This window comes from Lepisma saccharinum, chromosome 26 (assembly GCF_977018435.1).
Source record: "Lepisma saccharinum chromosome 26, izLepSacc3.1, whole genome shotgun sequence".
NCBI lineage: Eukaryota > Metazoa > Arthropoda > Insecta > Zygentoma > Lepismatidae > Lepisma > Lepisma saccharinum.
This window is the reverse complement of record NC_139254.1, coordinates 45,035,252-45,165,625: the sequence shown is the minus strand read 5'-3', so window position 1 is coordinate 45,165,625 and position 130,374 is coordinate 45,035,252. Positions and strand designations below refer to the sequence as shown.

Below are 130,374 nucleotides of genomic sequence, written 5' to 3'. Positions count from 1 at the left end.
TTGGCATTCATTTTTCTTCCGTTTATTATGTGAATATTTTTCGTTTTATTTAAGTAATATTGAACTCACGCATGTTTCAACATTGCTGAAGGAGAAAAGTGTGAGAAAAAAGTATTTCATGCTGAGTTAGGATATTCCTTGTGCATGATTGACTGCTGGTGTGGAGAGGTTGATTTCGAACACAAAGAAGATATTTCTGAAATCTCCCTCTCGAACCCGAAAATTTCAGGAAGTTGCGCCTGAGCTTAGTTTACCTCCGCAACCAGTCTTGACGAGATGGGGAACCTTGATACGTTCTAAGCACAATTACTTCACGCGTCGTATTATTTTACTATTAATATTAACTTAATAATACTCAGCGGTGAACGATGAGACTCGGTGAAGTACACAGACTCCTCTCAGGTACAAGGATAGTGTTAGGCAAAGACAATATTCACAGCACAGAGAAATAAAACCACATTACTGCCGTATGTATAAACTGAAAAGTTTTATTCTTTATTTATTGCAATTATAATGCCACTATACTTGAGACGAAGGCGAGGATTTCGCTTTGTCGATGAATTGACTCAATTAAAACGCATAAAACTCAATGCGTGGCTATCGGCAAGCCTATGATCACATAGACCTAGCTTGCGCCCCGAACTACCACACCAAGAGATATGCAATGATAACTGAGCCAATATTTGCTCTTTAGCCTTTTATTTCCAAATTAATCTTTAGGCTAACTTTATTATTTGACGTAGAATGGTTGCAGTATTGTGCATATCATCAATGCATGGCTATCGGCGTACCTATGTTCACATAGGCCTAGCTTGCGCCCCGAACTACCATACCAAGATGTATGCACAACACCGAGGAGTTCTTTTTAAGTTTAAAAGCTTCATCGATCCGTGGCAAAAAAAGTGTGATGATTCTTACACGACATCCTCGCTTTTATACTATTTTCGAGAACACAGATTAAAGTACAGATGAATCATTCACTATCTACAAAAGGATACTATCAACAAAACTGACATCTATACATCTTTAGAAATACAAATTCGTATAGTGCACTCTTGCAAACAAAGATACATTAAATTACCTATAATGTAGCATAAAATACAATAAACGATAAACAAAAGATATATATTACAAACAAGGTGCATTATTACATATAATAACAAAGAAATTACGCTTTCTTTTACAAAAATAAATACATTAGTGACATATCTTCTACTGGTGACGTCACATAAAAATGTGGATCATATCATCTGCCCCTTCCTTTCGGAAACTAAGTTTCAGGAAGGAAGTTATCTACCTGGAGAAAACTTAGTTTTAAAGTACAAATTCTTTCTTTTTATCCTCCGAAAAACGCACCAGTTTTAGGTTATCCAAGTTAACCTTATCATATAATTCTTTAGTCCTTGGAATTAGTAATGTCACAACATTATTTTCCACTTTGTCCACTAGATAAGGTCCTATCCACAACATAAATAACTTTTGAATGGTCCTATCTAGTGACGAGCTTAAGGAATGGTTTTTAACCATCACGAAGTCTCCAACTGTCAATGTCTTGGCGTTTCCCTTCTGTTTTATATTCTTCGACAGTTTCTTCTTCTCCCTGACTTGGGCTAAGAATAATTTGGACTTCCAATCCGGTTGGGCTTCTTCCCGTTCTGGCCAATTGAAATGGGTTAGGATCTCTCTGGGTATGGGATGGTTGAAAAATAGTTCAGCAGGTGAATATCCAGTAGTCTCAGAAATGGAATAATGAATTAACCAAACAACTTTTGATATGTATCGAGACCAAGTCTGATGTTCTCGATAACAAAATAAACGAAGTAATCTGACTATCTCTTGATTTGCTCGTTCTACCATGTTCCCCTTTGAATTGTAAGCTGTTGTGCAGACATGATGGATACCACGGCTTTTGGTAAATTCTTTCCACTGCTTAGAGGTAAATTGAGCTCCTCTGTCGCTCAGGGTAAACGTAACGTTTGGATAGTGAGCAAAATATCCTCTCTGAAGCGTGTTTATAATTTCTGTGGTGCTGGCAGTCCGTAAAGCATATGCGGAGACAAAACGTGTACCCACATCAATAAGGCTCAAGATGTACTGGTATCCATTAGACCGAGGAAGCTTCCCAATCAAGTCCAGAGAAAGCATCTCATGAGGTTGCTTGGGACTGATATGAAGGGTCTCTTTGAGTATCCCTAATTTGTCTGGTTTACTCTGGGCACAAATTTCACAATCTCGGATGTACTGTATCACGTCATCCTTCATGCCTTTCCAGAAGTATCGTACTGCAAGTCGCTTCAATGTCTTGGATACTCCAAAATGTCCAGCTTCATCATGAATTACTTTCAAGAGAGGTTGCTTCATTACCACCGGAACACACAATTTCCAAAGGAACTGATTATCCGATCCTTTCTTAAATAAAATCCCTTCCTGAATGCGATATGAACGATTCAATCTGAGGTTAGGTTCCTGAGAATTTAGAGATTGGAGTAAATTTTTGCAGAATTCATCTTCAGATTGTGCCTCTCTCCACTTGTCGACGTCATCTATTTCTCCTCTTTCGGTCCACAGGTAGTTTATTCTGAATGTCTGCTGGTTATTTTCAGGATGAATCTGGGGTATATCATCAGCAGAATACCGAGATAAAATATCTGCCAGATCATTTTGGCGACCAGAGACGTATACTATTTTATACTGGTACTGTTGGAGTTTTAGAGACCAGCGAGTCAAACGACTGTTCCAGTTACGGGCGTCTTGTAACCATACCAACCCTTTATGATCACTGTAGATAGTGAAAGGCCTACCTTTCAAATAAACAGCATACTTCTCAACTCCAAAGATTATGGCCAAACATTCTAACTCATGGATGGAGTAATGGCGTTCGTTCTCCTTCAGTTTTCGGCTTGCATACTGAATGACTTTCCTCTCTTCACCATCCATTTGGAAAAGAATACTACTCAATCCCTTCCCAGAAGCATCGCATTGGATACAGAATTCCTGTTCAAAATCAGGCTGTGCTAATTCAGCATCTCTTACAAGTTCATTCTTCAGTAGCTGGAAACTTTGTTCTTCCTCGTCTCGCCAAATCCAACGTTGATTTTTACCTAACAGCTTGGTGAGCGGTTCAGATTTAGCTGCAAAATTTTCAATGAACTTCCGCCTCCAGTTGGCGAGGCCAAGAAATTTCCGAACATCCTTTCTAGTTTTAGGTTTAGGAAATAATTTAACGGCTGAATTTTTGTCTGGTTGGATTTTGATAGCATCTCCAGAAACAATGTGACCCAAGTAGGTGATTTCCTTTTTGACAAATTCACATTTTCGCAGCTTTACAGTCATCCCCACTTCTTGGAGTCGCTGCAACACTTCGTCCAGATGTTCGAGATGCTTGGAGAGTTCTTTGTCGAAAATCAGCAAGTCATCCATATATTGAGTTAGATACTCTTCGGTTTCAGGACCAAATACAGCATGCATGGCAGCTATGAAAATTGACACAGCACTAGAGATACCAAAAGGCATTCGAGCAAACATCCAGTGACGTCCTTTATAGGAGAAGGCAGTACATGGTTGGCAGTCAGTTTTTACAGGGATCTGTAAATATCCAGAAGCCAGATCCAGATTTGTAAAATAACGAGCACCTTTAAATTTTTGTAAGGCATCCGAAATGGGCTCAACTGAATTTCGTGGAACACGTACAATTTTATTCAAATTTCTGAAGTCAATGCATGGGCGTACTGTACCGTCAGGCTTGTCGACTACAATTAAAGGGTTCAAGTAAGGGGAATTACAAGGCATTATAACACCCCATTGTCTCCACTTTTCTAATTCTTCCTCCAGGAGTTTCCTTTTTGCTATAGGTATGGGATATGGAGATCGATACACAGGTTCTGTGGTGGTGAGTTCAATCTCACACTGGAAGTTTTTAATAGTACCTGGTCTCTCGGAAAATACATCTCTATGCTTCAATAAGACTTCTTTCAATTGGCTTCTACCCCTTTCGCATAAAATCTCATTCGCATTGACCTTCTGCAGAATGTCGTCAGGACTAGCCGTCCACTGATCGACATGGGAATCTTCACGGACATTTCTTACATACGTCCCTTTCGAAGATCCATTATTCACGAGGTCCTGCTCTACCGGAACTCCGTCTACGGTGAGGGATAACTTCTCGCGCTGTAGGTCAATTCCTGCTTCATATTTCCTGAGGAACGGGTAGCCCAAAATAAAGTCAGCTTCGAGACCCTTCAAGACAAACATGTCCTCCAATAAATTTCTTCCAGCAATCTCCAGATATACTTGTCTACATCCTACAACTCTAGTTTTGTTTCTCCCAGTGAAATCAGTCAGCCTAACATCTGGACATGTTTGTAACTGCAATGATGGCAGCTTCTCTTTAATCTTCTTCCAAATGGCGTAGCTCATGAGATTACATTCGCTGCCAGTGTCCAGAACACAAATAAAATCGACGCCGGTTACAGTTGCTTTAATTAACGGAGCCCTGGGTAAATTTTCCTTTCTAACTGCCTGTTGTAGTGCTCTAGCTAAACTTTGTTCTCCCTCATTGAGAGTCAGCATAACAAAAAGATGATTATCTTCACTATTTATATCGCTGTCATCGGTTCCCAGAGAAGTCCAAGATTTTAGCCCAACCGTGATCGGGAACGAAGAATTCACGTTGGGCGACTGGCTAAATCCGACTGCATACCACTCGGATTAGCACTAGTCGATGGTGCCCAACAAAAGTCTCTGGTTATGTCGACGCTTTGACGTTGCTCGTTCGTCAAACGTGAAGCAGAAGGTTCAAACGGAGGCGCCGTCGCTCTGAAATTACTGGGTTCAGAGGCGTTACGTGAAGAGTCACGGGAATGGTATTCTGGATCAGATCTGGAACGACGCGGCCCACGTGCGTAGTTGTTCCTGCCATCCCTTCTAGGAGGATTACGTCGTCTGTTGTAATTGGAATATCCATTCCTCTGGTTCTGCATAACTTGTCTGACTCTGGGTTGTTGATTTCCAATTCTATTTTGTCTGGGAGCATTTCCCTGGACTGCACCTTCCCTATTCCACACAGGCTTCCAACTGTCCTGCTCTTCAAGCACCTCGAACCTTTTCAGAAAGTCGGCTAGCTGCCGTACAGTTTGAGGAGAATTAGCTAGACTCAGACTGCGAGCTCTATATGGAAGCTGGGAGATGATTAAATTCACAATCTCAGGTTCTATGTAATGGGCAGACAGATTGCGGTAGGCTGAGTAAATAGACCAGGCATATTCCTCCATGCTCATACCGGACTGCTTTAAGTATCGGTGAGAACTCACTGCTGTCAGCTGCCTCTCTTTGGCCTCTTCTGAAGCATATTGTTTGCGAAAACGACGGCAGAAATCAGAATAGGACTTGAACTCTAACTGGTTTGCTCGAAACCAATGCTCAGCCTGGCCCTTGAAAAGCCGAGGAATAATTTCCAATCGATATTCGTATGGAATCTGCATTAAATCAAAATTGATATTAAGTTCTTTTAAGTATTGCTCAGCATTCTTGGCTTCCAGGTCTCCCTTGAACTTCGACAAGGAATTAAGGTCTGCCATCCTTGGAGTTCCAGTCATTGCTGATCGCTGAGTTGTTCGCGGCGACTCATCTGGTCCGCTCCTTGAATTTCCATGCCTTCGTGTTCGCTTCCTGATTTTTGCTTGATACTGAGAGTCAGAGCTGGTGCTGGAAGAGGAGGAACTGCGATCTTTCTTCCTTTCTAGACGTTTCCTCTTTGTCCTTTCTTCATAAAGACTGTGCCGGGCCCTGCGAGATTCACGCTCTCTGTAACCTCTGTCATCGCCCGAAAGACTAAAGGTAGGTGGAACAGCAGACGCCACTTCATTAGCTCTTGAATCAGCAGTAACTCGTGGGCGACAGACTTGTTTGTCTTCTCTAGTTCTCTCTCCACCGGCTCTGTCCATCGCTTCATTTAGTTCTATGTTCAGGGTTGGCAACGCTGCACTCTCAGCAACTGCAGACGGATGACCAGCTGTTCGAGATCCAGTTTCTGTTTCCGCTTGGCGGGTAACGTGCATGGTCTCTAACCGATTCGTAAGTTGTTCTACTTGAGTTTTTATTTCCTCAACGTCCTTGCTTCTTTGAGACACAATTACTGAAATCTGACTAATATTTTCTTGGACCTCAGCCCGGAACTGTATTTTGTCAGTCTCGGCCTCGGCCAATATCTGTTCCATCGTCAGCTGTTTTTCAATAATCTTATTGCACTCCTCAGTGAATCTCGAATTAATATCCTCTACATCGATGCGAACACTTTCCGTGGCTTTATTAACATCGGCTGCCAAGCTACGCCGGAACTCATCAAAGTCCATCTCTCTAGCCTGCCGAATTTCTTCAGAGAATCGGGCCCTAGTATTCTCGTTCTCAGACTATAGTTGTATTTCACAGGCCATCTCGCCTATTTCAGCTCTTAAAGCTTTCATAGATTCATCGTGCTGCTTACCGATATCATCCTTTAGCAACGCACATTCTCTGAGGATATCTTCCTTCAATATGTCAGATTGTCTACAGATATCAGCCTTCAGTGCTTCAGACTGTTTACACATATCAGCCTGCAATGTTTCAGACTGTTTACAGATATCAGCTTTCAAGCTGGTAATGGAATCAGCTTGCTGTTTAATATCAGCCTGCAGTGTTTCAGACTGTTTGCAGATATCAGCTTTCAAGCTGGTAATGGAATCAGCTTGCTGTTTAATATCAGCCTGCAGTGTTTCAGACTGTTTGCAGATATCAGCTTTCAAGCTGGTAATGGAATCAGCTTGCTGTTTAATATCAGCCTGCAGTGTTTCAGACTGTTTGCAGATATCAGCTTTCAGTGCTTCAGACTGTTTGCTAATATCAGCCTGTAATGTTTCCATACTTTCAACTTGCTGCTTGCTAATTCCTTCAATCATGGTTTTTAAAGCTTCAAACATATTCAATGGATCAGATGTAATAGTTGTAGACAATGATTCACATTCTTTACAAACGAAATCGGTAGCTTCGTGGCTTTCAGATCGAACATCTAAGCCACAACATTCATAATGTAGAAGCTTTGTACATTTCTTGCACACAAATGTGGTTTTATCTTTATCAATGTTCCGACAACAATCGGGAACATTAAGCTCTGAATTTGAAGGAAGATTTTTATTTGCGCTACGCAAATGTTTTCTTTCCATTTCGAACGAAGTAGTTCTGTGCTTTTCTACAAATATAAAAGTTTAGTGCTCTTGCACAATGAATCTCAACTTTAAACAATTGTCTTGCCCTTGTACACTACAAAATCGAGCCAACACGTTGAGCTGCCACTTGATACGTTCTATTGCACAATGACTTCACGCGTCGTATTATTTTACTATTAATATTAACTTAATAATACTCAGCGGTGAACGATGAGACTCGGTGAAGTACACAGACTCCTCTCAGGTACAAGGATAGTGTTAGGCAAAGACAATAAACACAGCACAGAGAAATAAAACCACATTACTGCCGTATGTATAAACTGAAAAGTTTTATTCTTTATTTATTGCAATTATAATGCCACTATACTTGAGACGAAGGCGAGGATTTCGCTTTGTCGATGAATTGACTCAATTAAAACGCATAAAACTCAATGCGTGGCTATCGGCAAGCCTATGATCACATAGACCTAGCTTGCGCCCCGAACTACCACACCAAGAGATATGCAATGATAACTGAGCCAATATTTGCTCTTTAGCCTTTTATTTCCAAATTAATCTTTAGGCTAACTTTATTATTTGACGTAGAATGGTTGCAGTATTGTGCATATCATCAATGCATGGCTATCGGCGTACCTATGTTCACATAGGCCTAGCTTGCGCCCCGAACTACCATACCAAGATGTATGCACAACACCGAGGAGTTCTTTTTAAGTTTAAAAGCTTCGTCGATCCGTGGCGAAAAAGTGTGATGATTCTTACGCGACATCCTCGCTTTTATACTATTTTCGAGAACACAGATTAAAGTACAGATGAATCATTCACTATCTACAAAAGGATACTATCAACAAAACTGACATCTATACATCTTTAGAAATACAAATTCGTATAGTGCACTCTTGCAAACAAAGATACATTAAATTACCTATAATGTAGCATAAAATACAATAAACGATAAACAAAAGATATATATTACAAACAAGGTGCATTATTACATATAATAACAAAGAAATTACGCTTTCTTTTACAAAAATAAATACATTAGTGACATATCTTCTACTGGTGACGTCACATAAAAATGTGGATCATATCAACCTGAATATCAGTAGCTATATATTATGCTAACAACCTTGAAAAAATCAGTGAGGTGATCGATGCTCTTCCAGAAAATGAAGCGGCTTCAATTCGTGAAGTGAAAAACTCCTGTGCTATTCAGAACTGAAGAATGAACTGTCGTTTATTTTTGCACATTATTGTGCATTGCCAGAGACAATTACAAAGCTAGAAAAAAGAGGTTAGACTCTTGTAGCATCCATGAAAATCTTCGAGGAATCTATGCACCAGATGATGGAAGTGCCAGGAGAAAAAGGGTCAGCTGTTGCGGAAAAGTGCAAACGTGTATTGAGTGCAAATAAGGACTTGAAACAATTTAAAACAATTTGTGATATTCTAAAAGGTGAAAATGCTGTTACCAAAATGAGTCCAGCTACATTAACTTGTTTTATGTATGCTCCAATAACTTCTGTCAAAGTAGAAAGATGATTTTCTATTATGAAAAACATTCTCTCTGACAGACGACTATCAATGAATGTTGAGTAATTAAAAAAACAGCTTATAGTTACGTATGTGTAATCAAGACGGAGAAAATTGAAATGCTCTTCCCAATGTAGATTTTATCATTTTGCCAGAGATTATAGATAAAAGTAAGTGACTTCCAAATGTTCCTTTCTTCGCTTTATTGTGCCTTTTTTTCATTTAAGTGCCTATTTTCCACATTATAAATGCGTTTTTGCCTGCCTATTTTAACTAAAATAAATGCCTGATCTTCCGGGCTCTAATTATAACATATATACCATTGATGATGCCAGAGGGGGATGGACGTACAATAGTTTGTTTGCCTCTCCCCCCACCTATCCCATTGTAAAAGAAATTAACATTTTCCCCAAATACCTTGCCTTCCCACTTTTTTATTATCGACTTGCATCAGTGTAGTAATTTTTGGAAACTACTACATCAGGATGGTCTGAATCTCTGACAAATAACTGGAAGAAGAAATTGGAAATATGTTATTTTACTTTAACGCAGTGGTGCAGCCAGGATTCTTTCTTGGAGAGTGGGGGTTTCCTACCAGTACATATGTTTACAATACTCATCCAAATAGTTTGTTCATGGTCGTTTGTATTCTGTGCTTGATACTATTTTTTAAAAAAACTAGGTTACGTATAATACACAGATATTACATAAATATTTTATTAAAAAATACTGTTTGTGCGAATTGTATACAGATTAGTAAACACTTCTCTTTTGGACTTTGAGGTGAGTCCACCTTCAGCCCAAAAAGCAATCCCCTGGCTGCATCAGGCTATGATTTAAGAGAAGAGTCACGCATATTCGCCTTGTTATACTAATAGTGAGTAATATATTCCACCAAACATACCATTTGAGTTTTAGGGGTCGAACTGGTCCTCTAGATTGTCAGTGTTAACCCAGCATCACAGGATCAGACTCCTCAAAAGACAGATAATAGAGCAGAGAGGTCTCTATTTACTGAAACTGCATCACTCAATGAAAGATCGATCGGAAGGACTTGACCCCCCAAAAGTTTGTTGCCACATGGACACAGTGTTTAATCTTAATGTTATTTTTAGTCATAATTTTAATGATTCGATATGCCACCAAACATACATTTCTAGACTTTTTCATGAAACAAGATCTGTTTTATAATTAGATCATCATCAGTGTTCAAAGTGTGTACGTGGAAGGGCAAAGGGGATGCTATCTCACAGTTAAGATAATTTTCACAAAGCATCCCCTCCAGCTAAGACAATTTTCATAAGCATCGCTTCCTGCATTGCATTGATCCATACATGAATCCTCCTTTCTATTCCTAAACTCGAGCAAGCATACTTAGAGCTAGGAATTTCCACTTCGAACTGGTTTGACAGATATATGTACACAAAATTTCAATATGGAAGAAAATTAACTTCACAAAATCCCACAAAATTATGGTGACATTTAACATACACTGTATACCCTGGCCCTTAGGGCAAAGGGATAATTGTCCCCTGGGCTCCACCTCCTACTGAGTTTTGGGCACCTTTGAAGTAACGAGTAACAGTTGTGGACAATGTGGAAAATCTATCTCTGTTCATATTTAAATATGAAAAGGCTTGGGACCGCTTGAAAATATTTAGTGGGAAGTTACATTTGAAACACCACATGTAAAACTAATATTGGAGGTCAAAGTTCATGAATTACGAAGTTTAATTGTTTGTTAACATTAAGGCATCGACTAGTTGAGCAACTGAATCTTTCTGTAGAATATTAATACACTATACTTCAGGGGCACCGGCCCCCCGAAACATTCACGTGGCCCCTGCAAACTGTTCTACATTTGCTGAAAACTTTACTTTGATGATAAATGTTGCAAAAGAGTATTTTGGTAAATTTTGCTTTCAGTTTGAAACACTGCTCTTGGATTTGAGTTTCAGGAACCCCGAGCAATATACTTCTTTGTCATGTTCCTGCTTATTGCTAATTGAACACAAACATATGTATTGGTAGGAAATGCCATTAATGATTTTATGGCCCGCCCCTTTCAAGAAAGTCGGAGACCTTTGAGTCATTCCATGCGAAATCAACACAGATACGTGCAATTTCCAACCTGACCATCTCCGATTTTCATGAAATTTGGGGAGTTGAAACTATGCATGGAACTTAGTAACTATGAAAATTTTTAGTCTCGTGCGTCTTGTAATTGTTAAATTATTCAAGGTCAAAGTTAGCAGAAATTGCCCTTTTTGAGCCCGCTTAGCTATACTAAATGTGCTGTAACTCCGCCACTATTTTGCCTAGGAAGCTCAAATAAAGCTTATTGTACAGGGAATTGAACAAGCTTTCCAGTGATATATAAGAAGCCCACCTTTTGATAAAAATATAATTTTGTCACGTGACCTTGACTTTTGACCTTGAATACCTCAAAACATGTCATAACCAAAAATCGTGAAAAAAAAATATATTTGGTCCCTCATGCCATACTCTAAAACATATCAAAAAATCATTCCGGGACTGCAATGGGATCAGAAGATACAAAATAATATGTTTAACTATGTGACTGATAAAAGCCTCATTACATGGACGAGTCAAAAGTCCTTTAACACCCCCCTACAAAATGTAAAGATGTTATCCTGGTCATGAAAGAAATAGGTTAGGCACAGAGAGATCCCTAGCTGTGTGTGTCAACCACAGGTCCGGCATATTGTTGACCGCCATATTGAATTCAACGCAAACATTTCAAAGGAAAGTGGGTGATGTGAAATATCAAATCAGGCTAGAATTCCACGAGAAATGAAGCCACGATTTTTGGTTATGACATGTTTTGAGATATTCAAGGTCAAAAGTCAAGGTCACGTGACAAAACTATATTTTTATCAAAAGGTGGGCTTCTTATATATCACTGGAAAGCTTGTTCAATTCCCTGTACAATAAGCTTTATTTGAGCTTTCTAGGCGAAATAGGGGTGGAGTTACAGCAGATTTAGTATAGCTGTATAGTGGGCTCAAAAAGGGCAATTTTTGCTAACTTTGACCTTGAATAATTTAACAATTACAAGACGCACGAGACTAAAAATTTTCATAGTTACTAAGTTCCATGCATAGTTTCAACTCCCCAAATTTCATGAAAATCGGGGATGGTCAGGTTGGAGGCTGTGTTGATTTCGCATGGAATGACTCCTTTTGAAAACATACTTACTTCCCCTTCCTGCAAACCAGGGGCCTTAGCCAGGTTATGCCCTCCCCCTCCCACAAACACATTTCTACTTGTGACATCTTCTCTTCATCTGGCTCTGTGCCGAAATGGCACAAACAGGAAGATCTAGCTGCAGGTAGTTAGGACATTCTGGATTAATTATTTTATAGTTCTAGAAGGACATGCTTTTCAAATTGAAAGAGACAAAATTCTACTCTTTGTCTCTTTTTTGGAGCAGGGACTAATGACAAAGATGCCGTCCTCCACACAACCCTTGTGCTCATGCCCTGCAATGGAGGAAAAGGCCCTTCTCTGAAAATTCATAGAATAGGTTGGTCCGTTGCTACCATGAAATTCACTTGAGTGTTGGAGTTTTATTGCTTCAGCTCAGTTTCAGTCTGTGGTAAACTAATAAGCCTTTGTAATGTACCAACTTCATATCGTTCCTTGATACTTCCCACTCATTTTCAAGAAGCCTCTAGCTCTTTTTGCCCTACTCTGTTGATTTGGTGGCCAATTGAAGTCTTAAATTGGTAAACGTTGTAAGTGCCACAAGAATTCAAACACCATTTTCCACATTAAACTGTGAAATGTGCCATGCTTGATAATGTGGTAAATGTGAAAAGGAGCTGGCAGCCCTCTAAGTAGTTCAAAGGGTGTGTAAAAAGGCATTAGTGTGAACGTTCGTACGGGCTGATGTGCTGAACGATGTGATATACCAACACTTTTGCTTTTGGCACTTACAACGTTTACCACTTTTAGTCCTCAATTGATGACTGACACCTAGTTTGAAGTAGAGTTTGGTCCGAGCAGTGAATGCAAGAAGCTTGGATCACGGAGTGTGTGATCTCGTTTTCATACATTGCTGAGTGAAATCTGGAGTGTGAACCTGCCAGCTTGTTTTCCTCTCGAAAAATGGAGCAGGATTGACTGAACGACCAAATGTTCAACACATTGACGATCTAAAAGGGCGTCCGACTACCACACAGGAGCCCGGGTTTGACTCCCAGGGCGGTTGATCTCACAAGTAATGAAGAATAAGTTACGTTCCACTTGAGGAAAAAAACGAGGTATGTAGTAAACATGTTACAGTAGCCTGCATGCTCTAGAAATATTATGTTTCAAAATTCTGCATATCTTTCTGTGATTTTTCTTCATTTAGCTTCCACCTGCAAATGCAAACGCTGCCGCTGCTGCTTAGGTGGCAAAGCTGACTAGACATACAAATAAAATTAATCCGAAGTTATATAAGCTAATTATAGTTACTTACATAATACGTATAATAATGAGATATGGAGAATCAAATTACTTTTCAAGCATTTTCTGTTATTTGCCTATTCTAGTGGGAGTTAACATTTTCTAATCGTGCATTGTGAACTTGGTGACAGCAAATTAAAGAGGGCATTTTCTAATTTTAATTTTTATTTGGGCCAACACCTCCATGGTGGAATGGTTAGCACATCATGCTGCAATGCCATGAGTCCGGGGTTCGAATCCCAGCCTGGGCATTTGTCAGTGCCCTTTCATCAATTTCAACATATCATCACTCATCCCCATCATCGCGATTAGCTAAAACTGGCAGAAAAGCGAAATAAAATAAGTCAAATTAATCAATCAATAAATATTATAACAACTCATCTTCATCTTAAAGATTATCCAAAGAGTGCCAGAAAAGTAAAGTAAACCAAATCAATCAATCATTTCTATTTGGTTATTTTATACAGCTTTTCTACCTCTTGGGTTAAATGTGATAATGAAATTGAATGATGATGGATCAGATATGATGCAACCATACCTGTCCTAGGTCCGAACTTGCGACCTCTGGTTTCGTAGCAGTTTTTGATCACATGTCGGGAGTGTAATCCTTTGGAAGAAAAGCTGTAAAAGTAGGGTGAAAGAAAACAACATTGTACGATGCATAAAATGGCATGTTTAGGTCCTCTAGAAAACTACATTTAGTCGGTAAAATTAATTTTGAGGGACAAGGCCTGCCAAGTGGTTTTCCATTCGGTGACGTGTTCACATTAACTCCTATTTAGTTTTGAGAGTGGAATTTGCTTCCATAATGCTTTCAAGCTTCCCAATTGTTCTCATGATGTTGGGCCAGCACAGAAGTTTTGGAGCTCCTGCCAGGGATCGAACCTTGAACCTGTCATACCAAAGACGAGAGCACTATCATTTGGGAATTTTGTTATTTTCATTGCCATCATATATCCAGTTTTGCACACACAAATAAAATTAATTTTATGAAATTAGATATGTTCATAAAATTAGTTATGTACTGTCACCATTCTCCAATGTGTAAAATCCGATGCCATAAAAGACTCGGGCCAGCCCCATAGAATAGTGGTTAACGTGATCAGATGACCTAAAAAATTTTGAAAAATGACCTTTAAAATTACAACAAAAATCCTGTAAAATGGCCTAAAATCTTTGAAAAATGACCCAAAAATTCGTACAAAACTCAATCTGCTTATTGAAAATAATATATATATTCCAAGACAAGCAATTTAACAATTGCTTCTTCACCTTGGTGTGTTGTGCAGACTGGGAATAAGAAACTCGACAATATTACATTTTGCGATTTTCAGACAGGCTTTGTTGCGCTGGTAGTTAAACACAAAGTACCGCAAGATAACATTCAGACAACACAGAAATTGTTGAACTTCTTATGTTTCAGCTTGCAATGACACAAAATTTTTAAAAAATGACCTAAAAATGATGCAAAAGTTTAAAAAATGACCAAAAAATAAAAAATGGTAAAAAAATGACCAAAAAAAATTACATTTCTTCAACCTGAGGAGGGTGTTCAGGATTTCTGCACTAGTTAGCAATGTTTACGTTGCACCAGTTAAAAGATGAAATGTCATCAAAATCTGGGCCCTGTGCACTAAAGGGTGCTGGATTAGATTCTGGTATAAATTGTATCTACATGAGATAGCTTGAACTCATTACATCAACATTTCATTTTCGCACCATTGTCATACTTGTACACCTGATTCCAGCACTCCTTTATATCTAAGCCCACGGAAGAGGGTTTTCTCTACTCCTCAATTTTCTTCGAGCAAATTTACAAATCTAAGGAGTAAGGACTAATGATATTGTTCTTGGAGTAAGAGAAAATACATGGATTTTTAAAGACTGTCTAGATACCATTAAGTTAATGAGTTCATTCTGCATTTAAATTCCCGAATAATGGCCTTGGATTTCACGAGTCTATATCCGTTGATTTTTGGTGGCTACAGGAGAAATTAGCTGGCCTCCGTGGTGGAGTGGTTACCACCTCGCGCTAGGACGCCAGAGGTCCCGGTTCAAATCCTGGCCTGGGCATGGGTATTTTTTGTAGGTGTCCTTTCATCAATTTCATCATATCATCACTCATCCCCATCTTCGCAATTAGTCTTAAGCCGCTCTCCTGTAAACCCTAGGTTGGCCAAATGGGATGGAAGTTCCAATTTAGGAAGAAGTGAAATAGGTTTAAGCCGCTCTTCTGTAAAACCTAAATTGCCCATCTCAGGTGATAACTCCACATCTAGGAAGAAGTGAAATAGATTTAAGCCACTCTTCTGTAAAACCTAGATTTGGGCCACCTTAGTGTTGACCTTCAAGTTAGTATATTTTTATCTACGAGGAACCATACTTCAAGTTCTGGTTTTCGAGTTACCTAAATACTAGTTGTAAGTATCCCAGTGGAATAATAAACATTTATCTAAAACTTTACAAACTTGGTTGGATTCTTCCTAAACCTACCTTGAGATCGGTTTCATTGAAGACCATTAGTGTCTTGATGTTTTGAACTACTGGAGTAATGGGTAAGAAGAGTTACCAGGAATGTAACAGCCTAGAAAATTATAAAAATTGGACGGGAAGGGGGTTTTCTCTACCGATTCAACAAATTCAATATCTCCAATGTTGTTTGTGTTGCACCTGATTCAAAATCGGTCATAATCTATTTCAGAAATTATTTTTGGGAGGATAATGACAGTCGACAGGAGAGCTTGACTAGCCAGAGGAGAGGGTGAGGAAAGAGGGCTCTTCCACTGCATGGGGTGCATCTACGTACAAGGGACTCTACCAGGCGCGGCTCGTGCATTATTTACCCGGGGGTTCACTGAAGTGATGTGACATATATTCACTTTCCGCAAAATATACTTCCTTCGCCCAACAAAAGGATGGGGGAGGGTTTAAAAGCTTTGTCAAGAATTATTTTTATCTGGGAGTATAAGGTTTTGTTGTAGGGGTGTGCGAATAAATTTAGGGCTGAAACTACAATAAATTGTGCCTTTATGAAAAAAGTTGAGTTTTGTTGGAATACCATGGACATCCTCAAGTAGGGGCAAGTAACATATTTTTTTCCCCACGAGGAGCAAAAAACACTCCTTCAGTCTAAAGTTACTGCAACGCTTTTATAATAATTACCAAAAATTACTGTGACTGAAATTAAATTATATGCGTGTAATATATAATTTTTGGTTTACATTCAATTTCCATGGGGGGGCGGCCCCCTTTTCCCCTTCCGGACGTCCATGCTGACTAATCAGAACTGGTCCTACATTTGTTAAAGGGAAATGGCAACTAATGGCATGCGCATACTAGAAATCGAACCTGAGACCCTTTCATTTATACGCGACAGGTTTGTTCAAATTTGGGGCTGGTCGACCAGCACACGCTTTTTTTCAGTGGACAAGGAAGTTTGTTTACGTTAATTATGTGCATTTCTATCGGTCATTTTTTACCTGCGCGGACAGCAACGCCTACACTGCATCAAATGACATAACCTAGGTAAAGTACATCCCTCGTTTCACTCGCAGCATCACTTAATACTTTCCAACAAGTATCCAAGCACTTCAAAAACTAAAAAACTTGAGACTTTGACACCGAGCGACAGCGAGTCACGTCTTCGCGCCATTCTTTCTCTTTCGCGAACCCGAAGTGTTTCCACCTTTAAGGAAAAACCTCTGAATGCATGCACAAGGTATTTTGGTAATGTATCTCCTTTATTTTAATTCATCGCATCTAATTCCAGCTTCTATTTGTTTCCACTCATCCATCTCTGACACAATCTTGCATTTATTCCAAGAAGTTCGGTGCAAAAATGATACAAGAGAAGATTGAATATGTAATGTGTGCGCTTCAAACTTGAACCGCACGCAGCAACACTGGAAGGGAGGAAGCAGCGAGAAAGGAGCCTTGTCCCGCGCCTTCTGCGAGAGAACGAACTGCGCATGACCGTTGGGTTGAACATAGGTTCTGCAAATCTCATCCCCCATGTATTTTGTCCTATACCCTCCTCGCGCTTCTGCTCCCGCACGAAGCTTTCACAATGGCACGAGCTGTCCTGTGGGGGTTCAACTGAGGGTCTGTATCAGGGCGGCCGATTCGCGGTTTCTTCTTCTCAGCAAGAGAGTTCGCCGTGTTACGGGCACAAATACATGACTTATTGTGTAGAATTTTTAGCGAAATAATGTGAAAATTTAAAGACATTGTTCATTGTTCATTCTCGAGGTGATTATCGTATATTACTGGGGGTTCACTGATCCTGTGCGCTATAGGGCCAACCGCGCCTGGACTCTACTATATGACTACATGGGAGCATAGAGACTATTTGCATCGCCACTATAAATAACCGGGACTGTGAATATGTAAAGAGCCACCATCACCCACCCACCAATATGCCTTCAAAACACATTGCATAATGCAGGTGGGTGCTTTTCCAATGTCTTTCAAATACAAGCAGCTAATTATAGTAACAAAACATCTTTTTATACATAATTGGATTTTTCAAAATTACCATAAAATAAAAAAGCAACCATTTTTTGTAATGCTATAAAGAAAAAGTTAACATAGGCCAGAATCGGTAAACTTCTTGTTCAGACAAATGTCCCAGTTGAAGTAGTGGTCTAGAACAGGTAAAAAAAACTGCTTACTGACACGCAATCTGACTTAAATTGGGCATAAAGCAGTCTATTTTGTAGTATCAAAAGCCTTGTGACATTTGTCAAGCCAGGATGAAGTTCTTCATTATTAATGGGATAAAAAAAGAAAAAATAATTCATAACACTACTAACGGACTTATTATGCCATTTGCATGATGTAATTAATAAATACAATAATTCTAATTACATGATTATTTACAAAGCAAACATTTATTTGTAAATAACGTAAAATGCCTGTTTTTGACCAATCCCTCCCCTGTTATTTATAGGTTTGTTATCCATGAAATATCAATCTGGAAATTTTGTTTCACAGGTACCTGTCATAGAGTAATCTTTACGCTGTAAATATCAATTTTTTTAGCTCCCCCATCGGAGTAATCTGGGCTCAAAATTTTGAAAAAGAGAATCAAGAAACGATCACAGAGCTATAACAGTAATTCAGCCGAAATACTCTGATATTACATAACTTCCCTAACAAAAAAATTCCTAAATTTTGAATTTTTGTCAAAATTAAAATGTTGAAAAAATGCACAAAACATACAATGTAGCTTGAAATCTACTGAAAACAATGTTTCTTACCCAAGCTATCATTTTTCTTGTGTGGCCGCGGTGGTTCAGTCGGTAACGCGTCTGACTACCATGCTAAAGGTCCCGGGTTCGATCCCTGGCCGGTTCAAATCCAAGAACTTTTCTAACGTTGGAAGCGGCTCCGGCGCCCAGACAGCGTCGAATAACATGGGTACCTGGGGGAAACCCTGGGGGCTAAAGGCGGTCAGGGGTGTGATGCTGATCACATCACCCACACTCACGACCGGATCAAGAAAGTGTGGGGCGTTACCCCCACATCCCCTATACACCTTCATGGCATGGTGCTAAGCACAGGGGAGCACTTTACTTTTACTTACCATCATTTTTCTTAGATGAGTTATCATAATTACCGCAACTATCTACAAAGGCTAAAAATGCCGCAAATCAAAAGTCACACATGGCCGCAATTTGTAAACAAAGTCAAGTTTAGGAAAATACTACCCTTGCATAGGGGTTACAACAAAAAAATATATATAAATAGAAAAAAGTTGACCATTTTGTCAATTATTATCTGTTTGGACCACATGGTATTAAATAACCATATTTTGCTTTAGACCTAATATTAATTAAAATATGCAAGTTTGATTCAATTAGTGTATATATTGCATATCAGTGCAAGTTTTATAAAAATAGATCAAATACATTCACAGAGGTTGGATTAACCCCGGAGTCGGTTTTATAAAGGATAATGTTGGAAAAATTACCGCTTGAAATCATTCACACTGAGAATCAACCTGGGTTTACTACGTGGCAGTCCGATGTCATATTTTCTGTTTTTCTCATACGAGGGTCACTATTTATATTTTGAGCCTTGGCAACACTGATTAAAGTTAGGCGCGATTTGATGTTTGCATGGAATCATCTGGCATTATTGACCATAATGTACTTCAAATGTTTTGTCAATAGCTTCATTTGTGTTGTTTATGTTGCCTTGGAGATTGCACGACAACAACAAAATGGAATTAACTTATGAACATTTTCGTGCGATGATTTTTTACGATTTTCGACGTGGATTATCAAGACAAGAGTGCATCGATCAACTTACTTCCACATTTGGCGATGAAGCCCCATCCTTTGCCACTGTGAAATGCTGGTACAACGAATTTAATCGTGGCCGCCATTCGCTCACCGGCGAGATTCGCGAAGGTCGTCCAAAATCAGTTGTTGTTCAAGAAAACATTGATGCTGTGCAAAACCTAATACTACAAGATCGTCATGTGACATACTGTGAGATTGTTGCAACCATAGGCATTAGTTCCACCAGCATATATAAAATATTACATGATCATTTAGCTGTGAGAAAGGTATGTTCTCGTTCGATCCCACTCAATTTGACAAAAACTCAAAAAGACGCTCGCGTCAATTGGTGCAAACAAATGCTCAATAAATACAATTGTGGTGCTTCGAAAGACTTATATAAGATTGTAACAGGCAGTGGTCGGAAGTAGCGCGCTACTTGTAGCGTCGCTACTGTAGCTAGCTACAAAATTTGTAGCGGTAGCTGTAGATGCACTACATTTTTTAAATTGTAGTTGTAGAGGTAGCGAAGCTACAAAATTCCTGTAGTTGTAGCGAAAATTTCGCTACAGCTACATTTTTTCTCAGCATTTTGAGGTAATTTTTTAATGTGGCAACGGCGTCAAAAATAAATGACAATATTGCTTACTTTTGCAAGAGACTCAAAAAAACAAATTCCATTACATGCAAATACAGATAATCTAGATTATAAATATCTTTATATCGCAGATTATAAATAGCTGCGTAATTTATTTCATTATCATCTGAATAATTCTAATATCCAGATAACTAACTGGCCTATATGAATATATTCAGGCTAATAGCCATTTATTTTAGCTGCATCGCTATTTTGGGGAGAATCATGCCGCATTTGCTACACCGCCAGGAAAAAATGCCCCGTTTGTGCCACCCCTGGAACAAATCCTGTGGATATCGATGGCATAACAGACAGCAAACTATCTATAATTACTGTGTAAAACATAACTTACCGTGCAAAAACGGGCGATCCATTTTCTACTAATCTGACAAAGCAATAGTGCCAGCAATCAATGGTTCAGTACGTTAACGGCATTGATCATTGTCAGTGTATAGGATCACACCGGCAGGAAATTATTGTTACAAGAACGATTGTTTCTGGAATTACAATTATTTTGGTCATGATATTTGTTCGCAAATTTGAAAATTACAATATGTTTAGAACACTCGGGTTTACACATCAGTTTCCTCAATATATTTTATCATATTGTAAAAAAAAACGTACAAGTATTTGACTTTCCTGCAGAAATGACATTTTTTTTGTTAAAATATAGAGTTTTCAAATTTATGTATTTTTCCTACTTTTGCGTCCCTTTCCTGTAACTTTTTCTAATCATGGCAATAAGGATGCATTGTTTATTTACTTATTTTCTTATCTAAGGCCATTTTCTGCCACTTTTGGCTAATTGTGAGAATGGGGAAGAGTGATGAGTGGGGAATGGAGGAGCAGGAGGATCCCATTTTCCCAACTAGGAGTCTTTCCTAGTGTTTGTTTTGAGTCCACTTTATGCACAAATCAGCTGATTGAGACTGATACGAACTACCATGTGCCCTCCGCCAGGTATCGAACCTGGGGCAATTTGAATACAAGGTGACAATTACAATTTCCACTGCATCTTCGGGGAAGCATTTTCAACAGAAAGACTTACGTAAAGCATTGTTCCACCTGTTCCTCATTTATACCATTAGAAGCATCCCCCAGCTATCCTCAAGGTTCGAGCAAATATCCGCCATCCCCAAAATAACATTCTGTTTAAGTTAAGAAGATTAAATTGCTACATATCACATTTTTATCTTATTCCCATTTTGTGCAACACGTTCTAGTTAATTTCGATACATGTGATATTCTTGAAATTAATTTTAAAAAGAAGTCTGTCACATAAATATTTTTCAAATGACAATCAGAACATCACGGATATGTGTAAGACCTAGTTTTTTGAATTGATATGCCACTTACAAAGGTACTTTATTCTCAAACACTTTATTAAAATTATGTAACTGAAGTAACACTGCTATAAAAATTATAGAATGAAGGGAATCATGGCAATAAATAACAGAATCTATTTTTCAGTACGTACAACTATCATACTAGGGCTTCTTTTGAATAGCCATAGGGTTGTTTAAGTTTTTAATACAGAAGTAGCGCAAAAGTAGCGAAGTAGCGAGTAGCGAACAGGAGTAGCGTAGCGAGCTACTTTTTGGTAAATGTAGTTGTAGCTGTAGCGAAGCTACATTTTGGAAGAGAAGCTGTAGTTGTAGCGAAGCTACTTATAAAATGTAGCGTTCTGATCACTGGTAACAGGTGACGAATCATGGATATATGCATATGAGCCGGAATGTAAAAAGCAGTCGACTGTATGGGTGTTTCAAGATGAACCCAATCCAACAAAAGTTGTTCGTGCTCGAAGCACATCGAAACAAATGGTCGCCTGTTTTTTCAGGAAAACTGGTCATGTGGCAACTGTGGCTTTAGAGGAACGTAGAACGGTCATCTCTGAATGGAACACAACAATTTGTTTGCCAGAGGTCTTCGGTCAAATACGTAAAACAAACAAACGCCGTCGGATCATTCTTCATCAAGACAATGCCAGCTGTCACACATCTCGTCTAACAACCAACTTTATGAACAGTCAAAAAATCGAATTGATGGGTCATCCACCGTACAGTCCTGATTTGGCACCCAATGACTTCTTCTTGTTCCCGAATGTCAAGAATAAATTGCGTGGACAACGATTTTCGTCGGCGGAAGATGCCGTTGATGCGTTCAAAAACCATATTATGGAGGTGTCTCAAGAAGATTGGAAAAGCTGCTTTGACAAATGGTTCGAACGAATGCAAAAGTGTATTGACCATAAAGGAGAAAACTTCGAAAAACAATAAAGCAGTTTTCAATGCCAAATTCCTGTTTTTTCATTGTTAGGCTCAAAATATAAATAGTGACCCTCGTATATCAGTTTTTACTCAGTTCCATATTTTTTCACATTCACATTCAGAACATAAACATCGATGTCTTACTCGGGATTCGAACCTGGCACCCCTGCTGTCGTAGCGCACTGTGCTAACTACCTCGCCCCGGAGATCGAAGCTTTCACAATTATGTATCTTACAAGCCAAATATTGTTGCTACAGGACTCTATATTATCGTATGGAATTATGACACGAAATGGTACGATCAGCTTTTGACAATGAAGATGCCAATCAACCAGAACAGCAAAACCTAGGACAAGTCTGACGAAAGAAATGACAAGGGTTTTACGACCTGTCAATCATTAACTGCCCGGGTATCAGAGGAGCCGTGTTCTTTAGGAGCCTCGCAAAGTGGGCCTGGACAAAACATCTGGTGTCGTAAACACTGTGCACACTCTACCGGCAGGAGGAAGGCGGCAAATTCGGAAAAGGCCTTTCCATGATATACAGTCTTAAGGTAAGGGTTTTTAACAGAGTTGAAAGAAGAAAATTGAAATTTTACAAAAAAAAAAAAGTATTTGGCATGGCCAATGAATGGAAAAAATGTAGCAGTTGTACATTCCTACAAGCATGCAAAGTTGCATTGAAAATAAGATGATACTTCTCCAGTTTTGAGGGGGGAAAATGGAAAATATGCAAAATCTTAGAATAATGTAATTTTCAGGAAATTTTGAAAATTTGACATTTTCTTCTGGACACTTTTGTTGACATTGCAAACATGTTCTTTTATTTTCGTTATTACATGTAAAATTAAAAGATATCGGCAAAAAGCATAGGTTGAAGAGTGAATAACCCATTTATAAAATTTTAGCCCATAACGTGTTAAGGGAGAAACTATACAATTTCAACTCAATAATAGTAACAATGGATATATTGTTTTGTAATTTGAGTATGTCATACCTTCATGTGTATACAAATGAACAAAAAGACAGAACTGAAACACAGGGTGGCCCAAAAAAAAAAGGTAACCAAATTCAAAAACTATGCCTAAAATTGTTGTAGCCTCCATATTCAGTTACATATTAACAGTCCCTGAAGTTAGATCATTTCCATCTAAAACACGTATTTTAACATTGAACAATTTAAAAAAGTTTAAAAGCGACCCACGTCATTTCACTACCTGTAGTTACCCCAGTATGTTTCCTCGCTGAATGGTTTTTGAATTCCTGTCTAACCCACATCAAATCCACCCCCCTTATTCATGGTTTTTAAAATATCTTGAGGCTATGGAAAGTTTTTCGTAGTCGAAGGTTTGGACCTGAAGAAGAGAACAGTAGATTCTCGAAACGTAGTTTTGCAAATAACATACTCATAAAAACGTACATTTTTTTTTTTTTTTTTAATATTTTCAAAATACGTGTTATATATATACAAAGGCTGTCGCAGAGAAGGTGAGACAGATTTTTTCCTGGCTTGGCAACACTGCCTATGGTTTCGGCACTAGTCACGTCGTGTAGGATGATGCAGCTGTTTCCGTAGCAAGGTGTCATATGTTGCGAAACCACATTAGTGAGAAGCTGTGTTGATTTACATGGAACGTGTTTCGTTTATCCCTCCAGGTTTTTGTGTATAACATTGCCTTTCGCGATGAGTATTCAAGATGAACAGCGACATGCCATAAAATTTTGTTGGAGTTTAGGGAAAAGTGCTGCGGAAACATATGCATGTTCCAACAGACATATGCCAATCAAGACAGACTGAGTAGAGCCACAGTATTACCAAGGAGTCATTGAGACTCTGCGCCAGCACATAGCAAAAAAGAGGCCACATTTGAAGAACTCATTCATATTGCACCACGATAACGTACGCCTGCATAACGTGCAGGCTTTTCAGGATTACGCGACGAAGAGAAAAATAGAAATATTCCAGCATAAAGCCCGGGACTTGCACCCTGCGACTTTTGAATATTTCAACTTTTAAAGGCCGCTTTACGTGGTTGTCATTTCATGACAAACAAAGAAGTGATCACCGCAGCGCAAGTTTTCTTCAGTTCGCTACCTGACAACGAATTTTCCAAGACATTCACAAAGTGGCAGGAGCGTATGGATGCTTGCTTAGCTGCCAATGGTGACTATTTTGAAAAAGATGTACGTCTATTCGATATGGCTGATTCTGAATTAAAATTTTGTGGTTTGTAATTTTTTGTTTCATTTTAATGATTCTTGGAGGGGTCCATGTACATGCTTGTCTTTTAAATGCTACGCAGTCATGACTTTTTGACCTATTGCGCTCATTTTGGTCTCAATCGGCAGCTAATGAACCCCTCACCTTCTCTGCGACAGCCTTTGTATTTCGGTAAGACATACCTACAACCTTATATGTACATATATTTTGTAATTAAAAAGTCAATTTATTTAAAAAATTTATTTTCACGTTAAGTTCCATAAAGATTACATATTTGTCTATTAATTATTACGTACATTACAGTTTTTAGTCAGAGTAGTAACAACGTATCATGAGGTTTTACTAGCTTTAGTACGAATGTATAAAAATACATGAGTTAGTAGCAGAGACTTGAAAATGCATTTTTAGTACACTTTACTATGGCTAAGCCAAACATTTTCCACTTCTTTTTAACACATTCACAAGTAGTGCCCTATGTGTAAATGCATAGAGACAAACACTATTGCTATTGATATATGCAATGCATTTTTCTATCATGTATTAAGTACAATTTTGATTACTAATTAAAAACAACTGCTTGTATTTTCCACTGTGTCAAGATCAGTGAGTATTGTTGTAAGCCAAACAATATTGTGACTTTGAAGTGAAGTGTTTGTCATGGGTTGAAAATACTGAATAAAGACTTACTAGAGAATGAAGTTTTCTTTGCTAAAAGATCTCAGATTGTTTCTGGAAATGGCACCTTATGTTGTATAGAATTACCAAACAGTTAATTATTTTTTAATAACTTTAGTACATAAATATATACAATGTGTTGAATAAGCTTAAAATCTGTCCAACAGAAGAAAAAAAACTTCATACAGTGAGAGATAAAACAGGTTCCTACAAAACAAACATTCAACATGCATCAAATGGGGAAGACAGCGTACAGAAAAAGAAAACAGGTTTCCTTATGAAATGCTCGACATGAAACGGACACAATATACATTATATTATTGATATCCAATAGCATTTTCAAAGTTGGTATTATGACAACCAAAATATCAACAATCTTATGAAACTCTCAGCACAAGACAAAGAAGTCGGTAACAGTCGAAGTAGGGAATAAATACATTAAAACTGTAAGTACTTATATTTGTACAATGTTTTTCGGACCCCTAATTACAATTGTAAGAAATACAAAACCTAAGCATATTGTCTTGATTTTTGATAAACAAAACCAAATGGTACCTGCTTATCCTGTGTTCTAATGGCACCCTTTCCCCACATGTTTTCTTTCTAAATTAAGTCTGTATACCACCACACTGGAAGAAAACTTAAATTCAGTCTCTTACATAACCAACCATCTCAGTAATGCCATTTGTGATTGTTTTACAGTAATAATAAAAACAATATAATCTTTTATTGCCTTAAGCATGTTATTATTTTTTAACAGATCTGAAAAAGGGAGTAATCATTACCTTTATAAAATGGTAATACGACTGTATGTGTGTGTACATATTTAAAAAGTTTCCTAAGAGCATTCTTGCATAATTACTACTCCTAGTTTCAACCATGGAAAATGCCAACAAATTCTTCACTTCATTCTTCATCAACTGTGTGTCTACAAATTTACAGTCCACTGACAGGCAACTTCTTCATAAATCAGTTACAATTAACAACTGTGCAATGGCCGTTATGTTTTCCCAGACAAAAAGACAATCTGGAAAAAACACAATAATCAGGTGAACCTGATGACTCATTACACACTCTGCAATAAAATGCCTAAAATCATACTTTCCCTTCAGTTTCACATCACACAAAAAGTTTCGCCTCACATGAATGTCCAAATGAGATTTTTGAATATCGTATCAAAATTTGCAGTGATCAATTTCTTGAATAAAAGTCAAGTGTGTGTGCAGTACGATCAGCTGTAGCTGTTCCCTGAGATCATGTCAGGCACACTAAACAGAGAAAAGTGATAATTATTGTAAATATTTTTGAGCACTTTCCCCATCAGCCTCATGTTCATCGACTGTCAACCTCGCTCCACGATATATTTTCTATCGTGCAAAAATTCTGCACAAGCGTACGACGATGTAATGAAATACGAAACAAGCTACATCCAGAGAGCAAATGCTATGCAAATACCTGATGCACATCAAAAATATTTGTAATACATGGCAATACTGACACATGTTATGTACTAAAAAATTCATGTTCTAAACATCAACACAAACGGGAAAACAAATATGAACTGAACATAATTAGCTACTTTTAATACAATACTAATACACAGATGAGTACTTAACAAATAAAGCAGTATAAAAAAATATTTTGTAGCTATACAATTGAAATAGAACATGAGGTTGTGTAAAAAAGAAAATAGCTGCACTACAATGTACATGTGTCTACATGGAAGATAAAAGTTCAGTCAGGTTTTATGAATTATTTCTAAACGTTTTGACAGATGACGTTCTATGGAGTTGGGTATACATGTAGTTTGGTTGTTTTAACATAATTTAAGAAATAAAAATATTAACTTAAAATTTAAGACTCCAAATTTCTGCAGCATTCCTCTACTGTAATTTTACAACTACACAATGAGAACTACATTCAGTGTTTTATAGAGACAAACTGGATTAAAAAGCAACACTGCAACATATGGTGTTACGGTTTTATTTCTCAACGTCCAAGTACAATTTTCATTTTCTGAAAGAAAAGTTGTGTGTTATATCATGGAATAGTGAACAAAATGGGAACCAAAGTTACCTCACAATATTTTTAACATGAAATAAAAAGTAAATTAATTGCAGCTGTACAGACAGAATATATATCATGGAAACTTTTGAACTTACTTACTATTGGTTGTACAATGTGAAATAAAAGCAACGTTTAGTCTTATTGTCAAACACACAATATAAAAGGTGGCCTTTCTGACATCAACAAAAGAAAAGTACAATAAATTCCTTCAAGCATTATTTATACAATAACATTTAATCTACAGCATTTAATCTAAGTTAGGGCTCAAATATTAATGTGTTGCTACATTTATTACAAATATTATTTGGGTTTTTATGAAAACTATATCTTCATGAAAAGAACTAGCAATATTTCTATCAACACAAGATGTAAGAACTTTGCTACCATAAGTCTGAATTTACAATGAAGTGTAGATAATAACAGGACTGGGAAAATAGATACTTGCTAAACTGTAAGGGGGATGGGTCAGTGTGAAAAATTTTAGAGATACTGGCAAATTACCATACTGAAATAAATCTTATCAGTGGCTGCAGCTGATGCAATATAAAATTGTAAATGTTCTTTGAAAAACATTAATGGTTCATTCTCTTTAATTAATGAATGTTACCAGGCGAATGCGATAAATTTTCTCTTTGAAAAAGAACTACATAGTAAGTAATTTATTTACTTCATGAAAGCAAGACACATAACACACAAAAATAAGTAAATTGAAGAATATTGCACTAATAGCGAGCTGCTTATTTATTGATCAAATTAGCAAATTTGGGTTATAACTAACGGAGCACCAGTTTCATATGTATGTAATTACATTTTTTTTTTTTTTTTTTGTATTGTTGAAAGAGTTTCCACATGCAGAACTTAGGCAAGTTCTGTGTTTGGGAACTATTTCCACAATATGAAAAATGTAACGAAACAAACATTTAACTGCACAGTATGTTCCAAGCACACACTTCCACTGCAATTGTTTTCAGTCACAGGATTCTGGGAGTTTTGATCTGCAAGAAATGCTACCAGTTATACGGAGATCGGTGCTTTGAGGAAGACAAAGATGGAAGTGAAATACTGTGCACATGGTGTGGCCAAGCCAGTGAATTATGTTGCAAATCTTGGCCCAGTATGTTCTGCAAAAAATGTATAAAACAATTTTGGCAAGCAGATGTTAGCACGTATTGAGTCCAATTATGACTGTGAATGTTTCAAACGTTAAGTGTCTTTGGCACTATCTGTAGGAACAAAAAATAAGCCAACAGAAGACAATAAAAAAGATGAGGATGGAAACGACAAAGGGAAATCAAAGAATAATATATTTGAAGCAAGTTCATCAGGGAGAAGACGTGCTTCCCCTGACACTCAAGATGAAGAAGAGGGTGTCAAAGAAACCAAATTACAAGGCCAGACGAAGAAAAAGAGGGGAATACAGAAAATAACAAGAAGCTAAGACTGAAGAATGAAGATGGTACTTCAAAGAAAAATCAAAATGTTACATGTTTTATATAACAATTATATTTATAAGTTCTTAAACCACTTATAACAGTTTGATTTCTTCTTTGATGTTCCCTCTTCATTCATATATATCTAAAAGAAAAAGAGGGCCAATAATTGTTTATTTAATCAATGCACGTGTCGGGTAACCGACAACTTGGTGTTAAAGAGGAACAGCCTGTATTAAAAAAAAAAATTAAAGAACAATCCTGATGGATATTGAATTAGTAAAATTATCACTAATCAATCAGCAAAATTTAACTATTATTAATGATTTATCATTCACTGATTACTTTGTCTCATTCATTCCAATTACATCATGAAGATAACATGGCCATAATGTTACACAATTGCAGATTACATTCCACTTTTTTCTCATAATCACATTGTATGTTGTTTTTCTTTTCATAATGATTCAAAGTAATTCAAATTACTACATATATTTTGTTGGTGGCGTTTGTGTATTAATTCATACATATATATATACTTTTAAAATTTACAGGGACATGTGTTTTATTCTACAGATTTCTCTGAGAAGACACATTCACTATGGCAATATATACATACAAAAGTCAAGAGCCAAATCATGCAACTCCACAGATCAGAGTGCAGAAATTATTGTCTGTTCATACATTCCTCAACAATGTTTTACTGTAGTAAAATTTAAAATTTGATGATTCCGCTAAGCTGCTTAGGAAAATAAGAAAAAAAACTTCACAGATAAAACAAAGAATGCTTTCCAAATTATGATTTCAACACACACACAACCATGCACACGCGCACTGAAAAAGGCTTGCTCAAAATATACTACTTATAATGTCTAAGCTCAACAAGGGATGGTTAGGCAAACAGTATGAGAATTCAGTCATATTTACCTCAGTTTGCAAGAATAAATATGCCCATTCTGGGAGCTGGATTTGTAAAAGTTCTCTCTTAGCCTAATTTGGGGAAATTTTCTTCTTTGTCCCTATTTCCTTTCAGCAACTTGCGTCTCTAAGCAGTTTGGTTGCTGGAGAACATAAGAAGAAATATCTGCCACAATTAGGTAAATTATATTTTTAAAAAATTAGTGTTATTTTTGCAATTATTTTTTGCAAGTCATGTTAACCAGTCAACAAACTATGAAATCATCCACAGCATGTCTGACAACATGAACATAACTGTAACAATATTTGTTAGTAAAACAGAATTCTTGATAGGGTTACAACTGAATGTCACTTTATGTAAACAGGACTGAAAAAACGAAAAGATATGTAACTTTATATATATATATATATATGAAATAGCCTTTGTTCCATGAATTATGTCTTAAAAAGAGCTATATTCCATGTAGTCCTTGCTATAAATGAAAAATTATGATCCCTAAATATGTGTTATGTGTAGAGCTGAGCTGATACCAATGTATAGGTATTTGTACTGAAAAGTATCGGTCAATTTATTTACCAATACCAGCCAAATACTTTTCTGGCATTTTGGTCTTTCACAGGGTATGCAAAAATGACGCCCAACATTTTCAAGGAGTCTAATTATTCTGGAAATTATGCAAAATTCAAAGTTTCTTCATACTTTGCACCATTTTTGAGTGAAAAGAAATTTTGTGATTACATAAAATGTAATTTAACATTGTGATACAAATCTTGAATATTTTAAAGTAAAAATAGGATAAATTAATGGATGTAAGTAGAGTGGAATACTTACATACCAATATTAATCAATATTTTAATAACTTAATTATTACAATTTTTCGATAATTGTTATCGGTGGGAATTTGTGCACGTATTGGTTCAAAGTGGACTCAGGCCTAGTAATGTGCAAAACTTTCAGAAAGATATGCATTTAAAAAAGCATGAGGAAAAAGTAATAATGTACAAATACTTGCAAGAACAATATTTTTCAAACATAAATTGTCTCAAAATCAAAAGTTTGGGTGTGCACCATTAAATAAAAATTTAAGAGGGAAATTTTAACAAAATCCAGTTCTCTTGTGGGTACAGATATGATGAGAGTTACTCACTGGAAATGATGTTTTCACTATTAACACCTATCTCCACGCCACACTCATTCACTTGGTTCAACCTAACAATCACACAGTTAGCATACATACTTGCACACACACACACACACACACACACACACATCCACCTGCCTATTGACAGGAATGTGAGAAAAAGCAGTATAAAATTTCAGAATATAAAAAACCATTAACATAATATAAAAATACTATGCAAAAAAAAATAAATTAACATACAAAAATGAATGCTGCAGAAACTTGTGTTTAGAAAAATGTGTTTTACAGACTGACAATTCTTTGTCAAGCACAGTGTTATTCACAAGTAAATCACTGCTGAAAACAATGATTTTTTCAGTGTTAATCACAAGTAAATCACTGCTGAAAACAGTGATTTTTTCAGTGTTAATCACAAGTAAATCACTGCTGAAAATGGTGATTTTTTAGTGTTTTTTGATAGTGTTAATCACAAGTAAATCACTGCTGCAAACAGTGATTTTTACAATCCTACAAGCAAGGGAAGCATGAGGTTTACACAAATACTTGCACTGTATGTAAAAATGCATCTGCTACTAAAGCATGGGTTCTCCCAAATAATGCATATAACCGTTTACAAAATTACTTTCAGTGGCAAATAGTTGTTACCATAATTTGATCATCCACAGCACCAGCTTTCGCCCTGCCCCCTCCACAGGCATAGTACAATAAATAATCACAAAATCGTCTACATTATCCAGTATGCAATGTTACAAACTGTCTATAAATATACATGTTATTAATATATATATATATATATTTCTTTTCACGAAGTTCACATTCACTTCCAACACACTATCACACATACATTAAATAATGGTACTTAAAAAACAATAAGCATTTTATGTGTTGATTAGCTTCTGACACTCTTCACTATACCATAGCGTTTTGTCAAAATGCACGGTTTTATCTTAAGAACCATGACGTACTCACTGAAAAGGGAGTTCAAAAGATCTCCCTAGCTCAGTTGCAAGACCGTGGCTCACAAGGTAAAAATTACAGTCGTCACAACTGTATAAAAATCCAATATCAATGTTATTATCACCATAGTAAAAAATATGGTTGTTAATATTTTCGAAATTAAAACACCTCATCTCAGCAAACATTAAGAAATGCTGTACCCTGTGGTGAACTTTTTTTTTTTTTATTTCCCATAAATTAGGAGTCAATGGCACTAACTGGAACTCTTCAGGTACATCACAGAAAGTCCGTCACGATGCCCCCAAACCACATCACCACTACTGGAATCAAGTAAGTCATCACAGCTTTAGTTACGGACATGGATGGTTGTGATGTGACACCCGAGCCTCCCCCTGTGGTGCTGGGTGGTTGATCCACCTTCGGATGATGGGTCGAGTTGATCGTGTCTTCGAAACTCAAGTCATTACCGACTCCGTCTCCGCTGCCGGCCGTGTCGTCTCCATCACCGGAACCACCCCCACTCCCATATCCAGACTCCTCTGCAGAAATACAGAACACAAACATTAGAGAAACAAAAGTTTGAGTCATCCTGCGATTTGTGCAGAATCTCACAACACTAATAAATTCTATGAAAAAATGTGAAATGGAAACATTGGATCTTTTGTAACTTTCCAAATTATTTTGTCTTAGTATGTGTAAGGGAAGGCTAATGCCGACTGGACCACAGTTTAAAGTGGGATCCGAACCACTTGCGACTCCCCACCAGGTATCAAACCCGGGACCCCTTAATTACAAGGCAACAACGTTACCAGTGTACCATGGAACATCACTTGTCTCATGCAAAACTGGAAGGTGGTACAAAGCTTTGAACAATGAACTTCTTGTGATTGTTCATAAGCGACGATGGGAAATCAAAACCATCCATACGCCAAAATCCACAAGAATGCAAATGTGGAAGCACAATATTAGCCAGCAACTGCTGAACATATTGTGATGCAAAGTGACAAATAAAAGATGAAGAAGCATGTGTCTGCTGTAGCAAATACAGTAATTGTACAGAATTAAACTCCTAGTTTGATAGACAATTTTTTCTTTGCCGGCAGTAGACGACTGAATCTGTTTGGACTTATAGTTTATTTTTTAAATCCAGTGCATCATGGAGTAGTTGATTACTGTACAGGATTTGGAGCAAATTACAGGTCCATCATGAGTTTGTCCCGTCACCGGCAAAAAAAAATCGTTCACCTGAAAATGAGAGGTGATCTCTCGAAATGTAGTGCTGGAATAATTAAATATAGAGGCAGTAGAGAAAGCATAAGTCCAATTAATATTGCACGTTAAAAAAGAACCATTGTCACTGTCACTAAGTTTATATGTATAAAATAAAACGGTGCACAAAGGTCAATTAAAAACCTAATTGGTGTGCCTTGTAACTTGAAAAAGTATACACGTGGAGCATCTACACACTATCTCTAATATGGTCTGATACTTCACTAATTCATTAATACAAATGTGGAAGATTCTTGGCACGCAGGAGATTCATTTCTCTGTAAACTTTCAAGAATGTGGATATGAGGTTGCTGACACTAGATAATTTTCTTTATAAATATCAAACGGCCACCATGGCAGAGTGGTTATCACAGTGTGCTATGACGTCAGCCTGGTCATGGGTGTTCTTTGCAAGTGTCCCTTCATGACCCATCCTCATCGTCCCGATTAGCCAAAAGTGGCAGAAATGTGAAGTAAAATAAGCTGAATCAATCAATCTCTAAACATCAGAGTTGGCTGAGGGTGACATCACTAAACACACGGTCATGAAATTAGGCAGGTGGGTGAAGTTGGCACTGTTGCCATAACCCCGTGTGTTCGGAGGTTTAAGAGAATGAAAGATCTCGTTGTAGAGTTTGTCTTTGTAATCTATCTGATACAAACTGACAGTATTTGCTTGAAAGGTCAGGGATGACCCAAAAGTGCCCCGGAGAGAGGTCAGTCTGACACTCGAACTAGGCAATGCAACCCGGTTGACGTTGCCACAGTGTGCGGGAACCAAAAACTTAACATTTGTCCCGCTCTTGTTTTACTATTCCTACTATATATGGCACCAGTACAATTCTACCCAGCTGCCTATTCATGGCTGTGCGTTTAGTAGGAAATTAATTGCCCTGTAAACCTTGTGCTGGGTTGAGGATGAGATTGATTAATTGATTGATTTGGTACGTTTTATTTCGCTTTTGTTCAACTTTTGGCTAATTTGTGAAGATGGGGATGAGTGATGACAATGATGAAATTGATGAATGGACAGTCACAAACATCCAGGCTCAGGCCGGGATTCGAACGCGGGACCCCTGGCATCATAGCACAATGTGCTCAACGCTCCACCAAGGGAGCCGACTGAGGATAAGGTCAATGACATGAGATTAATATATCTGTCAGAATTTGGAGTCTTCTTCAGGTAATGGTACCCCACACATGAACATATGGACTATTTTTTTAACTGTTTTTGCCTCTTCTAATTTCAGTCCTATCATGGTAAAAAAATAGATTGAAGTGATCATCTAGCAGTACGTGGGAAAGGCATTAATTAAGTGGGTCAAACTAACAAGGGAGGTTATCTAAGTGTCCACCTCCGATTTCCATGAAACTTGGCAGGTGTATACAGGGGCCCAAAGGAAGAAATATGTGTTTTTTGTTTCGGCTAAAAAACTGTTTTAGGGGGCAAAACCCCCTTTGGAACCCTCTATACACCTGCCAAGTTTCATGGAAATCGGAGGGGGACACTTAGATAACCTTCCTTGTAAGTAGACTGAACCATGGCTGAGTAATTACAAAGGAACAGATGTGGATGTCACACTTCTTGCGTCCGACACTTGACCATAGCTCCAGTAACGCTACACAGATATCAGAAAAAATGTATAATAAAGTTCCCACTGTATTTGGAGTTATATAATATTGGTCCGACATCTGTTTGCCTTACCGTAATCTATCCACTCAACGTCCATTCCGTTGTAGGCATTTTTCAGCTTGTTTGTTATGGTTTTCAGAACAAAGATCTGTTCATTAAGGAGACTGCTTGGCCTGCTAACATCCACCTGAACCTCTGGGTTGTTCTGCTGGTTGTTAATGCCATCGCCAATTATATCTTGCTCGTACCTACGAGAAAAGAAGATAAACGTGTCAACTAGTAGCAAATTACAAAAGGTGGAAGTTACACAAGGATTTATGTATAAATTTTCAGCGAAAAATGCAGGCTCAACCAGGACTCGAACCTGGATCTCTGGCATACAGTCTCCTCTACGCTGGGAGGAACCAGGCAACGTCAAAGTCTACTGTGTTTCAAAGGCAACAGATCTCGTTGCGGTAGCACTGGCAGAGACAATTCCATGCAGGTAAAACAGCGAGAGCAAAAAATCAGGCGAGGCCAGGCTGGCTTAGTAGCAGAGCAATGGCACAGTATGCCAGAGACCTGGGTTCGAGTCCTGGTCAAGCCTGCATTTCTTGCCGAAAATTTCTACGTACTACATCTCCTGTGTGTGCCCTCTTCAACAAGGATTTATGTTTATGTCTTGTTTAGTCACTTATAAAGAGTGTGGGTTTTTATGAAACGCTAACTTATAAAACATGTACATACAAATATGGTGTTATTGTTGAGTTTGTTTTTGCCCTCTTTATGTACAGAAAGACTAATCAGAACTGGGCCTATAGTTTAAACTAAAATCCAAACCACTTTGTGCCTCAACCTGGTGTTGAACCCAGGGTATATAAATATGCAGAAAAATTGGTGAAATATCATACTTAAATGTGTAACATGGTGGAAATATGTAACATCTAAGACAATCTCTTTTTACATTTCCCAATAAAAGAATAACATTGTAGTGATAGAAACTAGAACAATGGAGCCTTTGTGAGACAGTGGTTGTCCAGCTGCTGGAGATCCTAGGTTCAATTCATGCATAAACTATAAGTGTCTAATTTTGTTTGTTCCCTCATTTATGTACTTTAATTTTTATTCTAAATTCTGCACTACACTCTAAATCATATATCCTAAAATAATTTAGAATCTGAAGATTATCTGAAACAAGCTATGGTGGAACCCTAATATTATGTTCATGGATTTTACATTTTCCCTCATTATGCATTCAATACTGATTTCTCTCAGCAGATCAAATGCTATGAAAATTTCCTGAATTTGACATTTTCCCACATTTTTCATTCTTTCACTTTGGCTCTCTAAAATTGTAAAATCCAAGTGAACACCTAAAATCACTAAAGAGGTGTAGAATAATCGAAATATGTAAAATAAAATTGATTGACATTTTAGGTTTTTATCAGGGCAGAGTCGTTACCGAAGCTGATATATCAGTATGGATATTACTTACTGATAATGGCAGATACTTTTCTGAAATTTGTGACAGTCCTATGCATCTGCACAATATGATTATTAAATTATAAATTTCATGTTAGACAACTCACTTTTCATTAACAGTAAAAAATGTATAATAATTACTTTGTACAACATTACTTACATTTTATGTTATTAATTTGCACTAAATGCTGCATAAATGATGTAATATTTGGGATTTTGACTGCTTAAATAACGAAAATGAAGTCATGTAATACTGTAGCAGTGCACGTACCGAAAACCAATTACAGACAATAGTGAATTGCATCTTGCATAGTTATTTTCCTAGTACATAAACCTACATAAACCCACAGAAGATATATTTTCACCTTCATGTTATATTTCAAAATATTTGTGAAGTAATTTGAATCATGCAAAATGATTTACAAGTGATCGTTACAAATTTTGGTCCACAAAAATGGCACATGTGAGCCTAATTATCCTGGAAGTTATGCATAATTTAAAGGTTCCCTTTGTGTGAAAAACTACCCTGTGACTACATAACATTACATGACATTAAAAAACTTATTGTGTCGCATGCCAACATTATTCTTGTTAAAAAAAAAAACACACAAACATCACAGTGTGTCCACTCTAGGACCATGATAAAATTCAAGTATAATTTAAGGGGAACTTTCCAAGAATTCAAGGTTACAAGAATATGTTTTCTCTATTTCAACCTTGCATATTACCGCCTCTCACCCCCCCCCCCCCCACACACACACACAAATACAGTATATTAAAATATAAAGGGTTTTGCGATTCCAATGTGTCCAAAAATTCTTATTCAATTAAATTAAACAGTATATATATCTAAAATATTTAATTTGAGGTGCGGGGTTTACATTTGCCATTTCACATATTCAGACTCCAAATACATCTACAAACCGAAGTCACAAGTGTTATGGGATATACTAATCTACGAGAATGTCCATTGTATAAGAATTTCAAAATTAATTTTACCTAATCAAATTGAGGATATTATATTATCTTGCACTAATCTTCCGTCTGTCAGATAGTTTATTGTTCCGCAAAGGACACTAACGAAGTGCACAGATTGAGAGAATTTTGATTTAGTTTCCACACAGTTTTCTTTTCCTTCCTCGTTAAAAATAAAAGCGACATTTATAAATATGAATAAACTTAGTGTGATTTGGAATAATAAAAGTTGCAATTTTTCACATTTACTGAGAAAAATTCACATAGAATTCATGCATAATTCCCGGAATTCAAGGAATTCCCGGTGAATAGCCACCCTGTTAAAAGGTTTCGACTTCATTTTGGAGCCATCATCAGCATTGAAAACACAGTCAAGGTTCCGATGGCACTACTTGCTGTGTTTGCCGGAAGATGTCATTGCAGTCTTGCAATGTTGGTAAGTTCCTGGTTGATTCGATTCATGGCTGAGGAGGAAGTTTTTCAGTTTGACTGTGTTATCCCATGATAAATAAAGGTTCCCACATAAACTGTCATGTGTACCCTCTTCCTTAACATCCCATTCAATTTTTCCTTTAGCATGCACCAAGATGGAAACTCAATCCTGTGGTAATTGGTGGTTGGTTTCTGCGACATGTTTGGCCAACCGAGAAGACTTTTCTTTCCTTCGAATGTATCTTATGTTGTCTGAGAATCTCTCCTTGATAGGTCTTTTGAATTGGTCTATACATTTTCCTGTTGCATTTGCATTTAATACAATAGATGCCCGAGTTCATTAGAGAATCTTTGTCATAACTTTTGAAACCTGCTAAGCTTTGACCTATGGATTTTCTGAGTTTGTATGCTACTTTGTAGTGTCATCGGAACCTCAACTGTGTTTTCTTTGCAGTCTTTTGACCAGCACTGATGACGACTCCGAGATGGGAGTCAAAAGCTTGGACAAAATTTTAGTGTTTCATATGGCATTGTTTATGAGTTTTGTGTGTTTTTTAACATGGAATTTTCATATTCTGCTGTAATTCTTGAATATTTGGAAGCAAAACTCATGTAAATTAGTGCACATAATTGGAGTGGAATATTAACCAACTAATAATTAATCAATATTTTGAATAACTTTGAATAATTTTCAAGCATTGGTATCAGTATGAGTATTGGTTCAAAGTGGTATATATATATTTTGGAATATAATAATTACTAAGGCTGGACTGGTAAGGGTATTCCAAATGTATTTTCCTGAGATTTCCACGAAATTTCCAGAATTCACAAATTTTTCCCAGAGTACTCAATACACACTTTATTTTACAATGGCCCATACATCCTCAAGTTAATCAATACTGTACGGGTTTTGGTCGATGTAGGCATTCCAGGTAACCACAAAGACTGAGCCACCGCGTTACCGACTGGCCACGGTGGCTCAGTCGGTAACGCGTCTGACTACCATGCTAAAGGTCCTGGGTTCGATCCCCGGCCAGTTCAAATCCGGGAACTTTTCTAACGATGGAAACGGCCCCGGCGCCAACCCAGCGTCGAATAACATGGGTACCTGGTGGAAACCCTGGGGGGTAAAGGCAGTCAGGGGCGTGATGCTGATCACATTACCCCCACTCACGACCGGATCAAGAAAGTGTGGGGCGTTACCCCCATACCCCCTATACGCCTTCATGGCGTGGTGCTATGCACAGGGGAGCACTTTACCTTTTTACCTTTTATAAATAAGAGAACAAAACTGCCCTGAAAGGCAACTTTATTTGTGAAAACAAGCACAGTCTACAGAAAGTTCAGGGGAACAAGGTGGATGGACCAGTCTCACCTAGCCAAGACGAATAATGGTGTCTCATTATTCTTGCCAGATGTGAGTGAGCATTGTCCTGGAGCAGTAACACACCTTTCCTATTCACCAATGTTGGCACATAATTTTGAAGAGCTCGATGAACTGTCAAGATGCTGGGAATAGAGGTTTCCAATATATGGTTTGCTCAAAAGGACGAAGCTCAAAGTGCACAAGGACACTTGGAGTCCTGTCAATCACTGTGTTATGTCCAAATGCCTTGCATATGTGTCATTTCACATTCGCTGCAGATGTTCCCAATTTGAACTCATAAGGTAAGCATGTTCTGATTACCTGCACTGGTACATCCATGTCTGCACCATGACACAAGGCTATCCCTCGTTGCTTACACATGCAGTTCACACAAAAGATCGACTGGGACTTCCTTCTATTGGTGCACACCGGAGGTTCCACCTGTACGTCCTTCCAGAACTACTACATCGTGCTAACAGTACTCATGTCCGAAACAGCAAAGACTTTGTGGTTACCTGGTACATTAATTAAGGAGGCGAAGTATTCATGTTCTTCAAGGAACATTTGCAATTTTATATTTTTATTGGCATCAACAAAAATTCATATCGGTTCACTTTCTGATACTAACAACAAATCTAATTCATAAATTGAGTTAATTGTATCATTAACATAGGTATCATATTAAAGGTAAAGGAATATAAAAAAAAATGTGTTTAAAGAATCTTAAAAAAATGTCAACAGATGGATCAGATGTATTTTTGCAGCAGTACACCACTATTACAATTGTTCAATTTGGGGAACATTCTCGCTTTATAGCAACAATGTAAGTATTTTGATTGTTCAATTTGGGGAACATTCTCGCTTTATAGCAACAATGTAAGTATTTTGGGCATTCATTATAATGATTTTAATTCTAATTTTGAAAGTATTGTTGTCTAAATACAAGAATAATAATCAAACATTAGTACCTTCGCCGAGTCATGCGATTTGCAACTTTAGGCAGGACCTGACCACTCCGGAACATTGGCTGTTGAAAAAGACATCGGGAGTGTGATGTCATTGCACATTGGTTGGGATTTATGTAACTAATTTTATAAATTCAATGTACATAATTCGATTTATGCGTTTTATAGTGAAGTCATATTTTGTTGTGTGCGCTCTTCTAAGTATTGTAGTTAAAAGTGCACGGGGATAGGCATTTTTTCCCCTCTGCATGTACAAAGAACGAAAAGTGCAGGAAAGGATGGGGATGTTCAGTATCCGGGGGAGATGTTCAGTATCCGGAATGGATGTGTCTTGTTGATATAGTTTTGAAAGCTGGAAAAGGTATTGTTTTAGCCATAATTATCGCAGTGAGGAGCTGAACACTGTGATAATCTGCAATCGGAACACATGGAAAGGAAGTGGCGGTCAGTCGCCTTTCTTACCTGGCCGAGCCCAAAAATGTAAGTGGACTTTGTGCACAATGAAGATTGATGTTCTTCGGCAGCCATATTAAGGTAGGCTTGCTATATATCCTTAAAGAAAGAAGGTTGAACCACCACTCGCAGGATTACGTGCACGAACTTGTATGTGCATTGGCTCAATGCCAGTATACGTGGTCTGTTAAAAAAGTAATGAGACTGATTTTATGTAACGATGAATTTTATTCATTTTACAAATCAAGGTTATCCCCTAAAAAAATAGTTCCCTTGGGAAACTACACAGCGATGGAGGCGTTGTTTCCATTGTTCATAGCAGTGCTGGAAGGCTTCTGCTGGAATACCTTTCAGCTAGTCGGTTACGCTCTTCTGGATATTTAAAAATGTATCAAAATGGCACCCTTTCAAGTGGTTTTTGAGCAAGGGGAATTAAAAAAAAAGTCACAGAGACTGAGATCTGGCAAATAACGGGGCTGAGTAACCAGAGGAATGCTTTTTTTTTTGCCAAAACTTCATTGATGGAGACTGTCGTGGGACAGGCTGCATTGTCGTGATGCAGCATCCAAGTGCATGCAATGTCTGGTCGCACACGTGCAAACCTTTTCCTGAGTCTTGCGAGGACTTCACGATAAATAGTTTGATTGACAGTTTGTTCTGGTGGCACAAATTCCTTGTGGACGATCCCCCGACTGTCAAATAAACAAATGAGCATCGATTTGATTTTGGATTTGCTCCTTCTCGCTTTCTTGGGACGGGGAGAGTTTGCAGTGTGCCACTCCTGACTTTGGCATTTTGTCTCGGGATCGTACTCGAAAATCCATGATTCATCACCTGTGATCACACAACTGAAGAATTCTGGCTCCTGTCAAGGCGGTCCAGAAGATCAACACACACATCCCTCCGATGAGTTTTCTGCTCGGGTGTGAGGTTCTTTGGAACAATCTTGGCGCACACTTTTCTCATGTCCAAATCTTGTGTTAAAATTTCATGGACGGTACACACGTTCAAATTTAACTCACTACTGATCATTCTCACTGTCAATCGACGATCTGACCTCACAAGAGACTTCACTCTTTCCACAGTGTCATCCGTTTTTGAGGTTGAAGGTCTTCCCGCACGAGGTTCGTCTTCCACTTGTTCTCGGCCTTCTAAAAAGGACTTGTGCCATCTGAACACTTGTGCCCTAGATAGTGCATGTTCTCCATAAGCCCTTTGTAACTTTTCATAAGTCACAGTAGCGGATTCGCCAAGCTTAACACAAAATTTGATGGCACAACGTTGTTCACGCTTTTGCCAGTCCATTTTTGTAACGCACCTCACCAACACAACTTCACGTCAGACGCTCTCAACAATCATGTAGCACAACTGTAGCCAGTTGAAACTTGTACTGAGTCAACGGCCAGAGTTAACCTACCTGCCGTGTGAAGGTGGGGCAGCAGAGTTGCCGGTTCTTGCACAGTGTTGCCAGTCTCATTACTTTCCTAACAGACCACGTATATGTATGAAAATTGGAGCTTCGGGTATTAGTATTTGTATATACTAATGTCATATGCATTCGCGTAATGATATAGATCTGGATAAGAATGTTGACGTCCAGTACATTGTGTAACAAAAACTTGAGAACTTGATATCATATTTGTTACCTTTACAATGCCTTTACAATCTTCTTTACATATTATTCTTGTTACCTTCTCTCCATTTTCATCCTTGTCGCCAATTGTAATAATCTTCAATTAGGCAAAATATTAACCAAAAAACAACATTTATTTAACTTATTACTTCATAATAATAAAAAAGGTTCTCTCGAACTATCGACCAGGTGAGTTACGGAAAAGATTCCAAGCTTTCGAGAGCTAATGTCACTCTCATCTTCAGGGTAGAAGTCTTTAACTTCATGTTATAAAAACTACATGAAAGACATTCAACAAAGACAAAACACAATCTATTTCTAACTAGACTTGTTCACAGTATATCATCTTAAATCCTTTATCTCTCTCTTAACATCACCAACATAGCAAAATGTTATAACATTTTCCTCGATTTTAAGTTTTTTTTTCAGCTTGGTCTCCTGAAAATTGTAAACAGAGGTTCCACTGTGTATGAAAATCCTGGACAGCCTTTAAAGAATAAATGTCTACAATCACATACCTAGCTTTCTTCAACCCATTCCAGCAGCTGTCTTCCTTCACAGGGCTGGCAGCCACATTTTCATTGCTGCACACCTGGTATGGTAGCTCGGCCCAAAAACGCCTTGTGAGTTTCATCTATAGAAAGAATATAGATTTGAATAAATTCCTGGCTTACTAGCTTAACTATAACTTATATGGACACATACACACATATTTTGTATGGTGGGACAGATTAATCTGTACATTCTTGGTATCATCAATCAGAGGCACACAAGTGTATCACTAAATTGCTGAATTATGGGAATTGTTTATAACTTTAATTGAAAAACTGATGTCATGGTGAGAAGTTTGGATAATTCCAAGTTGAAATTTTTTGGTCCTTTGAAGTATCGAGCAAAATACGTGACCAGATATTACATAAAATTGCACACATTCACTTGAAAGCCAGAATTGTTTATACTAAATAAAAATATAAAAAGGTTTGATACTAGATTTTTTTTTTAGATATAGTTCAAGAAAAAGGTATCACAGAGTACATTTGATAAGTGTGTTAAAGGCTGTAGCAATATTTTATTCCTTTCTCTTTTTCTTTTCTCTTTATATGCACATTCGTATGCCAAATTCAAACATTGAAAATTACATTAGTATATATTACGAGGGCAAATCGAAAAGTTTTTGTGACTAATTTGTTATTACAAAAGCGAGATATACGAGCAATGCAGTAGGCTTTTCTTTGAACGGCCCTATTGTAACTTCCGATTTCTTCCATTGCATGGTGCTGTTATCAGTTGGCAAAGATGGCCGGAGTGCTCAGGAAGTCCACTCCATATGAGCAGCGAAGTGTTATTAGTTTTTAACGGTGCAAAGGACAAACAGCAACAGATATCCACAGGGAAATGGAGCCAGTGTATGGGGACAAGTGTTTATCAGTGCGAAGTGTGCAGTGGGGGTGCAAGGAGTTTCAAAATGGACGGGAAAATGTGGAGGACAATGAGCGATCGGGCCGACCTTGTTTCTCGCTGATACCGGACAACATTACCCGTGTTCATGAAATGGTGAAAGCTGATCGACGTGTTCATCTGAAGGACATTGCCACTGAACTTCGCATTTCCGTAGTGTTTACGACATTGTTCACGATTTGTTGGGATACCGCAAGGTGTCATGTCGGTGGGTTCTTAAGCTTCTTGACGATGAACGTTGTTTAAAAAGCAAATAATACTTCGCTGCTCATATGGTGTGGACTTCCTGAGCACTCCGACCACTTTTGCCATCTGATAACAGCGCTATGCCGTTGAAGAAATCGGAAGTTACAATAGGGCCTTTCCAAGAAAAGCCTACTGCATCGCTCGTATATCTCGCTTGAACAAATAACACTTGAACAAAGAGATTTTATGTACAATAATTACATGAAAACGAACTCTTGCAGAAAAGTGGTCAGGCAATTACGAGAGACAGGATCTCTTCAACCTAAGAAACGTGTTGTATTGCTGTTCAAGGAGGTCATTTTCAACATCTCTTATAACACAGGAGGTTAGTGATCATCATTATTATTACTTTTAAATATCATTTTACGCTTTCAGTTTGCTTTATGCACCGGGATGCTGTCTTCCCTTTCTGTCAACTGAGCATCGATGTCTAATCTAAGATTAGATGTCAGAAATAAGGTGCAAGAAATATTTGTATTTGGGAGGACACCTTTTCCAGCATCCTTGCGACAAGTGGTTTCGACTTGTTGCATGAAGGGGCCACCGAGTGGCAGATGCTCTCGTGGTAAAGAACTGAAATAACCTCCCTGTACATCTTATACACAGTGACATAGAGAAAACATGTGGTTTCATTTTGGCTGCCCAAATTATTCCATGCATAATATGCATCAAGTTTTTTGGGGCAAAAATTTTGGAAAAAATTTGTGCATTATACACAGGTATATACAGTATTACCTTAAACCTGCATAATCATGGACTCTGCTATATCTTTCTCTGTAAGGTTAGGTGGTAGATCAGCATTTGCTGAACCTTTAAGAATAAAGACTACTGAAATAGAAAACTGAAATTGAATTAACAAGCCTGTATAGTTCAGAAGACAAGAAAAGAGAATGAGGAAATTGAACAGAGTGGGTGTCGTGAAGCTTCAGGAAAAGAACAGATCAGGCACAGAACAGGTGGTGTGAAGAGACTGAGGAGAGAAGAGGATGAGGCCAGAAAGACAGCCAAAATCAGCATACACTACACAAGAAGTAGGAAAAGGCCAAGATGTCAGTGGAAAGAGCCGATAGCGAGAAGCAGGCAGCTGGATTGGAATAAGGTAAAAAGACGACTGGTGGAAATTCCAAGACTGGTGAAAAGCTTGACTTCTGTCCTGACATAGCCAAAAATTAATTTGGTTATTTTACGTAACTTTAATGCCAGTCTTGGCTAATACCAATGATTAGGATTAGGTATGATAGGGCTGAGCAGATACTGATGCATTTGTATCAGCCAATACCAGTGGTATCGGTATCGGAATGTTATCAGTTCGATTTTATTTACAGATCCCGGCTGATACTTTTACGGAATTTGATTGTTCACAGCACAAGAATTCTGTAAGACTAATCATCCTGGAAGTTGTGCAAAAATGAAGTTTCCATTGATTTTGTACCAATATTATGTGAAAAAAAAGTATTTTGTGTTTACATAACAAATATTGTTCTATCCTAAGGTTTTTTTTAATATTTGAAAACTTTAAATTGATGCTTATAATTGGAGTTAATTACTCACCAAGTACAGCCAGGGAGGGTCACATGAACAGCTGAACCAATCAGCTTTGTTCATTTGCTGTGGGGAGGGGAAATTATCATGATTTTTCGTTTAGACTCGTTTTCGAAACAGGTGGCACCCCAACAAGGCCAGAGACGGCAAAGCAAGCAAGTGAAAGAGTCTCAGATTTCCTGTCTCTCCCTGAAATGCAAGTGAAGGCTTGTTGTTGACAGGAAAAGGTGTCGTCTATGACTAGAAAAAAAAACAGGTGTGTAGCAGCACCACTTTTCCCCCCTTTAACTGGAGGCAGAAAGTCTGAGTTTCCTCAAATTCATTCTTTGGCCAGTCGAATGATGAATGGTGAATGATGATCATGTATTGCTTGTAATGTGGGAATGTATAAATATTAGAGTGTTCCAAATCTATTATTGTAACATTTTTCATAGTCTGTAATAGTCTGTAATATGTGAAACAATCTTTGTTTATTTCAAGATTATACACATGAAAATGTTATTTAGAGCATATGGTGCAGTGCATAGAAGACTTACTTTCTGCTTGATGTCCTTAATAAGGCGATTTATCCTAGGCCCACCCTGATGGTCACTTGGTTTTGATCGATCAAACTGCAGGGTCTCAAACTTCAGTTCAGTTGCATCTCTGCGGCCAAGACGTGGTTTTCCACATCCATTAAAAACCTGAAATATATGTATTTTTATTATATGCAGCCAAAAATAAACTGCTGTAAGGTTTACTCTATTCTTAGAAACATGTTACACATATGGTTATGGTACATAATAAAAACTTGAAACATGTACGTGCAATTATGGTTTGAACATACAGCTCAGATTATGACAGTCAACACCATATTATGTCAATTTATACATTGGGAGGATGTTTATCTAATATCAAATGTCATGACATGTTTACCATAACAAGTGGTTGGAAATGTAAGATTTCTCATAGATCATTGAAAGCTAGTTCCAACTGATCACAAAATTTTGATTCAGCAAACAATTCAATCACCAAAAAAAATGTATATCACTTTCCCACGTTTGTGGCAAAGAGCTCAACTTCTGCAAGATAAGCCATTTTGCCACATGGCAATGTCCACTGCCATATGGCTGCTGTGGCAACACCTTTTTGTAGAAATAGGGTTGGGAGATCCTCGAGTATCCACTACTGTTTGGTGATATATCATCTAGACCAGCAGTTATTCAACTGTAGTCCACCGACCCCTGGGGGTCCACGGGACCCTCTCAGGGGATCCTCGAAACCCTCCCAGTCTTAGATAATTATTCGAACAAGTGTTCTCGGGTTACCAGCCAGGTTAAGTCGATGTCGGCTTCCAACGTTTCGAGCGCATACATTGCTCTCATCATCAGGGAATATAGAACCAGTGTGGGGTTAAATATATGACAATTATGGGGTGGAGTTTGGACTCTATATTCTTATTACTACGATCTGGATCCTAGTGTTCTTATTGGCTGGAGCATTGTTTTTACGGAGGAGCGAGTTCCAGGCATGATTGAGCTGGAGTCCCACGTCCCTGTTAAGATTGGTGCTCTCCCATGATATGGTTATGGTTTATTTTACTCGTCGGTCCAAGTAACCAGCACATATGGCTATTACACTGCTCAAAATAATTAGGGGATCAGGCAAAAATAAGTAGGGTATCAGATCAGATATGTTGTCAGCGCTTGTATGAGCTACAATCAGCTGCTAAAGCCCCGTAAACGAAAGTTCCAGTGCCTTAAACATGACGTAGCCTTTGCACTGGTGATATCAAAGGGTAGAGGGGAGGAGTGTGTGCGTGCTGGAGTTGTATGCTAATCGCCTCTGGTTAGCGATACAGTTCAGTTGGGGAAGGCAAAGGTTCAGGTGAGAAAGGCAATGCCGCACCAACGTGATTTACCGGAAGCTACGGCTTGGAGAGCCATAGGAAGAATTGAAGCTGGGTAGTCACAACGCCAGGTAGCACACGCCATTGGAGTGTCGCAAAGTGTGATTTCCAGACTATGGAATCGTTTTGAAACAACAGGAAGTGTTCGCAGAAGACAAGTCCAAGGTCGTCCACGAGCAACAACATCGAAGGAGGACCGTTTTATCTTAATCACAGCCCGTAGGAACATGGGGCAGAATGCAACGATACTGCAACGTGCCTGGCAAACAGCAACGGGACGCAGAGTGTCATCTCAAACTGTCCATAATCGTCTTCATGAAGGTTGCCTCTATGCAATTAGGCCCATGGTGTGTGTTCCATTAACGTTACAACACCGTATAGCCCGTAGAAACTGGGCGGAGGAACATCGGGGTTGGGGACATGCCGAGTGGAGGTCTGTTCTGTTCTCTGATGTGTCGCGATTCAGTGTGGAACCTGACAGTCGACGTGTTCTCATCTGGAGGGAACACGAAACAACCCAGCTTTGGTGCACGAACGCTCCAGATATGGTGGAGGTGGACTGATGGTGTGGGCAGGAATCAGTATTGGTGGACATTCGGACCTGCACATCATCCGCGATGGCACCTTGACAGCTCGAAGGTATAGAGACGAGATCCTCTGACCTTATGTTGTGCCTTATGCTGGTGCCATTGGTGATTCTTTCCGTTTCATGGATGATAATGCTCGTCCATATCGAGCTGGGTTGGTGGACGACATGCTGGACCAGGAGGGTATCGAGCGTCTGCCCTGGCCAGCTTGCTCTCCAGACTTAAATCCAATCGAGCACATCTGGGATGCACTAGGCCGACAAGTTGCAGCTCGATCAGCACCTCCCACAACTCGTGCAGAGCTGGAAATTGCCCTTCTGGCAGAGTGGCGACGTATCCCCTAACAGCTCATTGACCAGCTCATTGATTCCATGCCAAGCAGGTGTGCAACAGTATTGGCCGTTAGGGGAGACCATACACCGTACTAGAGGAGAGTTGCTGTAGTGTTTGTGTCTGTTTTTGTGCTTTTTTGTGCTGTCCAACTGATGCTCTAATTGTCATATCGCGTCACATGTCATTAATGTCATTAACATCAGGTATCATGACAGCATATGTTGCTGTAACTAATCTCAGAATGTAATAAAGGATCTGGTATTAGTATGCCTACATTAATTTTGATATCTGGTCTGATCTCCTACTTATTTTTGCCTGATCCCCTAATTATTTTGAGCAGTGTATTTTGATGTCAGCAAATAAAACCCCGTGTCCCTCTGTGATGCTGTGTTCTGCAAGTCCTGACTTTTCTGTTTGGAATAATCTGATGTTGATGTTGATGATGTATGTGCACGAAATGTTGGAAGCCAACATCGATTTAACCTGGCTGGTAACCGGAGAACACTTCTTTGAATCATGTTGCCAGGAAAGATACAATAGATAATTATTATTAATTTTTGTACAAAATGTTTACATACTAATTAATGATTGCGTCAACGTCAAACTTTCAATTATTCTATCGCCCAATAACGTATGTACAGTACATGTCTTAGAATGTTGTTTTTGAAATCCAAACAAATGACGAATCGAACTTTGTTCTTATTACATGAAATACTCTTCTGTTTGTGATGTGAAAATGCAGCACAAGAAAAGCGGACGATACATATCGCTGGCAAGATATACAAAGCTCATTCAATATACAGAGGTTGTTCCGCCTACGTTTGGCCAATTTCGTTCCTCCCACCCTGCACTCAGAATGAACTCACCCAACCTTGGTCAGGCATGTTTGTCAGTGTAGTGTGTGAGCTGTAAAAGTGTGGTTGTGTTTTCTCACTGGGCCAAAAATCCCGCCAAAACTGAGCCGCTTTTTGGGAGGAGTGCGTTGTATAACTTTCCAAGTGTTTGCATTTTCTCGCTTGGCCGAAAATGCTGCCAAAACAGTTGCTTTTGGGAAGGTTTTGTTGTAGCCTTTTATGACGCAAAGTTCAGTGTGTCAATGATCAGGAAGTAGTGTAAGAGCAAGAATCGTGACGTTAGTTTGACTTTATTCAAGAATGTGATCGGCAAGTATAAGGATTGCATGGCCCCAGCGTTCGGTTCTCCAACAAAGGGGACGATTTGATTTTTTTTGATTTGATTTAGTTTATTTTACTTCGCGTTTTGTGCCTCTTGGCTAATTTGCGAAGATGGGGATGAGTGATGAAATGATGAAATTGATGAATGGACATTCACAAACAACCAAGCCCGACCGGGATTCGAACCCGGGACCCTTGGCGTCGCAGCGCGATGTGCTAACCACTCGGCCACAGGGTCGGGCCACACAACAAAGGGGACGAGAACACGGCCGTGCACACAAGCAAACCACCAGTATGCAGGCGAAACTTCGCAGAATGGGCATGCAAGAGAATCCACCGACCCAAAGACAGATGGAAAATCATCTAAATATGTCTTTGGAAACTGTTAACAGCACCTTGCACTTGCATACTGGTGGTGGCTTGTGTGCACGGCCGTGTTCTCGTCCCCTTTGTTGGAGAACCGAACGCTGGGGCCATGCAATCCTTATACTTGCCGATCACATTCTTGAATAAAGTCAAACTAACGTCACAATTCTTGCTCTTACACTACTTCCTGATCATTGACACACTGAACTTTGCGTCATAAAAGGCTACAACATAACCTTCCCAAAAGCAACTGTTTTGGCAACATTTTCGGCCAAGCGAGAAAATGCAAACACTTGGAAAGTTATACAACGCACTCCTCCCAAAAAGCGGCTCAGTTTTGGCGGGATTTTTGGCCTAGTGAGAAAACACAACCACTCTTTTACAGCTCACACACTACACTGACAAACATGCCTGACCAAGGTTGGGTGAGTTCATTCTGAGTGCAGGGGGGGGGGAACGAAATTGGCCAAACGTAGACGGAACAACCTCTGTATAACCAAACTACAGTACTATGTTTCAACATAGTCCCGCCCTAGTTCAATGCACCTATGCCAGCACTTGATAAGGGCACTGACTCCACAGGTAAAAATCTTTTGGATGCGTGCGTAACCATTCATGCACCGCTGACTGGACTTGGTCGTCATTCTGGAACCTCGATCCGCTTAGTGGATCTTTCAGTGGGTCAAGGGTGTGGAAATCTGAATGTGCGAGATCAGGTGAATATGGAGGGTGGAATAAGCACTCAAACTTTAGGTCCTCGATGGTTGACCACGTGACACTGACAGTGTGTGGTCTCCCATTGTTATGGAGCAAAAGCACAACAGTGGACACCAGACCACGTAGTCTCTGCAGAATGGCTGGTTTCAGTTTTTCACGCAAAAGGTTGGAGTAGGTGGTACTGTTTACTGTTTTTGAGCAATGTTGCTTTCCGTGACTGCAGTGACAGAGCAACCTGGATGTGGAGATCTTCAACACTGGTTATGCCTGTTTGAACTTTTCAGTCCACTCGTACACTTCTGATCGACTCATGCAGTTGTCACCATACTGAACTGTCATGCGGCGATTAATTTCTATAGGTTTCACACCTTCACTCAACAAAAATCTCACGACACTTCGCTGCTCCAGGTTGGAGCACTCCTGTAAGGGTGCCACCATTTTGTGTAACTGGTTCCCAGCATTCTGTGCACGAGGCAGGTGTGCCCCAGCTATGAATAGCTTACAGATGCCTTCACAAAATAACAAACATATAACAATCACGGTCGTATTTTAGATTCTTTATACTATTTTTTCCGGTTATTAATTGAATGCACCTTGTATATCACAGACACAATACATATTGTGGGAACGATATACTAGGAAAAGTAAAAAAGTTACCGCACTTTTCACCATAACTTTCTTTAGGTTGGCCACACTGCCTTCAGCACCCGCATGCTGAAAGGTGGTACGCTTGTGGTTACTTGGCTGAGGTTTCATATTAATCGCTCCATTTTTCTTTCTCTTGTAACAGTCAACATGGCCACGTGGCTGCCAGTGTGCACCAAGGAAAAACACAGATCAGTGATCTGAAGCATCCCGTGGATGATTTTGCACACAGAACCACGACTGTCACTAGCATGCCCAGAATTTTTGAAAGGGGAGGTGGTTATGAACACTTTGTTTAGTACTCGGTCCTCATTTTGCCATATCTATTTGGCAATATCTATTCACCTCACGTGTTACCCTATGAATTCAACCAGTTCCAGAAGCTTTACATGGCCAAAGATCCTCAACAAGAGATGTAATTTCAGGTGCAATGGGATGATCAATGCACTATCTGTCACAAAGATGCTGCTGACAGTGACTGATGTCTTCTAAAGAATTGTCAATGGGTGGACAAGAAGACTCGAGACTACATGGGGGTTCTCTAACAACTTGTGCTTTTTCATCACATGAGCAATAATTATAACACGATCCCCATGAATCACAACTAACATCCATGGACAAAATAAAAGATTTTGTGGGTAGTGGGAAAGTGTGGAGGTGGTATGGATAAATCACTAACGTACACTTGCACAAATAAAATTCACGAAATGTTTTCCCTTACTGAACTTATCTTTTAAAAAAATGGTGCTACAGACTATTGGTATTTCATTGGAAGCATTTCTCTACAGTACAAAACACAGTCCAACCTACTAAAAGTGGAATTATATTAGAAACAGTACATCTTGACTACCATGCAAGAGACCCAGGTTCGAGAACTGGGATTTTTCCACTTGTTCAAGTGGCTCCGGTGCCCACCCAACGTTGTATGAAGTGGGTACCTGGAGAAAACTCAGGGTGGTAAAGGCAGCCAGGGGCATGATGCTGATCACATCACCCACATCTTCGACGGTGATCAAGAAAATGTGGGACCCTTAACTGCACACCCCTTATACACCTTCGTGGTGCAAAAAACACAGGGGAACACTTTACTTTTTTACAAGCAATTCTTGAATACATTGTTTCTCACATGGAAAAACACGGTCACCAAATGTTATCTAGTTGAAATAAGTGAAATTGAAGAAGAGGGTTAACTATATGTTGTAAATTGTTTAATGCACACTTAAAATATGTTCATTAATCAGACACTGTGTATCGCTGATCCTTTTGTCTGAATTTTTGAACTGGATAATTGATTTTTCATGCAAAATGTCTGTAACAGAGGGGCAGGTAGACTGGACATGTTCGTCATAAATAGCTGAAATCCAAGATACCACTTTTATAGACATTAGAAGTCTAATATAGAAACCACAAAAATGGACTATTTAGTTAATACTAGCATAATGGACGACTTACTTGTTATTGGCATAGAACATCTCCTTTGGTACTGCTTGTCTGCAGGTTCTAAAAGTCATGTTGTACTACTGAAATTCTGTCATGCAGCACGGTGACATGTAAGTACTATGCTTGGTAACTTCAACATAGATCATCAAAATGCATATAAAGATTCTGACTAACAATATTTATTAGGGATGAACCAAAATCAAATTTTGGCCAATATCGATTAAGTACTAATAAAAAAATTTCCAGTAAGTGATATTCTAACAATCTGATATAAAATTCCAAATGGTCCTTTTGTATATTTAGATATTTACTTCTTTAAGAAGTAGGACATGGAGATTATCAATAACAATTATAACAATATGGCAGAATTCTGCACTAAATTATAAGATATTTATAGATATACCAGATTGGTAAAATTGTTTGTTTATTTATTTGCTTTATTTTATTTCGCCTTATCTCCCACTTTTGGCTAATTTGCGAAGATGGGGACGAGTGATCATCTGACGAAATTGATGAATGGACACTCACAAACATCCTTGCCCAGGCCAGGATTCGAAACTGGGATCTCTGGCATCATAGCACGATGTGCTAACCACTCCACCACGTGAGCCGGCTCAGACCGGTAAATGAATGGGTAATTTTACTGATATACCAATAAACTGATATGCCTACATTAGCTAATACCGGTGTAGAGTACCAATTAATCTGTCCTTTCCCTAATATTTATAGTTAGGGACGTGAAGTTTTAATTTTAACGATAACACTGAAAAGTTGAGGAAAGCCAAATAAAGTGTTTAAAATGTATTTGGGTAGGTTAAAGAGGCAAGTTTTCAGAGTTTCGGAATCGCAAAATAACGCAATTTTGTAACTTTTCAGAATAATACAAACTTTTCCACTTTTAACGTAAAAAATGCAGTGAAATATGCAGCATAAACTGGGGATAACACTTCATCACTTCAAAAAGAACTACCTGAAGCACTATTAGGTTAGTCATTTCTAATCTGGCTGATGAAAGTTCGATTCATTTATTGCAGTTTGGCGCAGACATGACGGACAAGTGTTTAACCTCATCCTGAAAAGGAATTCGCAGGGGAATCTTCCAAGAAGGAAAGTTTCGTAGGAACAGGAAAATTTTCAGGCAGAAGCATCTGTTGTGTTGCAGGAGAGTAGGTTAGGGGGCGTGTATACGTGTCTACACACAAAACAGTATTTTTAGGTTGCAGAGGGACTTTTTGGCATTGTTAGTATAGGGAAATGTGATGTGTATGACTGTGTTCAAAGATTTGAGTGATATCATTCAATAAACATTACATATTATGTGGCTGATGAGTTGAAAAAGATTTCCAAATGGAAAAAATTTGGCAATTTCCCACAAAAGTCATAAATTTATTCTTTTTTGTCATCAAAACTAAAATTTGTCTCCATTTCCCAGAACTAAAACAATGTGAAAATTTTAAGCAAGGAAGAAACAGAAAAATACTTGTAAAAATAGCACAGATTTTAAATAAATATTACCGAATTTAGCCCTAAACTGCAAAAAAATGACACCAAATTGCAGTAAAAAATAACCTAAATTTAGGGGAAAATAAAGCGAAAATTTCTCGTCCCTATTAAGTCTATGAAAAACAAACATATAATTTCTTAAAAATAGCATTTGAGATAAGTAAATAAATTTCAATTACATGGGACATTGTTATGTAACAATATCCCTGCACAAAGTGGCTCTGGGGCTCACCCAGCTACTAATTAACGAGCGAGTGAAGTCAAGAACAATGAGGGTAGCCAGAGCATGATGTTGATCATATCACCTGCAGTATGACGAAGATCAAGAATATGTGGGGACCTTCCTCCACAGGCCCAATGTAGCTTCGCAGAATGGTGCAATGCACATGTGATAGCCTCGCATGCAGAGAGCATTGACGAGAAATGCTGCACAACTACGGCAGCTGACCCACAAGAAATTTAGAAATTGTTTCTACATAGTTACATTAGTTCCTTTACATACACATTCATGTTGAATAAGAATTGTATTTCTGTAATTGTGCAAATATAAACTAAATTACAAGGCTGAGCAGACACCACTTTCAACCGATACCAATGCCTATAGTTTTACCAATTCCCATCGATACCGATACTTGAAACTTGTAACAAAAGTAGTTCAAAATATAATTAATATCACTGTATAATTCCACTTCAATTGTATGATCAACTTGCTTTAAAATATTCGAGAATTACATTAAAATAACCGACATGTACACACAAAATCCATTTTTATCACAATGCTGATGCAAAGTGAATTAAAATTTCAAATTTTGCATAATTTCCAAGAAATTAGAATTGGCAAAAATGTCACGCTGCATTTTTGAGGGCTTTGCGAAAGACAAAAATACCGGAAAAGTATCGGTAGGTCTCTACAAATAAATTCCAACCAATACTTTCACTGGTGTTGGTATCGGCTCAGCCCTAAAAAAATAACACTTGGTTATATTTCTTACAACAAACTGTGAAAAAAATATAAATTTGTAAAGAAATAAGCCTGTCTTTTCTCACCTTCTGTGAAATATCATTGCTATTTTCCTGGTAGTTCATGATAGCTTCAGATATTTTAATGTTAATTGGTTCCACAACAGTCTCTATGTTGAATGGTCCTAATAATCTGTCCGACACATCTATTAATGCATCTGCAATTAAACCAAACTTCTATTAATACTATGCATAAAAAATAAAAATTACATAGGTATCTGAATCAAAAATTCTTATGCACGAACAAATACAAAATGCACTAAAACATTAATGCAACGTGAGAAAAATATTTTCTTCATTGAGGTAAATAGTTTGTTGCACCAGAATTTGTTCCTTATTCAAGTAACTCTCCATATGTCCTCGTATTGTCTACACTACAAATTCTGAATCAATCCGTAAATACTTCACATGTAAAGGTAATAATGTGAAAAACTGAACTGTAATTGACTGGTGAATAGAGGGGTGGGACGGAGAGAGTTTCTATGTAATGTCTGAAATGTATTGATTAATAATTAACAAAGAATGTGTTTTTCTATGAATTCACAGTGCAAAACAATACACAATTACAGTAAAATTTAGTAAATGCATTTTCATTTTTGATAGATCTACAATATTGTAAAAACAAAACTCCCAGACTTTTCCAGACCAAGAACCAAGTCAATAAAGAAATTCAATTATTTATATGAGGGTAAGTCATTAAATAATAGGAATTTTATTGTAAATTTCAGGGTGATTTTTGCACAACGAAAATTTGTATTTCAGGACACAAAATGGTTCCTTAGCAACATGCCATAAAGGTGTAGTTACAATCGAGCAGTACGCACCTGCGCAGTAGCTCGTACAAAATAGCCACTCCGCTGTTCACTTGCACCGTAAGAGCAACAAAGTGTTATTAATTTTTTGTGGTCAGAGGGAGTGAAACCTTCTGAAATCTACAGCAGAATGAAGGTTCAGTATGGAGGACAATTGTTTACATCAGGGAAGAGTGTATGAATGGGTGGAAAGATTCAGTTTTAAAAACAGAAGATTATAAAGACTTTGTCAGTATAATTCAAACTCAGTATCAGCACAATAGGTAGCTATGGTGCTATATTGAAAAGGAAATTTAAATTTACATATACTGATAACTTTATAATTATTATATTGATAAAAAAAAACTAGAAACAACAAAAATTACAAAAGCATCAAATTATGCATATGTTTACAAGAACATTTATAAGATATCAATGCTATACATAAAAAAAAATATATCTTTGTTATCTCCTTCCAGGATAAAGCAAGTCTTTGTATCTACAATTCTGAGCTTCAGTTTTCGAAATTCATCATCTGATCAAATCACCTCCAAATGTAGAACATATAAGTGTCACTCTATGCGACCTTCCTCAAAGCACTCATTTGAGGAACTGTAACTTTTACAAGCCTGCCCGTTAAGGAAGATGAAAACAGATACCTATTCACTGCTTCCAATTCAACATGGCATCTATTATACATATCAGTGTCATTCCACAACTTTTGAATCTTTATAAGATTATATCATATTCAAAGTTCATTCGAGTCATAAAAGGCTTCTATATAACTTAAACATCCAAGTTATTATAACATTGCCCAGTTTAATGCTTTAAAAGCAACAATTATTGTACAAATAAATCACCATTCCATATTGCTAAATCTGTACTTATCTTTTTTTCCATCCTGAGATAATTTTAAAGTCACAGACAACTAGTATTAGAGCAACTAGTTCAAGCCAGATTTTTTTGTATGAGTTATCTTCAATTGTTTTTGTTTTATATTTTTGTCCATAAGTGCTTAACAGCTTGAATGTTTGTGTAGTAAATGTACATATTTGCTCTGTTACAGCTATTTTACTATGTATATCACAATATACTTATCTAATGATTACAATTACCATTTTTTGAATGTTGATACAAAATACCAAGTATGACATCATATTATACATTGAACAATTTTAAAGAGTTGACCTTTGTATATAAACCTTGATGCCAATGCAAATGTACATAATTTCAATAAATTTAATTATAAATTTGAATGTATTATATCTTTCTTGTCTGAAAGAACACATATAATTTAAAATATTTGTTTTTCATTTTGTCAGTCAAAAATAACTGTTATGAATATGAATTCAACATATTGCACAATTTGATAATTTTGTCATTATATACAAATTGGCTTTTTTAAACATCATATTTAATAAAATTAGTTTAAATAATAATTTCAGACATTTAATTGCATTATATGAATAAATTTTGAGTAATCATATGACTAAATTATTATAAATATTGCACAAATGTGGAACTTTGGACTTAGCCTAACTATTTTCATATGTTGTTATGACAATGTATTATTTTTATTGTCATAAGATGAAATGTCAGTGATGACCATCGGAGTGGGAGGCCAGTTTGCGTGGCAACTGAGGCAGTGAAAACGCAGATCACCCAGCGAATTCGTTAATTTAGTACACTTACACAAGAAGTAATAACAAGAAGGGAAAGTGAACAGAAATTGACTGTAGGATAGGAGCACCACGGGTGAGCTACACTCTGTAAAAAAAAATTAGCATCACTGTATTCTTATTACGGATGTTGACAATTTTGAGTTTCGCATTGTTTCTCGCCTGGCCCCCCACACTTTACCTCCGCACTCGAGGTTCGGTGCACTTCGTACTCAGCTCTGATTTGTCTAGGGGTATCTTTCTTTGTACGACAATGCACGTGGGTTGCTACAAGTCAACATAATTATATAATTAACTACAAGAGACAACGGATAACCTTTGCGAAAACTTTATGATCAGGGGGATAAATTACCTTGTCCAGCATGTATGAAATTAAAAACTGAAATTTTGGATAATTTCTATAGTTTAATTAATGTAAAATTTAAAGTATATACATGTCGTTTCCGAACGTTCATTTCTCTAATTATTTATCGGGCCAAAACTCTAATTTTTGATGTTGGAATCTCTATTGATTGTACCTGGATGCTTTACATTTCATGAATTACATCTGAAGTACGCTTGTCACAAGGTAGACTCGCGTTACTCCGAGAAACGTCTTAACAGGCGCTAGACCGCCCGACGTGTACATTTCTCAACCTCCACGGTGACAAGGCACTAGGCTGCCCGGCGCACCGTAATTACTTCAAAATAACATCCAGTACAACTACCTTTTTACCTGTAAACTGGACACCAAGGCACTAGCTTGCCCGGCAATCCAATCTCTTACAGCATCCTTTTCAGGAGACCTGTCCTCCGGTCCTAGCTAACCGAAGCAAAAACAGCCTCTCCCTTCCAAGTCTCAGTTCCAACAGCCGACCCCCCTACTCTCATCTGCGAGTTTATATACGTTTGGTTGGCGTCTGTTGCCAACCGCCCTTCTTTCAAAATTTTTAATCTTTAACAGCTAAACTGCCCGCCTTTCTTTTGAACGTTCGAAACACGAAGCAAGAACAGAGAGCTACATGGTATTTATACATGGAATAATATGAACCTAAAAATGCATAATAAATTGATTTACACTAATAACACATATATATGTTTATACACGTAATTACCTAATTAATTAACATATTAATAAAATATTTAAATAAGATAAAAAAACACTGTTGCCCTGACACGGGGGCAGGGTAACAGCATGGATGCATCTTTCCTGCACAACTTCAAATCAATTGATTGAAGCATTGGTCTGGTATCACTGCATAGTGTGGTGTTATTCTTTTGGTGAATTAGTGTTTGGAGTGTCCGCTAGAGGGTGTTGCAATCAGTTACTGCTGCAAGGCTTTGTAATCAATGGTCAGGAATCTGTAAAACGATTGTTAGTGCAACTTGTGATGTGTTTTATATTGCACACTACATGTTCATTATTGACAGTTTGGATACGTTATCATATTTCTGAAGTGTTCTGGTGGTGTGTAGTGTATTTGAGCGTGTTTTCTCGAAAAAATGGGCAGAAAGTGTGACATTTCGCCACGTAAGCAAGGAATGGTTCTTGTTTTGCATATGGATGGTAACTCTCAGAGAGAAATTGGTCGACAACTTCAAATGCATCAATCCACAGTTAGCCGCTGCCTGCAAAAGCAACAAGAACATGGAAAATCATCACTGAGAAGTCACTGTGGCAGAAAGAAAAAGACATCACCTCGACTGGATCGTATGATAAAGGACATGGCACTGAAGAACAGAGGAATGAGATCACGCCAAATTACACATAATCTTCAAAATGAGGTGGGAGTTAATCTTACTCATGCTACTGTAGTATCCCGACTAAAGAAACAGGGTGTTTCTAAACACGTCCCACGTAAAAAAAAACCGGACTAACTGACGCACATGCAAAAGCTAGACGTGAGTTTGTCACACGTTATGGCGCATGGAATGATACAGATTGGGAACATGTGATATTTTCTGATGAAAAACGAATTAAATTGCTGGGGAATGACAGCTCAGTTAATCTGTGGATGCGGAAGGGAGAAGAACTTGCAAAATCTTGTATTTTAGAAACTCAAAAGTTTTGTGGCAGTGTTATGATTTGGGCATGTTTCTCTGCAAAAGGGATTGGCAGGATGCATATTTGCACAGGGACAGTTAAGGCTGATCAATATCTGGAAATCCTGAATCGGAAAGTTCTACAAACTGCAGGAGATCATTTTTCTGGACAGAATTTGGACTACTTTATTTTTCAAGACGATAATGCAACCTGTCATCGTGCTCAGGTGGTGAATAACTGGTTTCATGATATGAATATTGAAAGACTTGGTGGCCGCCAAACTCTCCAGACATGAATCCTATAGAAAACCTGTGGGCTATGATGTGCAAAAAAACTTGGTAATCAGACGTACAGGTCAAAAGAGGAACTTATGACAGCAATCGTACATGTTTGGAATGAAATTGAGGTCGAATATTGTCAAAATCTCATTCACAGCATGCCTCGAAGGTTGGAAACACTTAGGAAGACCAGGGGTGGCCACACTAAGTACTAGTCAATGTATTCACTTACTATCATTACAAATTGACATATCATGATGCATTTAAAACCTTTGTTCAATTTTTTTACTTGTAAAAATTGTCTTTGTGCGAAAACGTTCCACAAGCTATATTTGCAATAATTTTGTTATTAGTTCTGTAAAGTGCATTATGTACGTAACTATGACTTAAATAATAAAAATATATTTTACAGATATAGTGTTTTATATAATTGTTAGGAAAACAAATCGACAAGTCAAATAAAATCAATAAAACAACAGATAATTCACGAGCGAAATGCTAACGACCAAAAATAATGAAGTGATGCTAATTTTTTTTTACAGAGTGTATTTTGTATTAGTTGCCACTTACTGACTAATTTTCAACAAATAGTTTGTCCACAACAAATTTAAAATTTCTTGATTGTCCCTTTTTCTTTGTTCAAAAATTTACTTTTAGTGCAATACTACAAAAATTTACATTTTTCAAGAAACAGTAAATTTTCATGACTTTTCCAGAATAAGTAAATTCCCGGATATTTCCAGGATTTCCAGACTGGTAGACACAGTGAGAAACACAAACTGTGAAATAACAGACTAAAATGTTAATTTTTGTTGTGCTTTTGAAACGTATGATGTGTATTTTCCTATCATGTTATGACGTGCAATTGAGTGCAAAATGTGAAATAAACTCTTAGAAACACAAAATTTATATTTCATTTACTCACACAACCCTGAAGTCTGGATTATCCTGTAAGTTATGCAAAATCACACAAAAAAATTCATTCAGCTGTAAAAATTTGGAGGAATAAATGAATACTCTGATAACTACATAAAATATGTTATTAGAAAAAAAATGTTTACTTTGTGTAGTAAGTATTTTAAATCAAATTTATGATTTGAATTCACCATTTTAACATTGAATGCACACTTTTTGTAATGAAATCTCGATATTTTATTCACCATAACTGAATCTACTAACCCTTCCACCCAAAAATATGATTGCAACATGAAAGCAGTACATACCAATAGCCCCTTATTGTAGTAGATTTCTATACAATATACAGTTCACAACATGACCCCTTTTACAGGAGTATTTAATAAATTATGTCTACCGTAACTACCAGCAATACTCAGTATATCAAACTAAAGTAGCTTGTCCACAACTTGTTTTCTTTAATAGTGTTTTAATAATTCTCTGAATGTCAGTTACAATGGTTCTTTATTAGCATGCAATGTCAATTGGACATTATCATTGTCTAGTGCTTTTAATCCTCCTAACACTATGTTTCAAAGGAGTAAACACTTCTCTCACCTTCAAGTGAACCAGTTTCTTTGTGGTGAGGACCAAACCAAGCAAATGTAGCCCTCTCCTCAGAAAATACAAATAACAGCGTAAGTGGAGCAAAAAAGAGCATAGAATTCCTGGTGTCATAGAGAAGTATACACCAGATTTATAGTAAAATTACTAGGGGCATGCATATTTCGTTTTTGACGAAAAAAACGAAATTTGAAAAAACACATTGTACTGTTAATTTTTCATGTTTTTGAAAGGTGTGAGATGCATTTTGTGACCATATTTTGTCACGAAATAATGAGAAATGAACTGCAGAAAGCGAAATTAACTCTTAAACACGAAATTTAGGGTTTATTCACCGACGCGACACCTTCCGAGGTCTGAATTATCCTGAGAATTATGCAATTCCCGGAAAATTGATTAATTCTGCTGTTAATATTGGAGAAACAAAAATTGACTCCTTTACACAGAAATAAACTTAATACTCGGATAACTACATAAATGGGCTATTAGAAGTGAAATGTTAATTCTGTGGAATAAGAGTAGTTTTTAAATCAAATTCAGGATTATATTCACAAATTTAAAACCAAAATGTCATTTTATGTAGCATTTTTTGTGTGATTATTCACCGCTATAACACCGATATTTTATTTTATTTACTGCTTTTGAACCCGAAATTGACTCACTTTTTATACCGAAAATTTTGCTTTTTTATTTACCAAAAATATGTGCCTCTAGAAATTACAGGTTAAATTCCCACTACCAAAAAAAAATAAATTTCTTCACCTTAAGACAACCAAGGGGGGGGGGGGGTGCAAAGGGGTGCACATTCTGCACCACCTTCAGCACCTCTTTGTCGAAACCAGAAAACCGAAAACATTTTTAACTCTTGCCTTTTCATTATTACGTAATCACTTACTAAAACCAAGTCCTTACATTTAGTGTAGAATGTTAGGTACTGAAGAGAGATCGCTGATTTTGTATACAAGACAAACTATTTATCGTAATCAGAAAGGGAAGCCACATTTACTTTTCTGTACTTGGTAGGGACTCTACAATGATCAAGGGCTGTTGTCTTTCTTTCGCCATTAGTGTTGTACAGAATTTCTTCTTCTTTTCGTAAGACACAATACACTTCTTGTAGTGCCGAAACAAGCTTTGATTGTTTCAAATTACAAAATATGTGATGGCTGTTGCAGACACAGCAATCAAAAATGAAGTCAGTCACTAGTAGCCTTAAGTTCCACTGGCATATTTTCATAGAAGACTATTACTATTACAAGTTGATTGGCATTTGGTGTAATGTTTCATGTTTCCTTTAATTTCAACATTGCACCCCAAAATTTCATTCCATAATCCCTCAGCACCCCAACATGATTAATCCTGGTACTGTCCCTGAAGACAACAGAAGCGGTGTTCTCTCTAAATGTAGTGTTAGAATACGTAGTTAGAGCCACGTATTTATGGTGGCAAAAAAGGTCAATACTTCGGTACACACATTTCACAGTGGGCACATTTCAGGATCAAGAGCGGTATATAAAATGGCATTTTGGTTTAAATATTGTGAATATAACCCTAAATTTGATTTTAAAACTATGCTTATTACACAAAATACTTTTCCCTTATAATATAATTAAGACTACAGAAAGTGTTGCATGTGTAAATAAACACTAAATGTTATGTTTAAGAGTTTATTTCACAAGTTGCATCACTTCGTGATAAAACATGGTAGGAAAATGCACCTCACACCTTCCAAACACACAAGAAATGAACATTACACTGTGTTATATCACATTTTGTGTTTCTGTCAAAAACTAACTATGCTTGCCTCGAGGTACAGTTAAAAGTTCTAGACAATGGATATGTCCAATTAACATTACATGCTAATTAAAGTGTTTTGCTACAATATGGCATTTTTTCTGATACCTTGCATATACATTTGTATCAGGCAGCTATTTGCAGCCTACTATGTGTGTGTTTGATAACTATGCTACGTAATTTAAAAGGTCCAAAATGTAATTTAAAAAAACACAGATGTTTTGTGAATTTCACAATTCCTTCCTATAAAATTATGGTTATTACATATTTGGTTGCATTTCATCAGGACTTTGCTGCAAACATAGAAGTACAGAGATTAAAATGTGTAAAATGTAACTGCTTTAGAAAAGAAAGACACGTTAAATACTGAATATTTTTCTTTTAAGGATGAAACACCTTCTTACCTAAGAACTGTTCCCATTCACTGTTCAATTCAACGTGATAAGCAAGGCAACCTTTCATGACATTTATGCAATAATTATTGCAGGCTTTGAGCTCTGGAAGACCTTGACATGCTGGGCAATGGGTCATCTTGGTTACAGCTCGAATACATGCTGGGCTAGGAGAAATCTGCAAGAAAAAATTGTTAGTCATACAAGAGGAAATTTCTACAAATTAATGAGAATCAACAGGGAGGGAAACTAAAAACATTTTACAATTTGCAGCCATTTCACAGACAATCATCTAGTCGTCATATTGCACCATGAAAAAAAGAACCGACTGGTGCTGTCGTCAAGTTTTCAAATGTACTCAAGGACCTCCCCGATGGCATAGTGGTAATCTCGTTGCCTTGTAATCAAGGGGTAAAAAATAATAAAAGTTAAGTAAAGTGCTTCCCTGTGCTATGCATCATGCCATGAAGGCATATAATGGGTGTGGAGTTAGGGCCCCACACTATCTTGATCCATGGCTGTCTTTACGCCCTAGAATTTCCTCCAGGTACCCACTTTATACGATGCTGGGTGGGCACCAAAGGTGCTTGAGCAGGTGGAATAAATCCAAGTTCTCCCCCACCGGGGATCGAACCCGGGTCTCTCACATGGTAGTCAGATGCCCTGATGACCAAGCTACCGCTGCTCAATCAAGGGGTCCTGGGTTCAATACACAGTGGAGGCACATAGTGGTTTTAAACTCCAAGTCCAGTCCTGATTAGCCAATCTATGCATAAAGTTGACTTTAAAGCAACAACTGCCAAAATGTGCAGAACTCTCAACAGTTCCTTGTCCCCATCTTTGTCCAGTGTCCTGTGTTCACCACCATGAACGAGAAAAAAAAAACACACTGAATGTAGACAATATTTCGTTCAAAAGGAGCAAAATTATTAATATCAAGTAGAAGCAGGTAAATAGATTGAAGTGCAAAAATGGGGAAGTTTCATGACAAATATCAGAAAAGAGGGGAAGCAACAAGCTCTCAGCTGAAACTACGAAAACAATGTTTGGACGAGTGGAGGAGAAAGTTGGAATTGGGCTGCTCACCTCTGATATGTATACATTATAAATATGTTTTAGTTTGTTTATATGTCTAAGTGTAGGGTACAATAAATATGTATAAATGAAGCACGTTTGTTAAATGTGCATGCAAAATGCTGGATGTTATTTCATTCGTCAACACATTTGAGTGGAATCCATGTGGCAACACAGACCACACACTTGCAAGCAAAGATGAAAAGAAAAGTGTGCTCCCCTGTGCTTAGAACCACGCCATGAAGGAGTATAGGGGGTGTGGGTGTAACGCCCCACACTTTCTTGATTCAGTCATGAGTGGGAGTGATGTGATCAGCATCATGCCCCTGACTGCCTTTACCCCCCAGGTACCCATGTCATTCGAGCACCGGGGCCACTTCCAACATTAGAAAAGTTCTTGGATTTGAACCGGCCGGGGATCAAACCTGGGATCTTTAGCATGGTAGTCAGACGTATTACCGACTGAGCCACCGCGGCTGCAAAGACGAAGAGAAAGAGAAAACAAAACACTGTCCACTTTAGTTCATCGGTGGTTTTTATCCTATTGGTAGAGCACTGAGGTATCATATCTTCTTTTTCACAGTGAAACAGTTTCAGTGAGTGGTTGACAGGTTCAAATTTTATGTTTCAAGTTCAAATCCCATGGCAGGGCACTTCAGTGAAATTAATCACCTCAGGCACTCCCAAGAAAATACTGGGAAGTACATTCACCTCACCCCTATTAATTTCTAAATTTACCTTCCACACTTCTAAATGTACAGACTTACAAAACCCCGATGAAAAATTCTGGATAAATCCCAGTACATTTAACAGCGTTTGGTACATCATATCACGTTTCCCGATTGTTGGCATTTCTAGCAAAAACTATGCAGTGTTACCACTGTAGACAGAGTAAACACCATGCTGGAGGAAGCTCATGCCAGGTTGTGCATATGATGACACACAGGAAAGCAGAAATTCAACACCACACTTACAAAACAAGCTTCTTGCAGACAAAAACAAACCACATGGGAGCTGGACCACAATGTGGCAAAAGCATCTACCAAGCTATGGCATGCAAATAATATTTGAAACAAAAAATATAATTTCGCATTACACCCCTTAGGGAGCTTTCACACCAATGTGACATGCAACAATTATAAATGAACCTTTAAAAATACATGCAACCTTTCATATTGAAGTGGCAGCACAAGCTGCACATGTTCATCGGATTCTACCATTTTCTCAATTGTGTTACCCGTCTGGGGTGAATGCACAGTGAATGTTTCTTTACAGACTCCGAGTGCCCATGTTGCTCGTCACTGCAGTGTAAAAGTTCCCATAGAGTAAGGACAGCACCTACAGACTTCAGATGCTGGTGCACATATGTTTTTTACATATAGGTATTTTCAATGTCTTTTCTTGGTTTTGTCACAATCCTACCTTACCTATCTTGGAGCCACGATAGAAGCAAATATCTACCCTACACAACAATCTACTCCACAACTGGCCATTACAAGTATAACTTTATTAGCAGAGAATGGATTTATATGTAAATACATATTTATGTATGAAGCTGAGATCAGTTATATTTTGTATTATCTTTGCCAACACTGTGATAAAAAAAACCAACCGAAAACATGCATTCCATGTAAAAACAGGAACAAAACATGCAATAGTAAAGACAACAAAGACTGCCCAACATACACCCTCATGTGGCAAAGACTAGTGGACAAGACAGACTATGGAGAACACCCCTAAAACAAAACGGAAAAGAAATCCACCAAGTAGAAGAAAAAGAAACGCTAAAAGAGCGGCAGCATACCGACTAAAAAAAGCAATCGATTTAGTAAACTCTTCCACGCTAAACCCAGAAGCTCCCCCCTTCATGTACCCATATAGCACATACTTCAATCCCCCAACCCTTCTCGACCTCTCTACTGAACCGTCCAACCTATCGGAGAATATAAAATTCACTACAAACACCCATTCCATCCTCAACGACCCTTTTCCAACACCTTCTGCCCCAATTGAGGTAATAAAACCTGCTCTGACACGAACACCTACATCTGACACATCATCTCACACCCCTCTCACATTCAAGAAAATTGAACTCACTGCAGAAGACACACTTGACTTATATGACACCGATCTCGATACTGACTCGGAACCTCCATCACCCTCGCCACAACACTCATCCCATCCCTCGGATCCGTACCTAATATATAGAAACTTCGAACACAACTTGAAACTTTCACGCCTAGAAGAGAGAGATATTCTCATTACTGCACTGAGACTACTAGTCAGGAAGAAGCATAGCAAGGGCAAAACTATTACCTTCCCCATACCAGAAGCAGTGGACAGGATAACGTTAAAAACTTACAACCTTCCTACCAACACAGAGGAGCTGCTCCGGCTAACCGAGACAGCTTTCGGACGTCGCGGAGAGTCCCTGGTACTTGACGATGTTTACGCGGACTTTGTAAGGGCACACGGGAGAATGGAGTTCATAGCTACAAACGAATGGCCCCGATGCCACCAATTAGTACGGCACTCATAGATAACGACAAGATACGCGTTGCACAGATCAACACCAGAAGAAGCAAGCTTGCAACACTTGAAACAATCAATTACTGCAAAGAGCAATACATTCATATAATTCTCATGCAAGAACCATACACATCCAAAAACAAAATTCCCTACATACCACTCAACGTTCACACAATTCAGGACCGCAATCAAACCATGGCAGCAATAATTAACCTAAACAGAAATCTAACAATCACCAAAATAGCACAATTTTGTGACACACACATAAATTGCGCTCAAATATCTTCCGAGCATGGTTCTTGGATCCTAATAAATAGTTATTTTCAATTCAGCCATGACATAGACCCATATTTGGAAAAAATCGACCTGATCTGCAATGCGTACAAAAACTACAAGATCATAATCACAGCTGACACGAACTCCTCCTCTCCGTGGTGGTACAGCCAAGAAACCGACACCAAGGGGGTAGCCATGGAGGAATTCATTTCGGAGCACAACCTACAAGTCGAAAATCAGCCAGATAATCCCCCCACCTACAGGGGAAGGGCGGGCGCCTCAAGCAACATTGATCTAACACTCACGAATGCAAGGGCCTTGGGCGATGTCCAAAACTGGAAAGTTATAGATCTCGCCATAACAAGCGACCACAACTTAATACTATTCGACTTAATCTACAGGCAACATCAGCTTGAACAGACAAACCAGGAGAACATATTGAACTGGAGAAAAATCGATCATCAAAAATTCCTAGAAAAGCTCATTATCCCTGAACAATTGGACCAACAAAAATCACTCAACACGCTCGCAGAGGAACTCTCTGCAAACATCAGACAAGCAATTGAAAATTCATCACCCAGAAATAACCAAAGGAAAATGAAGAGGAAGCCATGGCCGAAGAAATTAACCAACCTTAAGAAACAAATGCAAAAAGCCAGGAAACTATATCAAAAATCCATCATCGCACAATACAGAAATGCCAACCTCCAGATTTACCGTGCCAAAAAAAAGCAATACGAAACCGAGCTACTAAATTATAAGACACAACAGTGGAATATCTTCATCGAAAAACGTCTGGAAATAAATAAATGGGGCACCCCGTATAAAATCGCTACCGGCAAAATAAAAAAACCGCAAACCATTTCCACCTTAATTAATGACGAGAACAACACGAATATGACAAAGGACTTGGAAGAAACCATCAACTTCTTAATGAAGAATCTCATACCAGACGACAAACCTGAAAACGACAGCGAGGAAAATAAGGATACAAGAAAAATCTATCACCAGCCATATCCAGAATCACCAATATTACCTTTCACTACCCAGGAAGTAAAAAACGAAATAAGCAGCATGAAAATGAAGAAGTCCCCGGGACCAGACGGAATTCCTGTGGAAATAATACAAGAAATCACCCCGGTACTTACGCCTTACATTACTCAACTATTTAATGAGTGCCTTGTTCAGAAGATATTCCCAGAAACCTGGAAGGAAGCAAACTTAATAATCATCAAGAAACATCCAAATAAAGATGAAACCAGGGTCAATTCATACAGACCAATATGCCTTCTCAACGTTTTGGGAAAACTCTTCGAGAAACTTATCCTAAAAAGACTCAAAGAATTTCGCCTGCTCAAACCCATATCAGGGATACAATTTGGGTTCACGAAAGGTAAATGCACTGACGATGCATTACGCCTGCTATCGTCTACAACACAAAACACTCCAAACAAGTACATGGTTGGAATCATGGTGGACATCGCCGGGGCATTTGACAACTTGTGGTGGCCCAGCCTTTTTCAAACACTTAAAAATATGAACTGCCCAGGTACACTCTTCCTACTTCTGAAAAGTTATTTCTCTAACAGAAAAATTAGCATCAAATATCCGGATCTACAAATGAGTAAGATCACGTCAAAAGGTTGTCCTCAGGGTTCCATTCTGGGACCCGAGCTTTGGAATACTAACTTGGAGCCTGCATAGACCAGATCATAGCTTATGCGGATGACATTATCATGCTCACTTCCGGTAACTCAAGAAGGGAAATCGAAGATAAAGCATCCACTGCAATCAATACGCTATCCAATTGGTGTGATCATGCTAAACTCAAAATAGCTTCGCAAAAGACTCATTATATTATCCTTAAGGGGAAGTTACAAAGAAACCCTCAAATCAAACTCAGAGAAAGAAATTTAAAAAGAGTAAGAGAAGCTAAATACCTTGGCATTACTCTTCAAGAGAAGATGTTTTTTAACAGACACATAGCCCTGGCAACAACCCAGACCGAAACAACTATAAACAGTCTAGCCACATTGAGTTCAGCAAACTACAACCTTCCACTATCACACATAAAAACATATCTCATTACCATATATAATTCTATTATTTCCTATGGCTCGCCCCTGTGGGCCATGGAAACCAGTAAACAGTACATTAAAAACAGATTGAGATCTTCACAACGCAAAGTGATACTTCGCCTAACGGGTGCATTCAGAACAACCTCAACCCTGGCTCTTCTCATGATTGCGGGCCTACAGCCTATTGAAATCGTTATTAAAACTAGAGCATCAAAGTATTACTTTAGAAATGGACAAGAGGACGAAATCTATAAACTAATTGGAATACGCCCTGCCACGGTACCAGAAATTTACAACCACTTGTTTGGCGTCTGGCAACAGGAATGGACACAAGCTACGCAAGGAAGGAGACTTCACAGCTTCCTTCCAAACATAAAAGAACGACTTTCGATGGACCATTTCCATCCCACGAGAGGTCTCATACATTTCCTAACGGGACACGGTCCCTACGGTCAACACCTATATAAGCACAACCTCAGACAGACTGATAAATGCCTGAAATGTAAAACCGAGACGGACACACCGGAACATAAAGCCTTCTTTTGCCAGACATCAAACAAACAAATCGAAGATTTAAGACAAAAGCTACCAAACTTCAACACGTACCAGTTAATAAGAAATCCCGAGCACTTTACGTCACTAAACGACTTAACAAACCTGGTGTCGAAAGAGGAACATTCCCTCTTCAAATCCGGCATCACTCACCTCCCCATTCAACCCCTACCTCCGGAATGTAATATACCCCCCAGAAGATCACAAAGAATCCACCTTCGACAAACTCAACAACAGGACATCCCTCCTTAGGACTAAGATCACCAAGAGGATAATGAAGCAGAACCTCCCACAGGAACATCAAGAAGGAGACACTAATACAGAAGACAGTGATACGCCAAAACGAAAAAAGGTTACGTCTCCCCGGAGAAAGGCAAAGGATAACACTGCAAGGACTCGACCTAATTGTAATCTTACACCCCCTTCTTTATTCTCGTTACTAAACACACTGCAAACTTCTCTCACTGATTCTTGACAATTCTCTATATTTCCACTACCGAACGTACTAATGTACCCGATACTTCCCAGGAAATCCCTCCCTACTTCTTCCCTTCCTGATGATGTCCCGGGTACCAACCGTCGTACCGATGTTCATCCCAGTCCGACCAACTCTTGCTGGTCTCCGGCAAGTCTCCTTGCATCAGGTACCACTCGTTCTTTCATATCTCTTCCTACTATTAATACGTACATCTCAAAGCCAATAATACTCTCACTATTTCAAACATAACATACTAGAACATAGACCCTGCTTAGCATTCATAGAATCGTGTTAATGTCCATTCCTCATCTCATCCATCAACACTAATGCACACGACACACAATAAAACTTATCCTAAGAAAACATTACCCACCCAATTACACACTTATGTAATTTCGTATCTGTGATCATAAATAATATTAATGTTAAACACTAACACTTATTTACTTCCTACTATTTCTAACCTTTATCTTAATCTTCTTACCTTGTAGAATGATGTGAAACCAAATTTGTTCAGGAAAACCGAACAAATTTGGTTCTTCACACTGGGACATTCTTGCCAATGTCACAGTGAATTATTGTAATTAAAAAAATAATGGAAATCAAGGATGAATCAAAGAAAAGCGGGGGAATCCGTAAAAAATTCACGGAACTGACGCCCTGGGTTAATTTTCAGGTATCAGGGCATAAGCACATACCTCCGAAAGTAGCTTGACTACTTTTATCCGTATACATAAAAAAAAATAATAATCGTTCTATGTAACCATATCTTGTATACTGTTTAGGAAATAAAATTCTTTGTATATTATCTTTGCACATCATGACAAGTAGGCCTCAAAAATTCAGTTTTTATTTTCCATATTTGTACATACATTACGTTTTGGCTCATATTTGAGAGCATTTCTCAGCATATACTCCATATTTGCTTAATAACTACATGTCCCCATGTGACCGAAAGAGTTGCGTGAATTTCTTGCGAATAACTGGCAAAGTCTGAAGCAACATTAAACAAACTAAAGTTTACGACCTTTTTTGTACCCTCCAATTGTGTTTATTACAAGTTTTCTGTCATCTGAAGAATATTTGGTTTCTTTTTTTGTTTGTTTCAATTTTACACTTCCCAACCATTTGCTTTTGCTATTGTAAAGCACATGAAATTCCTGTTTATTTACAATTGTTGTCAACAACTGAGAATGAGGATTCAAGCATTTGCTCCTGGAGTACCCAGTCGACCAGTTCATAGCTAACCCCACCTTGCCACTAGTTTCTCTTCAATACAGTCATGGTAATAGTTACAATACCGAGACTGCATTTCATGTAGCTCGTGTAGTGTCTTATATTATTAAAAAAGTAATTTTTTACAATCTAAAGTTAATATGGGTCATTCCATGTCAAATCGACCAACTTCAGAAAAGTTTCCAGGTCATGGTTCTTCGATTTGGATAAAATTTGGCATGAAGGTTCAATCATGTCTGGAAGGCTTGTATTCCAAATATTAGGTTCCTCCGAGAAATAGTTCTAGAGTCATAGCCTGTGGAAGAAGGTGGTGCACAACAGAAAATGTAACCCAAATCTGTGAAATGAGTCTCAGAGCTAACTTCATGACTCAATAACTTTGGAACTATTGATCACAGCCTAGTGATATTTACACACCAAACAAACCTCTCACCAAGGAACACATGTATTGCATCAAAATACCCTCAGCCTGTTTACGTTAGCAAATAAAATACCCCAAAATATGCCTTAAAAAGCATTAGGAAGGTGGCATTAATTTTTCTAGTAACCTCCATATATATATATATTATGTGTGTGTGTGTGTGTGTGTGTGTGTGTGTGTGTGTGTGTGTGTGTCACCCAATCCATAATATATGTGGTTGAATATGCAAGAAATTGAAAAATCACCGGAAAATGGTGGATTTTGGAAATGGTGTAGCACAAAAGGGATATCCTGGCCAAGTTGCATACACTACATAACTAGACCTTCCTCTAATGTGTGTCAAAATTCCAACTTCTTATTGCAAGGCACTGGTGCACAGTAAAGGTAGACCCTTAAACGCCCAGTTCATTTTCAGTGGGAAGTTTAAAATTGGGCAAGGTTTTAAATGAAGATTTATATCTCCGTAACTACGAATGCTGGAGTTACAAATTATAGCTTGTTTCTTTCAGTAGTCTCAGCTACATGTCTATTGTTGAAATAATCCAATTTGCACTAACCAAATAGAAGAAGACAAAAGTTAATAATCTTACTTTTTTATTACAAATTTCAATTTCGTCGGGCCCCCACGTAGGCAACGGCAGGACGTGAGGGTTAAAAAGAGTTTCTGCGTATTGCCTGATATGTATTTTATTCTCGTAGCAAGAATTGTGCACTCACTGATGATACTTTCATAGAAAAATATTTTCTAATATTAAAGCCGTGCTTTTTAACGGGAAATTCAAAATTCCAAAAATTTTCTCTCGGAAACTATGAATCCTAGAGTTAAAAAACGTATACCTAGTTTTCTTCCATACACACTAGACAAAATGCCCATGGTCGAATAAACTTATCATTTATCAAGTAGAAGAAGACGAAAGTTAAATAAACCTATATTTTTAAGAAATTTAAATTTCATCAAGCCCCCATGTAGGCAACGCCGGAACGTGATGGTTTAAAATGGAACCTGCATATTGCCAGATGTGTGTTCATTCTCGTGGCAAGAATTGCGGACTTGCTTCTTATACTTTAGGAGAAAAAATATAATTATTCATGAAAAAGCAGTAACTTTTTTGGGGGGGAGTTGCACACACTACACCCCCTCCAATATATTCAGAATCATATTTAACTTTACTAAATACTAATAGGATACTTAAGGCTCTTTGTGTAGCACTCAAGACATGTACCTCTTAACATTGCCTGAGTCGCAGTATGCTCCAAAAGTCGAAAAAACCAAATGTGACATATTTCACGTCTCGGCGTTTATGGTTTAAAAACATGTATTGGAACAGATAACCACTTTTTTGTAAGAACTCCAAAATTGGGCTTTAACCTCGGAAAAAATCACTAGAAAGGAAGTAGACGATTATTTACAGTTCTTTAGACATACATTAACAGGGTGAATTGAAAATCATAGGACACCCTTTCATTTCAGCTTAAGGCTTTTTAAGGTATATTTTGGGGTATTTTATTTGCTAACATAAACAGGCTGAGGGTATTTTGATGCAATACACATGTTCTTTGGTGAGAGGTTTGTTTGGTGTGTAAATATCACTAGGCTGTGATCAATAGTTCCAAAGTTATTGGATCATGAAATTAGCTCCGAGACTCATTTCCCAAATTTGGGTCACATTTTCTGTTGCACACCACCTTCTTCCACAGGCTATAACTCTAGACCTATTTCTCGGAGGGACCTAATATTTGGAATACAAGCCTTCCAGACATGATTGAACCTTCACGCCAAATTTCATCCAAATCAAAAAACCATGACCTGGAGGCTCTGGTCAATCTGACGTGAAATGACCCATATTTAACTCCATACTTTGGTGAAAATAACTAAATATGTATTACATATTTAGCACATTTTTACTACATATAAATCCGTCCCCTATTTATTAGCATATATTGCAATGAAACCTTGATTTACCATTTTTAATGAAATCAAGGTGACAAAATCTAAAATGTTGGACTATCGAGCTCCCACTGTATTTGTTCCACTTCAAGCACTGATAACTTTTGAGTGCAAATGAAGAATTATACCCTTTGGTAATAAATGTGTAAAATTAATCTTACTTACAGTGGAAACCTTAGTAACAACTTCATGAACAATGTAGAGTGCCTGGATGAAAGTCCTTGTAGCTACAAAGGATCGCTTCACTTGAACTGACAATTTGTGAGGGACGTCACCAAATGGTTTCAGTTCTTTCATATGCTCGCCGACACATGCCAAATACCTGGAATAAAAATGTAAGTAAATTAAAAGTAATTTACATAAAGAACTTCTTTTGGTAGTTCAAATTGCAACAAACATACATTGAAAACCTTGAGAAAATGAGAATGAATGGAAAGAGCAAAACACAATGCTTGGAACTCCAACCAACTACCTTAGGAGGCATGATCATGAGACGAACAAGCAACATTCTGTCATCAAGGTTGCTTCAATCAGAAATATTAAGCATGGATGAATGTGAAATTTTAGACCATACCAATAAAGTACTGAAATAAAATTTACCGATATCGATAACCAATATTCCACCAATCCGATATAAAATTCCCGATGGTCAAAGAAGAACATGAATCGTTCATTGACTTCCTTTATAAATGTATAGTAAAAGATGACTGCATGAAAAAGAAGCTACATATGTAGGCATTTACTTTATTAAAATGTAGTGAATGCACATTATATGTTTATATCCATAAAATTATAACAAAATAGCAGAATATTGCACTGAATTCTAAGACTTTATAGATATATCAGATTTGTAAAATTACAGATAATTTTACATCAATATGCCCATATTGGCCAATATGATTTGAACGCAATATTAATCACAATTTTGAACATCTTTAATTACTACGATTTCCAATCAGCAGTATCGGTGAAATTGGTATGACTATCGGAATATCTGAATAAGTGTGGGTATCGATTCAGACCTAGTCTTGTCTCATAAAATGAATACACACATTCACCCACCACCCTTAAATAATAATTTTAAAAAATGACAGTGAAAAATATTTTGGCCGTAAGTTGCAAAGAGATTGGAATTTACAAGTAATCACCACAAAAGACTACTGTAGTCTCCATTTCTTACACAACAGCATCATGGGATAATTTGTTTACTTATCATTTGGCACACCTAGGAGATGCGCTACGTAGAAACCCAAGTCTCTTGGTATACCATGCCATTTTTCACCCAGCCAGCCCTGGTTTCCATGATTTTCAGCTTCAAGCAGATAGAACAGGGGAAGTGAAAAATCCGGCAAAATCATTAGCTCAATTGGAAAACAAAATAACACAGTATATCAGACTAAGGTTTCAGTACTGGCCGAGCCTCTTATTATTATTATTATTATTTTTGCTTAAATTTCCATGTGCGTGCAATCTGCATGTAAACGCAGTCACTGTTTATATAGGGTGAGCTTAAAAGGACAGACAGTTTTAAAATTTTACAGAAACAAGAGTTTTAATAACATGGCTGAAATACTTACATGGTTGGAAGAGTATGTCCTGAAGTTTGCATGGCTAAGTTACATATGTTCTACGTGTGACCCTTTTGTAACACGACAGATATCAATGCTCCAGCTCTCCCCAAACACTTCCCAGCATGTACATGTCAACAGTTGCAGCAGCAGTAGTGATGTGTTCTTTAAGATCGTCCACACTTGTACAAAGGTGAAGAGCAAAAACCCAATCCTTGATCTATCCCCACAAGTAGTAGCCACATGGTGCACGAGCACACGGAAAGCCTTTCTACCTGGCTGGCGGCCATATTGCTTGACTGACGTCAAGGGTGCTCATGTCATGCTGACGTCACGAGAACAAACGAAAAGTGGAGGTTGTAGACTTGAACACTTTCTCTATAAAATGCTGTCTGATAAACAGTTTTCGATTTATAAAGCATTTAAATCTGTCTATTTATTTTAGGCGTACTCCGTATTTTACTTCACAAATTCCTTTTAGATTTTCCACAATTATACCATCATTGCATTTGATCAAGAATGTTCCAAATTGAATAACAGACATGAATGTAATGATTGAAATGAATGGCACCAAAAACAAATGGACAGAACATTCAATGTTGTCCTCCCCCCCCCCCCCCCCCGGACGTGTTCCTTGAAAATTTACAAAAACTTCTTGAGGCTAAGGTGAAACAAGTGTGAAACCTTATACCTACCTGTCATCAAAACGGTATTGTGCATTCAACACTGTGAACATCTTCTGATACAAGGTATTGAAAAAGTTTTCCATTGCATCTTCAAGGTCCACTTGTCCTTTTGCATGGTAACGTTCTAGTTCTTCAAAAAAGTCTGTGAAAACATACGAGTTCTGCTCATACAATACTCCATATGTTCGTATAAACATTTCATGGAAATTCTTCTTTGACTCTACTAATAGATCAGTGAAAAATTCTGAAAAGAAAAACGTAAATATATTAAAATTGACACCAAAAATGAATAAATTGTAACTTTATTGTAATCAGAACTGTTTTAAAGGACTTGTAGACAATCACAGACTGTCGATTTCAACAAAATTTTAGAAATTTCATCCCACCGAATATAAAGCCCTACCACCATTTGGAAGTGAGAGGGGTGTCAGTATCTAGATACTGACAGAAATTACGTAACCTGAAATAATTAATTAAGTTAAAAAATAATATTACATTGCAAGTTACCATATTTCTATTTGCTATTTTTAGTATATCCAGATGAAAATGTTTTAAGAAAAGAACACGTGAAAGGTATCCGTGATTCACCCCCTCCCCAGAAGGGTAAAGGGGCAGAGCACCATTGGGAATTTTGGGCAAAGCTTTATTTTATGGATCAAAAGAGCCTGTTTTGAGTTTAAATATGTTTCAAACATGTTTAAAAAACAAAGTATTAATATTTTTTCAACCTCTTCACCCATTATAGTTTTAATTCACTTTCACATTTTTAAAAAACATTTTCTATACTTATAATTGATTGTATATAAAACAGCATATGTTGACGCAGGTATAAAACATACATATGAACTGAATAATTTCATTTTAAAAATTCAATCCAGTTATTGTTTCTAATGCACCAACTTTCTTTCTAAAAAAATATTATTAATAAGTGCAATATATGCCAGTATGAAAAAGAGTAAATAAAACAATACTGAGCTTAGTTAAAATTGAAAAATGTTACACAAATGCATTTCAAATGTCATAATTTCACAAAAACAATCCTATCAGTTCTTTTCCAAATTTTCAGCCTTAATTAGTCTACCTTGGCCATTAAATCTTGTGAAAAATTGTATTTTATTACAGTGAAACTTCGTTAATCCAGACTTTGCTTAATCCCGACAGGCAAAAGGCAAAAAAAATGCAAGGTTTTTAATGTGGCTAGAAGTCAACAAGAGAACTTCCCAAAGAAAAGGCAGTTCACCACTGATGAAATTCTGTTTCCCGCAGACTTTGTACTGTATTGTATAGTGTATTTAGGCTTATGCCCTTTAAATGCACCATAATAAACATGTTTTGTTTCTATAAATGGAGTTTTAATGCACTTTCTACTGTTCTTTAAGGTTATTTCAGTTAATCCGGACTTTCGTTAAACCGGTCAACTTATCCACTGAATTAGTTCGGATTAACGAGGTTTTACTCTATTTGCTTAACTCCTCCACTTGCCCCTTTTTCATTTAATGTCTCACCTCCTCCTTTCCTAATATCTCAGCTTGCTTGTGGAGAGCAGCCACTTCATCCTTAGTGGTCTAATTCGTCTTTTCTTCTTCCAATCGCTTATTTCTTCGCTAAACATTCAGTATACATTTTGTGAGCATTCGAATCTCCTCGGGGAAGCTAACAACTTCTCTTCTGAGATTTCAGCCTGTGTATGAAACCGGTGGCCACCACCTTCAGAGGCAGAGCTATGAATGAGTAGCGTAACCCAGTTATGAAAATCTACAATGACGACTGGGGTTCTGTCGTGCTGACCGCACGTCATCGTAACCGGACAGATAATCTCCCACCTTGCGTGAGTGAGTGAAGATGGCAGTCGGTAGGTAGGCTCGGGCTCTCAATGGACTGTTGTGCCGCAGGTTATTATTATTATTTTTAGATCTTAACACGGATTCCATTACAGTTTTTGTTGCAACTTGCCTCTTTTGAAAGAAGTCGTCACATACACATATTCTTTTACAAGTCAAAATGTTTCTGTAAACTCAAATACTTTGCTCAACACCACTATTGCCATGATGTATGGGCAAACATGCCATGACCAAGACTTGAAGGGTTGTTGCATATCTCTGAGGGTTCTCTTCTAAAATTTCTGCTCAATAGTCATCAATCTGCTTTGTGCCATCAATATTCTCCAGGCAGGTATAAATCCCATTCTATGCACAATTCATGTAGCTTTTTAGCACTGGGCCAGTATCTTGGGCTGTCTCCTACACGAACTCGCAATTTCCTTCGTAAGTAATGCCATCAATTTAAGTTGATGGCTGTATCTATTTCCCGAGTACATTTAACGTGACTCCCATAAATTAACATAACAGTTGGACTGAAAAGTTCGTAGGCTGACTCATAGATGGCGTTACTAGAATTAAATCCATGTGATTTTTACTTAGTACTAACCTTCAAAAGATACGTGTATAAATTTCACAGCTGCCGGATAATTAGTTCGTGAGATATAGCATTGTGAGTGAAGCAGCTTTTGTTATTGTGAAAAAATGGATAAAAAAGAATTTCGTGTGTTGATAAAGCATTGCTTTTTGGCGAAAAAAAATACTGTTGAAGCCAAGGCTTGGCTTGATAAACATTATTCGGACCCTGCACCAGGAAAATCAACCGTTGAGAAGTGGTTTGCTAAATTTTAACGAGGCGAAATGAGCATCGAAGACGATGCACGCAGTGGATGCCCCAAAGAGGCTGTTACCGACGAAAACATCAAAAAAGTTCACAAAATAATTTTAAATGATCGTAAAGTGAAGTTGATCGAGATCTGGCCCCCAGTGACTTTTTCCTGTTTGCAGACCTTAAAAGAATGCTCGCTGGAAAGAAATTTAGCACTGATGAAGAGGTAATCGCCCAAACTGAGGCCTATTTTGAGGCTAAAGAGAAATCGTACTATAAAAATGGCATCGAAAAATTGTATGACCGCTATAATCGTTGTATCGCCCTCGAAGGCAACTATATTGAATAATAAAATCGAATTTTGTAAAAAAAATATTTTTTACTATGTTAGCCTACGAACTTTTCAGCCCAACTGTTATATATACTAGGGCTGAGCCGATACCAATGTCAATGTATCAGTTCTGACCAATACTATTGGTATCTGTATCGTGAAGTACCAGCAAATTTATTTACCAATAACCCACAGATACAAAAACTTGTGTGAAAAACTGGATTTTGTTATTACATAGGAGGTTTCCTTAATATTCTGATGTAATTCTTATACGTTATGAAGCCAAACTCTTTGCAAATTGAAGTGGGATGCTTACAAACTACTATCAATTGACATTTGGAACAATTTTTAATTATGACAATTTTCAAGCATCAGTATTGATGGGAATCAGAATGAATATCAGCACTGGTTCTGCTCTATTACAAAACACACAAACACAAATTACACTAGCATTAGGATTTATTGGCACATAAACTTACCATCGAAACGCTGAGCTCTGGTTTTGATAAGTGATGACCACTTAGACAAAGACTCCTTCATAACTTTATCAAATTCCTGTCTACTTTGAGCGCTAAGCTCATGCTCCATTTCCTCAGTGCAGCATGTTAGACCTTGAGGACAAACTCTAAGGTGTTCACCTAAATAAAGAAAAGAAATAGGTTTAAACATTGAAACAACATTATAAGTTTAAGCAAATATTGGTGCCAGGTATTTTGTTCAATATAAACAGAGTAAATTGTCACAAGTTGTATTTACAGTTTTTAATCACGTACGAAATGAACACTCTCTTTGGGAATGTAGTAAAGAGAAAAATTTATCAGGTGTTACAGTTTCGAATATCTAAACTTTGAAATGAAGAGAAGAAGCAATACTTTGCAGAAAGATTTAATTGACTGACTGACTTGGATTACTTTATTTTGCTTTTCTGTAACTTTTGGCTAGTCACGAAGATGAGGATGAGTGATCATATGATGAAATTCATGAAGGGACACCCACAAAGAATATGTATACCCCGGTTAGGATTCAAACCCAGGACTCCTAGATGTGCAGCTTGTGGTGCTAACATTCCACCAATAGGTTGGTTGCAGATTTGAAGAGAGAGTCCACAAGTTAAGGAATCTGTTAGAAGTGCTTTGGGATACAAATATCACCACAAAAACAAAATCAACCTTTACTCTTCCACCTTGGTAGTTTTTTAAACTTTGGTCTCAAGCATCAACAGCATCAAGGGAGAAAGAAGTTTGTTACCTTATCTCTTGGCACACACAGGAGGAGTACTAGATAGAAATTTACGTGAAAACTGCAGATTCAACGAGGACTCTGACCCAAGCAGGAAGACCTTAACTGAATGTTAAGCAAAAAAACACAGACGCGATCAGCACTAGAAGCTGTCTCTGTTATACTGTGCTATTTTCTCTTCTAACAGAGCTACTGAGCAAGTCCTGGTTTCGCTGATTGGGGAAAGGAAAAATGCAGGTAAAACCAGGGCTGGCTCAGTAGCTCAGCTGGAAGAGAAAATAGCATATTATATCAGAGACTCAGCTTCAAGTGCTGTTGACCTTAACGTGTAGTTAAGGTCTTCCTGCTCAATATAAACCCATTGACCATGGATGAGAAGCTGGGTTTTCAGCACCATCTGGCAGCAATTAATGGACCACTTCTTAAACACTGCACATGATATGCCAGGTTTTATTTGTTTTTATGCATATGACATACTCAAGTTACAAAACAATATACCCATCGTCACTATCATTTACAAGGAGAGTAAAATTCAATCTCTCTGCGACAATTGGTTCTCAATCTATGATATTTTTGTACATTGCAGAAAGTTTGAAATGTCCCAGCCAGAGAGACTTTACAGGTAAGCAAAGGCTTTTGCCGATAAAGAATAATTTCCACGCAAAGAAGATAGTGTTATGTGTTTATATTTTAATTCACAAAATTCTTTCAAATTTTGCACAATTAAGAGACTGTTCCAACTTGGATGTTGAAAGTTTAATTACACCCCCAACAAACACCTGTGAAGCACTTTCATTGAGAAGAATATCATAAATATTGCTGTATTCTTTAATACAATAAAAATCATATTCCCTTAATTAGAAACATTTCAACACACTCACTGTATTGATAACTGATAAATTCATGTCTTGATAATAATACCACAAGTTGAAATGTTTAGATATATATAATTTTATTACAATGAAGGATACCTTACATATGGAGTGTATTTCTTTTCAGTATGCAATGGTACTCCGTACTGAAACTAATAACATTTTATTTTAAAGAAAGGAATGTGTGTGTGTGTGCGACTACATGAATGCACCACCATTTATGAACATACCAGAATATTTTAAGTAGTTCTTGTGATGACACAATAGCAATCAGAAAACAACTTGAAGAATGTTGGAAGATTTCTTCCCAGAAAAAAAAACACTGTTTGTATGTACGTGTGGATGTGCATATATTCTTCATCAAATCACATAATATTCTATATCATTTTAAAGCTGCACTTTGGATAATAAAAATGTTGGGAAGAAAGGATAATAAAAATGGGCTGCTGGCCAAATGTGCATTTCAAGTTAGTTTACAGGCTGCCTCACACATGCAGGTATGTAATGCAAGGAGCAGGTCATTGTACCACCACTAACAATGCCAAATTCCATAAACTGGTGAGTTGGTCGATTTAAAGACACAAAATGTAAAGACAGTGGGAAACATGAAGGTATTCTTGTTGAGCACAAGTTACCACACAACAATCAATGGGATCATTAACCAGGTGGCCATAAGTATGGCTATGGAGACCATGACAAAAACAACAGCTGTAAAAAAAATGGTTAAAATTTTCAAGCAGGAGTCAAGACCTGCAAAATGTTTGTTTTTAGTTTATGTCAGTACAGCAGTGTTCAATACGTGCACCATCAACATGAATGACCCTTTGGAAGCTTAAGACAGCGTGATGAATGGTCGCACAAAGTGTCTCCTGGGGTGTTGTTCACTCCGCACCAAATTTCAGCATTACATTTCCACCTGGAGGTAAAAATTTGAACTTGTTCGTGTCAGCATTCAATTCCCCATGATCTCCATAGGCTATATACCAAGTTTCGGTGCAATCTGTAAAACAGTCTCCCGAGGCTTCTGAGGAGGGGAACTTAATTACGACTACCTAATATTTGCCACTGAACAATTAGAAGTTTCTTTTTAAGTCCACTTTGTGCACAGAAAGGCTAATTGGGACTGGACCTACAGTTTAAAGTGGAATCCGAACCACTATCTGTCTCCACTGGATATCAAAAACCGGGATTACCTGATTACAAGGCGACGATGTTACCACTATGCCATCAGGGATGCCACCAGCATCAGCTGATGGAAAGAGGTACCTAGGGAAGATTGTGAAAACTGGGATAGTCCAGGGTGAAATAGAAGTCAATACTATATCAACCATAAGGAGAAATGGCCCATACTTTAACTCTGCCAAGGGATCAGACTATTTGCATTGGTGCGGACATAGAATTGCACACATTCTCAATCTCAGGCAGAATAGATATAATGTGACCAACACCATGCTCAGGCTCCCTATCCCAAGGGATGTACTCAGGTACCAACTCATTAGAGGCTGAGTGAGTCTGCTTTCAGAAAGAGTGGAACAGAAACTCTTGAAATGTTAAAAACGGCGTACAAGGACGATGGTATGGGGAAAACTCAAGTGTTTGAGTGGTTTTCCAGTTTCAAACATGGTGAAATGTCAATTGATGACAAACCTCGTTCTGATCGTCCTTCCACGGCCTGAACACATGACAATGTTGAAAAAATTTGTGAAATCATCAACGAAGATCGACGACGGACCATTGAACAAATTGTGGAGCTGTCGGGAGTGACTTGGAGTTCAGTGCAGCGAATTTTGAAAGACGATTTGGGAATGAAAAGGGTGGCTGCCAAATTCGTGCCACGACTGCTGACTGCTGAACAAAAACAAGGTCGCGTGGAAGCATGCCGTGCTTTGAAAGAAGAGTCCCAAAATGATCCAAACTTTTTTTTTTCAAAAATTATCACAGCTGACAAAACGTGGTGCTATGCTTACGATCCCGAATCGAAGCAACAATCAAGCCAGTGGAAGACTTCAAGTTCGCCGTGCCCCAAGAAAACTCATCAGGTGAAATAAACAATGCTGCTTTGTTTTCTCGATGTGAGAGGAGTGGTCCATTCAGAGTTCGTTCAGCAGGGTCAGACAGTTAACCAGGCTTTCTACTTGGAAGTTTTGAAACGATTGGACAACAGTGTGCAGTGGAAGCAGCCCGATTTGTGGCAGTCAGGCGACTGGTTTTTCCATCATGAGAATGCCCCGGCTCACACAGCCCTGTCTGTACGACAATTCTTCACCAAAAATGGTATGACCCCTGTTCCTTACCCGACCTTGCCCCGTGCGACTTTTTTTTGTTTCCTAGAATGAAAGGCGACATGAAAGGAAAGTGTTTTGCAGATGCTGCTGAGGTGAAGAAAAAAATGACTGAGGCACTGTCACGCATCACAAAAGATGACTTTAAAAAATGTTTTGAAAAATGGAATCAAAGATTGGACAAGTGTCTTAATGCAAGTGGAGAGTACTTTGTAGGGGATTGAAGGTTTGTACTTAAATTGTGAATAAATAAGTTCACAAAAAAATTAGTTCTGATTCTTTTGGATACGCCCACGTATGTTCATATGTTCAATCAGTCATGTAAATAGAAAGGTTCGGTTTGGTGTTTTTATGTCAAGTTATGCGCATATAGGTTTGGGTTATTTATGAATAAATAACTTCTTTTTTTTTCATTTTATACATTACTCATTGTCCTAATATTTTCTCGGTGTTCATAATAAACTAATCGACTACTAATGTGAAGAAATCATTGAAGACAGCAAATGTACTTTTTCAGCTTAGTTTATTCAATTATTTTTTTTACCTGACTGTTCCATTTTTTACACCCATCCAAGGTAATGGTTTAACTGTTGAGCTAACTATTTTGTGTATTGTTACTGATATATGGAAAGGTCTCCCTTCAATCCTACTTTCTTTTTGGTATATTTACAAGAGGTGACCATTTTTATTAATTGCACGTGCCCATCAGTGCTTTGGGGAAATTGGATTATCTCAGTTATGGTTAGTCATACACATGTAGGATTAAAAAAATTATTTTCGATAAAAATTTGATAAAACGAAATTTAATGTTTAATGCAAAACAAATCTGCATAATTTCAGTTTTCAGGGTGGCCACTCTAAGACCTTGATAAAATTCAAGTATAATTTCCAGTTTTCAAGGAGAAATTTCCAAAAATTCAAGGGTACAAGCAGATGTTTCTCTATTTCAACCCCCCCCCCCCCCACACACACACACACAAATATATTAAACAATATAAAGGGTCTGTGCGATTCCAATTTATCAAAAAAATCTAATTGAATTCAATTAAACTGTGTGTGTATGTAATAATTAATTTAAATTGTGGAGCTTTCATCTCCCATTTCACATACTCAGACTCAAAATACATCTAAGTAACAAATGTTACGGGACATATTAATCTACGAAAAATTGTTAATTTTATAAGAATTTCAAATTCAAATTTACCTAATCAACTTTAAGTTGTCTTGCAATAATCTTCCGCCTGTCAGATAGATTGCTTGCTCTGCAAAGGACACTAAAAAAGCAAACGGATTGAGAGAATTCAGTCTTATTTTCCATGCAGCTTTCTTTTCTTTTCCTTCCTAGATAGAAACAAAAGCTAATCTTTGAAAAACTTGCCTCAGAGCATTAATAAATATGTATGAATTCAATGGGATTTGGGTTAATGAGAGTTGCAATTTTTCACATCTACGGAGAAAAATTCAAGTAGAATTCACGCATAATTCCCGGAGCCAATAATTCACACATAATTTCCAGAATTAAAGGAATTCCCGGTGAGTAGCTACCCTGGTTTTGCAATTTAGCTCTAGACGAAGCGACACACCTGATGATGAATGAGAGACTTAAATCCATTTAAAGGGTCCTAGAATTGCGAAGTTGTCGTTGTTCTGTTCAAATAGCTGTAGCCCAATATCTTTGGCAGACTACACAGTCAAGTCACATTATTATGACCACCTTCTGCATTTGATGTCGGCAGCACGTAGTCCATGAAGTACATCTAGAGTTGGAAGAGGTCGAAAAAAAATGACTTTTTTGAAGAAAAAAAATGTAGTTTTTTTCTGCGGCTTTTTTCACAAAAGTGTCTCAAATCAATGAAAATACAGGAGTCGGCAGTACTTTTCCTCTTCCATGGTTTTCGTTTATCTCCCTACTGTAAAATATACACTCATTTCTACATATAAGATACAACTTACAATATGAAATTCATAGCTAGACTTAAACAGTGTTTTCAATGAGCGGTTCTCCAGATACCTGTGACAACCTACCAGCACCTTACTGAATCACTCCCAGCCAGTCTAGCTGCTGTCTGTGTTGTGCACAGTGCTTACTCTGCACATTATATGGTGGTCATAGTAATGTCACTTGACTCTGTCACACTACACAAGTTGTAAAAAAAACTGTGTACTAGCAAACTACTACAGAATATTGGTACAGGTCAAATTAGCTTTCAACAAAGTTGAAGAGGAAATGTGTAATCACATGGTTTTTATGGAAAATTGACTGCCAGAAAAGAGAATATGCTGCTTAGTTCTGATATAGAAATCTTGCTTCCCGAGAATGCCATTGCTATCTAAAAGACAAGCAATTAACTGTTGTCATTTGTAGAGAAATTAACTTCATGCATACTACAGGAATTAACGAAAGATAGGAAAAATATGCAGGCTGTGAATCAACATCGAACTTTTGATTAACTTAATTAATCACTTATTGATCTCTCTGACAGAATAGTGACTAAAATTGTCAGCTTGTATTCCATCTCAATGAGAGGATCATACATATGTGGTTCAGATTCCCCCTTGAAAGGAAAGCTGAATCCCAATGGGTCTATTTTGTGCATAAAGTTGACTTCCAAAATCCTATAATATCTCACTGGTTCATGCATCACAGATGATTGTATCCAACATCAGAACCATTTTGTTCCATGGTCACTTGTTCGAAATGATCAGGTCATTTTCCTGAAAGGTTCTCAGTAAACTAAATCTTATGATCAATAGTTCTGCACATCTCTAGCAAAAGTTTTAAAATAAAATTACATTTTTTTATCTTCACTAGCCACCAGAAAAATATATTCTTCATAATAATGCAGATGTTTAATCTTACAATGTGTAAATTTAAATAGAAAATAACAACCTAGCAAAATATGCTACAAAAATCTAACTGCACAGGAAGTTCATAAGTAGGCAAGCCCACGTTACTCTCGTGGCTATTATTTTTTTTCATAAAATTTACTGAATGATTATATTGAATTTATTCAAGTTTCATGGTATGTTAACTAGTAATTTTATGATGTAATATTGTCTACTGTGGCTTGTGTGATCACAGGAGTTAAATAAACATGCCAAAGTGTATTCCTTTAACATGCAAAAGGTAATAGAGAATATTTTAATTTGAAGGGAATATACAAAATCATTTTCTTTTTTTACTTTTTTAAACTGGTAAGCATAAATGTACATGAAAATGTATTAACTGTCACCAGGTGGTGAGACCAGCAGTTGTTTTCATCAGGTTTCATTATTAAGTACTTATTACATTCACAAGTTGTCAATGTTTTGCAAGTTAAATTACCACTACCAAGAAAAAATAAAGAGTATCATCATCATTATTATAGGATAGTTCACTACCTCACTTACAGACTATGGAGATCTCTGATTATTTTAACAGACAAGGAACTTGACAAGTAGCAGAATAAGAAAGAATATCATACAAGAGAGCATGTATGTTTTATACCAGGAATCCTCACACACACTGATAAATCATGAGTTCTGGTGAAAATATCACACAAGCTAGGTTCACCACCTGGTAAGTGACTGTCTTCACCAGGTGGTGCAGCTAGCTTTTGAGCCATTTTCACCAGATTTTAAACTACGCATGTGCATAATGTACATCCTGGCCTACCTGCAAGTGTGTATTCTTTAGTTGTTGTTGTGTGCTTATGTCCGTATGCATTTATTTTTGTGCCGGAGAAGAGTATAATTTTTCTACACTCCATCGAGTTGAAAAAATACCGCAATGTTTTCTGATATGGACTGGTGCTACTTATACGTCACATGACATAAGTATGAAGGGATTTTACATTTCTAAATGCTTTTGTTGTTAGGTTAGGCAGGTCAGGTTTAGGGCTATTAGCATTAAAATTACTTCTGTAAATATTTCCCATCCCCTGGTCATGTAATTTCTGGTCTTCCAGCACTTCCTACTATTCTCACTACCTGGTGACTAGTAGTTGAACACATTTTTAATCTAAAATAACTTCTTAGCAGTAAGTTCAGCAACACTGCCAATGAATATAATAAAATAAAAGACAATGTTATGTTATGATTAAGGTAATTACTTTTGCTGGTGAAAATAGCCTGTCTGTTCCTCAGCACCTGGTGAAATAGCCCTACATGCTATTCACACAAACTAGCGAAAATAGCCCTATATGCTATTCTCACCACCTTGTGAATATAATTGAAACCTAAAGTAAATTCTAGTTATAGATGATGAACTTCATTACAGACACGCATAAAAAAAAATTGGACAGTAGGCAAAATAGTTAATACACACGCTGAATGCATACAATCTACAATAAAATTCACCATAGATTCACCCATATGAATAACATTCATTCAAATTTTGCTATTGCAATTAAACGTCTGTATTATATGTTACTTCAACTTGCTTCATCAGTGTGTGTGATCACATCTGACCAAAGGGTTTTATTTTTTCGGTCTGAATTGTACCAAATAATGCTAAAGTTTAAATTATAGTTTGTGCATATCTGGTAAACAAGACCGTCGGTTCTAAGCTAGTGTAAATCTTATTACACATCAGAATACGACCATCCACTTACTCCTTTGATTATTAAGAGGGACAATTAAAAAAATAAAATACTATATATCACAAACACTTACCAGAAACGGGGTCCTTAGGAACCTTTCCCACATTGAATCCTTTGTCACGATAAGCATAACGTACCATGGTACAGCTGAGATCTGAAGAAGAATTTTCAGTCCACACCCCAATCACACACATCAATGACCCCAACAATACATAAAGTGCATCTTGTTGTAGTCTCCACATTTTGAGACCACCTCCTCCCCGCCCAGCCATTATGTTTATTATGTCACAACGGAAGGCAAAAATATGTATTAAAGCGAAATTCCTGCGGCTCGGCAACGCACTGTACTGATATAGACGGCTTTCCTGTCACAATACACTCACACTTCTCTCTCAACTTCATGTGAAAAAAGCCATCAATGTATATGGAAAGAATCAAATTTCAGCAGATGCCGTCTCTCTACACTTTAATTCAGTCACAGCACAAACACATTTTTGTAGATAACACATTGCTTTCTTCTACCTATTCCTCAAACCTGCCATTCCATTCAATGAGAGCAACTTCCATGAACCACAGCGCCGCCCGCCCCGCTCCCCCTGGCTAGTCTGTGAACCTCACCCATAGAGTATTGAAGACTACCGAGAGAGACGTCAGCTGCAGCCAAAAATCACTTGCGGCGGCTGCCATGATTGTTATGAAATTAAGTTCACAATTATTATTCAGAGTATTAAAATTAAAATGAACTGATACGAGTAATGAGCATGCAACAAAATTAAAATTGCAACATTAAAAAAGGTAAGATTAGTAAGTTAATGTTCAGTTTCAATCTTTACCTTGTTAAAGTTCGAAACTTCTTTTACATCCTAGATTACTTTGTACGTAAACGTGACCTAGGCTCACTGGCTTATACAGGCTACAGCCATCCCGAATTTCTTAGAAAATAGAAAACCAAATGAAGGTAGTATGAAGTCGGAAAAACTTAAATAACCCCCGATAACCACTTTTGTGTTTGAATAACTTTTAAAACGAAGGTTTAAAATGGTAATTGGAGCTCTTTCATATCTCATGAAAATAAAACGCCAAGAACAGTGTTTCACCAAAATTGTTTCCGCCAATGCATTCATTCCATGATCGAAACGAATATTCAATCTCACTCTGTTCAGTAAAGGTTAGATTCATGGCAGTGAAACCGCGTTCACATTCAGCTGTAGATATTGGTACAATTTCAATTGAAATAACATAATGTGTTTCGGATAATCTTTGTAGATGTGAAAATATTTAATTACTCCGCAGGGGTGCCCACAGGGGAGGTTTCATGACGCGTGTGCGTCATGGAAATTTTTTGGGGTGACAAGATTTTATACCAATTCTATATATCTTCACAAAAAAAATGGGGGGATCGTATCGTTTGATTGACTTATTGATTTTTGTTTTGGTTATTATGTTTAGTATTTCTACCTACCTGTGGGTGATCGCGGCGATAGGATTGAAATGAAACACCACCTCTTATGCCTTTAGAATCGGTTTGGATGGAGGGGCGTGGCATTCGCATTAATATAAGTAAGTCGAGCAGACAAACTGTGCAAAATAAGGTTGACTAACAATGGCAGTGAGCCTAAAGTATCTAAAGTAAACATATAAGGTGGAGCAAAAGTCATCACCTGATTTTCTTAAACTATAGCTTGGGTTTTAAATTAAACAAAGTATTTTTTTGTGTTAAATGTTGTCAGTTTCATGCTGAATATTGTCCTTTAGTTGCTTTAACGTCTCTGGCTTATTCGCATAAACCAATGACTTCAAATATCCATCAAGGAAAAATCTGGAGCGGACAAATCGGGGGACCTGACCGGCCATGGCAAATTACCAAAACGGAATATTACTCTGCCCGGAAAAGTGTCACGCAAAATTGTCACATTCTTGTGGGGTATACTTATTCATTTTCGCACACAACAAATTACGTGAGTATCTACTATTTAACCTACAAAACACTACTGATATAAACAACAAGATGTCAAAATAAAGGTCAGTTCAAATAGGATGATGACTTTTGCGCCACCCAATATGTCTGTATTATACAGTGACGCAACCGCAGGGGGGCATGGGTGCATTGCCCACTCCCCCCAACCTTCGACGGAAGTCAATTCTAGGGTAGCAAGGGAGAACAAACATTGACGGCCAAGGTCACCTTCAGGGGGGGGGGGGGCACAGACAGTGGAGTGCCCAGGATTTTCGAAAGGGAGGGGTTATGCATACTTTTTCTTGGTAGTCAGCCCTCATTTTGTCATATTTTCCTACCTTTGACGTTCCTTTTTGAGGAATGCTGGGCGAAAGGGGGGGTTATAACCCCCATCAACCCCCCCTTGTGCACTCCACTGGGTACAGAGGAGCAATTACCCCTTCGATTTCAAATTATATGAAAATAAAAATTCATTTTGTAAAATTTTCTTGCTTGCTTCGCTCGCATTATCTGCTTTTCTCGTTTTCGCCAAGTTCAGAGCTGTAGCTAGGGGCGGCGGGAATCGGCCATGGGCGCCGAATGATCTGAATGAAAAAAAGTTGTGGAAGAGAGAATGCCTTGGCACCCCGTGATAGTATTTGCGTCTTATTGAGGGCAAATAGCGGGGGGCAAACATTGACGGCCTAGGGCACCTGCAGGGGGGCACAGAGGAGCAATTACCCTCTTCGATTTCAAATTTTACGCAAATAAAAATACATTTTGTAAAATTTTCTTGCTTGCTTCGCTAATATTATCTGCTTTTCTCGTTTTCGTCAAGTTCAGAGCTGTAGGGCGGCGGGAGTCGGCCATGGTGGCCGAATGATCTAAAAAAGAAAGTTGTAAAAGAGAGAATGCCATGGCCTCCAGTTAAATTATTTGCGCCCTATTAAATCAATATTGTTTTCAATTGCAAAAATTGGATCTAAAAGTTTTCTTTCTCGCTTCGCTCGCATTCAACTTGATTCTGTAATGTAATGTATTTAAGTAATATGTGTTGTATATTTGTATTGAATAAGCTTTAAATATATACACAATTTAGTGTTAACTTGTTGCGTATGTATTTTTTATTTTATGTCGCTCCATGTTGCGTCCTATGTGTAAAACATATGTTGTACATGAAAGTTACACATGTATCTTCGGAATGCATTTATCATTCATTTTCTGCCATGCAAAAATACAGTTTGTGTGCTAAAGTTCCATTATTAGCTAATGTGAAACTGACGGTGTTGAAACAATATTTCAAATCGTTTGTTGCAAACAAATGCTTTAGCTCAGACTTCTACCCCCTTTTTGCGTAATTTATGAGGATAATAACGTCTTTGATACTAATAATAATAATAATAATAATAATAATAATAAAGCCATTATTATTATTATTATTATTATTATTATTATTATTGGTACGTTTACCCTGGTACTTGCCCCCCCCCAGACAAAAATTCGTGGTTGCACCTCTGGTATTATATTTTTCTGCAAATTTTGTCTGACAAAAATAATTTGAGTAACTGGCGAAGGTTTTAAGTATTGACTCCGATTTTAATATAAATTGGACATTATGGTCTGGCTTCAAGATATATATGCAGAAATACAAACTGCTATAATTCGTAAAATATTAGAGACATCGACTTGATATCGGGTATGGCAACATGTTAACATGTTCACAGGGCGAAACCTAACCATGCCAGATATCAATAATGAATAACCTGTTCAATAAATAATAATCATGGAGACGAAATAATCTGAACTTATTCTTCCGTATGATGGCATGTTAGCATGTCCACAGGGCGAACCTACCCATACGACAGAATAACTATGTCTCTAAGCTCATTTGGGAACGAAGACTGAGTTCTTGAACCCTCCCATAAAGGGAGCTGAGTATTTAAGATGTTAATCCATCGGAGTCGGTGATGAAAATGCCCCAGAATTAAGTTCCGAAGCTGTATTTATACCCCCCCCCCACCCCCATGTCAAGCAGAGAGCCTCCCGTGACAAAAAAGATAAACATAGCTACAGCTGTGATATGCAGAACCAATTTGTGTATAATGGCAATATTCTAAAGATTAAACAGTATGTTCCATAAGGTTCATTTTTCTATGTCTAAAACAACAGTTATGATCCTTAAAGTTTCTATAATATTCTCTACTATAAAGTTGTCACATTCTTAAAAACTTCTTTCCAATGTCCATAAGGCTTATATTACTAATAACTCCAACTGAAATTTAGCTCTTATGGCTTTCAAAATAGTTTGATTCTAAAACTGAGAACACATATTTTTGACTAATTGTCAACAATGAAAGATTTTGCTTTCAAGAAGCTTACAAATAACAAATTCTAAACTTCTCGAATGACAGGATTAGGTCATTAGTTCAACTATTAAATATCTCATCTTTCATAACGCTTTTATAGTGAATATGAAAAGTAAAATAATTAAGAATAATATTAAATATGACCGAATCTTTGATATGGTTCGGGAGGATCAATCAATTTATTCCCCATCCAAAAACACTATACATAATTTATTTTCTGATATTTCAAATTATATAAACAATCAATGTGCTAGCTTTCTGCGTGTCGAAAATTTACATTTTAAGATGTAACTATCGACCACTTGACAGGCTATTGCATCCAAATTAAGATCAATATATATTTATTAAAATAATTTTGGGGGGGATATGATGAACGAATTTTGGGGGACTGCTTCTGGGGTCTTGTGGGGGATGAAAACCCCTTGATACGTGCTATTATCAACAAGGTTATAGAACATTCTCCGTCTTGCCTCGATTATTATTTCTCTCCTTAAATTATCGTCATATTAATTTTTCTCACACACACAAGAAGCCAAAAACCTAATTTTAACCACTGTAAACAGAAAAAATTCATAGGGGGCTCTTATTACCATTCATCCTTATCTTATTAGGCAAAAGTAACAGAGGAGGAAAGTAGAATAAATCAAATCAATCAATCAGTATAAAGAATAAAACAAAGTTTGCCGAGACAGAGTGTAGTAAATGCAACTTTATGTTAGAAAGGGATTTCGAGCGAATTTGTGAAGGCCTTGAACTTCCATCACACTAAAATTCCCAGACCACGATAATCTCCCGACGGATCCATTGCACCTTATTTGCACCGATTCTGTATACTTCTAATAACCTTGCGATTTTGAACTTGACAACAAATGTCTCTCACTGGCAACAATATTTTCCTTATTTCTATGGTTTCGTGACATACGAAAATCATTCCAAATTGTTAGTATTTACTTAGCAGTAATATAATTTCGGCTAGTTACCTATTTCAAGTGTTAAATCCGAAGTTCCGATCACAGTGACATGGGTTTCTGTCTTCGTCCATTGCGGACATCCAGGAAAATAATTCCATTTGAAAAGTAAGTGGAAAGTGGTTGATATTGAGTTTTTAAATTCCAGCTGGGAAAAACAGGAGCAGCATTTTACTGTGATTATTCTGCAGAATTCAAAAACTTTGCATTGCCTTCGTGTCTGTCGATTTACACTGCAGAAGCTCTCTCAATACGACAGGCATTGTTTTATGTACAAGGGAAGAAGTTGAATTCAGTTTTAATTGCAACCGACTCAGCCTCTGTGCTAAATTCATTATTGTTTACATAGTGGTCATGTCACAGGGAATAATATATTGTTAACATAAGAATACTGACACTGAATTGGGTTGGGATAACAACATTATTTGGACACCTGGACGATGGGAATAATACAGCAGATACTTTGGCAAAATATGCAGCTAATCAAACAATCCAACGGCCGTTTTCAATAAAGTTGCCGAATGTAGTTTTGGAATCACATTAAAAAATATTACAGTAAAATCTCGTTAATCCGGACCCCGATAAGACGGACTTCGCTTAATCCGGACACACAAGAAGCAAAAAAATAATAATAACAATAATAATAATAATAATAATAATAATAATTGCAAAATGCAAGGTTTTAAATATGGCTAGAAGTCAAAAAGAGAACTTCCCAAAGAAAAGGCAGTCAACCACTGATGAAATTCTGTTTTCCGCAGACATGGTACTGTACTGTATAGTGTATTTAGGGCTATGTCCTTTAAATACGCCATAATAAACGTGTTTTGTTGCTATAAACGGAGTTGTAATGCACTTTCTACTGTTCTTTTAGGTTATTTCAGTTAATCCGGACTTTCGTTAAACCGGTCAACTTATCCTCCCCCCCCCCCCCCATTAGTTCGGATTCACGAGATTTTACTGTACTTAGTGGCTGCCAAAGTTTGTGAACGAATACTGGTACCCAATGCAGTAAGGTGTAGCTAATTCCACACAGGAAAGAATTCCAAAGGAATGCTTTATACATATTCGACTCTCACGGAGCTCCCTCACAACTACTGCAGGTTAAATCATACTATCGCATGTAGCACCACATAAAAAATAATTAGGATGAAATACAGTGTTTGTATAATAGTAAACATACAAGTGAATCACATTTGCTGTAAATAGTTTAGATATTTATTATAATTTGTAACTCAGATTTTTGGAAGCATCAACTTTCAATATCTCAAAACCTGCCATGCCATGGTTGTGCTTTGTAAGTGTCCCTCAATCACTTGCATCATATCATCACTCATTCTCATCGTTGCGATTAGCCAAAGGTGGAGGTAAAGATTCCTGAATAACAAAAATTAAGTTTCCTGTCAGTGGTAAAGCAAGCTTCTGCAGCAATCCTTTTGTTTTATTAATACACATCTAGCCACCTTGTGCCTTTGCATTTTTAAACACATGAACACAATATCTCCACAGATTAAAATCTACTTCCTTTCACACACACACACACACACACACACACACAACAAAGAAAATGAGTACTGACTGACTGCTTGCTACAAGGTTTCAAGTGGGAAAAACAAAGAAAGGGGATTAAGCGACATTTGAAATTTCCAAAGATCTGACATAATTTGAGACCCAAATCTGGCGAATACCAGATTTAAATCAGTAAAGCTTACCTTCTTCAATGTATGGAAAGCCAAAGGCGAGTAAGAAAAGGCCGAAGTAAGCAAAAATTACAGAATAGGCATTTTAAGCACGATTAAGCAAAATAGGTACTAACCCTCGAAATAGGCATTTATAGGCACTATAAAAATGCGTTTTCGAACTAGAAACACCATGAAATAAATTTTATACATGAAAACCTATGTTTTACTGCAAAGGGGGAAAGAGGCAAATATGCACTAATCCGCACCTTATATATGAGTGTCATTTGTGTTTCATCTAATCATCTTAATTCTCGTGATTAATCAAAATGGGATGGAAAGCGATTCTAACCATAAAAAAAATCCCAACACGCGGGTATTGTAGTATTTCAGTCAACTCATTGCAGAGAATGTGGTTTCTGACTGCAGGAACGAGGCAATGACCGTGTCATCCGCAGAGGTTTTTCAGAAACTTGGCCACCTTGTTCTCCGGACTTGAACCCATGAGGCTTCGAGGTTTCCTGAGAGATAGCGTTTGTCAGGATTCGCGCTGTATTACGCTTCCGAACGGTCATTCGCGCTGACAGCGTACATATTGAACAACGCTGATAGCACACATATTGAACAACGCTGACAGCACTCAACTCATATTGAACAACGCTGACAGCCATAAAGCTGACAGCACTCATATGGAACAAGGCTGATAGCACACATATTGAACAACGCTGACAACATTCATATTGAACAACGCTGGCATCAACTAAGAATAAAGGTTTCGCTTCCTCATTGTCTCCTTATCCTCCCTACCAAGTTTCATCGCAATCTGTTGCTTCAAACAGACTCCAGAAGGCTCTGAGTAGGGAAACTAAAAAATTTAACAAGCCTATAGGGGAGACCGGGGTAATTAGAACATGGGGTTATTGGAACATGTTAATGTAGAATAATTTAAAACGAAAAGACTGGTGTAATAACATTTCATACCTATGTACCTACACTAAACCTACATGCAGAAAATTTGATATTGGAATAACTACACAAAAGTAAGTTTTATTTGACTTTTATTATACACCTGCAAAAATGATGTGACGCATGCTTGGTGTTTCTCTGCTTCTGCATATAGGCCTACTGGATGTGAATGAAAGAACCCTTTCAAAATTTTCTTCACCCCTATAATAAAACATAAGGGCACACATCATTTCATGTGAGTTTGGTTGTCTATGGGCAATTTGCCTGGTTTTTATAAGCAAAGTTCTTATTACCCCAAAAATTTCTGCAAATGGGTTATTAGAACATTGCGTAATTTGCTTGATTTCGCTTGGGTATACTAGATTGTACATGTAACTATTAGAAGTTTTTTCTTTACTACATTGTAGAATGGCCTGTAACCTTTCAAATCAATCATAGAACACTGATTTTCATTCACACATATTTGCTTCACAGCTGGGAAATTGAACTTTATGAAAAAAAGACGTTAACTTGGGATTTTATTTAAACAAGCATTGATAACTCCAGAAGAAGTAGAGCTATTGTGTTCAAATTTGCAGGGTAAATGGGACATTTATATATGATGTTCGTATTACCCCAACAGCAATCTAAAGCTATTCAGTTGAAATTTCTAACTTATGTTCCATTAATCCCAAATGGGGTAATTGGAACAATTTTATGGTGTCATGACAATTTTTTTTTTTGGACGAGTATTTGCAATGCAGGTATGGTCATTATTTTTTTCAAAAATATGCAAAAGATGTCCTTTTAAATGGTAGAAATTTTTAAACAATCCATCAGTAACTTTCTGAGTAATTTACAGTGGAACTTCTACAGGCTGTTTCCTGTTCTAATTACCCCGGTCTCCCCTACATGTTGTCCGATAGGAAACGCATTTCTTCGACATTACGCATCACACCCATCAGCAAATCTCACAGGCTACCTCTGTCGCTATATAGAAGTTCCACACTTTTTACAAGAAACAAATTTTGTGTAATATACTGATAACCAGGGTCGCTGTTAGGTGTGTGCCACCGCCAAGCCACAAGACCTGGCGCCAAGAGGGAACTCCGCTTCCGAAATACAATATTAACGACAAAGGCGTGCGCAGACCCTCTGATTACGGCAAAAACCTTGATGAAAGTTCAATCGGAGAAATAAAAACCTAATTTCATCTCATTGTTTAGGGCCTACGCAATGGCGCAATGGTAGCGTCGTCGCCTTGTAATCAAGGGGTCCCGGGTTCGATACCCGGTGGAGGCATATAGTGGTTCGGATCGCACTTCAAACTGTAGGAGGTCCAGTCCCGATTATCCTTTCTGTGCATCAAATGGCCTTAAAACAACAAATCAATCACAATCAATCAATCAATCATCTCATTGCTTAATTGTGTTTATTGGTACGAGACAGGACGAATATAGAGTGTCCCCGGACCGTATAAAATCACTGTATTAGAAGAATTCAAACTTCCGTGGTACTAACGTTCTTAGTCACTCTCTGTGGTTCAGAGACTATTTTACACATAAACATGGTTTCGTACAGCAGATTCAAAACAACTACACGCACCCACAATCGCTTTCACTGTTGGAAATGAATAAATGGCAGTGGCGGCGATTGGGTTCCAAAACTAGGGGGGCAAGGTTCAAAAAGTGGGGGGAAGGACAGTTTACTTCCCTTGGTACATAAGGTTTAGCATATGCAAAGACAAAGGTGGCAAAAAGTGGGGGTGGGCAACGGCCCCCCTCGCCTCTCCCCCCAATTCGCCGCCACTGCCATTTATTCATTTCCAACAGTGAAAGCGATTGTGGGTGCGTGGGTAGTTGCCTCCCACACCTTTTACCATTATTTACCCCCGCACTATGGCTTAGTTCTTAATGCTAAGCCGCTTGCTCCCCCCCCCCCACAATTTTGTCACCTAATCGCCGATACTGATTTCCAATGTATGGGTAATTTATTCCGCAAACGGGCATAGAGGTAACACAACCAACGAATAAAGTGTGTGAAATTTGCTGGAGAACGAAGTTGGATAGTTCAATTTCATAGGAAATAACGCACCTTTTTCCCCCTCTTGGAACTTGTGTCGGCTTGAAAATACTTAATTTTTCATAGCGTATAATATTGTTTAATAATGGTGATGATAGGATTCCTCGACACTAAATTTCTAAGTGAGAGCATTAGGGGGACAACTGCACCTCTTGCCCCCACTGTGCGCACGCCTATGATTAATGAATCGTTTATCTATTCATTTCTTGTGCAACTGTGATTACATTCGAATAAATGAATACCTACATTAGCGACGCAGCTCTATTTGCAATCAGTAGGCATCGGATAGTTATGCATTTTGCATATAGCATTTGCAAATGCATATTTTCAGTGTCTTCAGGATATATTGCATATTTTACCGATTTTTTTCTTACAAATGCATATTCTTCTGTTTCTGTCTGAAAATTTGTAGTTTCCTTTCCTTTGGACCAATTCAGAAACATGATTCAGTATGTGTTCGCGAAGAATTCTGGCTACAAGCTCCTAAAGGACATTTGCTCTATTCATGAAGGGAAACAAAATGTGGACGGTATTCCAAGTGAACTGCACGTTTCCGATTTGTTGAAATTACAACATGCGCCTATTGTTTCTTGTGATGTGTAGAGAGTGTTTTCAGAGTATAAAAGTATTCTCGTGGATAACAGACGTAAGTTTACTTTTGAGCATCTGAAACAATAGCTACGTAGTTACTAAGTGCAATAGTAACCTTTCATGCTGAGTAGAATGAGAGACAGCTGGTGAAATTCCACCTTCTGCTAATCGTGACGTTCAGTGAAGTCAGAAACAGTTAGTGGACTTATGATAAAGATACATATACAAAAACCATGTGTAAATTGATTGATTGTTTTGATTATTTTACTTCGCTTTTTGTGTCATTTTTTGGCCAGTTTTGCGAAGATGGGGATGAATGATGATGTGATGAAATTAATTAATGGACACTTATAAACATCCATGCTCAGGCTGGGATTCGAACCCGGGACCCCTGGCGTCGTAGCGCGATCGGCTTAGCACTCCGCCACGGGGATCGCAAACCATATGTAAAATATGGTCAATTGTCAATAACGTAAGCCAAACCATATTTTTTACTTATGTAAAAAAAAGGTAAAGTGTTCCCCTGTGCATAGCACCACGCCATGAAGGCGTATAGGGGGTGTGGGGGTAACACCCCACACTTTCTTGATCCGGTCGTGAATGGGGGTGATGTGATCAGCATCACGCCCCTGACCGCCTTTACCCCCCAGGGTTTCCCCCATGTACCCATGTTATTCGACGCTGGGTAGGCGCCGGGGCCGCTTCCACCGTTAGAAAAGTTCCCGGATTTGAACCGGCCGGGGATCGAACCCGGGACCTTGAGCATGGTAGTCAGACGCGTTACCGACTTTTTTTTTCTTTTTTAATATTCTTTATTTTATGCAGTAGTGACTACTTACATGATCCTATGATAACATTACACATATATATCAGATCTATATTACATAATTAGGTGTACTTACAAGAAAAGGGCCTGCAAAAAATTTGCATAGAGTGTTTTGCGGTTGGCTTGGTCCATCTGGTAATAATTCTCACTGTAGTGATATTGCAGCGAAATTTGCATTGACACTGAATTATGTCCTAAAATATAATAAATATATTGAGCTACTAAAAACTGGACCGCTCTTACTTTAGTAAGAGGAAAGAACACAAGATCTGGTAACAATAAATGATCTACAGTAAATGTATCGGGCGATGTTCTACATATAGTACCAAGGCATTTACACAAATACTTCCATTGATCTACCGTTGCGGGACATGTTACGAGGCGATGTCGTAAAGTGTCTTCAGCTTGATGACAATTGGAACATACAGCACTGTCAGTCATTTGGTATCGCCACTTTCGAGCACCGGTCGCAATGGCATCGTGAACTACTAGCTACCACAAAGATCGAACGCGGTTAGAAAGATGAGAGGCAGATATATTTCTCCATACGTTTGACCACACTACATTAGTTCGGAGAAGCACAATTCGTGGCTGGTGGTGTAACCTGCAAGTCAATTGGTTATAGAAAAATTTCACTGTCATGCCATCGACATCCATGTGAGGTGAACCGATTAGGAGATAGCAAAACTCGACAAGAGTTGTCCTCAAATAGTTGTAGTGGGAAGGGATCTTCCCTGGGTAAATGGGTGTTCGCAGTTCCACTTCATCTATCAGAGTATGTAGTAATCTTGCTGTTAAACTATCAGGGTAGTGCAGAAGCAACTCAATGTTCCGTTGTAGAAACAAGGCTGAGGCTTGTCTCTCCACTTGGCGCAAATTCAGTCCTCCGTTACTTACTGGGAGGCATAACGTTTCATGTGCGACATGAAACAAATGTGCATGCCATATGAAGCGCGTTATCATCTTTCGTACTTGCGCCGCGTCTTTCGCAGGGACAGGCAAAACTTGCGCAGCATACCACAACTTCGATAATGCAAACATGTTCACATACTGTATTCTAGAGCGTAAGGATAATTGTCTATAACGGTTCATGTTCAACACTGCCTGGATTTTTGGGAGAATAGTTGTAAAAGTTCTGGAGACAGTCTCTGTGATGGTCGTAGAGAAGTTTATTCCCAAAATTGTCACTTTATCAACAATGGGTATAGTTACAGGTTCAGTCCACAGAGTGGGGTTACACCCTAGGGGTAAGATTTTAGATTTCTTCTGATTCAAACTAAGTCCCGTCTGCTTTCGTAACGTTTCAAGTACTGCCTCCATACGAGTCAAGTCTAGCCGATCTTTCACGATTACGGTCACATCATCTGCGTACGCACATATTTTGTGGTCTCTCCCAAGAAGCCTGAGTCCCTGAAGTTTTTCATGCATCAGTCGTAAAAATGGAGCCAGAGCTGCGCAGAATGCAAATAAGGAAAATGGACAGCCTTGACGGACAGAGCGCTGAATAGAAAAGGCTTGTAACAGAAAACCATCGATAGATAACTGAACTCGAGCTTCTCTGTATAAGCTCTGTATAGATTGTACAAAGAAATCACCACATCCCACTTTTCCAAAGTATTGGAAAAGATAGTCATGTCTGAGGGAGTCAAAGGCACTTTTGAAATCTAACGCCACTAAAGCAGCTTGAGAACCTTCAATATCTTGCATAGAAGTGATGATGTCACGTACACTAGTTAGAATGTGAAATATTTTACCACTTGTACCATATACATATTGATACGGCCCTAATAAAGTATCCGCCAATCGTCGCAACCTTTCGGGTGATCAAACGTGCAAAGATTTTATAATCAGCGCATAATAATGTGATTGGCCGGAAGTCTTCTGGCTTTCTGGGCTGAGATATTTTGGGAATCAAAACCATAACACCCGTAAGACTCGTTCGTCCAAGGCGTTTCTTCGTAAACACAGCATTGAGCCAGCGTGTGAACAGTGGAGCCACCGTTGTCCAAAAGGTTTGGAACAATTCTATCGGGACACCATCGATTCCCGGAGCTTTACCTCTTTTTCCACTGTGAACAGACTCGTACACTTCTTTCTTTGAGAATGGCTGTTCTAAATAGCGACGGTCATCTTCCGTTAACATGGGAAGGTTCATCCCTTGCAGTGGAGTGCGATGGGAGCGTTGATCTTCCTTCTCTTTAAACTGATCTGCATAAAAGTCCCGTAAGTAATTTCGTATTAACTTGGGTTCGGTTAGTCTCCCCGTGGCTGTATCGAGACACGTTATCCTCTTTCGCTGTGCACTGCGTCTCTCTGCTAACACCTGCACCAACGAGGCTTCTTCTTGTGCATCAAACATAGGAAGACGACTCCTAACATTGTAACCTTGCATACTCTCTCTGTGCATGCTCAGCAGCACTGCTAGCACTCGTTTCACTTCTTGACGCACTGGCTTCCCTTGTATTAGCTGTGTTGTTAGTTCGTGAAGCACTCTGTAGTAAAAGTTATATTTCTTATTGAAATCGGAGTATTTGTCACGACTATATGCCAAACAGAAATATTTAATGGAGGGTTTTAGAAAAGTGTCCCACCACATAATAATGTCAGTTTGACGTACGCTCATTTCTTCCCACTTCTTCCATTTTTGTTTAAATTCGGTACGAAATTGTTCATCTTCCAATAACCGTACATTGAACTTCCAAAATCCCCGCCCTCGTCCAACTGAAGGTACATCCAAACTCATGTCGAGTTGGACACTTAAATGATCACTAAAGCACGTTGGGAAAATTCTAATCGCAGATATTTTGCTAATCATGTGTGCACTAACGTAAAAACGATCAAGCCGACTCGCTGTGTCGGCACGTATGTATGTGTAGCCGTCTATATTCGGACCTTTAGCCACCCAAACATCATGTAGTTTAAACCCTTCAATCAGCGTCTGCAAGGTAGGTGATGTATGGAATCCTGGATATTGGTCCTGTCTTCTTAGAGTACAATTAAAATCACCCACCAGCACAATGTTTTGACGGGAGCCACCTAATGCCTTCGCCACGTCTGTAGCGTAAAATATGTTCCGAGTATTTCTTGCGTTGGTACCTGATGGTGCATAAACATTACAAAACCATATGTTCCCTATTTGGATACATGTGATACGATCAGACGGGTGATGGTAAACTTCCGTTATATGGAGGCCTTCTTTCACAACTATGGCGGTTCCTAGAGAATTGTGAGTAAAATTGTTATACACGGTATATTCACTGCCCAGACAGAAATCATCGGTCCCGACTTCTTGCAGGAAAATTACATCCAGGTGACTTTGCTTAATATAATCTAAGAATGCATGATGCTTAACACTAGATTTCATCTTGTTAATGTTTATTGTTGCAAAATGATATATGGGGGTCTTCATGTGGGATTCTGTACTAGTGTACCCGGTGGGAATGTTATGTGCAGTTACTGACGTTAAACTATTTACTTTTTCCAATTTCACTACGACATGCGACAAACATAACCCTAATAACATTATAACGCGGACAACACACTTCATAACTAGGATATGGTAGACATATATCACACATTGACGTCAAGCGACCAATCAGAGCCGCCGCTAGATTTCGCACTTTGTTCTCTTGTCGCACTCATCGTTCTACGCAGTCGCCGAGACACTGGAGACACCGAACGATGAGGGCCATCTTGCCGCCGTGTCGACGCCGTATCGTTCGTAGGGAGACTGCGTTTCTTCTTCTTTTTTGGTTCCTTCGTTGTTTTCGGAAGAGCACCTGATGCGGGGGACGCCGTCTCGGAGTTCCCACCTTCACCTGCATGGTCATCATCTGCCTGCTGCACCGGACTATGGGGCACTTCTAGGGTAACGTCCATTGTTTCTTCCCCATTCTTCTCTGCTACGTGGGCTGCTTGGTTGACATTAACTTGGTCCACACTGACGGGGATAGGAACGTCTGCTGTTGTGTTGGTTTCTACACTGGGTGGTAAAGTGGAATCTGGTACGGTATTTTTAGGTACATCCTGTAGTGAAGTTTGTACGTTGCCCTCATTTTCCTGGTCTCAGGAGCGTTTCAGATGCACAGGTAGTATAGTGGGTGTCGGGGTCATCATTTTCTCAGCAGCCGGCACATTCCTCGGAACAGGACGCGCCGCCCCGGCATAGGACGTATCGTCGGGTTTCTCCATTTGACGACGTCGGGACGGACAGGTAACGTAAAAATGGTCACTAAGGTCACAGTAACTGCAAGTACGGTCTTGCCCGCTATATGTCACCCAGTATCGTCCGCCACTGATTGTGACGTACGATGGAATCGCACGAGTTAGAGTAATTTTGGCAATTTTACGGCCAGTTCTGACCGGATAAATATGATCACTGGAATACCGTTCATCGTCCAAGGATATTATCTGACCGTACGTACTCAGCACCGATCGAATCGCGTCATCGGACAGTTCACTCGGTACAACGTGCACTCTAACTATCACGTAATTTGCATCCGCCCACGTAACAAGCACTGGACAATCCCCGTCTTCGTCACTATATTTATATTCTCCGTTTGACTGTAGCAACAACTGTTCACACACTACTTTCGATAGTAGTTTCAGAAAGTTACAACGTCTATAATTGTCTACTTCAATACTTACTACTTGTTCCGGTTTCAATTGCATCGTCTTGCTAATCCAATTGTGTATTTCCGTCGAAGTTGGTTTCCTTCGCACTTGACGGAAGTTCAGTTTTAGTGTATTCAATCTCTTGATTACCATGTTGGCAGCGTTCCCGTGGTTCACTTCAACCGGACTCGCGAGTAATACGCGCTACGTGACTTCGAGCTATTAGAGAGACGCGCAAACACAACCGTCTCAGACCACTGCTCGAGCCAGACTGCTGAGCCACCGCGGCCACTTTTTACTTATGTAAACAGTGGAATTAATACATAGTTACAAGCTATGGCTAAATTTTCTGAGTTTGATGTAAATTTTTAAAGTTTTAAATGCATATTTTGATCATTTCAAGAGCATATTTCGAGCATTTTAAGAGCATATTTGTATGCATATTTAAAGGCTTTTTAGTGCATACCTATCCGAAGCCTACACCTACGCACTACATAAAAGGGAAACCGGTTTTCAATGGGTACCGCAAGACATTTTAACATGTGAAAATGCAACACATTTGACTTTCTTGTTAGGGATCACTGTCTGTGTCCGTTTTTGGCTAGTGCATGTCATGCCACCAGTTAATATTAGCCGGCAACGAACAGCGACACATCTGTTTTATTTTTGATCGTAACTTTCCACTGATTTCCTGTCATAAACCACTGTTCTGAAGAGTACATGCGGGCATGTATTTCGGGAGGAGTCCACCAGGTATCGAACCCGAGATCACTTGGTTACAATGCGACGACGTTACTATTACGCCATCGGGGAGTACAAGTTGGCCCAAAAGTTCCACATCATAGGCGTATCTCATCATGGTGTGGTGTGGTGTGGTCTGTGAAAAGCTCGCAGCGTGGACCCCTACTATTTTGAAGACACTCTCATCAGCGAAAAATACCTGGCTATGTTGGGAGACGAATTACTTTCCGAGTTGGACTTAATTGGGTCGCGTCCGCAGTGGTTCATGCAAGACGGAGCGCCGCCCCATTATGGTATGCAGGTACGTCAGTAGCTGGATGAGAACCTCCATCAATGGATTGGAAGTAGGGGGTCCCTGGGAATGGACTCCCCGATCCCCGGATTTGAATTTCCAACACATTGAACACGTATTGTAATCCAGCCTATAGTGAGTGACTTTTGGACCACCCTGTGGAATACTGCAAGATTTACAGAAGAAAAATATTGATTTTCCATCTAATGAAAGTAAAGTTCCTGATTCATAATGTCATATATAACGATAATGTATATTTTCATTTTATTTTCGTATCATCTTCTTGGAGGCACATAGTGGTTCGGATCCCACTTTAAACTGTAGGTCCAGTCCCGATTAGCCTTACAATGCACAAAGTGGACTTAAAATGCCAATTCAATCAATCAATCGTATCAGCTTCTAAGTAGTAAATACATTAATAATTGCATATTTCATAGCGATTGTCGTTGAGAGTTCCGATAACATACCTTGTAGTAAATAGTGTAGCCACTAGCCACTCCTAACACCTTTAGTCGATTTTACTCACTCCTTCGCAGTCAAGTTTTCTTCGCCATACAGAGCTACACTACACACAAAAACACTCCATTAATATCCTTTTTAATTGTTTGTCCAATACATGTACATATCATGTAAATACGAGAAGAGGTTGTAATGTTTGAATTTATAAACTTTGTATTGAAGAAGGTGTAAAACAAATAAGTGTATTTGTACAGAAAATGCTCTTATCGAAGATTGATAGTGAATTTTCCTTGCAGCTGTTGCTTACAAGGTTTCTAAATATAGGACTGCATAGGACTCGCTACTAGCTATCCTTAAATTGCGCCGTAACCGAATTGCGCACAAATCTCACCGACCTGTTTTGTGCACTGATTTTGTTAGAACGTTGCTAGTTTGATAGCTTTAAAGTCTGTGCGAAAAACTGTTATTTTCTTCAGACAAGAAGAGAGACAGAAATTAGAAACAAAATAGTAAATCATACCAATTTACTCAAACTCAAAAGTTAGGTTAGGTTAGGTTAGGTTAGGTTAGGTTAATGACTGCAAAAACACGTGTAAGTCCACGCACACACAAACAAACACAACAGAAGTGCGAACGGCTTGAGAACATTTTACTTCTGACAACATCGCCTCACTTTCTTTGTGCGCAATCCTGTACATTGTGACAGCTTGTCAACGGCTTATCAGATACCACTGATAAAACCGGAAAAGTGTGCGCAATCCGGCTGTAGCCTTAAATTGTAATGAGAGTGGTGAACTTATAAAAACTCTGATAGACAATTTAAATAATGATGTATTGTTAACTAATTGTAGAAATATCGGACGCGGTGCACGCATGGTATGCTGAGCACTAAACGCACGACCATGATTATAGGCTGGTGGCAGAAGTTCGCAGTGTTGCCACGTGGGAGCACAACACCATATGTTCGGAGGTTTAAGAGAATGAAAGATGTCGTTGTAGAGTTGTAGATATGGGACTCGATTTCTGTGGCCTGTAACGAACTTTCAAATCACACGATCACCAGCTCTGTAACGCCTGGCCCCGTGGCGGGGTGGTTAGCACATTACTCTATGACGCCAGGGGTCCCGAGTTCGAATCCCGGCCTGGGCATGGATGTTTGTCAGTGTTCATTCATCAATTTCATCATGTCATCACTCATCCCCATCTTTTCAGTGGCACAAGAAGCGAAGTAAAATAAAACAAGTCAATCAATCATATCAGCTCTGTATCGAATGGGACTTGAAAGTGCCCCGGAAAGAGGTCTGTGACGCTCGAACTAGGAAACGCAGCCCGCTTGACGTTGCCACACAGTGTGCGGAAACCAGCGACTTTTGTTCCGATCTCGCTTTGCTTCTCCCACATGTAGCACCAGGTTAATTATGCGCAGCAGCCTATATTCATGGTCTTGCGTATAAGCATAAATAAAGTATCATTATTATTATTATCATCATCATCATCACAGTGGCGTGGCGTGATGTTCGCATACGAGTGTTCACAATAATGTTTTTGTACTGAATGCAGATTTACTTCTCTCCCTTGTTAACTTCATATTCAATTGACAAAGTGAGAATAACAGTTAAATTTATTTTCAAAAATCCCCCCACAAAATCACGCTATATTTGAAGTAATACAAGAAGGACCTAGGGGAAATTTTCCCTCGCCCCCTTAAAATCCGCCAGGTTAAGCCAATTGTCGTTAAAGTTTGCAACTATGTAGCACAGACCTTTTCGAGTCCCCCCAGACATGCCTTGTATATGCTGCACTCTAGTGCCGAATGTAAGAAGTATTGCCGCTTGCATCAGTGTTCGCACAGCGAAGTGAACATCTTCGGAGTATAGTTGCCAACAGCCCCTTAGCTGTCAGCTCTATGCAACTCGCACAGCAATTGTGTTCAACGCACTCAGTGGAACACCGTGGGAGTCAGTGTTACCAACTATCTAAAAAAGTTATCAGACGTGAAAGAAGTCTTGTCAGAGTACATTGTGTGTATATATTCGTACATCAAACATAGTATTTTTTCGAATAAATATACGTATGTGTGTGTGTGTGTGTGTGTGTGTGCATTTAATATGTACGTAATTTATGACATATACATGAGTGTTCACGTGCTCATGTGAACATTATCAGGCGACGCGCCTGCATCATCATCATTCTACTATAGAATTTTATATAAATGCTTTTACAGCCCCCACAAAAAATCTTGTAAGGCCCATGACACTGATAATAGAACTCTCATATCTTTCACAGCTCCAGGTGGGATGCGATCAGAGCCAAGAGTCCATGATTTTCTACAGACTCGAGGACATTCACTCCAGAGGAACCCTTTCCATGAACTTGATGTCTGAGCTCTGCAGCTGATCAACAGATCCAGGTTCTGGTGGCAGAAGAGGACAAGCGATTTGATGAATCGTGGTCATCCCTAGGTAAGTGGACTAGCTAAGTTGATGAAGAAGATAACGTTTTACAAACAAATGTGTCAGAGAGTCCTTTGTTGCCAAGTATTCACAAGACTTAGGCAGCAGGGATCTATTTTCCACCCATTCCAAGAACAAACTTTTAATGTAAACAAAACCACGTGACTTTTGAGAAATAGTTCCTTTCCTATGTGTTAGATTTGGTGTTACTTTTCCCACGTATATATTGGTCGTGGGTGTACAGCTCACAATACTATGTTCCACATCCTCAAAATAGCATCTACGTTGAGTGGCATGGCTTTATCACGTGGACTATATACTTAGTCTAATGTTCCATTTCGCACTGTGAAAGGAAAGCGTGCTGTTGACTGGTGCTGAGAGCCAAAAGTATAACCTTTTATACGCACAAGTGGTCTTACGAAGCCGTGCCATATTTAAGAGGATTGTACATTATACCACACAATCTAAGTTAATGATTAGTATACAAAATGTTATAGACACAGGAAGTGTATATGTCAAGTCACAAACCCTGACACCTTCTGTAAACAAAACCAACTGCATGCAGAAAGCATTGCAAACTCATAGAAGTAAAATAATCCACACGAAAATCCAGCGTTGTTACAGGATTCATTACTTAAGGTAATACAATGGCAAATTTGTAGTATGGGATACGCTGCCTCAAATGACGTCTCACTTTAAACCCAATGCTCTTTCTTTTTTTACTTATTGCTTCACCTTTATGGTTAACTCTTTGCACCAGTAATCATTTCCCATAAATTTGGCTTCTTTCTTTGAATATATTTTACTTGCATTTTTTAGACAAAATGATATAACATGGTAATGTATATTTCTAAGGATGATATAGATAGGAGTGTATTTGAAATTTGTTTGTACATTTTATGTAAATTGTATCTTATATAAATAAAATATATAATGGGCATAAACAGCCATATGCATTGCTGTAAGTCCAATAAATATATTGATGATGATCAAAACAAGACAAAAAAGTTTGTAAATTTATTGCGGTTGGAAACTTTGACAAGCACCCTAATAACGATTTTTGTTCCGCCAAATATAGTGAACTTCGTAAAATAACTTGGTGACATGGCAAGGCAAGATAAGTGTGAACATTTTGTAGTAATATAACTTTCAATGAGCTTAGAGATTTGTGTACATAATGATATTTTATAACAATGGTTATTTTCTAAAAATAATCATGTGAACAGCAAGGAAGTAGTGCAACTTAGTAATATTGCCTGACTTAGCCTTAGAAAAATAACATGCCGAGTTTTATGCGCGAGGGAAAGTCTCCGTTTACTCCTAGCTTGTTTTCAAAACACCAGCAAGGACAGCCTTTGAAAAGGGGTGAGAAACAGATTCTACTCAATATTTATGTAACGTTCTGTCAGTAGTATCCTGAGAAACCAGTAAATGAAGTGGTTAAGTTGATATCCCAGTGCAGTGGTGTGTCAGTGTCTGCAGTTTTAAGGGTTATGAAAGAGAGAATGACCGGGAGAGTAACAATGTATGCGGTTGCATATTCGTCTGATGTTTTGAGAACGGGTTCTCACATTCAGAGGCTCTTATATAAAATGAATAGGTGCGGCGAACTATGAGTGTAACAGCAGATGATTGCGGTCATGGATCAGCTGACGCGGAGTGATACATCGAATCGGTGAGACCGTTTGTTTACAGAAGGTCTCAGGGATGGTGATTTAGACCTTAGAAGTTCAAAGTAGATAGACTGCTTGTCCATGGGAGAAACAAATTGATCGAAAGAAGTATTTGTAGAACGAAAGTTCGATTCCGTAGACATGATTAAAAAAAACAAGTGCTTAAAACAGGGTTGTTAAAGGTTCAGCAACCCATAAATTATATTGGTATCCGCTGCAGGACCGGAACATTTTTTCTGGCACAATTTAAATTCGGTCCAAGTTGCGTATTGTTTAATTGAAAAAGTTTTCTGGACCGTATTTAAATTCATCCGGAAAAAGGTCCCTGGACTGAACTGAAATACTTCACAGATAAAAAGGTTCTTTACGGTCCAGAACCCATTTACGCTTCCTGATTTTCTCCCCGGGACCGGAATTGAATTTATATTAAATTGCCTTGACCTTTAACAACCCTGTCTTAAAGTAAGTAATAGATTGCAATTTACGTCGCTTTTCTACCACTTTTGGATAATCGTGAAGATGGGTGATGATGATATGATGAAATTTATGAAGTACACTGACAAAGAATGCCCATGCCCAGGCCGGGATTCAAACCCAGAACGCCTGACGTTGCAAGCCGCTGTGCTGACCACTCCGCCACGGAGGTGCAACGACAATGCATTACTGTATTGATTCCCACGTCTTTACCATTGTTTCAGGCGCAAAATTTGCAAAATGGCTACCGTCATAATCTTCATTTCACAGCTGATGGGAGGCACGCATATTCTTCCCAGAGACCATATACTTACCGAAGCCTAAATGTAATAAAGTCACTGAATATAAATGTCTGGATCAACTAAGACATTTTGTGACTTTTTGTGACTTTTTTTGGTTGGACGCCCCCCACCCCCTGAAAAACACTCATAGTCACTTTAAAATTGTTTTGTATTTTCCCACCCGTATGAGAGTTTTTCCCTACATCCTGGCAGCTAAGATTTCCACTTAGCTTCTGTTAACCTCGAGATTGAATTTCGAGTTTGAAATCATGATTTTAAGTCCACTTTATGCAAAGATAGGCTAATCGGGATTGGATCTACAGTTTAACCACTGTGCAATGTGTCCCCACCAGATATCGAACCCGGGACGTCTTGATTACAAGGCGACGACGTTACCACTACGCCATCAGGGAGGCCTAGTTTATATTAACCAAATGGAGATGTGTGTGTCCCGTTCCTCCACGGTCAGAGTAGTTGTCGCAGTGCTGCTGGTTGCCATAGTGACCACCAATTGTATATGAGTAAGGCATGAATTAGCATATTTCTTTTTGGTAAGGGTGATGTGTTGCTAAATATATAGAAATTCATATTTTGAAGAAAGTAATTAAATTGAGGTGCTTATTAAGGGCATATTTATGCATATTCAGCATATTTTCCATTTTTCAAGGAATATACAGCCATTTTCAAAGTGGATTCGTTCTTACTTCCATATTCACTCAAGTTGTTAATTGTTTCACAATTATGCGTGCCAGTTTATTTCCTGAAAACTGGTGAAAACCAGTCTCCTTTTGAAAGCAGAAAATTGACTTTGGCCCAAAATAACTCTGAGCAAATATTTGCTTATTGTTGAATTCCTTCGAAATTTAGATCACTGTTTATTTTCTGCAAAATTATGAGAACTTCCTTTCTCTCCTATTGCAATGCAATACAAGTTTTCTCTCGATACTACAGATCTTGCTCCGAATGAGATTGCTTACTTTAAATGTGCTCCTCTTGTGTCAGCCGAAGTAGAAATAAGCTTTTTCATTGATTGATTGATTGATTTGGTGTTTTAAGTCCACTTTATGCACAGTAAGGCTAATCGGGACTGGACCTACAGTTTAAAGTGGAATCCGAACCACTATGAGACTCCACCAGGTATCGAACCGGCGACCACTTGAATACAAGGCGATCACGCTACCACTGCGCCATCGGGGAGGCGATGTATAAGCTTTTTCAGTACGAAACTTTGCTGCCTGACAATAGGCAATCTTTTTAATTTTAAAATTTACTGAAAGTATCCATTGTGCATTGCAACTCAGGGCGCATAAAAATAGTGTGTGAAAGTATTTCATCCTGTGTTAAATCTTGATGTTTGAGACAGTTCAATTGTATGGGCATATTTTTCAAATTATAGTGCATATTTTTTTCAAATTTTAGGTCATATTTGGTGATTCTTAGATCATAAAAATACTACCCTATTGATGAGTCTCTTCCATCTTGTAGTCATAAATATTTTGAACCAAATATTTTCTATTAAAATGAATCCTGATATTTCGCATACTTAGATAAATATGGCCCAATGGCGTAGTGATAACGCCGTCGCCTTGTAATCGAGTGGTCTTGGGTTGGATACCCGATGGAGGTACATAGTGGATGGGATTCAACTTTCAACTGTATTTCCAGTCCGGATTTATCTATCTGTGCATAAAGTGGACTTAAAACAAATGCAAACAAAAACTTCAAACTTCAAATGTGGATTTTTAAGGCCGCCGATTCAACAGTTCTGGTTGATTAAAAATTCTTTTGATTGATTTGCTTTATTTCACTTCGCTTCTCTGCCACTTTTGACTAATCACGAAGATGAGGATGAGTGATGATATGATGAACTTGATAAAGGGACACTCACAAATTACACCCTTCCCCAGGTTGGCATTCGAACCCGGGAACTCTGGTGCCGCAGCACGCTCTGCTAACAAATTTGTGTCGATCCACACAATTTCTTTTCACACTATGGACAAGCAGCATTCTTCTTGTAATACTTCATTCAAACAGCATAACTACACGAATAGATGGTACGTTTTTCTCTGCTTCACATAACTTCAAACTATATAAGTTCAAGCCCTTCAACAGAGACCACTGAATCATCGTGCGCCAATTTGTAAACACATAGGTTACCAGCGACATCAAACGGACGGGGAGATCTATTTATCTGCGAGGAAATGATGCACAGTAAATCAGGAATTATGTGCATAATGTCTAGAATTTATAGAATTTAATGACATTTTGTTTACATCACAGTATTTGACCTCAGAGTTTCTACAGTGGCGGCGATTGGGTTCCAAAACCGGTGTGACAAGGAACCAAAACTGGGGGGGGGGGGCAAAGACAGTATTTCACTTTGCAGGTAAGGTTTAGCATAGTGCGGGGGCAAAAGTAGCGAAAAGTAGGGGGCAACTGCCCCCCTCGCCCCCACTAATCGTCGCCACTAGTTTCTGATTATAAAGCTGGTCGCACACTGAAGGGAGGCGGGGTGAAGCGAATTTTATTCATTTCGGGGAAGTTTTGAGCGCGGAGAAGCGATGGTAGCGACACTCGTGGAAAAATTGTCAGGCCATTATGGTCGTAGCTGTTGTGAGAAACCAGTAGCGTCACTAGGGGCCGAACTTCGTGGGAAGGGAAGGGGGGAGCGGTATCTACAGAACATGAAGCTCTCCATATAACAAGCAGAAAAAACAGAGAAAACCAGCACAAAAGTCACGTATGAAGTAATTGGATGTTATCAACTTACCAAGCAAAGCATACCCTTGGCTTCCATAAGCCTCTAAACTGTCTACCAAACATTTTGCTACCCTTCTGCCTCATTTGGCGAGCTGGCTACTTCATTTCATGTTACTAGTGGATGAGCCACGTTTCTTCGTCTTCACTCCAGTTTGTGTATAGCTTTAATGTTAAGTATTTCTAACATATATCTCCAATATCGGGTCATCTAGTCAACCATTGATTTTTCACTGCTTGTTAATGACTCACCTGAATGCACGCACCTCGGACTGCCTATGAGACAATGCAGTATCGAGTGATGGAGACAGGGATATCCTTGATGGAGGCGTATGAAGGTCTCATTTGGATCCATGCTTGTTGAAAACTGGTTCAAGCAAGTGGCGAAGGCGATTTTTTAGTAATACATTCTAAGGGAGATTTCAGACCGAAGCGTCAAGTGTCACTCTGGCTGAACCGTTTTCTCGATACAGTGAATCGTGTCGTCACGGTCTGTTGTTCGCGCATGCGCAGTGAATGTTTTGCTCTAGACCGAATAGGCTCGTGTCGCTTGCCGCTTCGGTCTGAAAGCTTCTTCTGAGTAGGCTAGTTGTGATTCGTCCATCAATAAGGAGGGGCATTCAAAAAATTACAAGACTGAGTTATCAAAAGGAACACAGTAAACATGCATTTAGGATCCTTCGAAGTACACTAATTGCATCTGAATGCAATTTTGCCGACCACCGCGGCACAGTAGTTAGCATAGAGGTCCTGGGGTTCGAATGCCAGTCTGGGCAGGGGTGTTCTTTGTGAGTGTCCCTTCATCATTTTTTAATCATATCGTCACTTACCATCTTCTTCGCGATTTGCCGAAAGTGGCAGAAAAGCGAAGTATAATGAAAGAAACAATCGATCAATGATTGCAGTTGTGCCATCTCTTATAGTACTTTTAGTACTTTTTGAAGTACTACTTGGAACCCATAGCATTATTAACTTCATCTATTCACTTTATCATCATAATTAAATATGCTTCTACGAAACTTCTCTTGTAGATCAGGGAACGGGCAAAAGTTGCAGGGCAAAGTCTTATCTAGGAAACCTGGTACACATTTGAGTGGCATGCCCACTGACGACACATCATAAAGTCATTGGTCTTGTCATCACCGGGGGGGGGGGGAGGGTGATTTATAATATTTGGGCCCCTAGGCTATCCTTTGTTTTATATCCTGTCGATATCTTATTAGTATTATTATTAACAGCTTTGTTATCATGATATTTCACTTCCACTAATTGCATGCTTTGTATTAATAACATTTTTAAACTTTCAAATACAAACACATCTGATTAAACAAAATACACTTACATTTAACAAGAGGACACTCACCTAAAACTGTTTCCTTCTGACATTCATGGGACCAAGTTGAAAGAGACTCAAAGTCAATGTATCATTCCGTTGCGATGTTTTTCAGTTTGACACAAAACTTATAATAGCTTTCCTTTGTTCCTTTTTTTTTCAAATCCATGTTGGGTACCACCTACATGCGTTCAGTTGAGGCTCTCTAACGAAAAACTGAATTAATGGTCCCTGTTAGTAACATGTGTAGAGGCATGGTACTCCACTACCACACGAACACACAATGGACTACACTCTACTTTCCTTTCTTTTCGGTCAGTCTCATTACTTTTCGAATGCCCCTCGTACATGAAAGGTACATAACACAGGAGGCAAGTAACACTACAAGGGTAAGTAAAAGGACATTATGGTAATTTAGGAGACGTCATGACTGGCACGTGAGCAAATGATTCGACATGGTTTGAACTTCGAATCCATGTACAACAGGTGAAGAGGTGAGTGAGAATCAACCAACTGAACGAAGGGAAAGGAGAGTCAACAACTTTATTAGTACTGTGTAATTTATATACACACAAATGCGTCAGATGAAGGTTGATGCACTGTTTTGCATCAATTGGCACAGTTAAACGTGCCAACGTGAGCGTTTCAGTGTATGTACACGATATTACACAATATCGTGTAAGGTTCACACAAACCAATCGCAGCTGGATCTACCGGGATTCGAATTACTGAAATATGATGTCAACAGGGCGTGGCGTGACTTTTTCAAAAGTGGTACCGGCCATTAGACGTTACCATCTCCACCCTACCTCCCCCCCCAAAAAAATATACCCTTGATCAAGATTTTTGTTTATTTCGTTCTTTTTTTGCAATCCGCTAAGTTACTTAGCCACAATCACTCCTAGTAAGAACTATCACTCATGGAAGAGTTACCGCGAAAATCCAGTGAATAGTGGTCAAATCTTGCCAATTCTTCATCTCTGTTTCTTTGCAAAGAAGTAGAAAGGGAAAGAAGAAGCACACATTTCTCGGGTCAGTTTGACGTTTGTGTGGTGAGCAGACGACAGAATTCCGCTCCTCCAGCGGTGGAAGGGAAGTCCGTCTGTACGTACTGCTGTTGCCAACTTAGTTCTTTCGAGCAAGGTTTCTCCAAATCACGAATCGTACCAAGTACTTATCTTTTCGTCTATTACGTAAACGGTCTCAGTTGTAGTTAAATCCAGCCTTGGTTTTGCAGTCTAGCTCTAGTTGCTTCAGACAAATAAGTATCCCCGTGTTAGGCGGGATTTAGCTCTTTTCTGCTAATCCAACGTGACAACAGGATTAGCAGGTGTCCGGCAGGCCTGACCGGTAACTGGGCCCCTAAACAGACATATGGATAACCCCATATCACACTTGCTCCAAATTCTTTCCCCGCTCATCCCTTGCATTGGCGCCCTCTCCTCTTGTTAACTCTTCAGGGTAGCGGAACAACCTCCCTCTTTGCTTCTGTCGGCTGCAGAAAAACTGTCCTCTGTAGTTATTTTATTGAAACAACTTTTTAATTATTTTACATTTTGCTGTTACCTGCGGTAACACCGATTACATACACGCCACGCCTCTGGCTCAACTAGACTCAAACAGGGATAATCTTGATGAAACGGAATTAGTGTTAACCAGTAAGCCACTACGTAAAATAACTAAACACTCATCACACACAACTGAACATATAACTACATAGAAATATTCAATGAATTAAAAACTGATGAATTCATGATGTGTAGCACATCTCTTGAATACTGAAAGTAATTAATATTCTTTGCGTTTGGTGGGATTAAACAGTCTTTATCGAAGAGACGAAAGGTGCAGTTCAAAATAATATATGGTGGGGAAATTATTACAATGAGGCTCAACTGCTATTTTATGCACATTGAAGCAACGTAAGAACCAGATAAAACAATCAACAAATGTTGAAGTCATCTTATTTTTATTTTCAATGACATGAGTAAAAATTTCCACAAAAAGAGCGTTTAAAAATACGGGACATTTTGAAACTGAAATGTAGAGAAGAGAATAAAGAGATACAAGAGATTTAATCATGTAAATGAATAGTGCAGAGGATGCCATTACATTCACTATGTACAGATGAAGAGATGGGTAGGTTTATGTCTTGAAGATGACATCCAGTATTTCAAGGCCATTTCTTCGCAAACATTCCTGCAGTCGTCGATGAACATCCTGCATAGCTCGATGCAACATTTCTACAGGAATCATTGGGATTTCCTCACAGATCATTTCTACTGGATCTGCTACAACTGAAGAGTCTCTCAGTTTTCTGTGGGCATGATACTTACAGCTGTGCAGGATGTTCTTCGACGACTGCAGGAAAGTTTCGCATCTACTGCACGTCATCTTCAAGACAAGAACCTACCCAACTCTTCAGCTGTACAAAATGTGTACGTTTTGAGACACTCTTTACTTTCTTTGAGTTGTGGATTAATTTCGTCTACGTGATTATATTATAAAAATATAATCTAAGTGATAATCTGTGATATGTGTCAATAAATGTGTATAAATTTTCTCATTTGTTGTCTTCTCTTTTCATTTACTTAAACTAAGAATTAGGAATTGTATTTATTGTTAATATGTGTGAAGTAATTATTAATGATTATTATATCTTTACAAAATGTGTTTTGAAATTAATGTTACTAAACTACACAGCTCAGAAAAATGATTGCACATTGTGATATTTACAGAAGAGAATGGGGTTACCAGGAAATGAGACACAAAGCAACACTTTTTATTTGACAGTAAAGTGAAGTGTTTTATATTAAACAACAAGGAAAGAGATTACCGTTGCACTGTAACGAAATGAACCAAAACAACCGAGGTATATAATGAGTGTCCCAGCGGACATCGCTGACTGTGAACTGGTTTTTGGCCTTCAGGTAGTTTTTCAGAGTATCATGAGGAAGAATGTCCCATTACTGTGTGGTGGCCTCGGTAAGCTGCCGAGGCGTCTGTGATGAGTAGTGGGGTTTACGGGGGGGACAGCGCAACTTACAAGTGTAGAAAAGGCGAGGCTATTTGATTGAACAATCTGATTTGCTTACACTTAAAACAAAGCCAAAAGGGGCCTATACCCCAATTTTTCAGGTGTGATATGCTCTGATTTTTAAGAAATTCTGAATTTCTAGTGTAGAAAAGGCGAGGGCTCAACAGATAGATTTAAAACAATGGCAAGAGGGGCTTAAACCCCAATTCTTCAGGTGTGGAGGTTCGGGTTTAAGTCCTCATAAAATGTGAAGCCTCCCCTGATGGCAAAATGATAATATTGCTGTCTTGTAAACAAGGGGTTCTGGGTTCGAGTCCTCATAAAATATTTAAGATTGAAAACATGTGGCAAAATAATATGTCCACAAGTGAGATTTTGAGAATAATTACTGCTAGTTGATAGCCCCCAGATCTTAAACCTGGTAAAAAGTGTTTTACAACTGGGACCTCTCTGACAGCAAAGTGTTGGTATTATTGCTTTGTAATCAAGAGGTTTCTGTGTTTGAATCGGGTCTCTAGAACTGCTCTGTGACCCTTTCATTTCTTACATCATAAACATATGATTTTTCACCTATGAGAATAACACTACAAATGGTGTTTTCAGGTAAAGCCTCGTGGAATTCACAGATAATTTTAATGTTTGTCCTGTCATTTACCACAACCTGTTTTCTTTTTGAAGTGTTGATGACAAACATGGGTCTCCGTGTCTTGAATTCATCTAGTGTGTAGTACATGTCAGTACTGCCAGTAGTGACGCGTTTGAAAGCCGAAAAAGCTTCATATAATTTGAGGAAATCATCCTTGGACATGTCTAAATTGTAATTTTCCCTAGGAAAAACCTCATTTCTACCATTTTTAAGATATATGTTCTTGATGTTGCAGTTATCAAATCTACTTGAATTTTTTTCCTGATTATTGTGTCTCCCAGTCTGAAACAGTACTACCACAAAATCGGGCATGTCGTATTGAATACTGGAGAATGAATTTGTAGCATCAAACTCATAATAGGTACCAGATGCGGGCTTCTGTATGCATTGATATGTGTAAAATTGCAGAGGAATCTGTGGATTTTTTAGGATATCAGCTTTGTATTTAAGAGCGTAACTGGCCTCATACTCAACAACAGGGATTCTTAGCTCCATAGTCTGAATAATGCATTTGCCTGCATCTGGTAAGGTATTAGGCAGAGCTTCCCCTGTAGAGTTTAATGTGCTGTACCTCATCAAAGCATTATTATCATTGGCAGCTCTTCTAAATGTAATTCTTAACCCGCCCTTCCACATAATATCTTTGTAATCCGAGAAGAATCCTGGCAACAGGCGCATGGGGAACAGCACTGTGTGGTTCTTAGATAATATCTTATCACCAGCTTCAAATCCACCTATTTTGTAGTATGAAGCCTCGGTTTTGGATAATTTTAGTGTGGCCAAAGCTGTGGAGGTAATGCCGGGATAATCTATTCTGTTTATAACAACACCATGCTTTCTGATCTCAATTTCAGAGAACAGATGCGGTACAAAATTATCTACCAATCTTATATTTGAATTTGCAGGGTAATCTGTACCATCGAGCTTTACAACATCAAATTTGATGTATAGATCTGCTCTGTGGGGGTGTATAAAGCCGTCCCCTACATCAAGATCCACCTCTATTTCTGTGTTGGGTTGATTTAAATTTGCAAATGTCCTCCTGTTTGGAGGGAATGATTGTAGCTCATAACTCTCAATATTTTCCATTGTATGTATTTTTATTTAAATGTTAATCTCTATGATTGCAGTTGTTGTGGCTCCAGCAAAATCAACTAATTCTTCTTTTTCATTAGTGACCATCAACTCAATGTAATCTATTCTATTATGGCACACAGGAAAATATAATGTTGGGGATGGATTGTAGATGATGGGCTCCATGAATTCAGAATTAGGTTTGAATGTTGCAATGATGCCGGTTTGTTTGTGAGTGCCTATGCCATTTGATTTGGTGATCATACCCTCAGCCACATTACAGTGAATATTCAGAGTCTCTATGGCCAAGAATTTAGGTATATTCATAGCAGTGTGTTTGATGCCTGCTTCGAGTTTTGTGTTGTTCTCAAATCCCAACAGCTCTCCTATAGTACCCAGATCCACTGTTTCTGTGGCAGATACAATCTCTACTCTGTGAGTGACAGAATTTTGACTTAACACTACACCTCTGGGTAATTGAGCATTTAGAGTGGACAGATTATACTGCCCTGGAGTGATGACAATTTTTTGATCCCCTACTGCAATTGTGTTGTTGTGGTGCGTAATATTAGGGATCAGGTACATGCCGTAAAATGCTCTGAGAGCTATTGTTTTGGGATACACTATGTCATCATGCAATTTGAGTTTCAATATTGAATTTTGGCTGGTGAGATGGAATACCCCCATGATGTTTTAAATACCACAGGGCTTTTTGAAAATTTTCAATTGATGGTTTATTTATTTGAGACATATATCTGAGAACAGATAAACACAAATGTCCGCAATTAACATCTTTGAAGTTTTGAACACGGGCATTATTGTAATAAAGATTAGCTGATTTTAGATATTGTACTAAATTTTCAGGTGGAACACCTCCAAATGAATCAAACACAAATGCCTCATCTTTTAAATATTTAAGATAGCAAATCCAGTGAGTGCCCTGATTTTTATACTCATCCAAATTAACAATGCCACACTCTTTGTTGAGTGGTTGCTCTGGCAAAGAATCAGACATGTACACACCTCTAAAATTTTTGATGCCCAGTGGCTTGATTAAAGCTTCAATATCTTGGTTTGTAAGCGGCTCTTGTTTTTTTTAAACTTACTCATGGCTCTCTTAACACCTTTGCCTTTTTTCTCCATGGCCAAGTTATGGCGCCTCTGCTCATCTAATTCTGCCCTATTTTTCTTGGCATCTATTACTGTTTTTGCTATGGCAGCTGATCCCCCAGCCAAGCTCCCAACAGCCCCGAGAGCAGCTAAGATGGCAGGGATGGTAAATATGAATCCCCCCACATGTGATTTTCTCCTGGATTGCTGTAATTTTTTTAATTGGGGGGTACTAAGCAACAATTTCATACCATGTCCCTTTGCAATACAAGAGCTTTTTTTCTTGCGCTGCTTTTTGGTCAAGAGACTGTCAATAGTTTTAAGAGATTTGAGACCTGCATAAGGTATTTGATACATAACACCCTTGGCCTTCATTGTAGGTTTATTATATACATATTCACAACCCCCACCCCAGTTTTTGTTTGGTGCTCATAGCTATGGTGGTTCCCAATGCTGCTATTTTTTCACTCAAAGAAGCATCTTTGCTTACAAATCTACCAAATGCAGCCTCTTCTAATTTCTTGTCTGCAACATGTCTCTTGTCAAGATCAGAATGTGTGTTGTATGCTATGTCATGGTCTCTACAAGCAGCATCTAAAGGATTTACACCAGGATCACCTCTGTTTAATCTATGATCCAATTTTGTGCCTGGACCACAATACTGATAGCCTGGAATATGTAGTTCAAATGGCAGCTTGTTTATAATGTCATTAACCAACCCCCGACCCTCAGAAATATTCCAAAATTTAGGTGGTAGAGTATTAATAATTTTTATGAGATATCCAATCCCCTTAGGGTCATTCACTATAAAATTAGACAATTTTGTGCTTATCATGTCCATAATTCCAACCTTTTCATTGTAAAAATTGTGGTTGCCTGCATTTTCCTCCCCAGCTATCACCAACAACCTATCTACAAGTTTCCTGACATCATCAACCCACACAAATTCTTTGGGCAGGGTGTTGTATTGTTTGATTCCACTACCTGTCTTGATCTGTGACCATATGGGCTTGATTAAATTATTGTATTTTGCTCCACTGCTAGACTTGACTCTTTTTTGTGTGGGATCATTGTTCTGGTATAGAGCATCTGATTTTATTAATATTTCTTTGTAATGTTCATAATCTTGATCTGTATAGCTGCCAGGCCTTTTCCTAGTCATCAATTCCCACAATCCAGGTGTGCCGGGGTACTTAACAAAACCACCTTTTTCTCCGAGACGAGATTCTGAATAAACAATTATATCATCTCCCATAAATGTTACCCTGAAATTGCCAATTCTATGAATGATGCTCCCATCAAGCTCTGTGTCAGCATATAAGCCAAACACCTCATCTTTGTTGTCTTTAGGTGTGGTTAAATATTTTTGTGCAAGAAGACCCAATTCAATAGGATCCTGAGTAGCTTCAATTCTTCTAGGAGCAACAGGACTAGGTGTATGAATACTGGAAAGTGGGGTGAATGGATAATCTAATATGTTCCTAGCAGCTACAGGTACAAGCTCTGTGATCAAATCTTGATTCTGCTCTGTAACAGTTTTGATATTCTTACCTAAATTATTAATAGCATCAATGACAGGCTGTTCTGTTTGTTTGTGTTTTTCATAAATTCCACGGTTCTCTGATTTCCATCCCTTAAATCTTTTTACAAGATAATCTCTTAACTTAAGATCATCAATGACTGGTCGTTTCATGGTTATTTATATATGTTTCAACGTCTAGAAAATCGTTAATTTTGTTTCTGTATTTTCCTCTACTGGGTGTTCTTGTCATATCAATTGTGACAAACCCATAACTGTCCTGGTTCCAGCACCTGCTGCAAAACTTGGAAAAATCATTGTAGCTCAAGTCCCCACCTACATATTCATCATGTATGTGTTTGAGGTTGGTATGATCTTGATGAAACACGCATATAAAATTGCTGTTGTCTCGGATCAGCTGCTTCGGAATTTTAGAAAAAGTCTGTGCCAGGTAGAAGCAATCAATGTTTTTGTGTCGGCCCTGTGTAAAGAAATTTCTAACCTTGTTTTGATTATAAAATGAACTGCAATAATTACCGTGGAATTTCTCTACTCTCAACAACATATAAAATATTATCTAACATTCTTTTAACAAGACTAACCCCATATGCTAATGAAATTATAGGTGATTATCAATGTGGATTTAAACGCAACAGATCAACTACAGATCAAATTTTTCACATCAGACAGACACTTGAAAAAAAGTGGGAATATAATCAAAATGTCCATCAGCTATTCATTGATTTCAAAAAAGCATATGATTCGGTCAAAAGAGATAAATTATATAATATATTAGTAGAGTTTGGAATACCTAAGAAGCTTGTCAGTATGATAAAAATATGCACCAGTGAAACAGAAAGTAAAATTCGTGTGGGTATTAATATGTCTGACAAATTTACAATTCATGATGGGTTAAAACAAGGAGATGCATTATCTCCATTGCTCTTTAATTTTGCCTTAGAATATGCTGTTAGGAAGGTAAACGAAACTAAAGAAGGACTAAAATTAAATGGTGTGACTCAGTTGTTAGCATATGCAGATGATGTAGACTTACTGGGGGATGATGTGAATACAATTAAGAATAATGCTAAAATATTTTTCAAAACTGCTAAAGAGATAGGTTTGGAAGTTAACAAAGAGAAAACTAAATATATGCTTACAGGCCGAAACCAAGTGTTAGGTAATAATCAAAATCTAATTATTGATAACAAATCGTTTGAAACAGTTTCCAAATTCAAATACTTAGGAGTAATATTAACAAATGAAAATTATATTAAAGAGGAAATAAAAAGTAGGCTTAATTCAGGAAATGCATGTTACTTCTCTCTTCATAAACTTTTGTCTTCTCGTTTAATATCTAAGAAACTAAAAGTTAAAATATACAAAACAGTAATATTGCCTGTAGTATTATATGGGTGTGAAACTTGGTCCCTTACATTGAAAGAGGAACATAAATTGAGAGTATTTGAAAATAGGATCCTTAGGAAAATCTTTGGACCTAAAAGGGATGAGGAGACAGGTGAGTGGAGAAGGTTACATAATTTAGAACTACATAATTTGTATTCATGTCCAGACATTATTAGAATAATTAAATCAAGAAGACTTAGGTGGGCAGGCCATGTGGCACGAATGGGAGAGGAAAGAGGAGTTTACAGGATTCTTGTTGGGAAACCTGATGGTAAGAGACCAGTAGGAAGGCCAAGACGAAGATGGAGGGACAACGTCGAGATGGACCTAAGGCAAATCGGTAGGGATGGAAAAGAGTATTTAGATCTTGCTCAAGATAGGGACAGATGGAAGGCCTGTGTTGCTGCAGCCATGAACCTTCGGGTTTAAGAAGGCTAGAGAGTTAGTTAGTTAGTTAGTTAGTTTTGATTATCCAGTATAACATCATCAAACACAACAACAGAATTATCGAGACATTCATCAAGTGGCTTAACATCTGGTTCAAAAGTAGCAATATCCAATCCATCATATAGCTTCATCAGCTGCTGATATTTTAATTGTTCCAAGCTCTTAGAGAAGACATACAAGTGCCTGTTTTTCCAATCTAACCAGTTGGGTGCTAATAAAAAATTATCAACTACTAGTGTGGTTTTACCACAAGCAGATGGCCCAACAATAAGACACCTAATATTATCAGGCAGCAATTTTCCATTTCTCTTATTCTGTTGTTCAGGTTCTGGCAGCCTTTTTATAACATCCCAGGTGCTCATATTATCACTTTGTCTGCATCGATCCAGCTGTTTTCCGGATGACCCAGCCATTTGACAAATAACTTGTTGCCTTTTCTGCGGATAATTTTTTCTATGAGATATGTGTCAGGCTGTTTAGTTTTGCTGAGCTCTTGTTCATAGAACCTGCCTTTGAGAATTTCTCCTCGGTGATCCTTTATTATATATGTGTTAAGGGTCCCAGGTTTAATTTGAACCACTGTAAATAATTCGGTACTCCAGTTTCTTGTAAAGCCTCTCTTGAATAAGTGCTTATATTTGCTTATTCTTACTTGATCACCCACTCTGTATTTGGCTTTTCTTGTTGTTGGCTGGTATCTAGGATAATAAACAGTCCTGATCAATTTTTGCTCATCAGATGAAGTTACTTCAGAGGGTTTCATGTTGATTGTGGAATGGACCGAGTTGTTATATTTATGTAGAAGTTCTGGTAGGATTGTAAGCCATTTATAATTACCTTGCAGTGTGAATTGTTTATACATAAGATTTTTTAAGGTTCTGTTGAATCTCTCTACAATTGAGGCTTTGAGATCACTGTAACTCGAGTAATGTTTTATTGCCTGGCTTTTAATAAATTGTTGAAACACTGAATTATAAAATTCTTTGCCATTATCTGTTTGCAAATAGCGCGGTGATCTTCCACTCTGATTGATGATTGTCCTGAAGGCTTCTGTAACACATTTTCCAGTCTTGGATTTGAGTGGCACAGCCCAGGCAAATTTTGAAAATGTGTCTATTACAGTAAGTAGATACTTGTAGCCCTTGTTGATTTTGTCTAAGTTTTTCAACTGTCCAGATGCCATTTCAATCAAGTCGCTCTGCCATAAATCATCTATGCCCTTTGTGACTACTGGCAGTCTCTTAAAATTATGTCGGGCCTGTCTGTGTAATTCATCAACGATAATTTGTCTAGACATAATATGTAAACAAGAATATTGCAACTATGGGGTGTTCAGCAGCTGATACTGCAGGATTTTCTAAATATAATTTGTCCCCTATTTGTATTTTAAATTCCAGAGTGCCATCATCTTCAACATAGGCTGTTTCTAATGTATTGGGATCTGTAAAATCCTCTAATTCTACACTGGTGATTTTCACTTTGTTATCAGCATTTGTTATTGATAAGGTAGGGTAGTGGTGTGCCTGTGGCTGATGCCAATATTTGATCTTGATTGGTCTCAGTGTGCCCCCAACAAAAAACTGGTAATAAAATTGTGCAGGGGATAGCATATATATTTTGCCGCCTGGCGTAAATGGTGAATCATATTCTTTGTTGGGGATGCTGTACAATTCAAGAATTACTGTATGTTTTGGATTCTCGATTATGCCTGTTATTTCCTTTTCTGCTGTAAGCAATCTGCTTGTTACAGATTCAAGATGCTCATTGATGGTCCTAACAACATCATCATGGCCTGGCTTAATTTTTATGTCCACAAGAAGTTTCTTGTATTGTTGCACAATCTCTTGAAGCTGGGTGGCAAAAACAGACAGAGCATTTGCTTGATTGGATTCCATGGTTCCTAGCTGTTGCTTGATATTAGCTACAATTTGTTGCAAATTTTCAACAACTGCCAATTTTGAATTTTGAGCAGTAAGATCATGGACCTGTCTTCTGATATCCTCAAACAGGGCATGCAGTTCATTAATATGTTGATTAGTTGGTAGAGTGGCCACTGTCTGAGTGAGATGTTTGATCTCTGCCTGGATATTCTTGATATCTTCTGATTTCAATATCCTATTCACTACCCTCTTAATATTTTTAAGTTCCTGTGATGTGGGAAGATTTGATACTGTATTCTGCAAAGATTCAAGTGCCAATTTGACATTGTTTAATTCAGATGCATCGGCCACATTTTGCATAGCATTTTGGAGCAGGGCTATATCTGCCTGAGAGGGTGTGGATTGTTGTAAAATTTCAAGCTTTGTTTGGATATCATCGATCAAGTGATGAAAATGAGATAGTTCAGATTCAGTGTTGAGGTTTTCAAGCTTTGTGATCTGTTGCTGGACACTGACAAGAGTATCTACAATCCCAGGCAGGCGAGTTTCTTGTACATTTGCCAAATCACTTTGCACTGCTGCTATTGTACCTTCAAGATGGGCTATGGTACTTTGAATTTTTCCAAAATCTTCATATGTTTCAAGTTGCAGCTTAATATTTGCTACACTCCGAGTTATTGCATTCAAAGCATCAGAAGATGGCAAATTGTTCATAAAATTTTCAAGTGTCTCAATTTTTTCTTTAACCTCGGCTATGGCATTGTTCAGAGGGTCCAGATTAGGTATATGGAGTGACTGAATCTGTTCTTTCAGAGTGGAAATCACTAGATCAAAATCTTCTTGTGATTTTATGCTTTTGACAATTGTTTGGAGCTGTGCCTGGACATTATTTATCTGCTCTTCCAATTGCTGTTTCAATTGCTCGGAATTGGTGGTCCGGGTCTTAAATTTGGCTTGAAGAGCTGCTACAGCTTCTTCTAAACTTTGAAAATTATCTAATGTGGCCAGATCAGTATATTTCTGAAGCAGCACTTTGAGTTCAGAATCAATTTTAAGAAGAGGGTCCATGCATTGTGATTGTAAATTTGTAATTTCTAATTGAAGACTGGCATTAAGTGTGGTTTGTAAAGCTTGTAAATCACTTCTTAATTTCTTGACTCTGACATCAAGCATCAGAATCTCATCACTGTGATCTTCATGTCTTGTATGGCCAAATATATCATTAGGCATTTTATTTTAATGGTTATTTATTATAGAATATCTGATTCTTAATTCTATAAAAAAGGGTATAAGCTTGTCATAAGATCCAGGGACCTCAATATATAAGCAGTCACCAGCAGAAACAGTATATACAGTGCCAGAAATCATGTTTGAGTGCTTAATTCTATAAATATTTCTCCCTACTGAAATCTTGACATCACCCTCAGGGGTTGTAATAAATTGCAATTGCCCACCCACAGGTAATTGGTAATGATTTAAATTATTGTTAAATATGTACAATATTTTGCCTGTTTCTTCATCATTATCTGTAAGTATGCTGTTCAGATGAATAATTAACAAGCCACTCAGTTTAGACAGCATATCAGGAGAGGGTTGTGGTGTGGGCAGGTCCATAATAGCCTGTTTTTTGAACCCAAATAAGTTCATAGGCATGTTTATTTATTTCAAATCATGCTCTGTAATTGGGCATTGTTTCCCATTTTTCAAATCACAATGCCCCCAAGGTAGAGTATGTATGTTACATGACAAAATGCATCTCTTGTCATCATGTGGGTCCAGGGCCACTTTTGTTACAATATTTGAAGTCAGCAAGTGATCCTTACTCTGAATTCTATTTTCTGATGTTCTGATTGAATTCTGGGATTTGATGCAATTTTTATAATCTTCAAATACAAGCTCTTTTTCAACAGTTACTCTGCCAATGCCCTTGGCCTTTTTGACAACAGCACTACATGTTTTAAAACTGTACATCTTGGCACTTAACCCAGCAAATTCCACAATAACATCACCAAGTGTCTCATCTTTTAACTTGCCTGGCACCTTTTTGTTGTGGGGTTGAACTAATGTATGTTCACTGGTATCAAAGTATTGAAACAATTCAGGCTGTGACATATCTTGATAAACATCTTCTGTTTGAATATCAAGAATAAAACTATCCGTGTCCATGTACAATAATTTTACACGATCACCATAAAAAGGCTTCAGCACCTCATAATATAATGTTAACATATGTATTTTGGACAATTCCAATATTGCAGCCCCTACATAAATAGGTTTATCAAACTTAATCTTTGTTTTCTTCATGTTGAAAAGTGCCATGTCCTCATCATAAATTCTTCTGTAATTGAAGTTGGGCTTTGCAACCAATTTTTTGCTCCGGCTGGGGTCAGTATTTATTTTAACATCACTATGCTTTCTAACATTTTCTATAGTTTTGCCAAACACTGAATTGATTATCAATTTAAACAAGGCCTTATCAAATTGGCTCTTTGCAGATGTTCGAAGCTCTGTATTTGTATCAATATATGGTTTCAACCATCTTGAGTGCCTGAACCTCAAAACTTTGCCAACTTTGGTCACTTGGACACCATGTTTTATCAGGAACTGGAGGTTTTTGTAATATGTGACATATCCCTGTTTCGGCTCCAGGGTCATCATGAGCTTCTTCTGTTTAGAACCAGGTGAGCACTGAACCTCGGGAATTGGGGGCAGATCAGAAAATTTATTGTGTAAATAATCTGGAATTGTCAGATCAACCTCTAAGAAGAGTCCATATTCACTGTCATCAAAGTCCTGAAGATCTTCAATATTGAAATCTTCAACCCATTCAAGCCCTGCATATGGCAGTTTATCCATCATGGCATAACCATAGAGGCTATTGGCATCTACATACAGTGTATAATTTGATGGCCGTGCTGGATTATAATCAGGAATATATTTGTTATTTGCTCTGGCATATCTCTGGGAACATTGCACCATCCCTCCTCTTATGCATTCCTCCATAAACAGATACTTATCTTGATCGTGGATCAGATCCAATGGCTTTTTAGTGTTTAAAAACATTGCAGACCATGCTAGGCCTGGAGCACTGTAAAAATACACTGGGTCCAATCCATAATTTTGCATTGAAGATTTTCTGAATGCTTGCAATATATCAGCTAAGAGGGTTACATCAAGTTTTAAATATGCCATGTGATAATCACCAAATGTCTTGCATTTTAAATTGTTCCACATCAACTGAGCATGGTGATAATCTTCATCAGTGATTCCAGATCCTCTGATTCTGCTGTAAAATGCTTCTTGTGGTGGCAGAGAACACTCATCAAATTTAGAAAAATCTGTGACATAGTCATATGGATATACACCCTTCCGCCTAATTAATTTCAGGTCCTGATTTGGAAACATAGCACGTGTGATTTTCAAGTCATCATCAGATAATTGAGTGGCCAGTGTGGCCAGGCTAGCAGATAAAAATCTGTAAGAATCAAGAAATCTTATGTGAATAGGAACACCATCAACTTTAATTATTTTGCTAATAGATATATATTTCTCATCATTTTCAGCTAAAATATTTAAATTCTGCTTGTCAAACCCCTCGTACCTGATCAGATGATGAAAATCATAATTGGATGCTCCATGGCAAAATATGGGGATAAATCTTGGTCTCTTGATCTTAATATTACAGCTATTACACAGGGCCTGTTTATATCGACCATCTGTATGAGAATGGTGTTTCACCTTGATATTTGTATCTGAAAATTCAGAATCACATACCGGGCATTTTTCTGCTTTGTTGAAATCCTCAATCTGTTCCTCTGTTAAAGGCAACATGGGCTTTGATATTAATAAGATGTTAGATGCTATGTCACGGCACACATTTTCTATTCTATGTGCAAATTCTTTGATGGCATTTGGCCCCTTGTATGAATATTCTTTAATAACAACACCATCCTGTATAACCATAAAACAAAAGCTGGAAGGTTCATGTTGCTGGTACGGTGTAATTGATGATTCTTCTGGATCTGGGCTACAGAATGCAAGAGATTTGAGATTCGATTCGGAATCCCAGACAATATATGCTGGGTGTTCCAACAAGGCTTCATACTTTTTGAATTTGCAATTTTCACTTGGATTGGGCATCACCATATGAACAGGTTTATGATTGCCACAGTATTTCAGATGCTCAATTAACTTATTTTTGGCAATTTCTGCACTCTCTTCCCGAACCCCCTTCACCATTTTTTGACCATCAAATACAGTTAAACATCTTCTGCACAACTTGAATATGTTTTTATATTTATCTAGTTGCGTTCTCACTAAAGCTTCAAGATTATGTATCAGAGTGTAATGGTATGTATCATCTCCTTCAATTAAGAGCAGATCAATCGGAATTGCAGATTCATCATCAATTGTACTGATTCTGAGAGGTGCTATCGGGCAATTGCCAGTGGAACAAATAAATACATTAATAGATAATTGTTTGCCATTGATGTGCCTGGCCTTTTTTTCAAATTTATCAATATTCTGAACTGACATTGGATATTCCAAACCCTCCATTACATCGTCAAAATCGTGCTCATGTTGTTTGTAATAAGTTATTCTTTGAG

The 130,374-nt window shown here is 38.1% G+C and overlaps 1 protein-coding gene across 1 annotated transcript; it reads right to left on the bottom strand.

Moving 5' to 3' along the window:
* Positions 1-24,844: 24,844 nt before the first annotated feature.
* Positions 24,845-88,762, bottom strand: dlp (glypican dally-like). Its single transcript, XM_083112712.1, has 10 exons — positions 88,254-88,762; positions 79,687-79,845; positions 76,240-76,474; positions 74,142-74,298; positions 63,397-63,562; positions 54,937-55,067; positions 45,772-45,918; positions 42,508-42,623; positions 34,777-34,952; positions 24,845-32,341 (listed from the first exon to the last, which is right to left on the bottom strand). Exons 1-10 carry the CDS (start codon positions 88,450-88,452, stop codon positions 32,079-32,081), a joined length of 1,749 nt encoding a protein of 582 aa, XP_082968838.1. The 5' UTR covers positions 88,453-88,762; the 3' UTR covers positions 24,845-32,078.
* Between the last annotated feature and the right edge of the window lie 41,612 nt (positions 88,763-130,374).

Bases quoted from the DNA above. Each gene is read 5' to 3' on its own strand.
- dlp (XM_083112712.1), bottom strand. From the start codon at position 88,452: ATGGCTGGGCGGGGAGGAGGTGGTCTCAAAATGTGGAGACTACAACAA. The intron at 63,563-74,141 runs GTAAGTAAGATT...TTTTTCTTGCAG, and splicing joins TTGTTACTAAGGTTTCCACT to ATTTCTCCTAGCCCAGCATG. The intron at 32,342-34,776 runs GTAAGGCAAACA...GTATTTCTGCAG, and splicing joins CGTTGAGTGGATAGATTACG to AGGAGTCTGGATATGGGAGT.